Source organism: Cervus canadensis, chromosome X (genome assembly GCF_019320065.1).
Source record: "Cervus canadensis isolate Bull #8, Minnesota chromosome X, ASM1932006v1, whole genome shotgun sequence".
NCBI classification, from domain to species: domain Eukaryota; kingdom Metazoa; phylum Chordata; class Mammalia; order Artiodactyla; family Cervidae; genus Cervus; species Cervus canadensis.
Window position 1 is genome coordinate 139,912,621 of NC_057419.1, and position 142,241 is coordinate 140,054,861.

General features: G+C 49.9%; 4 protein-coding genes and 4 pseudogenes across 10 annotated transcripts; 3 read left to right on the top strand and 5 right to left on the bottom strand.

Moving 5' to 3' along the window:
- Nucleotides 1–1,692: 1,692 nt before the first annotated feature.
- On the bottom strand, nt 1,693–8,007 carry LOC122435763 (annotated as a pseudogene).
- Nucleotides 8,008–10,216: 2,209 nt separating this feature from the next.
- Nucleotides 10,217–11,632, bottom strand: LOC122435764 (annotated as a pseudogene).
- A 7,681-nt stretch (nt 11,633–19,313) lies between these two features.
- On the top strand, nt 19,314–22,004 carry LOC122436010 (melanoma-associated antigen 10-like). 5 transcript variants are annotated; one of them, XM_043460132.1, is made up of 4 exons: nt 19,616–19,635; nt 20,053–20,189; nt 20,318–20,410; nt 20,760–22,004. In XM_043460132.1, exon 4 carries the CDS (start codon nt 20,780–20,782, stop codon nt 21,542–21,544), a length of 765 nt encoding a protein of 254 aa, XP_043316067.1. In that variant the 5' UTR covers nt 19,616–19,635; nt 20,053–20,189; nt 20,318–20,410; nt 20,760–20,779; the 3' UTR covers nt 21,545–22,004. The 5 variants fall into 5 exon arrangements, with proteins under 5 accessions (XP_043316066.1, XP_043316064.1, XP_043316068.1 ...); XM_043460131.1 differs by lacking the exon at nt 20,053–20,189 and having other exon boundaries at nt 19,314–19,635; XM_043460129.1 differs by lacking the exons at nt 19,616–19,635; nt 20,053–20,189 and adding an exon at nt 19,314–19,539.
- On the top strand, nt 19,978–117,901 carry LOC122436011 (melanoma-associated antigen 10-like). 3 transcript variants are annotated; one of them, XM_043460134.1, is made up of 3 exons: nt 19,978–20,080; nt 116,357–116,449; nt 116,799–117,901. In XM_043460134.1, the coding sequence occupies exon 3, from the start codon at nt 116,819–116,821 to the stop codon at nt 117,512–117,514; it is 696 nt and encodes a 231-aa protein (XP_043316069.1). In that variant the 5' UTR covers nt 19,978–20,080; nt 116,357–116,449; nt 116,799–116,818; the 3' UTR covers nt 117,515–117,901. The 3 variants fall into 3 exon arrangements, with proteins under 3 accessions (XP_043316069.1, XP_043316070.1, XP_043316071.1); XM_043460135.1 differs by lacking the exon at nt 19,978–20,080 and adding an exon at nt 115,378–115,582; XM_043460136.1 differs by lacking the exon at nt 19,978–20,080 and adding an exon at nt 115,634–115,696.
- Nucleotides 49,553–51,301, top strand: LOC122435765 (heat shock transcription factor, Y-linked-like). Its single transcript, XM_043459857.1, has 3 exons — nt 49,553–49,621; nt 49,750–50,082; nt 51,164–51,301. The coding sequence occupies exons 1-3, from the start codon at nt 49,553–49,555 to the stop codon at nt 51,299–51,301; spliced, it is 540 nt and encodes a 179-aa protein (XP_043315792.1).
- Nucleotides 73,066–82,270, bottom strand: LOC122435766 (annotated as a pseudogene).
- Nucleotides 105,990–112,461, bottom strand: LOC122435767 (annotated as a pseudogene).
- Nucleotides 117,902–138,068: 20,167 nt separating the features above from the next.
- On the bottom strand, nt 138,069–141,255 carry LOC122435396 (protein CDV3 homolog). The gene is given in 2 exon segments (XM_043459541.1): nt 138,069–140,559; nt 140,562–141,255. Coding segments are annotated over 2 exon segments (777 nt in total). The 5' UTR covers nt 141,070–141,255; the 3' UTR covers nt 138,069–140,290.
- Between the last annotated feature and the right edge of the window lie 986 nt (nt 141,256–142,241).

Here is a 142,241-nt window from a genome sequence, read left to right on the forward strand (position 1 = left end):
GGTTGAGATGTTGGCTGACGTTGGCTCTCATGAGGGCTGTGGGAACTGTGGCTCTGCTGTGCTCGGGAAGGAAAGGCCTGGGAGGCTCTGGGCTGGGTTCCTCTGGGACCTTGTCCCCTTCCTCACAGCCATGTGGAAATGGAGGCTCTGTGAGGTGCTGAGACCCTGCTGAGGTTCAGGCCCACAGCTCTGCTCCTCTGCCTCTCCCTGCCTCCTGTAACCAGGGACCTCTCTCCAGGTACAAGGATAGAAGTGAGGATGGAGGTGCCTGTGGTCAGGTCCCCTGCAGTCAGGGGCTATCTCTCTATCCCTTGGCACCTCCGCAGTGCCTCAGCCGTGGAGAGGTGTGACAGTAACCTAGCAGGTTATTTGAGTTTTCAATGCTGTGATCCTTGCCTGGTGCCATCCCAGGCCCTGGTGAGGATAGGGAGAACACCCGACCCAGTAGTCCCTGCTCTTCTTCGTTCTTTCTGTAGGCCCTGGGCAGGGGCCGGGGCATCTGCTGACAGTGGAGTGGAAAGGGCTGGGAGGAAGGTGCCTCCCAAACACATGAGGAAGACACCTGGCAGGGCCGTCAAGTGCAGCCCCAGGTCCAAGGCCAGATTGGTTAGCACAGATCTGCCCTCATCAGGCCTGGGGTAACATGGGGGATCTGCAGAGTCAGCAGTGATGAGGCCTGAGATGAAGGGAGGAGTGGGAGCCACGGGGGAAGCCAAGCACAGGAATGTGCCTGTCTGTGCTGAGAAAGGAGCAGAGCCCTGCCAGTGGCCTGCAAAGCCAGGGGGACCCACCCTCCCTCCTCAGTGCTCCCACGGTTTCATGGCCCTTTGTCTTGGAACTCACCATGTGCCTCCCTCCACCTGTCCAGCCCTCCTTCCTGACTTCCCTGCAGACTGCACGTGATGGACGGGTCCTCTGTGTTGCCACCCTCCTGTCAGTGGACAGCGTGGAGGCAGATGGAAAGAGCCAGCCGTCTGTGACCACCCCCTTTTGTGTCACCAGGAGCATGCTCTAAGGGGCTGATGTCTGGACCAGGGACTGTGTGTTGGGTGTGGTGCCTGGATTCTAAATAAAGCTGTGAGGGCAGCACAACACTGGCTGGTGTTCACCTTGTGGAAATCTTGCATTTGTTTTCAGGTTTGGGGCAATGTGTTTGCAAGGCCCTTGGCGTTTGGCGTGACCCTGCTTTCCAGTGAGGCTCTTGGGGAAGCCCCTGGATTGGGAGCTGGCGACTCTTAGCTGCTGATCAGCAACTTGTGGCATCATCAGGGGATCCAGGAGGAGCCCCTTCTGTTTCAGGGTGCAGGACTCATGGAAGGTGACACCCCCATGGTCAGGAGCCGGACTGGGTCTTCTGCTATGCGGCAGGCAAGACCCAGAGGCCCGCCCATTCTGACATGGCCTCAGCGAATGGCTCAGGAGCCACATTCTTGGCAGCATGTGTGAAATGTTGCTGCTTCACATGAAAAGGGACCATGGGGCCCAGACTGAGGCCTGCGTGATGCGTGGCCTTCCAGCCTCATCTGGCTCAGCCAGGGCCCTGTGAATAGCATGGACAGAAAGAACACATACTAGCAGTTCTCATTTGCTTCTTTATTTACTCCTGTGAAGTTCTGGTGCACTTTCTTAGAGCCAAAAGTAGATTTTTGATTACAAAAGAGTGCTTTTGAGTGTCCCTGGGGATCTGGCAGCTCAGGCACTTGGCTTGTCTTTAAACTCCTCACAGAGGGCACACTTGTAATCTGAGTTCTCCTCCTGCTCCTCCTTTGCCTCAGGGGCCTCGTTTGGGCCACAACGAAAACGGCTCCCCTGATGATGGAATCATAGGTGTTATACAAAGTCATCACTGAATCATAATCTTTGTACCTTGGGGAGCTCTTGGGCAGTTCCCCTGTGCCGTCCCTTCTAGCAGTAACTGGGGCTACAGACATGGCATTGCTGGATGGACCTTCTCCACTGGGGCAGGCCCACTCACTGAGGAGATGGCTTGACCTGGGCCCCCGGGCTCCACTGCCCATAAACCAAAGGCCACAGAACACAAATGAGTGCTGGCCGAGGGTTCCGTGAACAGTTGAGGTTCCCTTCTGGACCTGCTTGTCAGCCTCTTCGGTGCACTAGTGATGGAATTGAGGAGAGCATCTGGTCACCACTGCTTGCTTCTTTTTCTTTGGGGTCGCTGTTGTGCCAGTGGCAGGCTGAGCAGTTCTTCTGGGGTTGCATTTCCTCTAGATGTTCTGCAGGAGGAGAGGCTTGTCTCTCTGGAACTTGGAGTAGTGATAGATCTGAAAGGAAATGAATCACTTTAGCCATCAGACATACAGATGGCTAACAAACACAGAGAAAGATGCTCAACATCACTCACTATCAGAGAAATGCAAATCAAATCCACGATGAGGGACCATCTCACGTTGGTCAGAATGGCTCCAATCAAAAAGTTTCCAAAGAATAAAGGCTGCAGAGGAGCAGTGTAGAGATTCCACAAAAATTCAAAATCAACATCCCTACGACCCAGGAATCCCACTCTTATGCATACACACTGAGGAAACCAGAATTGAAAGAGACACATGTACCACAGTATTCATCACAGCAGAGTTTATAATAGCCAGGACATGGAAGCAACCTAGATATCCATGGGCAGATGAATGGATAAGCAAGCCATGGTACACAGGCACAGTGTAATATTACTCATTATTGAAAAGAATGCATTTGCATCAGTTCTAATAAGGTGGATGAAGCTGGAGTGATGTAAGTGACATAAGTCAGAAAGAAAACCAATAGAGTATACTAACACATATAACTGGACTTTAGAAAGATGGTATCAATGCCCTATATGTGAGACAGCAAAAAGAGACACAGATGTAAAAATAGAATGTTGGAGTCTGTGAGAGAAGGGTAGAGTGGGGCGATTTGAGCAAATAGCATTGAAACTTCTATATTATCATATGTGAAACAGATAGCCAGTCTAGGTTTGATTATTGAGGAAAGGTGCTAAGGGCTGGTGCGGAGGGATGACCCTGAGGGATGGGATGGGGAGGGAGGAGGGAGGGGTTTCAGGATGGGGAACACATGTACACCCATGGTTGACTCATGTCAATGTATAGCACAAACATTACAATATTGTAAAGTAATTAGCATCGTACGAAAATAATTCAATTGAAATAAAAGAACTTTAAAAAAAAATAAAGGGCAGCACACCCAGGGGGTCTTTCATTCTAATAGATTTTAAATTATATTCAGTGACTGACTTTGAATCATCAGTGGGGTCTCCCAGGCATTACAGTGCCAGAAAGATTGAATTAGGCAGCTGCAGTCCAGATCAAAGATAACATATTTTTGAGTTAAAATTTGAACTCAACTCTTTGGATGCTGTTGGTGAAAGTCTTTTTTGGTTGCTTCTAAAAAGTTTTCTGAAGACACACAGGATTCTCATCATTAGAATTTAAGAGAAAATTCTCTGTACAGACATCCATGTCTATCCAATGGATAGAAATCCATGGTACACTAGAATGGCGCAGATTCAACCCCTGTTCAGGGAACTACGCCTGCAAAACCTACATAGAGCCGCCCCCCATACCAAAAAAAAAAAAAGTTCTGTGTGCAGGGTGATCCCGTTTGTAACGTGCACCGGCATTGGGCCACCACCACTGCCCTTCTTTGGGAATACAATGTTCCCAAAAATTTCTTAGCAAATATGTGGCCTAAACAATATTTGGTTAGTTCCCTCCAAACATTATTTGAGTCCCTGGGAGTGCTAGTTGTGGGTTTTAGTTGTATCAGCACTTTGTGCCTTCTGAGCCCCTTTAGCTGACAGCATAGGTGAGTGATGCAACAAACCCCATTATGAGGTAGGTGGCCAGGAGGTGATTTCTGCCTGCCTTTCTCAGGGGCAGTTTCACATTCTCCACCCCCATGTGAAAACCCCTTCCCATCTGGGTCTGGCATCTAGACCCTAATGTCTTTCCACACCCCAGACAAAGGGAGGCTCCCAGGTCAGATGCAATAAAAAGGCCTGTGATGTGAATGTGAGCAGGGCAGCGCCAGAGGTTCACAGAAGCTCCTAACGTCCCCCTGGGCAGTGACCCTTCCCCTGGGCAGGCAGCACCCCGAGAAGTGGCAGCAAAGTGGACACCTGTGTCCTCTCAAGGAACTGCAGTGAAACTGAGATGAAATCAGAAACACGTCTGGTTCTCAGGCTGGCCCCTCGATCTGGGCCATATGGAGAGGAGCAGAGCCAACAGGAGCTGCCTTGGGGACAGAGGGCAAGGCTGGCTGATGTCACAGAGCTACACGGCTGCTCCTGGGCTTGTCCTGTGGGAATCCAAGGCCTGGAACTGAAGCTACATTGGGGCCAAGGACTGACACAGACATGAAGGAGCCCTCTCTCACAGGCAGAGTGCTAGATGCCAGGGCAGCATCCCCTCAGGGACTGCTCACCCCTGTTGCCAAGCCTGGGGATGGACTGCATCCCCGAGCGGGAGGGCCTGAGGGACATGCACTGACCTCTGGGGCACTTATGGCTCTGAGACACCAGGCGAATACTGAGCCTGTCGCTAGGCTGCAAACAGAAGAGGGCAAATCTGAAACACAAAAAGTCCAGGGCAGGATGAGCACCCAGACCCTGAAAGAAGTGCCCACAACTCGGAACCGAAAGGGCACACAGCTCAGCATAAAGATGGGCAACACGCATTTCAGAGAGGAAAGCACATCGGCCAAGGAGGACACGACGGAACCCGAGAATCTGGGTCGAGCCCGCCCCAGGTCAGTGCTGCCTGCAAACGAACAGCAGGAGCAAAGTGGAACCCTCACCAAGCCTCAGAGACCCAGGTGGAGTAGGAGGCAGCAGTCCTTGTGGCTCGGTCCTCACACCTGGGCACGTGAGGAGAGCTGCGGCCAGCAGCAGGGAAGGGACAAGTGCGGGGAAATGTCACGGAGCAGGTCCTCACAGCTGCCCCATCAGTGGCCACATGTCAAAGGTCTCCAGTTCACTGGGCAAGGTCTACTTCAAAACCAAGATTTGGGACAAACAGCGGTAGCCCACCGACCATTCACAGGACCCTCCCTCATGATCTGAAACCACTACCAGGAGATTCTGGGGTGTCTGGAGGCTGCTGGGAACCACTCTTGGGGGTGAGGAGCAGGATGCCAGCATGAGGGAGTTGTATCTGGCGACCGCTCAGGTCCTGGCAATGCTGAGGCCTCAAATCCAGGAGGCAGCCTCTGCCCCTCAACTTGTGGCTGGAAGGCTTCTGCAAGGAGAGAGCAGGCTGCACGCGGGAAGCTAAAGCACTGCTCCACCGACTCAACATTCCCACGGCAGCAGTTGTGTTGGTGCCTGTGTAACTGGAATCAGTGAGACACTGACCCTGCCTTCCTGGGACTCGGCTAAGCTTGGGAGTGTCCAGTCTTGTCTACAGCAGCCACAGCCTGGGAGGAAGAGGGGGGCAAAGGCAGGCTGCAGGAAGACACAGGGTGCCCCAGAACTCCCAGATCTCTGAGAGCACATGACACTCAGGCGGATGGAGAAAGGGATGTTACGGTCCTGCCTGGAAGGAGGACAGTAGCTGGTCAGGTCAAGAGGAGCCAGTCGTCCAGGGCAGAACTGCATGAGAAAGTGTTGGGTCCTGGATGAGCTCTGTGCAGAGTTCACGGCCAGCACAGCCACCCAGAGTGCTGGGCGACGAGGAAGGAGACCTAGGACCACAGGAAACCCCGCAGGGCACCATGGACACGTTGGGGCTGAAACAGGAGAGGGCTCGGCTGTGCTTTCCATTCGGGCTTGACGAGGACAGATGTGCTTGCGGTGGGACACAGAACCATGGTATGTGAAACACCGGTGGGAGGAGGAGAGACAGGAGGGGGTTCAGGCCAGTGGGGGGGGTGCTAGGCTGACAGCACTGGCCCCAGGCCATGCAGTCTGAGCTCAGATAGTAGCATTGGAGGCAGGAAGAGGAGCATTTCCTCTGATCAGGCACTTGGGAGGCAGGGACACAGCAGGGAGGGCAGCAGTCAGGAGCAGAGTCAGGTGGCTGCCCTGGGTGGGCAGAGCCCCCAGACCAGAGGAAGAGGACAGGAAACAGTTTTGAAGGTGAAGCTGCCTTTCTCTGGGACATCTCAGGTCCCAGCGGCAGCAGGAAACACAGTGAGGATTTTCCTTCTCATCTGCAAAAAAAAAATCCAGATAAAGTCTGTTGGTCAGCAGTAGGCAGCAGCCCCAGTGTGGCTTAGAAGGGAGTTGGCCTGGGCTTTCAGCCGAGAGATGCGGAATTCTGCCCAGAGGCCCCGCCTCTCCCCGCTTCCCTGGCCCCTGGGTTCCACGCTGAAGCTCAGATGCAGTCGCTGTCACTTTGACTCTCGCCGACTTTCTCGGATTGGACCCCTATGGCAAACTCAAAAGGGCACAGTCTGGCCTACACCATTGAGTGGGGCAGGCCTAGCCTCCGTGCATTCCTAGTACCCACAGATCCATCCCTGTCAGCCCAACCCTGCCCGGCCCCACCCCATCCCTGCCCCCAGCCCTGCCCCCAGCCCTGCCTCCTTCTCCAGAAGCTCTTACACACCCAGGTGTTTCCCACACTTCAGCCACAGATTTCTGGCCCTGCTTCTTCCACCTCCTCCCCTCTCTTCCGCCTGACTGCTCACTTTCTGGTCCTCTTGCAGGTCCCGCTCTAAGCCAGCCGGTCTGGAGGCTCCTCCCAGCCCTACATCCAGGCGCCTCAGAGCGTGGCCGATCCTATTTTGTCTCCTGAGGGACAGGGCTGGCAGGAGAATGTGTGCTTGTGCCAACATGAGTGCCTACATAACTGCGTGCCTTTGTGCCTATGTGAGTATAGGAAGCCATACACACCGGAAATCAGGGGCTTCAGTGTTTGTGGACGCGACGGGACTAAGGCCAGTCGGCGCTGTCACCTGTCAGCAGTCTCCAGTCCCGGTGGCAGAACACTGTCCTGCCTAGTGAATACAGCCCGGCCATCCCAAAGCACCTGGGACTAGCTCCGCTTGCAGGAAGGCGGGACATGCCTCGTGTGCTGACCTTACCTCTGGCGGGGGTTTCCAGGCTCTGGGACAAGGAGCGCCTGCCAGAAGGCCAAGCCACACTTCCGGTCCCTTGCATGGTCAGAGTCCCCGCTCACTTCTTCCAGGTGTTTGTCCCAGCGATGCCCTGGGACACATGCCAAGGAGTCCTCGACCTTCTAGCCTCTCGCTCCGCCCCCAGACTGTGACTTCACGCAAGCCCCACCTGATCCCTGCAAGCCGCCCCCACCAGGCAGGCCCTGACCCTGCAGGACTCAGTGGCTTATCCGCGGTTCCCCTCCTGGTGGGGCCCAATCACGAGGCCATGGAGGGCAGCCCACTGATTGTGACGGCCCCCAGATGCTTCCAGGGTGGCAGTGTGAGGGGAGGAGTCGTTTTCTCTTGTTCCTTGTGGGTTTTCCTGGGCTATAAATCACCATCATTCCTGGAGGATGCATGCTGAGGCATCGTGCGGTCCCTGTCCCAGCCCTGAGGACAGGCCAGCTGCTGTGATGAGCAGAACCCACCCTGAAGAAACCTGCACATGTGTTTCACATCCGTTTGGTCCTCCTGGGTCCCTGGGGTCTGAGGACCCTGCCGAGAAGAAAAGTGTTGGCTTGTTGTCCAACATTGCTCTCTGGTCACAGGGGATTTTCTCCCTGTTTCCCTGGTCCTCCTGCAAGTGAGGTTGCCCAGACAAGCAGGCAGAAGAGTGTTTTCTTCCCTGGCCACCAAGCAGGCACCCTCTGCTTCCAGAGGTAAGAGTGCTTGAAGCCCCTTCTTACTCAGGCATCAGACCCACACTGTTGAGCTTCGGTGGAGCCCAGAAGGAAGGGGTTGGGTTGGCTGAGACACTGAGTGGCGGATACTGGGCAAGCCTGGGATCCAGTCACATACCCCAGTAGAAGACATAGCAATGGCCACACCCCAGGGGCCAGCCGGGCTCCCTGGCAACTCACCCAGACCCAGGGAGGAGGGTGACCCTTTGTCACCCATCAGGTAGACAGAGATTCAGTGGGATGATGATGCTGACGCCCGGGGCCAGCCAGTGCGTGAGGATATGGCGCCCTTGCCCGTGGTTGGGGGAATGGACATGGGGGAGCCTTTGTGGAAGGATGTTTGCTGGTGTCTGTTAGCACCTTGGGTGTGTGCCCTGTGCTCCGGGCCTCCTCCTGCATGGCTCTTCAGGCAGTGAGTGTGTGGTCAATTTGAGTGGCTGTATTGGCAGAATGAGTTTTCCCTTCCCTTCCATCAGGAGGGACGAGTCAGTAACTTGTGGGACCCCTGACACTGGGCGGTGTAAACAGAAGCATGAAGTTGTGCAGAGGTAGAGGAGTGTGCCCGAGGTGCTCGGAGTGTAGAAGTCACAGCCCCCAACTCCACACTTGCCCCTGGTTAGGGTTGTCTGGACAGGGCTGACTCTCTGGCTTCATTTGCTGGCAGTCGCATCAGGGTCACATGGGCTGGGTGACTCAGACTACGCACTGTGTTGTTTCAGTTGGCCAGAAGCCGGGGTTGAGATGTTGGCTGACGTTGGCTCTCATGAGGGCTGTGGGAACTGTGGCTCTGCTGTGCTCGGGAAGGAAAGGCCTGGGAGGCTCTGGGCTGGGTTCCTCTGGGACCTTGTCCCCTTCCTCACAGCCATGTGGAAATGGAGGCTCTGTGAGGTGCTGAGACCCTGCTGAGGTTCAGGCCCACAGCTCTGCTCCTCTGCCTCTCCCTGCCTCCTGTAACCAGGGACCTCTCTCCAGGTACAAGGATAGAAGTGAGGATGGAGGTGCCTGTGGTCAGGTCCCCTGCAGTCAGGGGCTATCTCTCTATCCCTTGGCACCTCCGCAGTGCCTCAGCCGTGGAGAGGTGTGACAGTAACCTAGCAGGTTATTTGAGTTTTCAATGCTGTGATCCTTGCCTGGTGCCATCCCAGGCCCTGGTGAGGATAGGGAGAACACCCGACCCAGTAGTCCCTGCTCTTCTTCGTTCTTTCTGTAGGCCCTGGGCAGGGGCCGGGGCATCTGCTGACAGTGGAGTGGAAAGGGCTGGGAGGAAGGTGCCTCCCAAACACATGAGGAAGACACCTGGCAGGGCCGTCAAGTGCAGCCCCAGGTCCAAGGCCAGATTGGTTAGCACAGATCTGCCCTCATCAGGCCTGGGGTAACATGGGGGATCTGCAGAGTCAGCAGTGATGAGGCCTGAGATGAAGGGAGGAGTGGGAGCCACGGGGGAAGCCAAGCACAGGAATGTGCCTGTCTGTGCTGAGAAAGGAGCAGAGCCCTGCCAGTGGCCTGCAAAGCCAGGGGGACCCACCCTCCCTCCTCAGTGCTCCCACGGTTTCATGGCCCTTTGTCTTGGAACTCACCATGTGCCTCCCTCCACCTGTCCAGCCCTCCTTCCTGACTTCCCTGCAGACTGCACGTGATGGACGGGTCCTCTGTGTTGCCACCCTCCTGTCAGTGGACAGCGTGGAGGCAGATGGAAAGAGCCAGCCGTCTGTGACCACCCCCTTTTGTGTCACCAGGAGCATGCTCTAAGGGGCTGATGTCTGGACCAGGGACTGTGTGTTGGGTGTGGTGCCTGGATTCTAAATAAAGCTGTGAGGGCAGCACAACACTGGCTGGTGTTCACCTTGTGGAAATCTTGCATTTGTTTTCAGGTTTGGGGCAATGTGTTTGCAAGGCCCTTGGCGTTTGGCGTGACCCTGCTTTCCAGTGAGGCTCTTGGGGAAGCCCCTGGATTGGGAGCTGGCGACTCTTAGCTGCTGATCAGCAACTTGTGGCATCATCAGGGGATCCAGGAGGAGCCCCTTCTGTTTCAGGGTGCAGGACTCATGGAAGGTGACACCCCCATGGTCAGGAGCCGGACTGGGTCTTCTGCTATGCGGCAGGCAAGACCCAGAGGCCCGCCCATTCTGACATGGCCTCAGCGAATGGCTCAGGAGCCACATTCTTGGCAGCATGTGTGAAATGTTGCTGCTTCACATGAAAAGGGACCATGGGGCCCAGACTGAGGCCTGCGTGATGCGTGGCCTTCCAGCCTCATCTGGCTCAGCCAGGGCCCTGTGAATAGCATGGACAGAAAGAACACATACTAGCAGTTCTCATTTGCTTCTTTATTTACTCCTGTGAAGTTCTGGTGCACTTTCTTAGAGCCAAAAGTAGATTTTTGATTACAAAAGAGTGCTTTTGAGTGTCCCTGGGGATCTGGCAGCTCAGGCACTTGGCTTGTCTTTAAACTCCTCACAGAGGGCACACTTGTAATCTGAGTTCTCCTCCTGCTCCTCCTTTGCCTCAGGGGCCTCGTTTGGGCCACAACGAAAACGGCTCCCCTGATGATGGAATCATAGGTGTTATACAAAGTCATCACTGAATCATAATCTTTGTACCTTGGGGAGCTCTTGGGCAGTTCCCCTGTGCCGTCCCTTCTAGCAGTAACTGGGGCTACAGACATGGCATTGCTGGATGGACCTTCTCCACTGGGGCAGGCCCACTCACTGAGGAGATGGCTTGACCTGGGCCCCCGGGCTCCACTGCCCATAAACCAAAGGCCACAGAACACAAATGAGTGCTGGCTGAGGGTTCCGTGTACATTGAGGTTCCCTTCTGGACCTGCTTGTCAGCCTCTTTGGTGCACTAGAGATGAAATCGAGGAGAGCATCTGGTCACCACTGCTTGCTTCTCCCTCTTTGGGGTCGCTGTTGTGCCAGTGGTAGGCTGAGCAGTTCTTCTGGGGTTGCATTTCCTCTAGATGTTCTGCAGGAGGAGAGGCTTGTCTCTCTGGAACTTGGAGTAGTGATAGATCTGAAAGGAAATGAATCACTTTAGCCATCATAGGGGAGAATAGCTTTTCCTCACCACCCTCCTTCCCACCACTGTCCCGACTTTACTGAACTATTGAAACAAGGTATTCTCATTCCTGGCAGGTGTTATGGGGAATTCCTGAAATCAAGTGGCCTCTAGAGTCTGGAGTCACCCTGTGGATCCTGTCTAAGGGGATTCATGGAAAACGACAAGGCTTGCTTTAAAACCACCCTCTCACGAGAAAGAAGTTCTCCTGGAAATTGAAATCCATCCAGCACTCGGCTTGTCTAGTCCAGTTTTCCCAGAAGGGCTTTCTACATTACCATCATCCTCTTCTTCCCTAAAGCTCTACCCAAATAGTGGATTTTACTGAACCCATGCAGGTTCAGTTCGTGGATGAAACTTTTGATGCTGTCTTGAAGATCGTGTCCATGCCTCTGTGCTGGAGGACCTCCGTCTGGAAGAGATCTGCCTCAATTACCACCATGTCTGCCTCATCATTCCGGTGCACAGAGATGAAGGCTGCATTCTCCAAGATCATCCAGAGGTTCCTAGGGAAGGACAGCCCAAGGACGGCATTGTTCCCTTTCTCATTGGCTCCTGCTGGTATTGGGCCCTGTGGGGTGGGTTGTCTTGGGAACCGGGATCTGGGCTCTTGGGTTGGTCCCACCACTTCTCCAAAGCCTCCTCTGAATCCACATTTGTATCTGGGTGACATCGTGGGGGTGCCCTGCTGTAGGCTCTCAAGCAGTGGATGGGGCAAATGTGGCTGCAGGTGCCTCATTGGAACTCTGAATATCAGTGGAGCCAGTGTGGTTCAGGAGCATTTTCGACCCAACCAGTGAATGGTCAGGGTAGAAGGGCCTCAGAGCAGGGTGGTGGTGCCCAATAAATATGCTCTGGAGAGTCTAGAATCTGGGTAATGGGCCAGGTAGCCAATGAAGTGGTCTGCTTCCTTACTTGTTTCATGATGTCACAAATGTAATATGGAAAGGCAGCCATGGCCCCGTGTGGGAGAGGGGGTCTGGGGACAGAGATGTGATCCCCAGCTTGTCTCCTGTCTGAAAGTATAGAAAAGTGTGTTTCAGGTTGCCTGCAAAGGCTCCCATCTGCTCCCATGCGCCTTGTTTCAGGCGGCCAAGCCCTGGACAGGTTGAGAACCATGCCCCTGGCTCCACCCCTCCCCTACCAACGGGCAGGCCTGTGGCTGCCTTCTGCTAAAGGGGCAGGCCCTGGTGAGTCCTGGCTCATCTACCACCGATAGAGACCCCAGGGGTCAGATGGGGCCCTGGCGACTGTCCCTCCCAGAAGATGGGTTCCATAGTGGGCTGGTTGGCCTAGCCTGAGTTGGTGGTTCCCCCCGTCCCCAGGCATTGTCCCTCTTCTGACTTTCGTCTCTTCTGACTAGTATTGCCAGTTGGCAGGTCCCACTCAGACGGCCCCAAAGTCAGAGTCCTGTTTCCTGCCCCAATTGCCCCCCAGGTCGAGCTTTCCTTAGTGTAGGGCTCTGCTGGAGCACAGTGGTATTGACCTCACTTTCCACTTGACTGTTCCCCAAGCACTTGAGACACAGACTCCCCCGGAGACCGTGTGGTAGGGCACAGCCAAGGGATCTGCTGAGCTTACAGCCTCCTGAGCTCTGCCCACCCCCAGATGGCATCCCGCTGCAGATCACAGGCTGTTGTATTCCGTTTCCATTCATTCCCATAAAGACCACTCTCTTGGCCCTAGAGTCCTCACTTTGGGAACATCTGTGTGTATGCTTTTCCCATCCTCTTCCCAGAGTCTCAGACTCGGATTCAGCCTCCCTGGAGGCTGCCTCGAAAGCTCTCGTTCCTTTCAACAGTGGGGTGGTTGGGCTTCTGCTACCCCTGGTCCTAGCCTCCCATGTCCAACTTGGGTATCTGTGGTTACCTGCCATTTCAAGGACTTGGTTGGGGGCTCAAGATTCAGCCTGTTCTGTTGAAAACAGCCACTTCACTGGTCTTCTCCGAGGCCAGCTGTGAACTTCTCCACTGCTGCCCCTGTCCCCACCACCACTGTTGACCAGTTCTCCCTTACCCAGACGGCAGGAACATCAAATGCTTTTGTTGGCTCACAGGTTAGGCGTTTTCCAAGGGGCCTTCTTTACACACACTCACTCTCAGGGACATGTCTGACTTACTGAGCTAGATGTGACCAAAGGGAGCCCCCTACTACCTGCATGAGAGTACGGGTGTGGGACTGGACAAAACCTGAGTGAGAGTCACCTGTGTTCACTGCATATGGATGATGGGGCAGTGGGTTTGAAGGTGCAAGTTTTCTGAACTTTGTGGTCCACTGTTCTTCAAAATCACCATGTAGGGGACAGACCGACACCTTGGAAAGGTACGTGTGTCAAGTACCCTATGGGCACTGTCCACTTGGTCTGCCACTCAGCAGGGTCATTTGCCCCATGTGAGGGCCACAGCCTGGTGTCTGAAAGGGAAGAGCTAAGAGTGTTTGGAAGAGGCTCTACCAGAGGCCCTTGGCCTGAAGACTGGCAGCTGGAATGGAGCTCACAGGCCTTAACTTGGGCTTGCTCCCTGGGCTTTGAGCTCCTAAACAGGCTGATAAAGGATTCATCATGTTGGTTCATCTGACTGTGACATGACCCTGGAGGCTGTGATCCTCACTGGGGGCCCCTGACGGCTCCTCCAAATGGGACCAAAAACCGTGCTATCTGTGGGCAGCCTGGCTATTGTGGGGTTCCTGCCCCCACCCCCACCCTACTCAGGGCCCCTCCTCATCCCTGGGTCCTGAGGGAGCTGCCTTTTCTGGTCCCCCTCCTCCAGGCACCACATGGGCTCTGGCAGTGGGTTTGCATGGCACTGAGGGGTTTTTTCATCTCTGGCTCAGGACACCCGTTTTGTGTACATACAAGCCCTCATGACGTCCAAGGCCTGCCTTTCTCAGCCTCACTCTCCTGCCCCTGTGCTTGGCGTCCCTGTCCTGGTGTCCCCAGCCCAGAGGCTCTCCAGCTGCTCCCCTCTGTCGCTGGGGCTGGGGAGACCTGGAGCTTTGGGGGTCGTCTTACCTTCCCTCCCGTATCAGAGGAGGCTCCTGTAGGGGCCTTATCCCAGTGGGCATCAGGGCCATAAGGTCTGACCCTCCCTCCCTCCTGCTCTGTGAGGAGCTGGTCAGCCTGGCAGGTGTAGCTGGGCAGGAAGCCCCATGGCAACAGCAGGGACAGGGCTCTGCCCTCAGGCAGGAGTCACTGGGAATTGACAGAGATGCCAGCCCCCGGCAGAATCAGTTCTCAACAAATGCCAGAGCAGGCCCACAGTGCTTCTGATTCTCCTCATCCCCTTCCTTCGATGGGCCTGCTTTTTGTCACCTCAGAGGCATCATGTAGCACTGAGAAGAGGAAAATGTGAGAAGTCGGAAGATCAGGCTGTGGCTTGCGGTGGGCAGGAAGGGCGGGGGCTCCAGAGGAATTGAGTCCAGGGCTCTGAGCCCACCCCATCCCTCACTAGCACGTGGGCCTGGGAAGATCCCAAGCCCCGTGGCCTCATTTCTTCTCCTGTGAAGCCAGCCGGTTTGAGGAGCCCACGTGTTGGGCTGCAGGATGCTCCTGAGGGACGGGATGCAGCTGCCAGGGCCTGGCGGCCATTGCCTCTGTGATGTCGGGGCAGGAATCTGTCACAATCTTGCCCCCAGACTGTCCTCCAGTCTCCACTGTAGGAAGGAGTTGGCTGCTTTGTGGTCCAGGGCTTGTCCGAGAATGTGCACCTGAATAGAATGTGGGATACCTAATCAGCCAAATAAGACGCTTCACAAATAAAACTAAGAAACTGTGCTACTTAGACCACAGTGGACCATAATGTTATTAGCTCAGACGTGTCTGACTGTTTGCTACTCCATGGACTGTAGCCTGCCAATCTCCTCGGTTCATGGAATTCTCCAGGCAAGAATACTGGAGTGGGTTGCCATGCCCTTCTTCAGGCAGTATTCCTGATCCAAGAATCCATCCCAGGACTCCCACACTGCAAGCCGAATCTTCATCATTTGAGCTACTGGGAAAGCCCCATTTCCATAGAAGACCTGTTAAATTTGGGTGTGAAGGACTGTTCCAACAGGACCCAAGCTGCTGCAGGAAATAGAAGCAGGAGCCACTTTTGCCTCTGCCCTAGCTGGTCTTCCATCCAAAACATTACTTTCCTTTATTGCAGCCCCAACTAAGGTCAAGTCCTTGATTACAATGGCCAATTACAATCAAGATAATTGAAAGCTAATTAAGGCCTTGGATACTGGATCCGCGGGGCCAGGAAAGAAAGGGTCGTTCCATGCATTTCTTGGGCACCACTTCAAGGGAGTGCGACCAAAGTTCTGCAGGATTCCTAGCAGATGTGGGGTAGAAAACACCTCCTTTGCCCCTGTGATCAACAGCAATGCGACAAGAGTCAGGACCCCTTCCTTCCTGCCCCAGAAAGAGATCTCTCTGGGCTTTATCCAAGATGCAAAAGGACACCTTACAGCATTGATCTGTTTCAGATTCTGGCATCACCCCGAAGACACACTGTCTGCAGGTCCGAGGGCTGCCACCTGCCTGCCACATGTCCATCACCTCCCACAGAAGGAACCCAGTGTCCCAAAGCCGCAAACCACCTTGGCTCAGGCACTGAAACTCGAGTGCTCCTCCTGGAGCCCCAACACCCTACCTCGTGTTGCCTTCTTCAGTGCGACTAGGGGAGGTCTCTCCACCTTTGTTGTGTGACTGTGGCTCCTAGAACTTTGCTCTAGGTGTGGGGGGGTCTTGCTTCTCCTAGTGTCCCCACTAATTACACAGCCTTTCCTGGAGCAGATACTCTGTAAAGGTCTTCGGAAAGTATGAGCCAGTGAACAAGGGCCTCAGATTAATTGTCTGCTAATTCCATAAATAACCCAGGCAAATTCAAATAAAGATAATTTAGTTTTTGAGAATGACACACAAGAAGGACAGATGGATGAATTCATTGCAATTACTTTTATCATCTAATTCTTGCCCCATCAATATTAATGCTTCCCTGGTGGCTCAGACGGTAAAGTGTCTGTCTACAATCGGGAGACCCGTGTTCCATCCCTGGGTCGAGAAGATCCCCTGGAGAAGGAAATGGCAGCCCACTCCAGTACTCTTGCCTGGAAAATCCCATGGACTGAGGAGCCTTGTTGGCTACAGTCCATGGGGTCGCAAAGAGTCTGACACGACTGAGTGACTCCACCACTCTACCACAAGCTCACATTTCCGAAACAGTTCTAATTCCAATTCCATTGTGTCTCATTCAGGGCCACAAAACAAAATGTAAGAGTTTCCAATCTCTTAGAAAACAGCAAAACTCTTGTTCTTGAACTGTGTTAGCACAAACACATTGTGATCAATCTCATTCTCCAAGCTTAGACACTGACATTTATTTAGCATTGTGTGAAAACAATCAAAGTTTGAAGATTTTCTAAGGAAAACAGATGAATCTCCATGTCATTGTAGAGAACAGGAGCCCACAGATGCTGTGCACTGGTTCCCCCAACTGGCCCGGGCCCTCACTTCTGAGAAGGTGACTACTCCCTCTTCAATCACAGAGGGAAGGATTACCCTGGCTGCTGCTCTGGCTCAGACCCCCTATTCCTCCTCCCTCGCAGCCTCTGCAGACAGGAGAGCCCTCAAAGCCCTCTGTTAGACCCTGAGCACAGACACCGTGACTTGCCACTTGCTGGTCTCCACATAGGCCAGGGACCCCACAGGAACTCAGCAAACATGGTGGCTGTCAGGCACCTGCTGGTATTCCAGGTATCCCTCCCGCACCCACACTTGGGTCAGCAGCTCTCTGGGCTCCCCAGAGAGACAGGGCTCACTCCCAACACACACCCCCATCCTGCTGAGTGCTCCCAAACCTGCTTCCTCAGGGGGCAGGTCTTCATTCTGCATGGTCAGATTGAGGACCAGCACTAGGAGGCCAACCTTGGGAAGGCTCTGCCCATTGCTCAGCATCACATCACAGGTGAGGCCCAGGGTAGGGACCATGATGTAGATGTGCTCCCCGGGGTCCAACTCCTTTACCTCCAGGCCAACGACAACCTGTAGGCACTCTGCAGCTTGACTGAAGACCTCCATGAGTGCTCCTGGTTATCCCTGAGAACCTTCTTCAGCATTTCCTCCTGGGATGTCAGATGTTTGGCCAGATACAACAGAAGCAAGACTTTCATCAAGTTATCCACTATCTCATTCACAGCTTCGGGGGGCAAGGCCTCCACAAGGGCAGAGCAGGAGACTGTGGGTGAGGAGGCTGAGGGGGATGCAGCCTCCCCCGCCTCAGTCCCAGAGTGCTGCACCTCCACAGGGCCCTGGCCTCACCTGGGTCCTAAAGATCTTCCTCGAGCTTTCTCAGCTCAGTCATGTTGACCACGAGCGTGATGCCTGGGATCAAACTACAGAGTGAGGCAGGAGTGAGGCATGCGGGCAAATGGGACAGATGGGGACCACGGGCCTGGATGGATAGATGGGCTGTGAATGGCCTCACCTGAGAACCGCAGCCTGGTCAGCCACAGGCCACTTGCAGGTCTCCTCTTGAAAAGTGCTCTCAGACCTCACAGGGACATGCCTCTGGAGTGGCCAGTCCCCTGGCTACCTGAAGAAGGAAGTGAGGTGGCTCCCCAGGCTGTGGTCAGCACAGCCCGAGATTTCTGGGACTGACAAGGTAAGGGGATTAGGCCCTTGTGGGGTCCCCTCTGTTCTGGGATGGGCAAGCCCTTGGTGTCTACTCAGGGCACCCTCATCACCTTGACTCCTGGCATTGCCTGGACCTCTTCTGCTCTCTGACCTCAGGATACGTGCCTCAGATGTCTGCCTTAGCCTCCTGGTTTCTGCAGCTCCTGTGAGAAATGGAGGGGGCACCTAGGTGGTATCCTGTGGCACAGCCCTGAGCATTCTCTGACGGTACGAGAGGTGCACACTGTGAGGTCCCCTCAGTTGTGTGGTGAGAGGTCCCCTCAGAGCTCGCTGGTAGTACTTACCTTACCCTGGCAAAACCTGGTGCCTCCCCTCTGGGGGCCTTGAGGGAAACGCAGAACAATACCCGAGAGTGAACTGAAAGCGTTGAGGGGCCCCACATGCGGCCGCACCTGCCCAGGGTCTCCTGTGGGGCCTAGACTAGGGAGGTGTTCGGTCCTCAGCTCCTCCTCACGTCCTGCCTGCTTTCCCAGCACTGACCACAGGGGCGGGGGTCTGCTCAGTCCTCCATTGAGTTTGAGGTGTCCAGCCTCTGCCGACCTGAAGCCTTCTGCTCTGCCTGAAAACCTTACCTCCCGAGGTCCCTAAGCCAGAGGTCAAGAAACTGCTCACCCCACTATGTGCCCTCCAGTCCCTCTTGCAAGGGCCAAGATCCCTCCATATTGGGGTCTAACTGCCTTAGTCCTGCCTTGCATGGAGCTTAGACTCCAGACAAGACCTGCAAGTGTCCCATCTGCCATGTGGAGTTTCCCCTGCTTTCAAGAGGTCTCTCTGCCAGGGTTGTCAGGCAATGTGGCATGAGGTCATCCTGCCCAGGGACTACCAGGGTTCCCTATCTTCTGAGATCTGGCTACCCTCAGTCCTCCCTCAGGGTCCTCACCTTGATTTCCAGGAGGACCTAGTCTCTGTCCTCTCCCCACCGTAGTCCCTGCTCCTCACACCAAGTCCTCAGTCTCACAGAGCTGGATGTCAGGAACTCAGGAGAGACCTAGTGTGCTCTTCTCACCCCAAGGGCTCCCAGGTCTGGTGGCAGGGGCAGGGATGAGTGGGGTTCCGTCAGTCTTACATTGGATCGCTAGAGTTTTCACTTGGGGTCCCTTCAGCCTTCCCTCAGAGATCTCAACTTATCTCCAGGTCCGACTTCAGATTCTCTCCTCTCCCCTACTAACGCCCCAAACCTCATACCAGGACCCAAGTCTTTCTGATATGTGGATATCAGTAAGTCATCTCTCTATACTAGGACACCAGTCTGAAATCTGGATATCAGGAAGTCAGCCCCCTATACCAGGTCCCCAGTCTCTCTGAGACCCAGTCAGGAAATCCAGCATATGTTCATCCACCCAATGTCCTCCCAGAGCCCACTCTGCTCTGGGGTCCAGGGTCCCCTCAGTCCTTCCTCAGTGTCCTCACCTTGACTCTCAAAAGAAAGATCTTTCCCACTGCCCATCTGACGCCCTGCCCCTTCTAACCTTTGCCTAACATTTCTGAGACACAGACTGGGGACGTAGGAAAGGGGGCGCAGTCTCAGTTGAGCAGAGTGAAGAAGCCCAGCTCCTCTAGCGTTTCAATTTGAGGACCCTGAGGGCCGATTGAGGGGACCCTGGACCCTAATCAGAGGAGACCTCAGAAAAGCCTGGAGCTGCTGTTGGTCCTTGCCCGATCTGGGATACGATGAGCCCAAAGTGCATGGTTTCACTTCCTGACATCCGGGTCTCTGACTGGGGACGTCACGTATGGGGCGGGGCCTCGGGGGGGTCCGATTTCCAGGTCCTGCAGGGTTGAAGACCTTGAGGACCCTGAAGAGGGACTAGAGGACCCTGGACCCGTAATCAGAGGGGACCTCAGAGAAGCGCATCTCTGTTGTCAGCCCAGGGCAACCGTGGGGGCAGGATGAGTGCCACAGGCATAAGCTGACTTCCTGACATCCGGGTCTTCAAGAGACTGGGATCCTGCTATAAGGGGCGGGGCTTCAGTTGCGGAGAGGCGAGAATCCAGGTCCTGCACGGAGGCAAGGTGAGGTTCCTGAAGGAGGACTGCGGGCACCCTGAGTGAGGACCGATGGAACCCCACAGATCCCCATCCCTGTAGTCGTCCCTGGGAGCCCTTGGGGTGAGAAAAGCACACTAGGTCTGTCTGACTTCCTCACATGCGGTGTCAGAGGGACTGGAGGCCTTGTGCAGGCGACGGGGTCTCAAAATGGCGGACAGGACAATTGCGTGTCCTGCCTGGAGTCCAGGCTCCATGCGAGGAAGGATTGAGGCGGTTCGACCCCAACATGGAGGGATCTTGGCCCTTGCAAGAGGGTCTTGGAGGGCCCAGAGTGGGGTGAGCAGGGTGAGCAGTTTCTTGACCGCTGGCTTAGGGAACTCGGGAGGTGAGGTTTTACGGGCAGAGGTGGAGGCTTCAGGTTGGCAGAGGCTGGACCCCCAACCCCGAGGTTGGACTGAGCAAACCCCCGCCCCTGTGGCGAGTGCTTGGAGGCCAGGCAGGAAGTGAGGAGGAGCTGAGGACCGAGCATCTCCCCAGCCTAGGACCCGCGCCAGGCCCTGGACAGGTGCGGCCGCATGTGGGGCCCCTCAGTGCTTTCTGTTCAGGCTTGTGTCTTGTTTCGAGTTTCCTTCTACTCCTCCAAAGGGGACCGTCCAGGTCATGCCAGGGGAAAGGTGAGCATTACAAGGTACCCACCACACAACTGGGTGTTGTCCGAGTGTCCATCCCCACCTAGCAGCACAGAAGGCCCAGGGCTGTGGCACAGTATAGCCCTTAGTTGTCACCTCCATTTCTCTCACAGGAGCTCCAGGAACCAGGAGGCGAGGGCAGAGGTCTGAAGCCTGTGTCCTCAGTTCAGAGAGCAGAGGAGGTCCAGGCAGTATCAGGAGTCAAGGTGAGAGGGTGACCTGAAGTGAATCAGAGGCTCCCTATCCCAGAACATAGGGGGGACCCAGAAGACCCCAATTCCTACCACTTTGTTGAACCCAGAAATCTCGGGCTCTGCTGACCGCACCCTGGGGAGCCAACTCACTTCCTCCTTTGGGTAGACATGGGAATGGTCTCCCAGAAGTATCGCTCCTGTGAGGTCTGAGAGCACCCCTCAAGGGGAGAGCTGTAAGTGGCCTGTGTGGTACCATCCAGGATGGGTTTCGTAGCCCAGGTTGCTCACACCTCCTCTCTCCCAGAGGCCCTTGGTCCCCATCTGTACCTCTGCCTCACTTCCGTGTCTTGTTTCACCTCAGGCATTGTGCTCGTGGTTGAGATGAGTGAGCTCAGCAAACCCGAGGAAGACCTTCAGGACCCAGGCGAGGCCCAGGGCCCTATCGAGGTGCCGCTCTTGGAGGCTGAGGTGGGGGAGTCCGCATCCCACTTGGCCTCCTACCCCCCAGCATCCTCCTCCGCTCCTGTGGAGGCCTTGCCCCAAGATATTCTGCATAGGATGATGGCTAAACTGATGAAGTTCCTGCTCCTCAAGTATCGAACCAAGGAGCTGACCTCCCAGGCGGAAATGCTGAATAAGGTCCTCAGGGATAACCAGGAGCACTTCCCGGTGGTCTTCAGGGAAGTCTCAGTGTGCCTGCAGCTGGTCTTTGGTGTGGATGTGAAGGAGGTGGACCCAGCGGAGCACATCTACATCTTGGTCCCCATCCTGGGCCTCACTTGCGATGAGATGCTGAGCGATGGGGTGGGCCTGCCCAAGGCCGGCTTCCTGGTGCTGGTCCTCAGCATGATCATGCGGTTTGGAGACCCGGCCCCCGAGGAGGCGGTCTGGGGAGAACTCAACAGGATGGGGGTGTATGTTGGGAGTGAGCAATGTGTCTTTGGGGAGCCCAGGGAGCTTCTGACCCAAGTGTGGGTGCGGGAGGGATACCTGCAGTACCAGCAGGTGCCTGACAGCCACCCTGTTCGCTATGAGTTCCTGTGGGGTCCCCGGGCCTATGTGGAGACCAGCAAGTGGCAAGTCATGGCATTTATGCGCAGGGTCAACCAAAGGCCTTTGAGGGCTTTCCCATTCCTGTCTGCATAAGATGCGAGGGAGGAGGAATAGGGGGCCTGAGACAGAGCAGCAGCCAGGTTGTTCCTTCTCTCTGTGGTTAAAGAGGGGGTAGTCAGCTTTCAATAATGTGAGGGCCCGGGCTAGTTGGGGGAACCAGTTTGTAGCATCTTTTGGTTCCTGTTCTCTATGATGACGTGGGGATTCATCTCTGTTTTCTTTAGAAATTTTTCAAAGTTTGATTACAGGGAAGGCTAAAGAAACTTCAATATCTTAGCTTTGTGAATGATATTGATCTGAGTGTATTTGTGGTTACCCAGTTCAAAAACAAGAGTTTTGCTGTTTTGTAAGAGAGATTGGAAAGTCTTCCATTTTGTTTTGTGGTCCTGAACAGAATACAATGGAATAAAAATTAGAACTGTTTTGATAATTGGAACTTATGTAGCAATATTATTGAATGGAGAAGAGTTAGATAATAAACATAATCAAAGCGAATTCATGCTTATGTCCTTCTTGTCTGTTATTCACAATTACTAAATGATCTCAGTTAATTGAATTTTCCTGGGTTATTAAAGAAAGTAGCAGACAATCTGAGAACCCTGCTCACAGGTTCAGTTATTCCAAAGTCGTGTACAGATTCTCTGCTCCGTGAAAGGCCATGTTAACAGTGGGGACACTAGGAGTAGCAGGACACCCTCACACTTACATCAGTAGTCCAGGAGCTGCAGTCACATGAGGTTTGTCTTGGGGGTGAGGGGAATCTCTGAAACAGATCATTGCTGTGAGGTGTCCTTTTGCTTCTTGGATAAACCCCAGAGAGATCTCTTTCTAGGGCAGGCAGGAAGGGGTCCAGGCTCTTGTCCCATAGCTGTTGACCACAGGGATGAAATAGGTGTGTTCTATCCACCATCTGCTAGGAATCCTAGAGAAATGTGAATCTTTCTCTTTGATATATGGCCCAGTATTCCCTGTGCTAGCCCTCTTGTCTCTGCCTTGGGAAGCTGATTAACAAGTACACTGAAATAACAGTTTCTTTGGTCATCTGGACTTTATGATTTTTTCTTGTGAACATTGTCTAGATTTCATTTGGATGAAATGAGTGAAGAGAAGCTGCAAAAGTGGACGTGACCTGCTGTGTGACGAGAATCCTGGGATCTTTGAGTGAGCTGTGCCCAGCTGGAGACACTGCTCTCCACCCCAAAACACACACAGACACTGAAATTGATATATATTCTCCGGGAGGAAAACACAGAACAGCAATTCTGAGTGGTTTTCTATTCCATTTCTAAATAAAATGCCAATTCTCTGAGGTGTCCTCAAAACAATACACTTTCCAGAGGGGAGAGTGACAGAATCTGAGATTCGAATAGCGTGAGAAATAAGTACCAGCTAGTAAAGATGCAACATCTGCCAGCTTCCCTGGGTTCGGGTGGGTTCAGAAGTGTGGAGACAGCAGAGACCCAGGTTAAGGCTGTACCTGGCCTGAAAAGGCAGGAGCAACTTCCGGGCCTAAGGAGGTGGTGAGGTCACTGCAGTGGGCGTGTGGATGGATGCAGGGAGCTTAAAGGGCAGCTCTCCATGCTGAGTGCCAGAGAAAAAGGGGAACAGGAGATGTGATTCTGGTCACATATATGGCAGCTGCATGATAGTCAGTGAACACTTGGAAAAGGTGGAGAATGTCAAGACCTATGTGACCTGATCAGACTCTCCTCCCCAAAACAAAGGAGAGTTTTAACTGCTGCTCTTTGCGGAGCATCTGCTAGGCAGTGTGGAATTGGAGAGATGTCAGGTGTTCAGGCACCTCTTGTCTTCCTCTCTCCCTGCACACATGGGGACACGACCCTGCCAGGCCTCTTCACTTAGGAAGGGTCATATGATGATCCGGGTCCAGAGAATTTTGAGCAGAAGCGTTTTCGTCAACAACCATTTGTTCTGAAGGTACACGGGCACCTGGGGGTTAATCCTCAAGTCAGGACAACACAGACACAGACCACTCTGAGTGTGGTATCTCTTCCAGATACTAAATCCCCTCACCTCTGACCTTTGAGAGAGGCTGCCCCACAGGGAACTGGCTGCAGGAATTCCACCCTCCCCCACCAAAGACCCACATCCTGCCCCTGCCCCCCAAGAGCTGAACTGTCAGCCCCCTCTGGGCTGTGCTCAGTCTCTATCAGGAGGGCAGCATCCAGCTGCCAAAGGCCCCTGTTGGGGTTGGGGGCATCCTCCTCGTGGGGCCCAGCCCAGATACCCCCCACCCCTAATGCCCATATCACCCCCTCTCCCCCCGAACCTGGCCTTGGGTTTTGTCCTGCCTGTCCCCCCCCACCCCCCACTGAGAGTGGATTAGGCCCTGGTCCTGATGACCTCATGTGTGTAACTTTATTTGGAAATCCCTGAGCAGCATCCCATTCCACGGTGCCTCAGGTGGAGCCAGCAGGACTTGATGCAGCCCCTGGGCACGACTCCTCGTGGGGTGTCAGTAGTAGTCATTGCCATGGAATTGCAGGCACATCTCTAAGATCCTGTGGTGTATCAGACCATTCATTCCCTGTGGAATCCATGTGGAATGTGTGGGAAGAAACTCGGGGCCTTGTGAATGTGACTGAGGTCCTGGCTTTTGAGCCTGAGTGTGAGGCAGAGGGGTGTCTGGTCAGCCATCGGTAGAGCTAGCTAGGACTTTGGTGTCCCCAGTCATGCTGTTTGAGCAGAGGACAATCTGTAGCAGATGCCTGGGAAGGTGCTCCCCCAGGCACCACAGGCCCCAGACTCCAGTGAGGATTCAGAAAGGAGCCAGGTAGGAGAGGAATCTGGGGCCCACGGGTGCAGGCTGCATAGAGGGTCAACAACCTCAGAGACATGGATGCAGCAAGCCCTGGAGATTCCATCAGACCTTCCTGGGTTTGGCTGGGAGAGGGACAGGGGAGCAGGTGCCACTGCAGGTGAGATGCTGTCCCGGCCTCCACGAGGACGTCTGTGCTCTGGGGCCAAGGCTGGGACCACAGCCCCAGGGGGCACTCCAGGATGTATATGTGGCAGCTCTCATGGCAGGGACTCCTCATGCGCCTTATGGGATATGACTGCTAGGTGTGGTTGGGTTCTTGCTCTGGGTACATAAGAACCTCAGGCCTTTGATTGCGAGGAGGCCCAACTGGCCCTCACCCCCACCGACTTATCTGGAGGTCATTTCCAGGATCCAGCATCTTCTGCAGCAGCCTCTGTGTGGACACACACCACCCTGTTCCCAAGCTGATCTTGCCCAGGGCATCACAGATTGGACAGGCACCTCCCTTGGGTTAAGGATTCTCAGTGAGTGTTCTGCTCCTCTGAGAAGTCCCTGTGTTTCCTCATGGCTTCCCTGGAGGCTCAGTGTTAAAGAATCTGCCTGCAATGTGGGAGATGCAAGTTCAATCCCTAGGTGGGAAGGTACTCTAGAGGAGGAAAAGGCATCCCACTCCACAATTTTTGCCTGGGAAATCCCATGGACAGAGGAGACAGGTTGGGGGTGTGTGTGCCACAGTCCATGGTGTCGCAGAGTGAGACACGACTGATGGACTGAGCACTCACACGTATGCACAGCTAAAGCTTTGCTCTGGACCCTTGTATCCTTGGCAAGACATTGACCCCTGCCTCGATCTTGACAGACTTCTGTGGCAAATAACACTGGCAGACATCTTAATGTGGTTTTTGAGCAAGTATGGGGTTCCAGGTCGACACCTGGCCTCGGTTGATGGCTTTTGCCATATCCAGGCAAAACATCTATGAGGTTGGATTAGAGCAGTTTTTGTGGGACTTGAGAAAAAAGTTGACCCAGAGATGTTTCTGGAAGAGGCCCGGTTTTAGTATATTATATGGGATTGGAGGTTAAGGGAGAGGAAAAGTTGCAGCTAATTCAGCAAGTGTTGTTTCACACTTACAGGTTCCCTGTGGCTGTGGCTGTGTTTGGTTTCCTTTCTATTACCTTTTTGAACATATTTAGCATGTTGTGCCCAAAATTTCTTTGCCTTTTTTATTTTGAAAATATACCTTATTTTCACCTTTTCCTTTGTAACCCTTTTAACCCTTGTATCCCTTTATGATTTGAAAAAACAAATTGTGAGAATAGCAGAAATCTCTTATGCCCCTCACCCAGTCTCCCCTATTCCTAATATCTTACAATAATATCGTATATTTATTACAATTAATGAGGAAGTATTGATGCATTATTTATTATCAACTAAAGCCCATATTTACTCAGATTTCTATAGGTTTTACCCATTCCCGGATCCTGGCAAGGAAAATACCCTAACATTTACTTGTAATGTCTCCTTGGGTTCCTTTTATCTTTAACATTTCTTTGTTTTGGTTGGTCTTGACAGTTTTGAGGAGTACTCGGTAGATGTTTCTTTACCATGTCCCTTGACTGGTATTTGTCTGATATTTTACTCGTGACTAGCCTGGGATTAAAGTTCGGGGGAGGAATTTTGGAATTTTACAGATGTAAAATCCTATTCTCATCACATTGTATCAAGTGTATATACTATTAGCACAATTGATCACTGATGATGCTGTCATTGATCATGTGGCTGAGGTAGTGCTTGTCATGTGTCTATGAGTTAAAGTGATTGTTTTACGCCCCCTTTCTATCCTGTCCTCTTTGGAACAAAATCAGGATGAGCCGTCCATGCCTCAGGGGTGGGGAGTTATGCTCCCCTTTCTACAAGTGGGAATGTCTGCATAAACTGGAATTTTTCTTTGTGGAACACTTGCCTATCCTTGTTTGTGTAATTAAGAAATTATTTCTGTTTCTCAGTATGGAATCATGGTATCTTTATTAAACTTTGGGTTAAAATCCGATATAACTTTATACATTTTTATTTTTAAGTTGTTCTCGGATTGGCCATTGGAAACTCTTACTGTCAATCCCTTTGTATATACCTTTGTCAAACCCCTGGAAATGTTGCTTCCTCTTTTGAAAGTTTTTTGAGCACTTCTTTTTCTCTTTTTTATTTTCACACCAGAGAAGTTGCTTCAGGATAATTTTCCATATTTCCTTTCCCAATTCTAGAATCATCATTTTTTTCCGTGGAGCCCTTGTTCCTTCTATTGTTGAATGGTATTGACAAAACTAGATCTGTGCCCTAAATGTGCTCATTGGTACTGAAGGGTCATTGCTTCTGGGCACCCATTGGTTGACAGGGCAAAGAATTATATGTGTACTTCTTAACCTGTGCTTATTTATATATCTAGAAATACTTTAGATGGTAATGATTTCACGGGTATGACACCAATAACACAGGCAAAAAAAGGAAAAACATAGATAAATTGGACCTCATCAAAAAACAAGTCTGTGCATCAAAGAACATAATGAAGGAAGCTACCATATGATCCAGCAATTCCACTTCTGAGTGTTTACGCAAAAGGAAATGAAAATAGGATATCGAAAAGATATCTCCACTCCTACATCTATTGCAGAATTTTTCACAATAGCCAAAATATGGATACAACATAAGCGTCCGTCAATGGATGAATGGATAAAGATGATGCAACATATTCAGGATAGAGCCATATGAGAGAAGGAAATCCTGCCATTTGCAACAACTTGGAAGAAGTTTGAAGGCATTACGCTAAGTAAAATAAGTAAAACAGAAAACGATAACTATGGTTTGTTATCATTTACATGTGGAATCTAAAAAGGACAAATGGGGACTTCCCTTGCAGTCCAGTGGCTTAGACTCTGCAGTTCCAATGCAGGGAGCATGGATTTGATCCCTGGTTAGGGGACTAAGATCCCACACTGTTGTGCTATTATTGTCTTATCTAACTACTTGGTCATCTAGGCAGATCCATTCAAGGGAAGTACACAACAGAGAAAACTAAATACCCCCCAGTCTGTGTGAGAGGACCAGAAGGAGAGTCTCCTGGTAGCCAAAGAGGGAGGGCAGATAGTGGGGAAGAGCAACTATGAGCAAGGGATCCCAGCAAGTTGTATGAACTCCTGAGTTCAACCTGAGCTGTGCATGCAGGAATCTCACCAGAGACAAAATATCAAAAGTGTGGAGAACAGAACCATTGCCCTAGGGGCAGGCTGGGCCCTGTGTGATTCACAAATACTGTGGATCTAAATATCACTGCATCAACCACAGCAAAATGCACATTTATTTCAAGCACATGGGAAACATTCAACAAGATAGAATCCTATATCCTCAAAACAAACTAAAAAAATATAATTGATGCAGAGTATGTTCTCTGACAAGAAAAGAATCAAACTAGAAGTGAAACAATATGGAAGGAGAAGAAAAGTCTCAAATCACTTGGAAATTAAACAACCATCCACAGGTAAAAGAGAGATTCTCAAGGAAATAGAAACTGCACTGGAATGAATCAAAATCAAAGGGCAATATATTGGAATTTATGGGATGCATCTAAATAGTGTTAAGAGGGAAAACTATAGCATTTAATGTTTAGATTAAGAAAGAAGAAAGACATCAATCAATAATCTATCCTTCCAAGTTAACTTAGAAAAAGAAGAGAAAACTATACCCAAAGCAATCTGCATACAAACAAACCAAAAACAGAAGAGAAAAAAAAATGAAATCAAAAATAAAGAAACAAAATCATGGTAAAAAAAAACTGGTTCATTGAAAAGATCAACAAAATTGATAAAACTCTAGCCAGATAAACAAAATCAAAAAAAGAGAAGACAAATAACTAATATCAGAAATGAAATACTATCACTACAATTCTACAAGCCCTACACCAAAGATGTTGGAAGGATAAAAAGGAAACACTAAGAACAAATCTATGTACAGTATATAAATTCAAGAACTTAAGTGGAATTTTAAAATTCCTCAAAATCGAGAAACTACCCAACTCACTCCTGATGAAATGTATAACTATATTACTACATCTATTAGAGAATGGATATCACATTTTAAAATTTTCTAAAAAGAAAATCTTTAGAACCTCAGAAATATCCAAAAACTCAAACAGAAATTGTCAGAACCATCTTTATCAGAACTCTGAAGAATTGTCAAAGGTTAGCAGCAACTAAGCTACCAAGATTGTGAGCTCCTCTGGGTCAGGGTTACTTATCATGCTCTGTGGTCCTGGTGTCCACCATGGGCCTTGGCACTCAGTGGGAGATCATAAAGTGTTTGCTAAATAATGTCTTACTCACGGCTCCTGCAATCTGGTTGGATCAACTCTATTTGGCCCCCAATACATGTAACAGGTCAACACGACCATAAACACAAACGGGAGCAGTGGCACAAGTATATCTCTGCAAACATCTGTGGAGAGGTGCCTGACACTTACACAGCCAACAGAGACAGAACTTTAGCTGGGTAGCTTTAAAAAATCCCATTTTTTTTTTCATGAAAATCTGATCACTGCTGTGAAAGAACAAAATGATGGCAATAAAGAGCTCCTCATAGAATGACAACCTGAGCCCATGTCCTCCAAGTGCTGGGAGAACAGAAGTGGCATTTAGGAGGAAATGACCAACCAGGCACAATAGGAAGGCTATTTAGGTTTGGAGGAGTACAGTATTCTGATGACTTCCAGAAGTATAAAACCCAGTCCTTTCCTAAAATATCCTCTGGCACATTTAAGATACAGAGACCTTTGACTCTTGTAACAGCATAAACATTCTGGGCCTTCCCTGATAGTGTATGTGTTAAATGTCAGTACACAAGAAACTAGTGCCTGCACAGTCTGAATTCCAGGCCTGGCCTTCCTGTCACTATTAAAGAAAAGTGAGTTTATGAAATGAGTATTCAGTAATTCTGCTTCACTTTTGCTTAAGTCCAAAGGACCTGAGCCTGTGTTGGGTCAGCAAAAACACCCTCCTAGCAACAGAGGTCAAGACAGTAGGGTGATAGATACCTAAGCACAAAAATAGGCCTATGACCAAAATTCAGATGCAAATGCAATGGTGCACATGACTGTAGTTTAGGGAGTCCATAAGACACAATGACGATGCTCAGCTGGTGTTTTCAGCTCCTCATCAAGACTTCATGCTTTCCTGGGTTTGGGGCCATGATGTTGAGCAGTCACTGGATGGAGTTTGACCTGAAAGAATAAAGAGAACACAGGTGGACTGAAAGTGTGTCTTATTGAAACAACTTGATGTCAAAATGAACAAAGGACTGTTCTTAGATGGGAGTTTAAATGGTGCCCTTCTTTTGAGGTATTCATAAGTACGTCACAAACTGAGAACATTTAAGCCTTTCTCATACACAGTAAGGCTAATATATAAGAAAATAGATCCAAATCCCACTCCGAAAAGGAACTGAGGAGGATGAGAGAGCCCAGGTGTGATCATGTCACTCTGCTGCTTAATTCTCTACCACCCATAAAATAAAAGGTTCCCAAGTGGCTCCAGTGGAAATGAACCTGCCTGCCAATGCCAGAGACATAAGAGATGCAGGTTCGATCTCTGGGTTGGGAAGATCTCCTGGAGAAGGAAATCGCAACCCACTCCATTATTCTTTTTTTTATTTTTTTTTTTTATTTTTTTTATTAGTTGGAGGCTAATTACTTCACAACATTTCAGTGGGTTTTGTCATACATTGATATGAATCAGCCATAGATTTACACGTATTCCCCCATCCCGATCCCCTCTCCCACCTCCCTCTCCACCCGATTCCTCTGGGTCTTCCCAGTGCACCAGGCCCGAGCACTTGTCTCATGCATCCCACCTGGGCTGGTGATCTGTTTCACCATAGATAGTATACATGCTATTCTTTTGAAACATCCCACCCTCACCTTCTCCCACAGAGTTCAAAAGTCTGTTCTGTATTTCTGTGTCTCTTTTTCTGTTTTGCATATAGGATTATCGTTACCATCTTTCTAAATTCCATATATATGTGTTAGTATGCTGTAATGTTCTTTATCTTTCTGGCTTACTTCACTCTGTATAATGGGCTCCAGTTTCATCCATCTCATTAGGACTGATTCAAATGAATTCTTTTTAATGGCTGAGTAATATTCCATGGTGTATATGTACCACAGCTGAGGCAAGGATATACAATGGAAAAAAGACAACCTCTTTAACAAGTGGTGCTGGGAAAACTGGTCAACCACTTGTAAAAGAATGAAACTAGAACACTTTCTAACACCATACACAAAAATAAACTCAAAATGGATTAAAGATCTAAATGTAAGACCAGAAACTATAAAACTCCTAGAGGAGAACATAGGCAAAACACTCTCCGACATAAATCACAGCAAGATCCTCTATGACCCACCTCCCAGAACATTGGAAATAAAAGCAAAACTAAACAAATGGGACCTAATGAAACTTAAAAGCTTTTGCACTACAAAGGAAACTATAAGTAAGGTGAAAAGACAGCCCTCAGATTGGGAGAAAATAATAGCAAATGAAGAAACAGACAAAGGATTAATCTCATTATTCTTGACTGGAGAATCCCATGGACAGAGAAGCCTGGAGGACTACAGTCCATAGGGTCTCCAAGAGTCTGACATGACTGAAATGACTTAGCATGTAAAATAAGGTCCACATCCCTTTCTCTGCTATTCAGGGTCCCTCTAATTTGGACAGAAACTCCCATATATTCTATATTTACACCATGATCCCATTTATTGTTTCCCATGTTGGAAGACTTCTGTTTCACTGCAAGAAATAGGGCTGAATATTTTTTGTTGGGTTGTGATCTGTGTGACAAGTTAGCCACAGTTAGCAGTGATATCTGGCTGGTTATTTAGGAAATCTTCCAAGTGTTAGCTTCTTCTCTTCCTTATTTCTGCATCTGGGCTCAAGAGAGGAGAAAACGTGACAAACACTACTTCAGCTAGGCGATCAAGGTAAATATCAGTGGTGATAAATCATGTGGATAGTATGTACCCTTGATATGATGTGATAAGAATGGCACTTTGTCTCTCTGGTCTTCCTCCCCAAAACTCATTACCCCAGTTGAATACTTTGGGACTTACACTTCTTTTCATGGTGCCTGGATGTTGATTTTTATTAGATACTTTTCTGTATCGATGTAGGTCTGATTTTTCTCACTCAATCTGTTATTGTAATAAGACAATCCTGGACTTATGCATTCCCAGATCCATCCCTCATTCTTCCCTGCTCTGTTCTAGATTATACAGGGGCCGAGTCTGGCAGGCTGCAATCAAACTAGCCAACAGTTGGCTGCCATTTGGGTTCAGCTAACCAGAAACACCAGCAAGAGATTAGAATCCTGGAAGACAGAGCAGTCAAAGATTTTTTCCTTCCTCTGCATCAGGTGGTTTGTCTGTCAATGGTTCCATATTCTTCATGGCACCAGCCATTCAACCATGAGGTTGACTCATCATGGCTCTAGATCCTGATGAATCCAACACCCAGGTTCCAGTAACACTATCTCCTTTCTTTGTCCTTCCATCCTAGAGATGAGTGATTTCCTCGTGTTGCTAATTATTGGGTTTCCCAATTCTCTCCTGGCTGGCCTCCTAAAACTTTTGTAACCAGCCCCTTGCATTAAGTTCCCTCTGTGGTAAATGTTTACAGTGGTTTCTATTTTCCTGGACAATCCTTGACTTACGTGTAGGCAATTATAATGACTGATCTTCTAGTGTTAAACTCCTTTGCATTCTTGGCATAAACCCAGCTCTGTCACCAGAAGTAAAATATGTTTGTCTCTTCTGTAATTCATAATAATAATAATAATAAAACAAAATACCCTGGGGTCTGAAACTTTCCCCAAATAATGTATCTTTCATCATCATCTTCATAGCCTTCTCAAAAATAATTTTTACATTCACTAGTTTTGGGGCATATATTGAAAAATTCCAACAGCATAAGTAATAAAGTGATTTAGTCAACTTGTGAAAAATAATTCAAGCAATATACTTGAAGTTAAATAGCATAGCTTGTGCAACAGAGGCAAAATGGTACTCAAAGGGAAATATGTAGCCTTAAATAGAAGTATTAGAAAATAAGAGCTATTTAAATCACCCAAGAAATTCAAGAAACTAGATAATGAACATCATATGAAACCTTACATAAGAGAAGGTAGGAAATAATGAAGATAAGTATAGAAATAACACATGTACACCCATTGCTGATTCATGTCAATGTATGGCAAAAACAACTACAATATTGTAAAGTAATTCACCTCCAATTAAAATAAATAAATTAATTAAAAATAAAAATAAAATGCAATACCAAAAAAAAAAGAAGAAATCAGTAAGGCCAAAAAATAAATGCCAATTTCTTGAAAATATTTATGAAAAAAATCTTTAAATATATGACCAGATACTAAAGAAAAAAAAAACATGTAAAGAATATAAGTTAAAACTGGATAAACTATAGATGACAAAGATATTTGAATGATGTAAAAGCACAGCAAATATCATTATATGATTCCCTCAAGATAAGCAAATGGTGGACAAGGAAAAGTTTCTACATATGAAAGTATTTCAGGTAATAAACTAAAATTGAATGAGAGAATTTGCAAATTACCCTTCTGCAACCCCCAATGGGTAGAAGAAGGTGTGGATCATGAATGACTGCCTGCTCAGCACAAAGGATAAGAAACATTATGTTCTTCTTAATGGAAGTACATGGCGTCCACTAGGTAGCAGGCTTGTAAGTAAGCAAGTTAATCAAGCTTCTACCTGTAACTACCAATTGAAAGAACTTTTGAGGGGTCAAACGTGTTAAATGACATCAAACTGTTTCATTCAACATAATTTATATTATGGAAAACTTGAAAAATACAAAACCTTTTTTCACAACAAAAGCTACAAGAAAAAAGATGATGCAGGGGAAACCTATTGACTAAAAAAGACTCAAGGAACATTAAAAAAATCACAATATATAGACAGTATTTGTGATTCAAACAAAACTAAAAAAATAATATATAAGGTAAATGTGAAAAATTACTAGATATTTGCACTTGTTAAAACATTTAAATTTTTAGGAATGATCATTGTCTTGGGTTTATGTTTTATAAAAGACTCCTTGTCTTTTAGAAATGCATGCTGACATACTTAGAGATGAAACATCCTGATGTCTTGGACTACTTTCACATTAGTCCATTGGCAGGAATGTGGGGAAGGTGAGGGTTCATTGGAACCAGACCGGCCATGTACTGCAGGTGATTGATGCTGGCCACCAAGTATATTAGGTCCCTTATACCATTCTCTACTGCTATATGTGTTTTGCAGTATCTGTTATAACAATAAAGTTTTATTATAAATATCATGCAATTAAATTTGAAATTCTGGGTGAAATGACAATTACATAAAAAAGAAGACCAAATCAGTCCATAACGAAACAGGAAACTTTAAACAATACAAACTTTAACTGTAGTCAACACCCAAACTACCTTCAAATGTTCCAAGACAAGCAGTTTGGGTGGCCAATTCTACTGATGGTCAGAGAAAACTAATCTCCATCTTATGTAAACTCTTCTAAAGCACACACAAAAAAACTGGGGAATTATTTAACTTATATTCCCAGACCAGCTCTCCTTGACTATAAAACCAGATGAGTACTCCCACTCCTACCATGCAAAGAACACTTGAGCACAGTTCACCCACAGACTAGCAAATATCCTAAGCAAACGAATAGCATATTCAATAAAGCAGTGAATTACATGAACAGACAGGTTATGGCTAAAGAATGAAAATATGATTCAAACTGGAAAATAGCTCAAGTATAATTCTCCACAATAAAAAATTAGGGGAAAACATTGAAACGTCAGTGGATGTGGGAATAGCCTCTGAAATCAATTCAACATGAGTATGACTTTTAACAAATTGATATTAGAAAGTAACTTCCATTTCCTAATATCTACAGCAAACATGCTTATATGTGAAATGCTTGATGCATTTCCATTCAAGACAGGAACAAATCAAAGATGTATGCTTTCCCTTGGACAATGCAAAAATTCACTGGAACACAGAGTTAGAACTGTGCACATCAAAGGAAATAAGAAGTATGAATATTGAAAAAGATAATATTTTGTGACAATATGGTCATCCACATAGGGAATTCAAAGAAATTGATACATGGAATACTCAATAAGAGATGAGAAAAAACTTGGTATGGAAGATTACTACAGTAAAACCAAGAGCCTTGCCACATACACAAAGCACTAACTATTTAGAAGATGTAATTTAAAAATGCCCCATTTGCAACACAAATCCAAAAATTACCTAAGAAGGCTAACAAAATATATAAAATCTTAATAGAGCCTGCAACACAAATTTGTAGATAGATATGGAAAAAAAGTCTCAAATAAAAGGTCTCTACCAGTATATCACATTCATTTATGGGGGAAACTGTTATAAAGATGTCAAGTCTGCTTAAATTATTTATAGATTTAGTGCTTTCCCTGTAGCTCTCAAGATGGTGGTGAAGTGTAAGCTGCTGTCTTTGTTCCCAAAATCAACACTGGCAAACTAAAGAAGGAAAAATGAAACAAATGAGAAGCACAATATCGACCACAAAAGCTAAACAACAAAATGTGAGAAGCCTCTGGAGGAGACTGAAGTCTGTTTGAACAGGATAATAAAATAAAATGCAGGAGGAGAGAGTGGGGGAGTTTCTGTGGGTAACAGTGTGAGAGATTCCTGCCCCGTCATCACAGGGCCAACAGCCGCCAGACCCTTTGAGCTCTGTTCTGTCCGTCAGGCGCATCCTGCAGCCCAACACACAGGGTTCCTCACACCCGCTCACCTCCCAGATGAAGAACTGAGGCCGTAGGGCTTGGGCATCTTCACAGGATCACTTGCTAGTGAGGGCCGAGGTGGGCTCAGACCCCTGGTCTTAATTCCCCTGGAGGCCAAGCCCTTCCCACCCACACCTGGCCAAGGCCTGACTTCTGAATTCTCATGCCTTCCTCTACTCAGTGCTACATGATGCCTCTGAGGTGACAGAAAGCAGGCCCGTGGGAGGAAGGGGTTGAGGAGAATCGGAAGCACTGTGGGGCTGCTCTGGGGTTTGCTGAGAACTGACTCTGGCGGGGACTGGCGTCTCTGTCCAGTTCCAGCGCCTCCTGCATGAGGGTGGAGCCCTGTCCCTGCTGCTGCCATGGGGCTTCCTGCCCAACTGCACCTGCCAGGCTGACCAGCTCCTCGCTGCTGCCCCTTCTGAGGGCTGCACAGGAGGATCTCATGTCATTCCCTACACAGAGCTTTCCGACTCCCTGCAGAAGTCCTCCCGCTGTCCCAGCTTTCACTCTGGACACCCTCCGACACCTACATTCCCTTTGCTTTGGATAGTAACTTTAGACACCTGGTAACCCTTCTGGGCAACTTCAACACATTCTCCAAATGTTTTCCCGTTGGGTGTGTGACTACTCTGATGTGCCACATAATCAACTGCTTCTTTGGATATAAACCTGAAGTTAAAGAGGGGGATTTTTAAAACCCCCTGACATTTACAGCTGAATTTTAATGGGGCGTCTTCTTTGAAACTGGCCACCAAACACATGCCCATATTAATGAACTTACTAGGTGGTCAAAACCCAAAGCCTCCATCCTACGTGGTAGATGAGGAAGGACCACAGAAGTAGAGCCAACGTTTTCAAGGCTGAACACATGTAAACTGTGGGATCCTCCTCTGAGGTGAAAAAATAGTTCCTTGATAGCTCAGATTTTAAAAGAAAGGAAATAATTATCCATCTTTCCTTGGCCTCTTGTCTGGTACCTGACCCACAGGAAGGTCATGGTTGTCAGCGTGCCTAACGGTACCTGGGCAGGTGCTCAAGCAAGTCCAGTTGTGTGGAGGCAGGTGACACTCCCAGGAGAAGATAGCCTTGCATCAAAAGGAAAGAGACCACTCTCAGTCGACTGATGTTACAGTCAGTATTATGGTCAGGATCACAAAGGGAGTATAGAAATGTGCTATGTGGTGACATGCAAATTCACCTGACTGACATTTACATGCCTCTCTTAAGATTATTGTGACACTGTGTTTGAAAACATCTGACATATAGGAGGAACTTAAGTATCTGGAGGATATCAAGGCAAATCTGGCTTTCTTAGAAACTCTTCCAAGAAATGAAGAACCTAGTCATAACAAATGAAACATGTATATTATCAAGTATGAAACAGATCGCCAGCCCAGGTTGGATGCATGAGACAAGTGCTCAGGGCTGGTTCACTGGGAAGACCCAGAGGGAAGGGATGGAGAGGGAGGTGGGAGTGGGGATCAGGATGGGGAACACATATAAATCCATGGCTGATTCATGTCAATGTGCAGCAAAACCCACTACAATATTGTAAAGTAATTAGCCTCCAACTAATTAAAAAAAAAAAACAAATGATAATGGCCACTCTTAATTGAGCACCTACTGTGGATCACCATGTGAGAGAGACTACAAGTGCTCATCCATATCTTGTCTTCCTTTCCTCCATCCCAGACACAGGGGATGCTATATCGCCTGACCACTTGTAGTTAGGAAGGGTCATGTGACTAGCCATTGCCATCGAGATACGAGCAGCACTGTTGCTCACGTCTGGAGCCAGTATGCCATTTCTGTGCTTTCTCTTTCACTCAGCAGCAAACATGGCAATCCAGTGGTAGAACCCCAGAATGGAAACAGCATGGGAACTCAGATCAGAGTTAGTGGCTCAGTCGTGTCTGACCCTTTGTAGCCCCATTTACTGAAGTTCACCGGGCTCCTCTGATATTCTCCAGGCAAGAATACTGGAGTGCGTTGCCATTCTCTTCTCCAGGGGATCTTCCTGAACTAGGTGTAGAACCTGCATCTCCTGTCTCCTGCGTTGCAGGCGGTTTCTTTACCATCTGAGCCACCAGGGAAGCCCAAGTTGAGCCATGCAAATTTCAGGTTTTGCCTGTTGTGTCAACTAGCAGTTACTTTAGCTGATATATAGCAACTGTTTTGGCTTCCCTGATGGCTTGGATGGTAAAGAACACACCTGCAGTGCAGGAGACCCGGGTTCAATCCCTGGGTTGGAAAGATTCCTTGGAGAAGAGCATGGCAACCTACTCCAGTATTCTTGCTTGGAGACCCCCATGGATAGAGGATTCTGGTGGGCTACACCCCATGGGGTCTCAAGGAGATGGACATGACTGAGTGACTAACAATAACTAATGAACGTGTTCTTAGAGTTACTTATGTATTGTAATTACAATTATAATAGTGCATGCACGCTTCTTGAGAAAACTTTTAAAACTTCAGATACATCATATTTTTCCCCTCTACAAAGTTTCCTCAAAATTCAGTCCCATTTTCAGAAATAACCACATCTAACATTCAATCTGTGTATGGAACTTTAAAGCTGATTCTAGACTTTCACACATAATTGTTTGTGAGTCTGAGGTGTGGGGGCTGATGATGACCATGATATGGCAGTGGCATGTGACAAGCTTTATATGGGCAGTACTTTGACAGGATGGCATGTGAAGGGAAGTCCCTCACAGCAAGAGATCTTGCAGAGATCATGGCAACAGCTCACCACCCAGAAGGGCGAGACGCAAGAGAAGTCCCAGTGGAAAGGGAATCGAAGGGTGTTGTCACCTTCCAGCACAGTGGGGAAACTCTGGGTCAGAGAGCTGGAAAAGGCAGTAGTGGCCTGAAGTCTTATGGTTCCAGGTATAGTTATCTCATCTATGTCCAGTTACTGTTATCTATGCTCAGCAGGTTTGGGGTACAGTTTTTCAGGGTATGCCAAGGAAGCAGGTTCTAAATGGTGAAAATCAGTTTATTTGGAGTACATTTAAAGTAATTAGATGTTAAAAATTTGAGCTTCTTGGGGAATATTTTAGGGAAGGGCTCCATCTCACACTTCTGCAACCGTTCTGTAGCACACTCCACTCCCAGGCCCAAGCTTAACTTGCCTTCCTATTGTGCCTGATGGGTCATTTCCTCCTAAATGCCACCAGAGCTCCTCCAGCACTTGAGGGACACAGGCTTAGCTTGTCATTCTGTGAGGTGCTCTCTCTTGCCACCATCTTGTTCTTTCACAGCATTGATCTGATTTTCCTAGAAAATGGGACTTTTTACAGTTACTCGTGGGATAAAATGGTTTGTCTCTATTGGCTGTGTATGTATCAGGCACCTCTCCTACAGATGTTTGCAGAAATGTACTTGTGTCATTGCGTCTGTTTGTGTTTATGGCCGTGTTGACATGTATCGGGGTCAAAATAAAGTTGATCCAACCAGATCATGTGATCTGTAAGTCATTTTCTGATCTTCTACTGAGTGCCCATGGTGGCCACCAGGACCACAGAGCATGACATGTGAACTCTGACCTGAGCAACTCATGATCTAATAGGCAGTCTGGCCACATACACTTTACAGGGTTCTCGAGGCAAGAATACTGGATTGTGTTGGCATTTCCTCCTTCAGTGGACCATGTATTGTCAGGACTCTTCACTGTGACCCATCCGGCTTGAGTGTCCCTTCACAGCATGGCTCAGAGCTTCATTGAGTTAGGCAAGCCCTTTTGCCTCAACAAGGCTGTGATCCATGAAGGGTACCCTGATGCTGGGAAAGAAGGCAAAAGGAGAAGGAGGCTGCAGAGGAGGAGATGGTTAGATAGCATCACTGAACCAATGGGCATGGATTTGAGCAAACTCTGTGAGATAGTGGAGGACAGAGGAGCCTGGTGTGCTGCAGTCCATGGGGTTGCAAAGAGTCGGACATGACTTAGCAATTGATTAACAATAAATGGCCACATAACAAAGTTCCTTCTTTATGTTCTAGAAGTTCCAAGGCATATAGACAACAAAAATGGGTAATCACGAATATATTTGGTTTTGAGTGAGAACACTTAGTCAGACTTAGGTTTAAAGGAGTTGGCAAAGCACATGGCTATAAACAGGGACTCTGAATCCAGCCAGCCTGGACTTCAATCCTGACTCTTCCACTTCCTGGCTTAGTGATCTTGTGTAAGCTTTCGACTTCTCTGTGCCTTAGTACCCTCATCTGTAAACCATGGATAGCAATAGTGCCTAACTCATCAGGCAGTTAGGAGGACAAAACCAGGTAATATCTGTAAACACATCCAACAGCACCTGGCACATAGTAAGTGCCCAGTGAGTGCTTATTAAATCAGCAAATTCTGACGTCACCAGACACTGCTGTGTAGCCTCAGGATTCTGTCATTCAGCTCAATAAACAGAACTTGGAAAGTCTGTAAAACAGGGCTAAAATTTGTGCTCCCCTGAGATGTGATGAACTTGAAACACTTAGCCTCCTGCAAAGCATGGTGTATGGTTATCCTTATCCTTGACGGAGGACTGGAAGCCCTCAGATCCCCCCATGCTCCAGAGGGTGCTATTGTACCTCTCCAAGGTTCTACATGGATGGCCTCCCTTGCCATGACTTAAGCCTCCAATAGCTAAACTGCAGGGTATACCTTGCATTTCACTCTCCCAGTCATCTCTGCTGCCATTTCAGATCACAGAGGTCATGGTAATGGTTTGAAACCAGATGATTGGTATTCCCTAGCCTCTTCTCATTTAGATAAATAAGTATCAGTAGATCAACATCCTGACATGTGCTGCTCATCCCCAAACACTCTCTTATGCTTTTTCCACCACCCTCTTATGGGCATGTGCTTTTGTTGCCCATCACACACATCCTGCTGTTATAACAGAGGTAACTGGGTGCCTTGGCCTGAGTGGGAAATTCACATCAACAGGAATACTCATTATTTGCGATCAGCTTCTAATTAGTCCCATCATTTCTGTGCTCTTCTGAGCCCAGCTCTGGGTTTTTCATTTGTCTGTTCCCCTGGCACTTGAAGATGCATGTTGCTTTCCAGCACTCGCAGTCAGTAGCCCAGGGTAGACAGAATAGCCCAGCGCCCGCAAAGACAGTTCCTTACAGTGAAGGAGTGCCAGCGAGAAAAGCCAGACAGGCAGCTTCCTGCGATGCTCTCAGAAAACAGCTCTTTGTAGGGGCCACTTCTGTTATAAGGACCCCAAACAAGTTGCATTATAAGGAGCTGTGAATATATTACAACTGCAATTACTTAAAATTGCCCAGTACCTCAAGAAACTTTGCACACCTCACCTTGGGGCTTAATTCCTGAATCATGTCAAAAGAGCTGCCACACTTCAGGCACGTTGGAGGTAGCCAATCAACTGTGACCCTATTTCCTGGGAGATGTCAGGCTGGTGGAGGAGCTGAAGGAATCAAGGGCATGCTAGTGGGTTTGTCCACACTTGTGTTTTCACTTATAACATAATGGAAACTGCTCCTTCCATCGTCCCTGCCACCTTTGCTTTTAGATGCATGTGATGTTGAACCTGGAAAGGCCCTGGGAGATTGTGTATGGCAGGAAAGTCTAGGTTATTCTGCTCCTCCATGACTGACTCTCTATGACTTTTCTCATCTAATCTTCAGACAGTTTGCTGGTCACTCCTGATATACGTATATCAATACCAGTGTACTAGTGTATACCAATATATTGGTATATACCAGGGTACCAATTTATACTGATATACACCCAAATGTACAATAATTGATGAATGGACAGAATGTGTATCTATGCAGGGTTTCCCTGATAGCTCAGTTGGTCAATGACATATTACTTAACCATTAAAAAGGATTGAACTAAAGACTTAAGGGGAAAGAAAGAAGGATGTACTGATACTTTTTCCAACCTGAACCAACCTTTAACTATTTGAATGGGGGTAGGTTCCAGAGAATGACTTTTCTTTCTAAGGAAGGATGTGATGGGTAATTTCTAGCTAGTGATTTTCTAGAGGGGGATTCAGATGTTGGGGAGGGCTTGGGAGTAGATGTATATTACACTCATACACACGTGAAAGGTTCTCTTTGGTTGAACTTAGTGATACAACACCCAGAGGAGGATATAACATTTTAAAAGGATAACTTTTGTACTACAGCTTCCTTATCCATTCGTCTGCTGATGGGCATCTAGGTTGCTTCCATATCCTGGCTATTATAAACAGTGCTGCGATGAACATTGGGGTGCACGTGTCTCTTTCAGATCTGGTTTCCTCAGTGTGTATGCCCAGAAGTGGTATTGCTGGGTCATATGGCAGTTCTATTTCCAGTTTTTTAAGAAATCTCCACACTGTTTTCCATAGTGGCTGTACTAGTTTGCAGATCACCAGCCCCGGTGGGATGCATGAGACAAGTGCTTGGGCCTGGTGCACTGGGAAGACCCAGAGGAATCGGGTGGAGAGGGAGGTGGGAGGGGGGATCGGGATGGGGAATACATGTAACTCCATGGCTGATTCATGTCAATGTATGACAAAACCCACTGAAATGTTGTGAAGTAATTAGCCTCCAACTAATAAAAAAAAAAAAGGATAACTTTTGGAAGGATATGAAGAAAGTGCAATCCATAGCTTTAGTCATTTGCTTGTCTCTGATAACAGCTGCAACTCACCTACAGCCTGCAATCCTTGACAGGGCAGCAGAATTCCCAGGGATCTTGCTGTTAATGCTGAAGGGACATAGCAAAAATGCATGAATTCCAACGGCCTTTGTGAGGCATCTGCTGATTGGTTGTCAGCTGCAGAGTCAAGAGTAATATCGGCACCCCAAACGTGTGGTTCCCTCACGCCCATTGTGTTTGTTAACTTCCCTGAACAAGCACCAGCAGACGGTAGGGGAGGCCAGCCTTGGATCAATACTGTTGGGTGATAGCATCTGTGCGGGGTTTTGGAGTTGGGGGAGTTGAAGGTCTAAGCTCACTGACCTGCTTCAGGGATTCAAATTCCCTGTTCGATGCTGCATGACACAAGTTGATTCTCGAGGAGGAACTGGAAGAAAAGAAAACTCCATGATCCATGTCACACCCCAAGGTTTGAACACACAGTTGTAATTGGTTCAGAGGCTGTTCTTTAAGCTGAGATAGGAGCTGGGGAGGCTCTGGTTTGCACAGTCAGACAGGGACCTGTTTGTGTGTGCAAGCTGACTTTCACACATATTCTGGTCAATATGCCACAGGCTTTCCACAGACCCCATCTATGGGCACAAATAACTTCACCAAGTGAGACCAAAGCCAGTGGCCTCTGCAGAAACCGAAGCTACAAGTGAAGCCTCGAGAGATATATCTAGGCTACTCCTCTCTGAGCTCTTTCTCTGAGCCAGGTCCTTGGTTAGACACATTGGGCAGTAGGATGAGAGGAAGGAAAATCCATGAGGCAATGTTATCAGGAGCCAGGAGCACAGGCCTAGGGAACCTCCTTTCCCCAGAGCCACTGACATGTTAATGACGTCACTGGCTTCTTACGCGGCCAGAAATGGATCAGCTTTTTGTCTCCTGTCTTTTTCCCACCCATGCCAGTACCTGAGGCTCCACACTTATCCAGCCACCAAGGTCCACCAGTTCTAAGTCAGAGATGTCTCGACCCCGCTTTCTCCCATGGCCACGGGCTGAATTCAGGCCCTAATTCTTTCTGATCTTCTTTCTGCTCTCTACTCCCAGGACCTCAAATCTGTCCTCCACACTGCTGATGAGGAACTATCTAGAAGCACTGACAGGACCACTGAGAAAGGCTCTGGGCTTTCTGTAGGTAAGGGGAGGATGTCTCCAGTTCAAAACAGCCCACATCAACATCATTGGACAGCCACTCTGGGGCTCCACCCCGCTGCCTAAGGGGCAAAACAAGGCATGGAGTTGGCTGCCACTTCCAGGGGAAGTGGGCAGTCAAGAAGTGGGCCACCCCAGGCTACCAGGTGGGGGGGATTGGGGACAGGAGGCCCCTGGCCACCAGAAGTCCCCCCACTGGCCTTCAGTCACCTGCTGCTCAGACACAAAACCCAACAGAGTGGGAGGGGGCAGTGAAGTGAGCCCATGCACCTGGCAGGAGCTGGAAAGGGGAGCAGGTCCTGGGGGTGGGGACAGGGGTGGGTGGGGGCAGATTCCAGAGAAAGGCAAAGGACCCCAGGAAGGGCACAAGCTTGGGAGAAGGCCCAGGTGTCCTGGGAAGGTCATGAGAGAGGGGGGCTCTGGGCCTGGGGAAGGATGAGGGGTGCTGGCTGATGGGCTATGGGTTTCTGAAGAAGACACTTGGTTTCTCCAGGGTCTGGAGAAAGCTGCAGAGTGTGGGGTCAGAAAAGGATGTGGGGCTGTGGTGGGGAGTAGGGGCAATAAGCAGATTTCAGAGATGGGGAGAGGGCCTCAGAGCTTGGGATAGGAGATAGTGTTCCAAGGAACAGATGGGGGTCCAGGGAGAGGGCTCAGGATCACAGATCAGGATGGAACGACAGGGTCTTGGGAAGAACATGGAGTCCCTGGGATTTCCCAGAGGACTCCAGGGGTCTGGGGAGGGCAACGGAGTGCAGGGAAGGGATGCCAAGCTTAAGAGAGGGCGCTAGGTTCCTGGGAAGGGGTTCTGGGTACTGGGGAGGAGTGCGCGTTGTGAGAGGTGGGGCTTGGAATTGGGTCAGGGGCAAGGAATCTGGGGAGGGGTACTGGGTCCAGGGAAGAAATTCCGAGTCCAAGGGAAGGAGAAGTGGTCTGGGGAAGAGACACGGGGTCAGAGATAGGAGAACCCAGAATCCGAGGAATGATGCGGGACTGGGAGAGGACTTGGGGTCCCAGGGAGCAAAACAGAATCCATAGGAAGAGGACCCATAGGGGGGTCCTGGGAAGAGACGCAGATTCTGGGGTGAACTCGGGGTCATGGGTCTGGGGCCTCAGAGGGCTGAGGCAGCGCTTTACCTGTTTCAGATGGAGTCATTGTCCAGGTCCCGGCAAATGTACCACAGGATCATGCAGAGAATGAGCAGCATGGCGAAGAGGAACAGAGCCACGAAGATGGCCTTGGTCACCAGAGAGACCAGGGCCTGCATGGTCCTGCCGAGGGGCTGCCGCGAGGTCCTGAAGGAGGGACAGCGACGAGAGTGGTGCAGGCTGCTACCTGCACCCATGGAGAGACACCCTGAAGGGAGGACACTTCTGTGGGCCAGCATCCCTGGGGCACCTGCTTGCTTCGGGCCAAGGGTGTGCCCGGTCTGGTAGAGACACCAGGTCCCCTGGACCCCCAGCCCGCGACTCCTTCACCGTGGTGCAGCCATGAGGCTCTACCCTTTGCCAGTGGGAATCAAAGAAGCTTAAGGCTGAGGGAGAACTGTCAGGTGCTGCGGAGCACCTCCAGAGTGGATCCAGGGTCTCCTTGAGGAGAGAGACTGGGGAGAGGTGTGGGCGTCTCCCCTCTGTTCCCCAAGGCTTCCCTAAAAGATGATCCCACTCATCTCTCTGGCACGTTGGGAAAGGAAAAATTGGGAAGTCATATGCTAGTCCCATCCCATCCCATCCCATGCCCAGCATTACGCACTGACATTTTCCTGCACACAGTGACTGATTCCAGGACCGTCACCATCCTTTTCTGGATCTTTAAGGAAAAGTGAAAGTCACTCAGTTGTGTCCAATTCTCTGCTGGTCTCCTCCATCCATGGAAATCTTGAGGCAACACTGGAATAGATTGCCATTCCCTTCTGTAGGGGATTTTCCTGACTCCCAAAATTGAACCCAGGTCTGCTGCACTGCAGGCAGGTCCTTTACCGTGATTCCAAGACACCAGGGGATCTCCTATCTCTAAGAAGGGAGAAGCCAAAAGTAGCCACGATGGGCCAGGGCTGCTTGAACAAATCCCGAGCCTTCTCGAAGACCACTAGGGTGTGTCCACCTGTGCCTGGGATGAGCCAAGCCCCACTCTGGCTGCTTTGTCTCCATTGCAACCCACCCTCCCCACCTCCACCCCGACTTCTGCCGTCCTCTGCTGCCCACCAGTGATTCTGGACCAGCAGCAACCCCCATCACCTGGGTGCAGAGAAGAGACAGGGGATCTCAGGCTCCACCCAACTACACAGCAAAGATCTGCATATTAACGAGATCCCCAGGAGGGGGAGGGGCTTCCCTGGTGGCTCAGATGGTAAAGAATCTGCTGCAGTGCGAGAGACCCGGGTTCAATCCCTGGGTCTGGAAGATGCCCTGGGGAAGGGAATGGCAACCCCAGAATTTCATGGACAGAGGAGACTGGTGGCTTCCAAGAGGTCGCAAAGAATCTGACGCTACTGAGAGACTCACACTTTCACTTTCAGGAGGGGGAGGGGGCAAGTCACCACGTGTTCACTGCACCTGGTGCTGTGGTCCTCTGCCTTGTATATCTGTGAATGCGGGGTCATCGCGTCTTCAATAGTCAGGAATGGCTTCCCCAGTTGCTCCTGTCTGCCTGCTAAGTCTCTTCAGTCTTGACCTGCACTGGCAGCGGGTTCTTTAATCCCTACCGCCACCCAGTGGTGAATAATTCTCCGGCAGTGCAGGAGCTGCAGGAGATCCGGTTCAACCCCTGGGAAGGGAAAATTCCTTGGGGGAGGAAATGGCAACCCACTCCAGCATACCTGCCTGGGAAATTCCATGGACAGAGGAGCCTGGTGGGCTACAGTCCATGAATGACTTAGCACACACGCATAGTCAGAAGTAATCGAGCCTGATTTCTTCAGTGGAGACTTTCTAGAAGCTCCAGTTAGTTACTCACCTAGCAAGAGTTGATCTCAATTCCTTAGGAGCGTGATTTCATTCATTCTGGAGAAGGAATTTTTTCATGACTGAAGAGCAAGGACCGCGGAGAAAAAAAAATTATCTTAGTGGTTTAAAGGAAAACAGAAGTTAGGTCTTTTCTTCCCAGCCTCCACCCCAGCTCCAAATCTCTGTTCTTGGCTTTCTCCTACTCTCCAGGTGGTTTCACAGGTGGAGACAGGCAATCAACACTGATTTCTGTGCTCTGCACATGAACTCTGCAGTCTAGCCTGTTCTGCTCAGAGGGGGAAGTAGCGCTTTGCCCATGGGGTTATCAGAAAACGTGACTGTCAGACTTGCAAGCACTGGCTGCACAGGCCAGATCACCTTTCACTCCCCCAGCTGCCAACGTGCCACTTACCAGCCACTGTCAGGAGAGCATTGCTGTTGCAAGGAATGAGGCCACTTCCAATTTGAGTGAGATCCTACGTGCTCAGTCGCTCAGTTGTGTCTGACTCTTTGTGACTCCATGGACCGCAGTTCGCCAGGCTCTTCTGTCCATGGGATTTCCCATGCAAGAGTACTAGAGTGGGTTGTCATGCCCTTCTCCAGGGTATCTTCCCACCTCAGGGATTGAGCCCTCATCTCTTATGTCTTCTGCCTTGTCAGGCAAGTTCTTTACCAGTATTGTCACCTGGGAAGCCCATTTGGTTATTTTTGCTTTCATTTCCTTTACTTTAGGAGATGGATCCCAAAACAAGGCTGTTGTGATTTCTGTCAAAACGTGTTCTGCCCAAGTTTTCATGCAGAAATTTTCCATATTCAATCTTACACATAGGTCTCAAATCCATTTTGAGTATGTTTTTGTATATAGTATTAGATAATGTTCTAATTTCATTCCTTTACGTGCAACTGTCCAGTTTTCCCAGTACCACTTACTGGAGAGACTGTCTTTTTTCCACTGTATACTGTACTCTGGCCTCCTTTGATGTAGATTAGTTGACCATAGGTGCATAGGCTTGTTCCTATGATTTCTATCCTATTTCATTGATCTGTATGTCTATTTTTGTGCCAGTACCATACTGTTTTGATTCCTATAGCTTCGTAGTATAGTCTAAGGTCAGGAAGCTTGGTTCCTCCAACTCCGTTCTTTTTTCTTTTCACTTTATTTGACAGTGTCTGGTCTTTGTTGCAGCACATGGGATCTTTGATATTCATTGAGGCATGTGGGGTCCTCAGGCGCAGCATTCGGAATCCTCAGTTTCAGCACCTGGGATCTTTTTAGATGTGGCATGCAGGGTCTTTAGCAGCAGCCGCAGCATGTGAACTCTATGTTGTGGCATGTGAAGCTCTGTTGCAGCAATGTAACTCTTCGTTGCTGCATGTGGGATCTAGTTCTCTGATCAGGGATCAAACCTAGGCCCCCTACATTGAGATAATGGTTTCTTAGCCACTGGACCACCATTGAAGTCCCTCCAACTCTGTTCTTTTTTCCCAAGATGGTCTTGGCTATTTGTGGTCTTATGTGTCATCAAAATTTCTAGTTCTATGCAAAATATCATTTTGAATGAAAATGAATGAAAATACCAATTTGAATCTATAGATTGCCTTGTGTAGTATAGTCATCTTACAAAATTCATTGTTCCAATCCAAGAACATGGTAAAGTTTTCCATCTTGTTGTGCTGTCTTCAATTTCACTCGTCAATATCCTACAGTGTTCCAAGTACAGGTCTTTTGCCTCCTTAGCTAGGTTTAGTTCTAGGTAGTTCATTCCTTTTGATGCAGTTAAATGGGATTATTTAATGGTAAATGGGTAATACCCTGAAGTTCTCTTTCTGCTACATGCTATTAGTGTACAGAAATGTAAATAGAATTATATATATTAATTTTGTATACTGCAACTTCACTGAATTCATCGACGAGCTCTAGTAGTTTTCTGCACCAGGACCCTGGGAGGTCTCTCGGCCAGAACAAAATGGAACCTCAAGTTGCCATGGGTAGCCAAGGGGAGCAGGGGTGGGTGAGCCTCTCTCAGGAATATGTAGGGCAACCAGAACATACAGAGAGGAAAAGGGGGGCCCGGGGGTTCAGCCATTGTCTAGGAGTGCCCTGCCACAATCCTGATAGCTGAGGAGGCAGCCGAGAGTGCGGAATCCTAGACAGTCTAAAATGGAACTCGCCTTTTCACGGGTATGAGGCATCCCCGGGTCACATGGGAGGGAACTGAGTAGAGGCTTCTGTCTACGGCAAACACTGGGCAATTCTATGTAGCTCACCCGAGCTGTGTCTAGAAACATTTAATTCAGACGGTGTTTCAGCCCCCAGTTTGCAAGAATCGACAAGGAAGCCCATCCCTCAATGGTGATGGGAGGTTTCCAGCATGGAACCTAGGTCCACCTAGAGATCAGTGCTTATGCGCCTTAGATAACCACGTGGCAGTCTTAAGTGTCAGGACCCTCGCCACCTCTGGTACCTCCTTCGAGTCTTCAGGACCCCGTGAGGCAGGTGCCCCTCAGATTACCCATGTGGGGAAGCAGAGTCTCAGATTGTTTGAGCCAGGCAGCTGGGGATCAGCAGGGCTGTGGTGCCCACTGTGGCATCTCCTCACCTGAGCCCTCTCTCTCACCCACTGGGCTGAGTACCTGGGTCCCAGATGTCTGACACCTCAAGGTCAGAGGCATTTCTGATTCTGGAAGTCTCGGGAAGATCCTCAACCCCAGGAACAGTGTTGGGGTGGGGGGCATTGGTAGCGTGGATTGCCCATGAGTGCCGCCCTGTATGGCCACCTCTTTGATGCTAGAGCACCAGGCCCAAGAGCAGGACGGCAGCTCTCTGGTCTGGATGCAGAGCTGGACGGAGGTCCCGTGGACAGCAGTCACAGGAAAGGGAGCCACACTGTGCATGAAGGCCCAGGGTGACCACCCCTTCCCGCGTGCCTGGGACCGTGGTGTGCAGAACAAGGCCAGCCTGGGGTGGACATAGGCAGGCTGCTGAGCCCACAGGATAGCAGCCTGTCCTTCTGTATCCCCAGGACCTTACCCGTCGCCTGCACAGCCCACACCCTGGGGCTCCTGCAGACTGATGGCAGGGCCTGGAGAGGGTCTGTGTTGGGGACTGGCTGCCCAGCCAGGGACAGCGCACAGAGGGCCAGGTGGCTTTACCCTTGACTGTGGACCCCCACCATGGACATGGCTGTGCTTGAGTGCAAGGGTGCCATGTCAAACCCTCAAGGCACCTGTGAACACAGAGGAGGCCGACTTTGAGGGTCACACGTCTGTCAGTGCGTGTCTCCCTGGCCCCAAGGCTCCAGGACCAGAAGGCCATGCCTGGTTTGCACAAGTGCTCAGCCTGAGACTTCACACCCATGCACAAGTGTCATGGTGCCCACTTCAATGACGAGCATGAACCAGGTGGCTGACATGCTGACCAGCCTGGGTGAAACCGGCCTTTTATTAGGTCACATAATGACTGCCTTGTGATGTCAGCCCTGAGGAAGTAGAGGCCTTTGGTGAGGGGCCAAGCACACTGTGAGCCTGGACTGCTTCTGGCCATTGCACTTTCCCCATTCCAAGAAGAAGGGACGCACCACCCTCCGTGGGGCTGTGGACAAGGAGAGTGCCATGATGGATGGGGTGCCCAGCCTCGGGGCACTCCCTTTCTTCCAAACACAGGGCCTCTTGTCCTCGCCTCAGGTAGCTGTGCCCCTCCTGTGGACCTTTCGGTTGCCCTGGCCCAGCTCATGCCCACGGGCCACCGCAGCTTCAGGCTGATGCTGGAAGAGAGCACTTTCCAGGCTTTGAGTTAAGAGCCTTTGTTAAAGAGGACACACACCGAGTGTGCTGCCCTGCCTGGGGGAGAGGGCAGCCTCCTCTCTGTCCCCTTTCCCAGGAAGTGGTGGACCATCGTCAACAGTCACTGCTTTGTGTCCATCTGGTGGGAGGAAGTTGGCACTTGCATAGGCACCAATGAGGAGCTCTTTGAGAACATTTTGGAGAGGGTGGGCTCAGACAAGGTATTTGAGACAGACTGCCTAAAGAGCTTTCTCCGTCAGCTTAGCTTGTATGGATTCTGGAAAGCGTGCCAGGATGTGCTCACCTCCCTCTACCTTACCACCTTGCACATGGAGGAGCCACCTGTCTGTGTCCTGAGCAAGGTAAAGGCGTGGGAGTAAGTGCTGGGCCCTGGGGGCAGGGTACCAGCCAACTTCAGGACCGCCAGGAAAGCTGTGTGTAAAGACAGGACTGGGGCCCGGCGTGACTACCGGAGCTGCCAGTGCTGCGTTGGGGAGTTGTGAGGGGGAGATCCTAAACGTTTTCAGCACAAAGAAGTCACTGCCCCTCCTCTCTTTCTCCAGTGGAGATGTCTGTGTGATATGACGGAGGTGAGCTGAATGCCCAGTAGGGATCAAGTCAGGATACCTGGGGGCCAGGAGTCACTCTGTACTGCTGACCCATGGGCCCTTAGAGCGCAGTTACACCAGGTAAAGAGATGACACTGCTCAAATGCTGGACCTTTGTGTCCTCCAGCCAGGGCACAAATGGGCCCAGGGTGGAGGCAGGTGGGGGGAGGTGTTTGTGTGCCCCCATGACTCCCTCAGGGCTCAGACCTGAAAGAACCGACCTGCAAGGCAGGAGACCTGAAGTCGATCCCTGGGTTGGAAGATATCCTGGAGGTGGGCATGACAACCCACTTCAGTTTTCTTGCCGGGAGAATCCCCACAGACAGAGGAGCCTGGTGGGCTACGGTCCATGGGGTCCTAAAGAGTCGCACATGACTGAGTGACTAAGCACATGACTCCCGTAGCTGTGGAGAAGAAGTTTAGTGCAGGGAAGCATAGGTCCTTTGCTGGGAAGTGTCTTGGTCAGCCTAGGAAGTGCAGGCCATGGGTCGACACCTGCATAGAAAGCAGAGAAGCTTGTGCAGTCTGCCTGCTGCAAATGCCAAGTCCCCTCTCTAGGCCTGTACAAGTACTCTTGGGCCACTCTGTCATTTTCCAAGGTTGAGAGGTGATAAGTTACTGAGCCTTGAGGATGGGCAAGCTGGGACACCGACTCCTGTGGGACAGGGTCCCGCTTTCTCCATGAGGCCTGGGGATGGCTGGGTGAGGGCACCCAGGGGCCTAGCTGGGAGGGTGCTGGTTTCAGTAAGCCTTTTGAGACTCAGATTTTGCTATTCTGTCTCTCTCTGTCTCTTGGTGAACCCCATTATAGTTCTGCTCCAGTCCCCTTTTTAAGAGAGACAGCACACACCTCCTTGGGAAGATGAAGAGTAGAGGGGGCGTTAAGTCAGCATCTCAGCAGGTAGAGGGCAGGCTGGTTGCCCTGGGCGTCCGTCCTGTGCTCAGCACCATGAAGCCACAGGACAGCCTGTAACCCTGCCTTGAGAGTGCCCAGGAAACCATGGGCCACCTGGAACTCACCCCCGCCACCCCCTGGCAGGGACCTATGCCACCCCTGCTGCTGGTCCAGAACAGAATTCCCGAACCCCTTGATGCATCCTGATGCCTGCCCAAGGGCACACAAGTTCGAGTTTCTCTAATCCCAGTCCTGATGGAGGTGGCCCTGCCCATCGAGGGCCCATGGCTCTACTTCACCTGGCCTCCTGACCAGATGGCTCCTCCCGTGGTGGTGGTGGGCCTGACCACTGTGTCCACCCAGATTTTCAGCCTGCTCCCTGGGCAGCTCCCAGTGGCCATGCTGGTGCCTCTGTGCGCCATCTGGATGCCCATCATGGCTCAGGCCCAGAACCCCTTCTATTGCTGTACAGGCAGCCCCTCTTTCCCATAATCTCCAGCCATTCTTTCCCATAATCCCCACAGCCTTCAGGTACACCCCTAGAGGACCCCAAATATGCACCCTATTCAGACAGATAGAGGAGGTCCTGGGGTCAGAACACTGCACGGCAATAAGGAGCCTGAAAACACGAGGGATTTCCCACCCAGCACACTTCTTCAGCGCCTCCATCCTGGGCCTGGCTGAGCATTTGAGTCCCCTCAGGCAGCTGCTTGCTCGGAAGGCAAGACATATGGCTGCCCACCTCCAGCACAATGTGGGTACCTTGTACACTCCCAGGGAAGCCCCTCAGATGCTCTGCACCCACTCATTGAAATGACCCATCAAGGGCTTGGCAAGAGCCTGGTGGAGTGGTTCCATGGAAATAGGGACACTGTCCAGCAGGCTCCTCACTTGACATATGAGGAGAAATTAAGTCTCCTCTTGTCGGGGGCCCCCAAAGAGCCCTTCCTGTCCTGAAATGCACAGGGCTGGAGCTTGTGGTCCCTGTCCAAGGCCTGCGGGTGTTCAGTTTGGGGACTCGCTGGTGTCTGGACAGCAGGCCTGAGCTTTGGCTTCATTGCAGGGCCTCCATCTGGTAATATTTTCTCGTTTCTCTTTTCTTTTCCCTTTTCAGCTGAGCACTCCAAGGGTGTCATACCTCAGCACCCTCTGCTTGCTGGGGTGTCCATTTGATAACACGCTTTCTCTTAAAAGAGTGTTTGTCCTGAGGAGCATAGCAAAGAGCCCTCCAGGGTCATGCTACAGAGACAAGGGCTCCGAGGTCAGAAGAGGGGAGAGCATGCACACCAGTCCACCAGAACCGAAAGGCTGGGTCTCCCTTGTTGGCAGTCTGGTGCAGGCAGAGGAGCCCCTGAGAAAGGACACGGGGCTGTGCAGGCCAGGCCTCTGTCAGCCCCAGCACTGAGCTGACATGACGCCCGACCAAAGTGCTCACTTCCAAGTCAAAACACAGCCCCTTACGAAGGTTCACTGCCTTGTGAACACCTTACCTTTTCAGAAGGTGTCATTTGATTTTTTTGTCTTGACTTCCTTATGCCTCCTGACTTGGAATCACACACAGATGGTGCTATTTAAAAACTACATTCCCAGAAACCTCAGCATGTGTGGCACCTGCCTACCTGTCAATCTATAGAGAAAGCGAAGATGTGCAGATTGCAATCTCAAGTCATCTGCTCATCACAAAAGGCACCATTTATTTACAAAGTCAATTACAAAAGACCCATGTGTTATCATTCCCCCCACTCAGTCTTTGGTAGCTCTTGACTGATGTCTGTGGAGTGAAGTGGCTAAGCATGGGTCTTCCTGGGCTGGGCAGATGCGGCAGCCTAAGGTCACACAGGAGTGGAGGGAGGGAGCATGGCCCTTACGGACTGGCCCCGGACAGTCAAGCTATCTTGAGCCCCAGGCATGCCCGGGTCACCCGAGGAGAGGCCAGGTGGCTCTAGAGGCATGGGTTTGGTTCTGTCCCCGAAGCCGCACAGGCAACACTGTCGAGGAGAGTGGAAATGCAATTCAACCAGACAGGGTGTCTCAGAGAGGGGTCCTGCCTCACAGGTGCTCCAACTAGGTAAGGGTGACCCTGGGGGCCCAACAGGGCAGAGCCTGGGGAGCCAGTGATCCATGGCCAACTCACTTCCCACCAGCTCTGCCTGAGCCTCCCTCGGCCCAGTGCTCATCTTGGGTCCTCAGTGGCTCTTTCGTCCCCTGGGCTCCCTTGCTCTGTCCTTCCACAAAGGGAGGTGCCATGGCCAAACAGGGATGAGGTGGGGAGGCTGGAAGAGTCTGATTACTGGATGACAGAAACAAGGCTTAACCTGTGATGAGCAAACTTGGCGGTGGTCTGGAGTGCCAGCTCTGTGCAGGAGGAATTGCCTGGGACTCCGTGGGAACTGTCATGGGGAAGGGCCCTAGGATGAATCGAGCTACAAACTGGCAGGGGAGGCTGATGAGACACTATGGCCTGAGTTTTGTCCATGCCCAGCCCCACAAACAAGGCCTTTGAATGGGCAGCAAGGTGCTTAGACATCTGCTGAGTCTCTGGAAACGGAGGGAAGGTCCCCATCTCCGGGGTCTGAGGTCCCAGCCAGTGGCCTCCTGAGGCCCCATGCAAACCGTCCAGACGAAGAGCTCTGCACGCCCCCACCCTCAGCAAACCTGGGGATACCCAAGTTCCAGTCAGGTAGCACCTCTGACCTCCGTGCAGTGTTATGGGGGTTTTAGGGGGGCTGGGGGGCAGCCAGGCTATCATGGGGGCTGTGCTGGACTGCAGTGATGCTGAGTCTTTGGCACTCAAGGGACCCCAGGTGCAGGGCAGTTCAGCCACCCACCCTCCTCCCGAATGTCTCTACTTCCTGGTAGAAGAGTCTAATGTCACCCAAGCAGTGGAGACTTAGAACCCAAAACAAAGGAGTTCGTGGCCTCCAAGAGCCCCTCTGGCCACTCTGCACAAGAAGGGCCCGTGGTGGGGGGGCATCCATGCAGACCAGTGGAAGAGAGACACCAGGAGACGCCCTGGGGATACCCCAGAGAGGAGGAGTGTGAAGTCACTATGCGTGGCCAAGGCCATCTCCAGGCTGCTGAATTCTTGCTAACTCATGTGCCACTCCTCACCGTCTTTGGCTAAAACAACATCTTTAATACAAAACTTCACAAGTCTGGTGACTCCTGAGGGGCCCCCATGAGAAGGTGATTAGTTACCTGTGCTCCTTGACTGTCATGGGTGCAGCAGCTCCCCATCCAGCATCTGTGCTGGGACTGCAGCCTTCTCTCAAGTGTTAAGGAGGCACCCCCTGAGAGAGGATGAGGGGGTCCAGGCATCCCAGAACAGAGGGCCCCATAGAACACAACTCCATCCCTACTGGGCCTTCTGGGGGCCCCCGTCTGGGCTGTCAGGCTGAGACCCCAAGCCCCCTTACTTCCTCAGTGAACTCAGGGATTCAGAGCCTTGGTCTTTGGGGCACAGTCACAGGTGGGCAGAGGGAGGTGCACACGTCCTGTCCAGATTCGAGGTGAGGACCAGAGGAGACTGAGGGTCCCCAAGTGATGCATGTGCCACCCTCCCTACAGGCCTGGGGGACCATGCGTCGTGATGTCCAGATGTGACGTCACTGATCCCGATGGGAGGGGAGAAGTGAGGGCCTGGGTCAGGTGCCCGTGTTTAGGTCAGCAGAGTGAAGGAGCCCAGCTGTGCTAGGAGTCAAGGTAGAACCCTGAGGGGGGCTCTGGGACCCCAGGACATCCAGGTCATTAATGCTCTCAGCCCTGGGAGACTCCGGCAGGGTTATGGTGATGAGCCCCCTACTCCTGCTTACCTCTCAGGGGTCATGGCTGGGGAGGGCCTGGTTCTAAGGGGAGCAAGGTCAGGGTGAGAGTGTGGTACCCAGACCTGCTGAGAGTCAAAGTGAAGAGCAGGAGGAGGGTTGAGGAATGTCAGGACAACATCTCAGCTCTGGATAGCCCTGGGCTTGGAGCCCTGATGTCATGTCCGCAGACTTCCCCTGGGAGTCTCAGGTCAGTGATGGCCTGGTGTGAGGGCCCTATCTCTGGTCCACACAAGGGGCATCCCCAGACTTGCCAGGGCTCGAGATGAGGACCTTGAGGGAGGACACAGTCAACCCCACAGATCCTGGAACCTGCTTTCCTCCCGAGGCGACTCTGCTGGCTGCATGGGCACAGGGTCTAGGGACACTGGAGATGTGATATAAGGGGCAGGGCCTCAGAGAATGGACAGGAGATTCTTAGGTTCTGAAGGAGTTTAAGTGAGGACCCTGAGGGAGGACTGAGGACCCTGGGGGAGGACTGAGGTGACCCCTCAAGAGGAGACTTTTAAGTGGCCTGTGTCAGACCATCCCGGGTGCTATTTTCAGTCGAGGCCCGTGGTCCCCATCTGTCCCCTGCCTCACCCCTGTCTGTGGTTTCATCCCAGGCAATTCACTCGTGGTCGAGATGAGTGAGCTGAGCAAGCCAAGCAGGCAGGAGGAAGACCTTCAGGGCCCAGGCAAAGCCCAGGGCATGGTGGAGGTTCAGCTCTTGGGGGCTGAGGTCGGGGAGGCTGCATCAGCCTTGGCTTCCTCCGCCCCCGGGGAGGGTAGCCACTCTGCTCGCTATGAGTTCCTGTTGGGTCCCCGGGCCTATCTGGAGACCAGCAAGTGGCAAGTCATGGCATTTGTGCTCAGGGTCAAACAAAGGGCTTTGAGGGCCTTTCCACCCCTGTCTGCAGAGGCTGCAAGGGAGGAGGAAGAGGGGGCCTCAGCCAGAGCAGGAGCCAGGTGATCCTTCCCTCTGTCATTGAAGAGGGAGTGGTCAGCCTTCTCAGAAGTGAGGGCCTGGGCAAGCTTGGGGAACTGGTGTGTAGCAACTTTGGGTTCCTCTTATCTATGATGACATGGAGATTCATCTCTGCTTTCTTTAGAAACATTTCAAACTTTGATAGTTTAAGAGAAGGCTAAATAACATGTAATGTCTTAGTTTGTGAATGATGAGGATCAAAATGTGTTTGTAGTTACCCAGTTCAAGTACAAGAGTTTTGCTCTTTTGTAAAAGAGATGGGGAAGTCTTCCATTTTGTTTTGTGACCCAGAAGGGGCTACATTGGAATTGGAATTAGAACTGTTTTGGAAACATGAACTTACCTAGCAGCAATATTGATGGGGGAAGTTTTGGATAATAATAAAGGTGATCATAGTGACTTCATGTTTCTGTCCTTTTGGGGTATCACTCTCAAAACCTAAGTTATCTGTTTATTTGGATTTGTCTGCGTTATTTATGGAAATAGCAGACAATTAATCTGAGCCCTTGCCCACTGGCTCATTTATTCTGAAGACCTTTACAGAGCCCCTGCTCCTTGAAAGGCAGTGTGAGCAGTGAAGACACAAGGAGAAGCAGGACACCCCCACACCGAGAGCGATGGTCTAGGAGCAAGAGTCACACAAGGAAGGTGGAGTACGTCCCCTAGTCCCACAGAACAAGCAACACAGGGCACGGCTTCAGGACGAGCACCCTGGGGTTGGTGTATGAACTAGGTCTCTTTGGGGCTTTGGGAAGCTGGGTTCCTTCTGTGAGAGGTGATTGTGATGAGGCTGCATGGGGGCACCCCTCAGTATTGCATTGTGACTTAGAGGTGATGGGGATGTCTGAAAGGTACCACTGCTGTGAGGTGTCCTTTTGCATCTTGGATAAACCCCAAAGAGATCTCTTTCTGGGGCAGGAAGGAAAGGGGTTCTGGCTCTTGTCACATTGCTGTTGACCACAGGGGCAAAGGAGGTGTTTTCCACACATATCTTCTAGGAATCCTGCAGAACTTTGGACACACTCCTTTGAAGTGATGCCCAAGAAATCCATGGAACTACCCTCTCTTTCCTGGTACTGGGGATACAGAACCCAAGGTGTTAATGAGCTTTATAATATCTTCTTTGTAATTGGCCATTAATCAAGGACTTGTGGACCTAACAGAAGCAGAAAATACTAAGAAGACGTGGCAAGAATACACAGAAGAACTATATTAAAAAGATCTTTATGACCCAGATAATCACGAAGGTGTGTTCACTCACCTAGAGCCAGACATCCTGGAATGTGAAGTCAAGTGGGCCTTAGGAAGCATCACTATGAACAATGCTAGTGGAGGTGATGGAATCCAGTTGAGCTCTTTCAAATCCTAAAAGATGATGCTGTGAAAGTGCTGCACTCAACATGCCAGCAAGTTTTGGTAACTCAGCAGTGGCCACAGGACTGGAAAAAGTCAGTTTTCTTTCCAATCCCAAAGAAAGGCAATGCCAAAGAATGCTCACACTACTGCACGATTGTCCTCATCTCAAACACTAGTAAAGTAATGCTGAAAATTCTCTGGCTGACTTGCCAACACTGCTCTTAGTTTCGGATTGGGTTATTTGGGTGGTTGTTTGGTGTCATAATAAGCACAATACAGCTTGTTTTTCTGTGTTCCTGTTGACTTTTCAAAGACGAGGTTTTGCATTTTAAGCAAGTGATTTCATTTCTATGCATGATCATAGTTTTTATCATGGGATTTAATGAGAAAGCAAAAGCCCAAAGTAATCTTTCCCAAACCAAACAAGTTAAGTTCTCACAAGGTAATACATTCTACTGCATAATAATATTATTTTCAAAACAGTGGTTGAATATATTCTAACTTTCATGTCAGTTGGGCACGTAGCATGTGGAGAGATTCATTCTGTATTGACCAAATGTGACTACATACAGGATTGGGGATTATCTCCTACTGTGTAGACTGAAGCCACTTAGCAGCAGCAGCAGCAGCAGTGTGGAGTTTTGGACAAAATTATGAGAAAGTTTCCTACTCTTCCTGACCCATTTCTCCCCATGAGGATTGCCTACTGGCACCCTCAACCAAGGAGGAAACATGCTTGCTCCTTTGGTAATAGGAAGTATGACATATTTCCAAAATGGAGGACTGTGTTTATAGTAGGAATTTTAAGAAACTCCTAACAGACAAAAAGCAAAGAGCAGTTAGTTGAATAGAATGCTGTCCTGGGAATGATCAGTTTTGTCCCTGGAAAGATGCTTCTTATGCTATCATTAGTCATGTACCTTCTTAAGACAACATTGAACGAAAACACACAGGTCATAATAACTCATCTGTGCAATGACATAGGAAGGGGTTGACATGGTCATGGTCAAAGCATGCAAGGGTGAGCACCTGGAGGCTAAGCACCTCATCAGCTAGGAAACATCCACGTTGAGCATTTTATGGAGACCGGGCCGAGTGTGCTCACTCATTTTAGGCACAGTTTCTGGTCCATCTAAATCATCAAGGATGGACTGCCTTGAGAACAGCATGGTTGCTTCCGTGTAGCAGCTAGCAGCACAGTTACAGAGGCACAGTGTTAAAACAGAACCGGAACATGAGTCACACACCTCAGACCCAGATGCCGCCATGTATCAGACCACACACCACTCCAGCACCACGGACAGTGGCCACGGCACCGGGGCTCCAGGACAGAGGGGATGAAGACAGGATAGCACTGGGCTGAGAACAGAACTGCTGATAAAGGAGGAAGTGTCGCTCTCTGGGTGGGGCAGGGAACTAGAATAATGACAAGTCCTGACCTCTCACAGAGCAGAATTCATCTTTGCAATTGTATAGCTGAGGGTTTTTTTTTTTCAATACAGGAAATATATTTTATTGAGAGCCCCCCTTCCTCAGTCCTGAGTTCAGTTCTTATGCAGAAATACCTGCTCAAGTAAAATTTATATAAAACTGCCATTTAAGAAAACAGTTTCCAAAAGAAAAGAAGGAAGCTCAGGATTGACTGCAACAAACTGAATTTTCCACCCCATCTTCTGAGTGATATTCAGTTGAACCAAACTGGATGGCTTGAAGAAGAGATGCTGGTTTCATATGCCACTGGATATAACCAACATCAAAAAGAAAAGAAAAGAAATGGTACGAAGGCAGCAACATAGGAAGGCCAGAAGTGGCAGGGTCATTTTGTCTGTAAACTGTTCATTGGGCCTAATGAGAGGTTTACTCTGTGATCATATTCTAGATCTCATTGGGTGTCAGCAGAGTGAGATCCTACTGACTGAATCCTCAGCGCCTGTCACTCAACAGTCAGGGAGAAAATCAAGGTAGATTCAGGACTGAGCTGCTACAGCTCAGATGGAGGCATGATTGTAGTTCACATTCAGAGTTTAACCCCAGAGAGGAACACCCCCTTAAGCTCTTGTCATGGAGGCTCAAATAATAACCACTTTGAATGTATCTAGGAATGTTCCTTGGGATGTCACCAATGTTTCCTGAAGGAACTTTAATTTATTTTCTGGGAAGGTAGAGGATGTCTGATTTCATAAAACAGCCATTTTTTAACATCTGGATTTGAAAGAAATCATGACTGTTCCAAGAAGTCAAAGGGAACATAAGCACGTTTGTTAGGTTCCTACACTAATCCCCTCTACTGTCTGCTGAAGGGAAAAGTGGATGAGACGGGGCAGGTGGGGCAACTCCTTGCAGGCTGTGTCCTTGAGGGGCCAGGCCACATAGAGCATGGGGGTCCCTGCATCCCTTTTGGGGTGATGCTACCTGCCCCAGGGCACATGTATGTTGACAGCAAATGTCCACACTGGGCTCCCTCACAGAGAAGACCACTGTCTCCTCAGAAATCAGTGTGGCTTCCTATGGATTCTATTGCAGACACACAATTGTTTGGAAAGTTTGAAAGTTTCCTAAACAAACAAACAAACAAAATAGAAGTTCTCCTTGTCCTTTAAGAAGATGGCAAATAAGTTCACTGACTTACTAAGGGCATAAATGACCTAGAGTGTGTCTCCCTTTACTTTACGTTACAAATAATTAGTAAAAGGTCCTTAAAAATAATTTTAAAGGTATTCGTTTTCTAGTAGTAAATTTATGGATGGATTGACCATTTAAAAATGTTGGAATATTTTGACAGGCAGTCTTTGTTAAAAGGCAAACAATGAATTTTAATATCTCCCACCTCACAGGTTTGGACTATGGGTTCAGATTTGTCATCTTGGATCAGATTTAAAGGCAGTTACTTGATTTTATTTTAGCCAGTCTTTGTTTTCTTTTTCTTAATTTCTTTCCCAAATTTGTGGTTTACAATATGTAGTTACTTTCTTAACTGACCATATTATTAGTTGTTACACAGCTGAAAGTTACGAATACAGGAACTGTGTATATTTATTTTATGAACAACTGATTTTCATTTCACTTTCTAATTTTCTGTTTGATTCATTTGGTTCAGAGTTTGGTTCTAGAGCCACTATTCTTAAGCCAGGCTCAAGCATATTACTCAGGAAGCCTGTGAAATGCCTGAAGTTCTACGGGAAAAAATGTGTATAAATTATGTGGGGTTTCCCCCTGTGGGAACCAGTCTACAGCCTCATGAACTTTCATGAGAAGTTCATGTCCCCATCAAATGGGAATGATAACAGTACATTTCAAGGGGTCAGTTAAGGAAGAAATGAGGAAACCCACACACACTGTCAGCGAAGCCCTGGGGAAGGGTCAGTGCAGGGGCCTGTGTGAAGCAGGGTTGTGACCACACAACTCGGAAGGTGGGGCCCACAGAACCACTTCTCAAAATTTTATGATTCTGTATCATAAAGTAAAATTTCTGAAAGGAGAAGATGAAGGACAGCAACAGGTGGCAGAAGATTCTAGAACAGAAGATACTTTGTGGGGCAGCATTTTAAAGGCATTGAAGATGCAGTTCTTGATACAATTACTCATTTTATGTCAGGAGGCTTGTGTGACTTGACTCCAGCTTGGAAATTCAAGTCCTGGTCCCATGGGCCATCTGGGTCTTTCTAATAATTTATTACTGATTGCTGCTACTCTCTGCCTGGAGCAGGGGCAGCAATGCCCTGCTGGGCCATGCCCATGTAGACAGCTCAGAGCAGCTGGCACCCCCAGGGTTCTGATTAGCGTGCACCTCTCCCATCATCTCACATCTCTGTCATTCCTGTGGAAAGCAGCACCACCATGGAGTACGTGACATACCTGGAGATGCTGTCATGGGAATCCAAGCTGTCTGTCCTGGGGGCAGTCTGTGTGCCTGCAGCGGTGCCAGCATGTCCGTCGATGGTGTCCAGTCCTGAGTCCCTGGAAAGGTTCATGATGTGGCTCTGGTAGTACATGTGGATGCACTCCCGGGTCGGGACGATCCCCTGTGGAGAGGGAGACACTGTCACAGCCCTGTGTAGACACTGGCACTTCTCAGTATGGACAACACTCCACCATCACGCACACGTTGAGCAGGATGAAACATCAATCTAGTCAAGCTGAGGATTAATGTCAACTCACTGAATTAATGGTGCCAGATGCTACTGGGTATGATGAACAGGAAATCCCCCTTAGTTTAAGGGTGGTCAATTGTGTGGTCAAATGTATGGTCAAAAGTATGAACCTGCAGTTGTGAAATTAATAAATCATGGGGATGCAATGGTGACTAGAGTTAACGATACTGTATTATGTATTGAAAAGTTATTAAGAGAATAGATCTTCAAAGCCTTCACAAGAAATAATTTATAACAGGTGTGATGATGGAGGTTAACTAGACTTACTGTGGTTATCATTTTACAATATACACAAATACCAAAGTAATTATGTTGTAAATTTGAAATGAATACAACAGTGTATGTCACCCACATCTCAAAAAATAAAATTAAGAAGAAATTCTTTCTCATATGTAGATAATTTTGTTAAGTGAAGGTAACCTCTCCAGCAGTGACTATTTTTTTCAAATGTAATCTATAAACTTTCTATGGCTATGTTTTGTCATAGCTGCTCAGTCATGTCCAACTCTTTGCCACCCCATGGACTGTAGCCCGTCAAGGTCTTCCGTCCATGGAATTTCTGAGGGAAGGACATTGGAGTGGGTTGCCATTCACTTCTCCATGGGGTCTTCGGGACCCAAAGATGTAACCCGGGTCTCCTGCATTGCAATTGCGTTCATTACCATCTGAGCCTCCAGGCGTGTATTTTCCTAATTTTCCCTATAAGAAGTTTCAGGTCAAACTTCCCAGACTAAAGCACATGAACCGATATGAGACACAGAAGAGTCAGTGCAGCTGGGGACCACAGTGACGAGAGGAGACAGAGTGAAACTTCTGGCCGAGATCCCAGGACTGTGTGTGTGCGTGTGTGTAGTATGTATATTTTCATTCTGAGCATGGAACAGACTGAAATATATATTTACAATAAAGCAGAGGTGTTATGCGAATACTGGAGAGGGAGGATTTTGTCTGAGCCTCCGTGGAGATCTGGACCCTGGCTGTCAGAACCTTTGTGACTCAGGCAGAAGCGAAGCAGGGTCCTGAGCAGGGCTACCTTCTTGATCTCTCTGGTTAGCATGCAGCACTCTATCCTCAGGTTGGTGGAGATGTCAGTGTACTGCGTGGAGATGGAGTTGAGCCACATTGTGAAACTGTTCACAGTTACCAGAAACAGGACCCAGGCGAACATCAGAATATTAAAGATCCTCTTGATGATGTTGTCTAGGACGAAGAAGAGAACCTGATTTAAAGGGATATTGCGCACTCATTCATGGCGCTGTATGTGGACCAGTGGTGTTTTACCAAAGGCAGCCCTGCCTGGTTTTCTCCTTGACCCCAACATAGAGAGACAGAGCTGTGGGGGGTGGGTGGGCACAGGCATGGAAGTGGTGGGCAGGGTTTTCCACGCCTGCAGTGGCAGCTCCCAAACCAAACTTGGATAGAAGTGTTAAGTTTTGGTCAAAGGATCAGTCGGAACATATCCATATAGAGACTCGAGGTCTGATTAGAAGCACATCCTGCACTCAAGGATATTTGCTACTGGCCAGAAACAGTCTACATCTATCCAGGTAACTGGGTCCCTTAACGCTTAGCTTTTTGTTGGTTCTGTTGGTTCAGCAAGACACTCATGTTTCCCACTGCAGCTGAATTGCAGTTGAAGACCTATCAAAGGTATTTTGTACAGAATTCAGTCCACACACTAAGACTCTATCCAAACCCCTGAATCATCTTCCTCATATGTATTTAATGACCCCAAGCTGTGCTAATTATACAATTCTACCTGTGTGCTCAGTCCTTTCCAAACCATAAGAGCCCTGAGATGCCCCCTGACCTGGGCCACCTCCTTCCTCTCAGCTGTGACTGGGATCCATCTTGGGAGCTGCATGTGTAAGGTTCCCCACCTTAGCCATGATGTCAATGAATTAAAACAAAGACTGACAAGCAAAGCTGTTCAGTCTGTCAAAGCAGCTGGTCTTCTGGACCCACACCAGAGGAGTCCCAACAGCGTGCCGAAGACAGAACATTCTTCAACACTGAAGCTGGAGCACTCAACTCAGCAATGGGCAGAAAGGATGGAGGCCACTTACACGAAGGTTATCTTTCTAGATGCCATGCCATTAAGATTATCAAAAAAGCACTTGAATGCCAGACAGACCAACAGCTGTCCACAATTCTGAACCTTCACTTAGACCTAGAGTGTGGAGACAGGCCTCAGCCAGGGTCTGAAAGCAGGTTACTTGTTTCCATCAGAAGTTCCCTTAGAAACGTGCGCATTAGCTTGCCTTGTGGCTCAGATGGTAAAGAATCTGCCAGCAATGCAGACGACCCAGGTTCGATCCCTGGGTTGGAAAGATCCCTTGGAGAAAGGAATGGCTATCCACTCCAATATTCTGGCCTGGTAAACTCCATGGACAGAGAAGCCTGGTGCATTACAGTCCATGGGGTTGCAAAGAGTCGGACACAACTCACTGACTAACACTTTTGCTGTGATCCAGGCTACAACCAAACCAAAGTGGAACTCTTCTTGACAAAGTGAAACAGCATCTTAACCCAAATTGTGTTCTTCAGAAAATATTTGACAGATGTTTCAGACACGCTCAGTTGAGAAACAAATACTTTCTGTCTCCTTCATATCCCAGGTCAGTTTCCAGATCTGTATAGTTGAGGATTTTGCCCTTAATAGAAACATTCATTCAACACAGATTTTTATTTTATGACACAATCAGAGTAACAGTAAGAACTCCAAATCAAAGGATGTGAAATGTCAAAGGCAGTCTATGATCAGACCTTGCTTTTCAAAATGCTATCCATGGACCAGACACTTAGGCATCAACTGGGATCTGGTTAGAAGCACAGAATCTCAGGTCCACATCAGAACATCTGAATCAGAAGACACATTTGACAAGATCACCGAGAGATCTGAATGCACACTGAAATCTGAGATCTAGTTTTCAAACTGTGTTCTGTGGCAACTTTGGGGGCCTGTATGAGGAGTGGGTCAGGAAGAGATTAGAAAGAAGGGTGATGAGGAGCAGGCCTCGCTTCAGCTGAGCAGCCTGCCTGTGATCTGTTTGGGAGGCTGAAACCCATTCCACCACCCAGTTAGATAGCCCATGGACACAAAGGTTGGAGAATCACTGTTAAGGACCAATCATCTAATTTTCTACATGCACAACTGACAACTTCCAAATAGCATAAGGGAATTTCACCAAGATCATATTATAGTCCCTTGACCATTGTTAGAGGATTCTGAAATTTACAAGGTCTGGGAATCAAGAAAAATCTTCATAGGCAGTGTTGCTGAAATAACCTCCCAACTGCAGAAGTGGAAGCAAAGACAGACCCTGAGCCCCAGTGGGAGACACATGACATCCAAGGCTGTGCCCTGGAAAAGCCCTGTGACATGAGCAGCATTTTGGGTACCTGGTTTTCAACAGAGGAGAGAGACACCCAGAGATAGTAAGTGCCAAGGCTACACAGCAAGAGAAGAGCTGATGTCCAAACCCAGGTCCCTGGATCCAAAATCCCAGACTCTGGATCATGTCATTCACATCATGAGCACAAATAGTAGCCCCTCTGTGTGCCCTATGCATTGGCCCAGCCTATGAGCTACATGGGCACACATCCACCCAGAAAAGGAGTCATCCACCCTCATGGACCTGTGGGATACAAATAATGGGCTTCTGTGCCAATGCCTGGGCTCCTGCTCTAAGCTCAATGCACGGAACATGCAAATTCAGTTGCTATATCTTTGTGGGAATGAGTTAAGAATCCATTTTAATATCCATTGCTATGTATCTGACATCTCCATGCCTTGGGAAAGATAGAAGGATTAAGAAGGCAGATATGACCAGAGGAGGAAAAGAAAATGAAATACTTTATAATGTATTACATATTAGGTTCAGCACCTCATTTTTATATTCACACCCTCCAAGCACTGCATGGAGCTTTCTGCCGTGGAAGCTCTTATTGCTAACCACATTTAATTAAAACTGAAGCTGAAAAAAACAAACAAAAAAAGACAATCCCATCCAAAAGTAGTCAGAGCACCGAATATACATTTCTCCAACGAAGACACAGATGTCCAAAAGGCACATGAAAAGAGTCTCAATATTCTTAATTATCAGACACATGCAAATCAAAACTCCAAAGAAGTATCACCTTACCCTGGACAGAATGGCCATCATTACAAAAAACCTACAAACAATAAATGCTGGGGAGGGTTTAGAGAAGAGGGAACCCTTGTACACTGTTGGTTGAAGAGTAAATTGGTACATTCAACATGAAGAACAGTATGGAGGTTCCTTAAACAATTGCAAACAGAACTACCATATGATCTAGCCATCCCACTACTGGATATATACCAGGAAAACACAACAACCCCAGTTTGAAAAGATACAGGCATCACAATGTTCATTGCAGCACTATTTATAGTAGCCAAGATATGGAAGCAATGTAAATGTCCATCAACAGATAAATGGATAAAGAAGATGTGGTATACAGACAGGCAAACACACACACACACAGGAATACTACTCAACCATGAAAAATAATGAAGTTATACCATTTGCAGAAACATGGATGGACCTAGAGATTATCATACTAAGTGGAGTATGTCAGAAAGAGAAAGATAAATGTCCTATGATATTAATTATATGTGGAATCTAAAAAGATGATACAAATGAAATTATTTGCAAAGCAGAAACAGACTCAGAGAATAAACTTCTGGTTACCAAAGGGGAAAAACAGGGGAAGGGATAAGTTAGGAGTTTGGGATTAACAGATACACACGACTATGTATAAAATAGTAGTACTGTGGTGCTGGGGAAGAGTCTTGAGAGTCCCTTGGACAGCAAGGAGACCAAGTCAGTCAATTCTAAATAAATCAACCTTGAATATCCATTGGAAGGACTGATGCTAAAGCTGAAGCTCCAATATTTTGGCCACCTGATGTGAAGAGCTAACTTACTGGAAAAGACCCTGATGCTGGGAAAGACTGAAGACAGAAGGAGAAGAGAGTGCTAGAGGGTGAGAAGTTTGGACAGCATCACTGAGTCAATGGACATGGGTTTGAGAAAACTCTGGGAGAGAGTGAAAGACAAGGAAGCCTGGTGTGCTGAAGTCTATGCAGTCACAAAGTCGGACACAACTGAAAGACAGAACAACAATGTATATAATACATAATTAAGGTCCTACTGTATAGAACAGGGAACTATACTCACTATCTACAATAACCTATAATGGAAAAGAATCTGGAAGCATTTATATAGTGAATCACCTTGATTCACTAGAAACAACAGACACAGCATTGTTAATCAACTATGTGAAAGTGAGGGAGAGTCACTCATTGGTGTCCGATTCTGTGAGGTCATGAACACTACAGTATAGAGTTCATGGAATTCTTCAGATCAGAATACTCGAGTGGGTAGACTTTCCCTTCTCCAGGGGATCTTTCCGACCCAGGAATCGACTGGGGTCCCTTGCATTGCAGGCGGATTCTTTACCAACAGAGTTATGAAGGAACTCCTAAATATACTTCAATTTAAAAAAAAAAAAATGAAGTTTGAAGAGCCGGCCAGCAGATGGCATGAGCAAGCAGCACACTACTGTCAAACTCAAGTTTCATTTCAGACACAAAGCTGGCCCCTTTCCTAAAGCCTCCTCCAGGTGTCATTTGGGAACATTAGGTGGGCAATACAACAGGGCAAGGCCACCATCCCCACATCATCTTGTCTTCACTGCCTGCACTACTCCTTCAAAGACAGTAAGCGAGGGGCCCACACTGCTAAACTCCTCCTGGCACTTGAAGCTGCCACAGCTCAGGCCACTGGGGAGTTGGTCTGGGCAATCCTGCACCATTTCTTCCTTCTCTGCACAATGCACCAGCAGCAGCCACTCTGCTCAGCCTGGGGGACACTGGGTGCCACAGGGGACAAATCAACTTCCTGCTGGGGTCCAGGAGAATCTGGGACCAACACCCTCACTTCTGTGTGTGTTCAGTCGCTAAGTCATATCCTACTCTTTGTGACCCCATGGAATGCAGCATGCCAGGCTTCCCTGTCCTTCACCATCTCCCAGGTTGCTAAAATTCACGTCCACCGAGTTGGTGATGGTATCTAACCATTTCCCGACAAATAACTCTCAGAACTTAAAGACCTAATGTCATATCTCTAAACTTCTTTCTGGATTCAAGAACAAGAATTGGAAACCTCATCTCAAGCCAGGAGAAGTCAGCCTGTGGAAGAAGGTGCCCATGCCCAGTTCAGCGAGGACAGGCACCAGCTGCCAGAGCCGCTCATCCTGGAAAGAGCCATGCAGGTCGCCTGACTCACCTGTGCACCCCTCTTGTGTATCTGCTGTCTGACCCTGTGTATGTGAGGCACACAAAGCTTTGTCAAATCACTGTCTAACCAAATGACTGAATCAGTGAATTCTTCTCGGGTAGAGAGGCAGTGGCTTTCCTTCCAAACTGCAAGTGAGGTCATTAATCAACTGTATGCAGGGACATGGCCAGATGCCTCAGAGTCACCCCTGAGTTGGACCCAGGCTAGTATCCCAGGCCCTTTCCCGTGACCTTGCTCCAGCTACACAACTAGGCTCAGTTCCCTTCATGGGTCTGACCCTTCTGAGGGGCACTCCCCCATTTACATCCAAGGAGACCCTCTTCACTATGAGACGCAGCCCAGATGACACTCCCATCTCAAAGCCCTCCACGGTCCCTTGATGTGAGTCAGTGTTTTGTTCCCCACTCTTCATGCTCCCCAACCTCTGCTTCGTTTCAGGCTCTGCACTTTATAGATCTGCCTGGAAGATGCAGTCCATCCTCCCCACCCCCAGCCCTGAGTGAGACAGGGGTGAGTGGACACCTGTCGCCCTGCACAGTGGGGGACACTCTTGCAGGATGGGTGCCCATGGAATTGAATGTGCTTTGCCTCCTGAGGTCTGGCACCCAGACCTGCCCTCTCACATCAGGCTGTGCTTCCACTGGGTCTAGCTTTATGGCCAGGTGGCCAGCACACTGGAAGCAGTTCTCCTGCCCAACCTAGCAGTTGTCTGATGTGAAAGATGCCAAGAGCCCCTCCCACCGGGCTGCGAGCAGGGCAGAGCGTGGTGCCACCCAGCCAAATGCACTTGGCGTCCCGTGTGTACACACAGCCACTGCTCAGGCACCAATTCCAGGTGTCAGTTCTCCTGCTTGGTCAATAGCGATCACAAGGCCTCAGGCACTGTGAGGGCCCGACCACCGGGGCCCACTGTGGACACCTCCAATGCCTGTCTGTGCTCTGCACCTCCTGACGGGCTGGCAGGAACTGTTAGGTCAACATCACAGGTGAAGGGCTGCCCTGCTCACCCCTGCCTGCTCCCTGTCCCCTTGGTGGTGAGTCCCCAGCCAGCCTTCTGCACCAACTCTCCCCCTCCCATCCCCGGGAATATCCTCATGAAAGACCCATCCCGAGAAGGCTTGCCCTGGAGTGGTCCGAGGAGAGGTGGCGAGATGGGGCCTTGGTACGGGGTTGACATCCCCTGCCCCACTGGTTATGAGATCCCTTCCTGGGGGTACTCTGTGGTGCACTCAGCCCTGGGCTCAAGGCCACAGCCCAGCTGCTGGAACTTTCACTGGGCTGGCAGGGGGAGAGGAATTCCCTGGCAAGTGAGAAGATCCAGGCATGTGGGACAAGGGGGGAATAGAGGCAAGTGACTTCTTTGCTCTGCTGTCCACAGGGGCCTGAGCAGCTTAGGGTGAAGTACAGTGAGAATCGGGGGCAGGGGGGCCAGTGTCTCCCCGGTATCTGAGAAAGCTTCAGCCAGTAGACCAACATCAGTCCAGGATTCGACAGGACCAGCTGAACCTCAAAGACACTGAACTTTCCACCAAGGCAGGCCAGACCGGCTGGCATCGGAGGTCCTCTTGTGGAAACGTGCATCCCTGATAAGAGAGCCAGGGAGACCAGGAGGCAGGCCCCTGAAGACCAGGCCTACCTAGACGTCTCTGAACTTTTGACCCTGTGGCAGTAGCCCACCCCTGACCCAACCGCATAAAGAGCTGGTGACCCCATAAAGCGCTTTCACCTGTCTGCGGTCTCAGTCCCCGGTGGCGGACCACTGCCCTGCCTGGTGGCCGCAGCCGGCCATCCCAAAGCGCCTGGGACTAGCTCTGCTTGCAGGAAGGTGGGACGTGCCTCGTGATCTGACCATACCTCTGTGCGGGGTTTTCCAGGCTCTGGGACAAGGAGCGCCTGCCAGATGGCCAAGTCGCACTTCCGGTTCCCTCCTTGGTCACAGTCCCCACCCACTTTCATTCCACGTGTTCGTCCAGCGATGCCCTGGGACACATGCGAAGGAATCCTCAAACCTCCTTTTAGCCTCCCGCTCTGCCACCAGACTGTGACTTCATGCGAGCCCCATCTGATCCCTGCAAGCCGCCCCCCCCCACCACCGGGCAGGCCCTGACCCTGCAGGACTCAGTGGCTTCTCCGCGGTTCCCCTCCTGGTGGGGCCCAACCACGAGTCCATGGAGGGCAGCCCACTGACTGTGACGGCCCCCAGATGCTTCCAGCGTGGCAGTGTGAGGGCAGGAGTCATTTTCTCTTGTTCCTTGTGGGGTGTCCTGGGCTATAAATCACCATCATTCCTGGGGAATGCATGCTGAGTCATCGTGGAGTCCCTCTCCCAGCCCTGAGGACAGGCCAGCTGCTGTGATGAGCAGAACCCACCCTGAAGACTCCTGCATGTGTGTTTCACATCTGTTTGGCCCTCCTGGGTCCCTGGGTTCTGAGGACCCTGCCGAGAAGAAAAGTGGTGGCCTGTTGTCCAACATTGCTGTCTTGTCACAGGTGATATTCTCCCTGTTCCTCTGGTCCTCATGCAGGTGAGGACACCCAAACAACCAGGCAGAAGTGTGTTTTCTTCTCTAGCCACCAAGCAGGTACCCTCTGTTTCCAGAGGTAGGAGTGCTTGCAGCCCCTTCTTGCTCAGGCATCCCACCCATACATTTGAGCTTCAGTGGTGCCCAGAAGGAAGGGGTTGGGTTGGCTGAGACACTGAGTGGCGGAAACTGGGCAAGCCTGGGATCCAGTCACATACCCCAGTAGAAGACATAGCAATGGCCACACCCCAGAGGCCAGCCAGGCTCCCAGGTAACTCACCCAGACACAGTGAGGAAGGTGACCGTTTGTCACCCAACAAGTGGACAGAGATTCAGCGGGATGATGATGCTGATGCTCAGGACCTGCCAGTGTGTGAGGACATGGCGCCCTTGCCCATGGTTTGGGGAATGGACATGGGGGAGCCTTTGTGGAAGGATGTTTGCTGGTGTCTGTTAGCACCTTGGGTGTGTGCCCTGTGCTCCAGGCCTCCTCCTGCATGGCTCTTCAGGCAGTGAGTGTGTGGTCAATTTGAGTGGCTCTATTGGCAGAATGAGTTTTCCCTTCCCTTCCATCAGGAGGGACGAGACAGTAACTTGTGGGACCCCTGACACTGGGAGGTGTAAACAGACGCATGAAATTGTGCAGAGGTGGAGGAGTGTGCCCGAGGTGCTGGGAGTGTAGAAGTCACAACGCCCCAAACCCACTTGCCCCTGGGTAGGGTTGCCTCGACAGGGCTGACTCTCTGGCTTCATCTGCTGGCAGTCGCATCAGGGTCACATGGGCTGGGTGACTCAGACTACGCACTGTGTTGGTTCATGAGGCCAGAAGCCGGGATTGAGATGTTGGCTGACGTTGTCTCTCATGAGGGCTGTGGGAACTCTGGCTCTGCTATGCTCGGGAAGGAAAGGCCTGGGAGGCTCTGGGCTGGGTTCCTCTGGGACCTTGTCCCCTTCCTCACAGTCATGTGGAAATGGAGGCTCTGCAAGGTGCTGAGACCCTGCTGAGGTTCAGGCCCACAGCTTTGCTCCTCTGGCTCTCCCCGCCTCCAGTAAACAGGGATCAATCTCCAGGTACAAGGATAGAAGTGAGGAAGGAGGTGCCTGTGGTCAGGTCCCCTGCAGTCATGGGCTACCTCTCTACCCTCGGCACCTCCTCAGTGCCTTCTCAGTTGTGGAAAGTTGTGACAGTATCCAAGCGGGTTATTTGAGGTTTGAATTCTGTGATCCCTGCCTGGTGCCGTCCCAGGCCCTGGTGAGGATAGGGAGAACACCCGACCCAGTAGTCCCTGCTCTTCTTCGTTCTTTCTGTAAGCCCTGGGCCGGAGCCGGGGCATCTGTTGACATTGGAGGCAGTGGTGTGGGAAGGGCTGAGAGGAAGATGGCTCCCAAATGCAGGGGGAGGACACCTGGCAGGGCCGTCAAGGGCAGCCCCAGGGTCAAGGCCAGATTGGTGAGCACAGATCTGCCCTCAGCAGGCCTGGGGTAACATGGGGGATCTGCAGCGTCAGCAGTGATGAGGCCTGAGATGAAAGGAGGGGTGGGGCTGGGGGTGAAGCCAAGCCCAGGACTGTGCCTGTCTGTGCTGAGGAAGGACCAGAGCCCGGCCAGTGGCCTTCAAAGCTATGGGGACCCACCCTCCCTCCTCAGTGCTCCCAGGGTTTCAGGGCTCTTTGTCTTGGAACTCACCACGTGCCTCTCTCCACCTGTCTAGCCCTCCTTCCTGACTTCCCTGCAGACTGCCCGTGATGGACGGGTCCTCTGTGTTGCCACCCTCCTGTCAGTGGACAGCGTGGAGGCAGATGGAAAGACCCAGCCGTCTGTGACCACCCCCTTTTATGCCACCAGGAGCATCCTCTAAGGGGCTGATGTCTGGACCAGGGATTGTGTGTTGGGTGTGGTGCCTGGATTCTAAATAAAGCTGTGAGGGCAGAGCATCACCGGCTGGTGTTCACCTTGTGGAAATCTTGCATTTGTTTTCAGGTTTGGGGCAATGTGTTTGCAAGGCCCTTGGCGGTTGGGATGACCCTGCTTTCCAGTGAGGCTCTTGGGCAAGCCCCTGGATTGGGAGTTGGTGATGCTCAGCTGCTGCTCAACAACTTGTGGCATCATCAGGGACACAGGAGGAGCCCCTTCAATTTGAGGGTGCAGGATTTATGTAACTTGACACCTCCATGGTCAGGAGCCGGACTGGGTCTTCTGCTATGCAGCAGGCAAGGCTTAGAGGCCCGCCCATTCTGGGATGGCCTCAGCAAATGTCTCAGGAGCCACATTCATGGCAGCACCTGTGAAATGCTGCTGCTTCAGATGAAATGGGATCATTGGGACCAGACTGAGGCCTGTGTGGGGTGTGGCCTTCCAGCCTCATCTGGCTCAGCCAGGGCCCTGTGAATAGCATGGACAAACAGAAAGAACACAGACTAGAGGTTCTCATTTGCCTCTTCATTTACTCCTGTGAAGTTCTGGTGTACTTTATTAGAGCCAAAACTAGATTTTTGATTACAAAAGAGTGCTTTTGAGTGTCCCTGGGGATCTGGCAGCTCAGGGACTGGGCTTGTTGTTAAACTCCTCACAGAGGGCACACTTGTAATCCGAGTACTCCTCCTGCTCCTCCTCTGCCTCAGCGGCCTCGTTTGGGGCCACAACTGAAATAGCTCCCCTCACGATGGAATCATAAGTGTTGTACAAAGTCATCGCCGAACCATAATCTGGGTACCTTTGGGAGCTCTGGGGCAGTTCCCCTGCGCAGTCCCTCCCAGCAGTAACCGGGGGTACAGACATGGCATTGCTGGATGGACCTTCTCCACTGGGGCACCCTGCTCGCTGAGGAAATGGCTTGACCTGGGCACCCGGTCTCCTCTGCCCATAAACCAAAGTCCACAGAACACAAATGAGCGCTGGCCGAGGATTCCGAGAACAGTTGAGGTTCCCTTCTGGACCTGCTTGTCAGCCTCTTCGGTGCACTAGAGATGGAATTGAGGAGAGCATCTGGTCACCACTGTTTGCTTCTTTCTCTTTGAGGTCGCTGATGTGCCAGTGGCAGGTTGAGCAGTTCTTCTGGAGTCGCATTTCCTCTAGATGTTCTGCAGGAGGAGAGGCTTGTCTCTCTGGAACTTGGAGTAGTGATAAATCTGAAAGGAAATGAATCACTTTAGCCATTGTGGGGGAGAATAGCTTTTCCTCACCACCCTCCTTCCCACCACTGTCCCAACTTTGCTGAACTATGGAAACAAGGTCTTCTCATTCCTGGCAGGTCTTATGGGGACTCCCTGAAATCAAGTGGCCTCTCAGACTGTGGAGTCACCCTGTGGATCCTGTCTAAGGGGATTCCTGGAACACGACAAGGCCTGCTTTAAAACCACACTCTCACGAGAAAAAAGTTCTCTGAGAAATTGAAATCCGTCCAGCACTCAGCTTGTCTAGTCCAGTCTCCCCAGAAGGGCTTTCTACATTACCATCATCCTCTTCTTCCCTGCAGTGCTACCCGAATGGTGGATTTCACTGAACCCATGCAGGTTCAGTTCGTGGATGAAACTTTTGATGCTGTCTTGAAGATCCTGTCCATGCCTCTGTGCTGGAGGACCTCCATCTGGAAGAGATCTGCCTCAATTACCACCATGTCTGCCTCATCGTTCTGGTGCAGAGAGGTGAAGGCTGCATCCTCCAAGATCATCAAGAGCTTCCTGGGGAAGTACAGCCCAAGGACGGCAGTGTTCCCTTTCTCATTGGCTGCTGCTGGGTTTGGGCCCTGTGGGGTGGGATGTCTTGGGAGTTGGGATCTGGGCTCTTGGGTTGGTCCCACCACTTCTCCAAAGCCTCCTCTGAATCCACATTTGTATCTGGGTGACATCGTGGGGGTGCCCTGCTGCGGGCTCTCCATCAATGGATGGGGCGAATGGGGCTGCAGGTGCCTCATGGAACTCTGAATATCCATGGAGCCAGTGTAGTTCAGGAGCATTTTCGACCCAAGCAGTGAATGGTCAAGGTATAAGGGCCTCAGAGCAGGGTGGTAGTGCCCAGTAAATATGATCTGAAGATTCTAGAATCTGGGTCATGGACCAGGTAGCCAATGAAGTGGTCTGCTTCCTTACTTGTTTCATGATGTCACAGAGGTGATGTGGAGAGGCAGCCCTGGCCCCATGTGGGAGAGGGGGTCTGGGGACAGAGATGTGATCCCCAGCTTGTCTCCTGTCTGAAAGTATAGAAAAGTATGTTTCAGGTTGCCTGCAAAGGCTCCCATCTGCTCCCATGCGCCTTGTTTCAGGGGGCCAAGCCCTGAATCGGTTGACAACCATTTCCCTGGCTCCACCCCTCCCCTACCAACGGGCCGGCTTGTGGCTGCCTTCTGCTAAAGGGGCAGGTCCTGGTGAGTCCTGGCTCATCTACCACTGAGAGAGACCCCAGGGGTCAGATGGGGCCCTGGCGACTATCCCTCCCAGAAGATGGGTTCCATAGTGGGCTGGTTGGCCTAGCCTGAGTTGGTGGTTCCCCCCCATCCCCAAGCATTGTCCTTCTTCTGGCTTTGTTCTCTTCTGACTAGTATTGCCAGTTGGCAGGTCCCACTCAGCCCCAAAGTCAGAGTCCTGTTTTCTGCCCCAATCGCCCCCCCCAGGTCGAGCTTTCCTCAGTGTAGGGCTGTGCTGGAGCACAGTGGGAGTGACCTCACTTTCCACTTGACTGTTACCCAAGCACCTCAGACACAGACTCCCCCGGAGGCCATGTGGTAGGGTACAGCCAAGCGATCTGCTGAGCTTGCAGCCTCCTGAGCTCTGCCCACCCCCAGATGGCATCCCGCTGCAGATCACAGTCTGTGGTCTTCAGTTTCTATTCATTCCCATAAAGACCATTCTTGTGGCCCTAGAGTCCTCACTTTGGGAACATCTGTGTGTATGCTTTTCCCATCTTCTTCCCAGAGTCTCAGACTCGGATTCAGCCTCCCTGGAGGCTGCCTCGAAAGCTCTCTTTCCTTTGGACAGTGGGGTGGTTGGGCTTCTCCTACCCTGGGTCCTAGCCTCCCATGTCTAACTTGGGTATCTGTGGTTACCTGCCATTTCAAGGACTTGGTTGGGGGCTCAAGATACAGCCTGTTCTGTTGAAAACAGGCACTGCACTGGTCTTCTCCCAGGCCAGCTGTGATCTTCCTCGCTGCTGCCCCTGTCCCCAACACTACTGTGGACCAGTTCTCCCTTACCCAGATGGTAGGAACATCAAATGATTTTGTTGGCTCACAGGTTAGGCATTTTCCAAGGGGCCTTCTTTATACACACTCACTCTTGGGGACATGTCTGACTTACTGAGCTAGATGTGACCAAAAGGAGCCCCCATCTACCTGTATTTGAAAATGCATGAGAGTACGGGTGTGGGACTGGACAAAACCTGAGTGAGAGTCACCAGTCTTCACTGCATATGTATGATGGGGCTGTGGGTTTGGAGGTGCATGTTCTCTGACCTTTGTGGGCCACTGTTCTTCAAAATCAACATGTAGGGGACAGACAGGCACCTTGGAAAGGTACGTGTGTCGAGTACCCTAGGGCACTGTCCACCTAGTTCTGCCACTCATCAGGGTCATTTGCCCTGTGTGAGGGCCACGGCCTGTTGTTTGATAGGGGAGAGCTAAGAGGGTGTGGAAGAGACTCTCCCAGAGGCCATCGGCCTGAAGACTGGCAGCCGGAATGGAGCTCTCAGGCCATGACTTGGGCTTGCTCCCTGGCCTTTGCACTCCTAAACAGGTTGATAAAGCATTCCTTCAGGTTGGTTCATCTGACTGGGACATGACCCTGGAGGCTGTGATCTTCATTGGGGGCCCCTGGTGGCTCCTCCAAAGGGGACCGAAAACCATGCTATCTGTGGGCAGCCTGGTTTTGTGGCCTGTCCTGCCCCCACCCCCACCCTACTCAGGGCTCCTCCATAGGGGACCGAAAACTGTGCTATCTGTGGGCAGCCTGGCTATTGTGGCCTGTCCTGCCCCCACCCGCACCCTACTCAGGGCCCCTCCTCATCCCTGGGCCCTGAGGGAGCTGCCTTTTCTTGTCCCCCTCCTCCAGGCACCACATGGGCCCTGGCAGTGGGTTTGCATGGCACTGAGGAGTTTTTTCAGCTCTGGCTCAGGACACCTGTGTTGTGCACACACAAGTCTTCATGACACCCAAGGTCTGCCTTTCTCACGCTCATCTCCTGCCCCTGGGCTTGGTGTCCCTGCCCTGGTGTCCCCAGCCCAGAGGCCCTCCAGCTTCTACTGTCCCTCAATGGGGTTGGGGAGACCTGGATCTTAAGGGGTTGTGTTACCTTCCATCCTGTATCAGAGGAGGCGGCTGTAGGGGCCTTATCCCAGTGGGCATCGGGGCCATAAGGTCAGAGCCTCCCTCCCTCCTGCTTGGTGAGGGCTGGTCAGCCTGGCAGGTGCAGTTTGGCAGAGGCCCCTTGGCAACAGCAGGGACAGGGCTCTGCCCTCACGCGGGAGGCGCTGGGATGGACAGAGACGCCGGCCCCTGACAGAGTCAGTTCTCAGCAAACCCGGGAGCAGCTCCACAGTGCTTCTGATTCTCCTCATCGCCTTCCTTCCGTGGGCCTGCTTTTTGTCACCTCAGAGGCATCGTATAGCACTGAGAAGAGGAAGGTGTGAGAAGTCAGAAGATCAGGCTGTGGCCTGGGGTGGGCGGGAAGGGCGGGGGCTCCAGAAAAATTGAGACCAGGGCTCTGAGCTCACCCCATCCCTCAGTAGCACGTGGGCCTGGGAAGATTCCAAGCCCTGTGGCCTCATTTCTTCTCCTGTGAAACCAGCCGGATTGAGGAGCCCACGTTTTGTGCTGCACGATGCGCCTGAGGGACGGGATGCAGCTGCAAGGGCCTGGCAGCCATTGCCTCTGTGATGTTGGGACAGGAATCCTTCACAGTGTTGCCCCCAGAGTGTCCTCCTCTTCACTGTGGGAAGGGGTTGGCTACTTTGTGGTCCAGGGCTTGTCCGAGAATGTGCACCTCAATAGGATGTGGGATACCTAATCAGCCAAATAGGATGTTTCACAAATAAAACTAAGAAACTTTGCTACTTAGACCATAGTGGACCATAATGTTAGTAGCTCAGTCGTGTCGGACTGTTTGCCACTCCATGGACTGTAGTCTTCCGATCTCCTCTGTCCATGGAATTCTCCAGGCAAGAATACTGGAGTGGGTTGCCATGCCCTTCTTCAGGTGATCTCCCTGACCCATGAATCGATCCCATGTCTCCCACAATGTAAGCAGAATCTTCATCATTTGAGCTACTGGGCAAGCCCCATTTCCATAGAAGACCTATTAAATTTTGGTATAAGGAGTGTTCCAACAGGACCCAAGCTGCTCCAGGAAATAGAAGCAAGAGCCACTCTTTGCCTCTGCCCTAGCTGGTCTTCCATCCAAAACAGTACTTTCCTTTCTTGCAGCCCCAACTAAGGTCAAGTCCTTAGAGGCAAAGAGTGGCTCTTGCTTCTATTTCCTGGAGCAGCTTGGGTCCTGTTGGAACACTCCTTCATACCCAAATTTAACAGGTTTTCTATGGAAATGGGGCTTGCCCAGGAGCTCAAATGATGAAGATTCCGCTTACACTGTGGGAGACATGGGATCGATTCATGGGTCAGGGAGATCACCTGAAGAAGGGCATGGCAACCCACTCCTGTATTCTTGCCTGGAGATTTCCATGGACAGAGGAGATTGGAAGACTACAGTCCATGGATTTGCAAACAGTCCGACACGACTGAGCTACTAACATTATGGTCCACTATGGTCTAAGTAGCAAAGTTTCTTAGTTTTATTTGTGAAACATCCTATTTGGCTGATTAGGTATCCCACATCCTATTGAGGTGCACATTCTTGGACAAGCCCTGGACCACAAAGTAGCCGACCCCTTCCTACAGTGGAAAGTGGAGGACACTCTTGGGGCAACACTGTGACAGATTCCTGTCACAACATCACAGAGGCAATGACCGCCAGGCCCTAGCAGCTGCTTCCCATCCCTCAGGCGAATAGTGCAGCCCAACACGTGGGCTCCTGAAACTGGCTGGCTTCACAGGAGAAGAACTGAGGCCACGGGGCTTGGGATCTACCCAGGCCCACTTGCTAGTGAGGGATGGTGTGAGCTCAGAGCCCTGGTCTCAATTCCTCTTGAGCCCCCGCCTTTCCCGCCCACCCCAGGCCACAGCCTGATCTTCCAACTTCTCACATCTTTTTTCTTCTCAGTGCTACACGATTCCTCTGAGGTGACAAAAAGCCGGCCCACAGAAGGAAGGTTATGAGGAGAATCAGAAGCACTATGGGCTGCTCTAGGGTTTGCTGAGAACTGACTCTGCCGGGGGCTGGCGTCTCTGTCCATCCCAGCGCCTCTCACGTGAGGGCGGAGCCCTGTCCCTGCTGGTGCCAAGGGGCCTATGCCAAACTGCACCTGCCAGGCTGACCAGCTACTCTCTGAGCAGGAGGGAGGGAGTGTCTGACCTTATGACCCCGATGCCCACTGGGATAAGGCCCCTACAGGCGCCTCCTCCGATACAGGAGGGAAGGTAACACAACCCCCGAAGCTCCAGGTCTCCCCAGCCCCATTGAGGGCCTCTGGGCTAGGGACACCAGGGTAGGGACACCAAGCACAGGGGCAGGAGATGAGGGTGAGAAAGGCAGGCCTTGGGCGTCATGAAGACATTTGTGTGCACAACACGGGTGTCCTGCGCCAGAGCTGAAAAAACTCCTCAGTGCCATGCAAACCCACTGCCAAGGCCCATGTGGTGCCTGGAGGAGGGGGACCAGAAAAGGCAGCTCCCTCATGATCCAGGGATGAGGAGGGGCCCTGAGTAGGGTGGGGGTGGGGGCAGGACAGGCCACAATAGCCAGGCTGCCCACAGATAGCACGGTTTTCGGTCCCCTTTGGATGAGCCACCAGCGGCCCCCAATGAAGGTCACAGCCTCCAGGGTCATGTCCCAGTCAGATGAACCAACCTGAAGGAATGCTTTATCAACCTGTTTAGGACTGCAAAGGCCAGGGAGCAAGCTCAAGTCATGGCCTGTGAGCTCCATTCCGGCTGCCAGTCTTCAGCCGGAGGGCCTCTGAGAGAGCCACTTCCACACTCTCTTAGCTCTTCCCTTTCAGACACCAGGCTGCAGCCCTCACATAGGGCAAATGTCCCTGCTGAGTGGCAGACCAGGTGGACAGTGCCCTAGGGTACTCGACACACATAACTTTCCAAGGTGCCTGTCTGTCCCCTACTTGTTGATTTTGAAGAACAGTGGCCCACAAAGGTCAGAGAACATGCACCTCCAAACGCCAGCCCCATCATCCATATGCAGTGAAGGCCGGAGACTCTCACTCAGGTTTTGTCCAGTCCCACACCCGTACTCTCATGCATTTTCAAATGCAGGTAGATGGGGGCTCCCTTTGGTCACTCAAATCCATTTTGAGTTTGTTTTTCTATATAGTATTAGATCGTGTTCTAATTTCATTGTTTTACATGCAGCTGTCCAGTTTTCCCAGTACCACTTACTGGAGAGACTGTGTTTTTTCCACTGTGTACTGTACTCTGACCTCCTTTGATGTAGATTAGTTAACCATAGGTGCATAGGCTTGTTCCTATGATTTCTATCCTATTTCATTGATCTGTACGTCTGTTCTTCTTCCAGTACCATACTGTTTTGATTACTGTAGCTTCATAGTATAGTCTAAGGTCAAGAAGCTTGGTTCCTCCAACTCCGTTCTTTTTTCTTTTCACTTTATTTGACAGTGTCTGGTCTTTGTTGCAGCACATGGGATCTTTGATATTCATTGAGGTATGTGGGGTCCTCAGGCGCAGCATTCAGAATCCTCAGTTTCCACACCTGGGATCTTTTTAGATGTGGCATGCAGGGTCTTTAGCTGCAGCCGCAGCATGTGAACTCTATGTTGTGGCATGTGAATCTCTGTTGCAGCATGTTAACTCTTAGTTGCTGCATGTGGGATCTAGTTCTTTGATCAGGGATCAAACCTGGGCCCCCTACATTGAGAGAATGGAGTCTTAGCCACTGGACCACCACTGAAGTCCCTCCAACTCTGTTCTTTTTTCCCAAGATGGTCTTGGCTATTTGGGGTCTTATGTGTCATCAAAATTTCTAGTTCTATGCAAAATATCATTGGTAATTTGAATCTATAGATTGCCTTGTGTAGTATAGTCATCTTATAAAATTGGTTCTTCCAATCCAAGAACATGGTAAAGTTTTCCATCTTGTTGTGCTGTCTTCAATTTCACTCATCAATATCTTACAGTTTTCCAAGTACAGGTCTTTTGCCTCCTTAGCTAGGTTTAGTTCTAGGTAGTCCATTCCTTTTGATGTAGTTAAATGGGACTATTTAATGGTAAATGGGTAATACCCTGAAGTTCTCTTTCTGCTACATGCTATTAGTGTACAGAAATGCAAATAATTTTTTATATATTAATTTTGTATACTGCAACTTCACTGAATTCATCGACGAGCTCTAGTAGTTTTCTGGACCATGACGCTGGGAGGTCTCTCGGCCAGAACAAAAGGGAACTTCAAGTTGCCATGGGTAGCCAAGGGGAGCAGGGGTGGGTGAGCATCTCTCAGAAATATGTAGGGGCAACCAGAACATACAGAGAGGAAAAGGAGGGGGCTGGGTTTCAGCCATTGGCAGGGAGCACCCTGCCACCATCCTGATCGCTGAGGAGGCAGCTGAGAGTTTCTGCGGGGTCCCAGACAGTCTAAAATGGAACTCGCCTTTTCAGGGGTATGAGGCATCCCCGGGTCACATGGGAGTGAACTGAGTAGGGCTTCTGGCTATGGGAAACACTGGGCAATTTTATCTAGCTCACCCGAGCTGTGTCTAGAAACATTTAATTCAGACGGTGTTTCAGCCCCCAGTTTGCAAGAATCGACAAGGAAGCCCACTCCTCAGTCGTGATGGGAGGCTTCCAGCATGGAACCTAGGTCTACCAGGAGATCAGTGCTTACGGGCCTTAGATAACCACTTGGCAGTCTTAAGTGTGAGGACCCTTTCCACCTCCTGTACCTCCTCCTAGTCCTCAGGACCCCGTGCAGCAGGTGCCCCTAGGATTATCCATGTGGGCAAGTAGAGTCTCAGATTGGGTGAGCCAGGCAGCTGGGGATCAGCAGGGCTGTGGTGCCCGCTGTGGCATCTCCTCACCCGAGCCCTCTCTCTCACCCAATGGGCCACGTACCTGGGTCCCAGATGGCTGATGCCATAAGGTCAGAGGCATTTCTGATTCTGGAAGTCTCAGGAAGATCCTCAACACCAGGAACAGTGTTGGGGTGGGGGGCGTTAGTAGGGTGGGTTGCCCATGAGTGCCACCTTGTATGGCCACCTCTTTGATGCTAGAGCACCAGGCCCAAGAGCAGGATGGCAGCTCTCATGGCCTGGATGCAGAGCTGGACAGAGGTCCCGTGGACGTCAGTCACAAAAAAGGGAGGCACACTGTGCATGAAGGCCCAGGGTGACCACCACTTACCGTGTGCCTGGGACCGTGGTGTGCAGAACAAGGCCAGCCTGGGGTGGACATAGGTAGGCTGCTGAGCCCACAGGACAGAAACCTGTCCTTCTGTGTCCCCAGGACCTTACCCGCTGCCTGCACAGCCCACACCCTGGGGCTCCTGCAGACTGATGGCAGAGCCTGGAGAGGGTCTGTGTCGGGGACTGGCTACCCTGCCGGGGACAGTGCACAGAGGGCCAGGTGGCTGTACCCTTGAGTGTGGACCCTCACCCTGGACATGGCTGTGCTTGAGCACAAGGGAGCCATGCCGAACCCTCAAGGCACCTGTGAACACAGAGGAGGGGCTGACTTTGAGGGTCACACGTCTGTCAGGGCACATCTGCCCAGCCCTGGGGCTCCAGGACAAAAAGGCCATGCCCGGTTTGCACGAGTGCTCAGCCTGAGACTTCACGCCCATGCGCAAGTGTCCTGGTGCCCACTTCCATGACAAGTGTGGACCAGGAGGCTGACATGCTGACCAGCCTGGGTGAAACCAGCCCTTTATTAGATCACATAATGACTGCCTTGTGATGTCAGCCCTGAGGAAGCAGAGGCCTTTGGTGAGGGGCGGAGCACCCTTGTGAGCCTAGACTGCTCCTGGCCATTGCACTGTCCCATTTCCAGGAAGGAGAGATGCACCACCCTCTGTGTGGCTGTGGACAAGGAGAGTGCCATGATTGATGGGGTGCCCGGCTTCCTGGGCATTCCCTTTCTTCCAAACATAGGGCCTCTGGTCCTTGGCTCAGGGAGCTGTGCCCCACCCTGTGGACCTTTCAGTTGCCCTGGCCCAGCTCATGCCCACAGGCCACCGCAGCTTCAGGCTGATGCTGGAAGAGAGCACTTTCCAGGCTTTGAGCTAAGAGCCTTTGTTGAAGAGGTTGCACATCGAGTGTGCTGCCCTGCCTGGGGGAGAGGGCAGCCTCCTCTCCCTCCCCTTTCCCAGCAAGCGGTGGACCATCATCAACAGTCACTGCTTTGTGTCCATCTGGTGGGAGGAAGTTGGCACTTGCATAGGCATCAGTGAGGAGCTCTTTGAGAACATATTGGAGAGGGTGGGCTCAGACAAGGTATTTGAGACAAACTGCCTGAGGAGATTTTTTCTGTCAGCTTAGCTTGTATGGATTCAGCAAAGCGTGCCAGGATGTGCTCACCTCCCTCTGCCTGACCACCCTGCTGATGGAGGAGCCACCTGTCTGTGTCCTGAGCAAGGTAAAGGCATGGGAGTACTTGCTGGGCCCTGGGGGCAGGGTGCATGCCAACCTCAGGGCCACCAGGGACGGTGGCCGGCCGCCAGGAAAGCTGTGTGTAAAGACAGGACTGGGGACCTGCATGACTGCTGGAACTGCCAGTGCTGCGTGCTGCGTTGGGGAGTTGTGAGGGGGAGAGCCTAAGCGTTCTTAGCACAAAGAAGTCACTGCTCCTCCTCTCTTTCTCCCATGGGGATGTCAGGGTGAGATGACAGAGGTGAGCTGAATGCCCAGGAGGGATCAAGTCAGGATACCCGGGAGCCAGGTATCACTCTGTACCACTAACCCGTGGGCCCTTAGATTGCAGTCACACCGGGGAAAGAGATGACACTGCTCACATGCTGGACCTTCCTGTCCTCCAGCCAGGGCACAAATGGGCCCAGGGTGGAGGCAGGTGGGGGGAGGGGTTTGTGTGCCCCCATGACTCCCTCAGGGCTCAGACCTGAAAGAGCCTGCCTGCAAGGTGGGAGACCTGGAGTGGATCCCTGGGTTGGGAAGATCTCCTGGAGGAGGGCATAGCAACCCACTCCAGTATTCCTTCCGAGACAATCCCCATGGACAGAGGAGCCTGGTCAGCTACTGTCCATGGGGTCCTAAAGAGTCGCACATGACTGAGTGACTAAGCACATGACTCCCATAGCTGTGGAGAAGAAGTTTAGTGCAGGGGAGCACAGGTCCTTTGCTGGGAAGTGTCTTGGTCAGCCGAGGAAGTGCAGGCCATGGGTCGACACCTGTATAGAAAGCAGAGAAGCTTGTGCAGTCTGCCCACTGCAAATGCCATGTCCCCTCTCTGGGCCTTGTGCGAATACTCTTGGGCCACTCTGTCATTTTCCAAGGTCGAGAGGTGATGAGTTACTGGGCCTTGAGGATGGGCAAGCTGGGACACCGACTCCTGTGGAACAGGGTCCCGCTTTCTCCATGAGGTCTGGGGATGGCTGGGTGAGGGCACCCAGGGGCCTAGCCGGGAGGGTGCTGGTATCAGTAAGCCTTTTGAGACTCAGATTTTGCTATTCTGTCTCTCTCTTGGTGAACCCCATTACAGTTCTGCTCCAGTCCCCTTTTTAAGAGAGACAGCCCACACCTCCTTGGGAAGATCAAGAGTAGAAGGGACATTAAGTCTGCGTCTCAGCAGGTTGAGGGCAGGCCGGTAGCCCTGGGTGTCCCTCCTGTGCCCAGCACCATGAAGCCACAGAACGGCCTGTAACCCTGCCCTGAGGGTGCCCAGGCAACCATGGGCCACCTGGAACTCACCCCTGCCACCCCTGGCCGGGACCTATGCCACCCCTGCTGCTGGTCCAGAACAGAAGCCCCGAACCCCTTGATGTGTCCTGATGCCAGCCCAAGGGCACACAAGCTGCAGTTTCTCTAATCCCAGTCCTGATGGAGGTGGCCCTGCCCATCGAGGGCCCGTGGCTCTGCTTTACCTGGCCTCCTGACCAGATGACTCCTCCTGTGGTGGTGGTGGGCCTGACCACTGTGCCCACCCAGATTTTCAGCCTGCTCCCTGGGCAGCTCCCAGTGGCCATGCTGGTACCTCTGTGCGCCATCTGGATGCCCATCATGGTTCAGGCCCAGAACCCCTTCTATTGCTGTTCAGGCAGCCCCTCTTTCCCATAATCTCCAGCCATTCTTTCCCATAATCCCCACAGCCTTCAGGTACACCCCTAGAGGACCCCAAATATGCACCCTATTCAGACAGATAGAGGCAGTCCTGGGGTCAGAACACTGCATGGAATAAGGAGCCTGAAAACACGAGGGATTTCCCGCCCAGCACACTTCTTCAGCGCCTCCATCCTGGGCCTGGCTGAGCATTTGAGTCCCCTCAGGCAGCTGCTTGCTCGGAAGGCAAGACATATGCCTGCCCACCTGCAGCACAATGTGAGTACCTTGTACACACTCAGGGAAGCCCCTCAGATGCTCTGCACCCACTCATTGAAAAGACCCATCAAGGGCTTGTCAAGAGCCTGGTGGAGTGGCTCCATGGAAAAAGGAACACTGTCCAGCAGGCCCCTCACCTGATATATGAGGGGAAATTAAGCCTCCCCTTGTCAGGGGCCCCCAAAGATCCCTTCCTGTCCTGCAATGCACAGGACTGGAGCTTGTGGTCCCTGTCCGAGGCCTACGGGTGTTCAGTTTGGGGACTCGCTGGTGTCTGGACAGCAGGCCCGAGCTTTGGCTTCATTGCAGGGCCTCCATCTGGTAATATTTTCTTGTTTCTCTTTTCTTTTCCCTTTTCAGCTGAGCACTCCAAGGGTGTCACACTTCAGCACCCTTTGGTTGCTGGGGTGTCCATTTTTTAACACGCTTTCTCTTAAAAGAGTGTTTGTCCTGAGGAGCATAGCAAAGAGCCCTCCAGGGTCGTGCTGCAGAGACAAGGGCTCCGAGGTCAGGAGAGGGGAGAGCGCACACACTAGTCCACCAGAACTGAAAGGCTGGGTCTCCTTGTTGGCAGTCTGGTACAGGCAGAGGAGGCCCCTGAGAAAGGACACGGGGCGGTGCAGGCCAGGCCTGTGTCAGCCCCAGCACTGAGCTGCTGTGACGCCTGATAAGGCTGCTCACTTCCAAGTCAAAACACAGCCCCTTACAAAGGTCGCTGCCTGGGGAACGCCTTAAATTTCAGAAGGTTTCATTCGGTTTTTTGTCTTGACTTCCATATGCCTCATGACCTGAATCACACACAGATGCTGCTATTTACAAAACACATTCCCAGGAACCTCAGCATGTGTGGCACCTGCTTACCTGTAAACCTATAAAGTGGAGATGTGCTGATTGCAATATCAAATCATCTGCTTGTCACAAAAGGCAACTTTTATTCACAAAGTCAAGGCTGCCTGACATCAAAAGGCTCATGTGGTACATCACTCCCCCCACTCAGTCCTTGGTAGCTCTTGACTGATGTCTGTGGAGTGAAGTGGCTAAGCATGGGTCTTCCTGGGCCGGGCAGAGGCGGCAGCGTAAGTTCACACAGGAGTGGAGGCAGGGAGCATGGCCCTTATGGGCTGGCCCTGGACAGTCAAGCTATCTCGAGCCCCAGGCATGCCCAGGTCACCAGAGGAGAGGCCAGGTAGCTCTAGAGGCATGGGTTTAGTTCTGTTCCCGAAGCCGCCCAGGCAACAGTGTCTAGGAGAGTGGAAATGCAATTCAACCAGACAGGGTGTCTCAGAGAGGGGTCCTGCCTCACAAGTGCCCCAACTAGGTAAGGGTGACCCTGGGGGCCCAATAAGGCAGACCCCGGGGAGCCAGTGATCCGTGGCCAACTCACTTCCCACAAGCTCTGCCTGAGCCTCCCTCGGCGCAGTGCTCATCTTGGGTCCTAAGTGGCTGTTTCGTCCCCTGGGCTCCCTTGTTCTGTCGTTTCACAAAGGGAGGTGCCATGGCCAAAAAGGAATGAGGTGGGGGGGTTTGCTGGAAGAGTCTGATTTCTGGATGACAGAAACAAGGCTTAGCCTGTGATGAGCAAACTGGGCGGTGGTCTGGAGTGCCAGCTCTCTGCAGGAGGAATCACCTGGGACTCCGTGGGAACTGTCATGAGGAAGGACCCTGGGATGAATCAAGCTACAAACTGGCAGGGGAGGCTGATGAGACACCATGGCCTGGGTTTTGTCCATGCCCAGCCCCACAAACAAGGCCTTTGAATTGGCAGCAAGGTGCTCAGCCATCTGCTGAGCCTCTGGAAAGGGAGGGAAGGTCCCCATCTCCAGCGTCTTAGGTCCCAGCCAGGGGCCTCCTGAGGCCCCATGCAAACCATCCAGACGATGAGCTCTGCACGCCCCCGCCCTCAGCAAACCTGGAGATACACAAGTCTCACTCAGGCAGCACCTCTGACCTCTGTGCAGTGCTCTGGGGGGTTTTAGGGGGGCTGGGGGCAGCCAGGCCTTCATGGGAGCTGGGCTGGACTGCAGTGAGGCTGAGTCCTTGGCCCTCAGGGGCCCCAGGGGCAGGGCAGTTCAGCCACCGACCCTCCTCCTCAATGTCTCTCCTTCCTGGTAGAAGAGACTAAGGTCACTCAGCCAGTGGTAACTTGGAACCCAAAACAAAGGAGTTCTTGGCCTCCAAGAGCCCCTCTGGCCACTCTGCACAAGAAGGGCCCATGGTGGGGGGGCATCCATGCAGACCAGTGGAAGAGAGCCACCAGGAGACGCCCTGGGGTATCCCAGAGAGGAGGAGTGTGAAGTCACTATGTGCGGCCAAGGCCATCTCCAGGCTGCTGAATTCTTGCTAACTCATCTGCGACTCCTCACCCTCTTTGGCTAAAACAAGATCTTTAATACAAAACTTTACAGGTCTGGTGACTCCTGAGGGGCCCCCATGGGAAGGTGAGTGGTTACCTGTGCTCCCTGACTGTCATGGGTGCAACAGCTCCCCATCCAGCATCTTTGCTGGGACTGCAGCATTCTCTCAAGTGTTAAGGAGGCACCCTCCTGAGAGAGGACGAGGGGGTCCAGGCACCCCGGAAGAGAGGGCCCCATAGAACACAACTCCATCCCTACCGGGCCTCCTGGGGGCCCCCGTCTGGCCTGTCAGGCTGAGACCCCAAGCCCCCTTACTTCCTCAGAGAACTCAGGGATTCAGAGGCTTGGTCTTTGGGGCACAGTCACAGGGGGGCAGAGGGAGGTGCACACGTCCTCCCCAGATTCAAGGTGAGGATCAGAGGAGACTGAGGGTCCCCAGGGGATGCATGTGCCACCCTCACGTCAGCCCTGGGGGACCATGCGTCGTGATGTCCAGATGTGACGTCACTGATCACAATGGGAGGGGAGAAGTGAGGGCCTGGGTCAGGTGCCCGTGTTTAGGTCAGCAGAGTGAAGGAGCCCAGCTGTGTCAAGAGTCAAGGTAGAACCCTGAGGGGGGCTCTGGGACCCCAGGACATCCAGGTTGACAATGGTCTCAGCCCTGGGAGACCCCGGCAGGGTTGTGGTGATGAGCCCCCTACTCCTGCATGCCTCTCAGGGATTCTGGCTGGGGAGGGCCTGGTTCTAAGGGGAGCAATGTCGGAGTGAGTGGGTGGTACCCAGATCTGCTGAGATTCAAAGTGAAGAGCAGGAGGAGGGTTGAGGAATGTCAGGGCAACATCTCAGCTCTGGGAAGCCCTGGGCTTGGAGCCCTGATGTCATGTCCGCAGACACCCCCTGAGAGGCTCAGGTCAGTGATGGCCTGGTGTGAGGGCCCTGTCTCTGGTCAACACAAGGGGCATCCCCAGATCTGCCACAGCTCGAGATGAGGACCTTGAGGGAGGACAAAGGCAACCCCACAGGTCCTGAACCTGCTTTCAGCCCAAGGCGACTCTGCTGGCTGCATGGGCACACGGTCTAGGGACACTGGAGACGTGATATAAGGGGCAGGGCCTCAGAGATTGGAGAGGAGATTCTTAGGTTCTGAAGGAGTTTTGGTGAGGACCCTGAGGGAGGACTGAGGACCCTGGGGGAGGACTGAGGGGACCCCTCAAGAGGAGACTTTTAAGTGGCCTGTGTCAGACCATCCCGGGTGCGAGTTTCAGTCGAGGCCCATGGTCCCCATCTGTCCCCTGCCTCACCCCTGTCTGTGGTTTCATCCCAGGCAATGCACTCTTGGTCGAGATGAGTGAGCTGAGCAAGCCAAGCAGGCACGAGGAAGACCTTCAGGACCCAGGCGAAGCCCAGAACATGGTGGAGGTTCAGCTTTTGGGGGCTGAGGTCGGGGAGGCTGCATCAGCCTTGGCCTCCTCTGCCCCCGGGGAGGGTAGCCACTCTGCCCGCTATGAGTTCCTGTGGGGTCCCTGGTCCTATCTGGAGACCAGCAAGTGGCAAGTCATGGCATTTGTGCTCAGGGTCAAACAAAGGGCTTTGAGGGCCTTCCCACCCCTGTCTGCAGAGGCTGCAAGGGAGGAGGAAGAGGGGGCCTGAGCCAGAACAGGAGTCAGGTGATCCTTCCCTCTGTCATTGAAGAGGGAGTGGTCAGCCTTCTCAGAAGTGAGGGCCTGGGCAAGTTTGGGGAACTGGTGTGTAGCATCTTTGGGTTCCTCTTTTCTATGATGACATGGAGATTCATCTCTGCTTTCTTTAGAAAAATTTCAAACTTTGATAGTTTAATAGAAGGCTAAATAACATGTAATGTCTTAGTTTGTGAATGATGAGGATCAAAATGTGTTTGTAGTTACCGAGTTCAAGTACAAGAGTTTTGCTCTTTTGTAAAAGAGATGGGGAAGTCTTCCATTTTGTTTTGTGACCCAGAAAGGGATACATTGGAATTGGATTTAGAACTGTTCTGGAAACGTGAGCTTACCTAGCAGCAATACTGATGGGGGAAGATTTAGATTATAATAAAGGTGATCATAGTGAATTCATGTTTCTGTCCGTTTGGGGTATCACTCTCAAAGGCTAAGTTATCTGTTTATTTGGATTTGTCTGGGTTATTTATGGAAATAGCCAACAATTAATCTGAGCCCTTGCCCACTGGCTCATTTATTCTGAAGACCTTTACAGAGCCTCTGCTCCCTGAAAGACGGTGTGAGCACTGAAGACTCAAGGAGAAGCAGGACACCCCCACACCGAGAGCGATGGTCTAGGAGCAAGAGTCGCACAAGGAAGCTGGAGTAGGTTCCCTAGTCCCACAGAACAAGGCAACACAGGGCGCAGCTCCAGGACGAGCACCCTGGGGTTGGTGTATGAACCAGGGCTCTTTGGGGCTTTGGGAAGCTGGATTCCTTCTGTGAGAGGTGATTGTGATGAGGCTGCATGGGGGCACCCCTCAGTATTGCATTGTGACTTAGCGGTGATGGGGATGTCTGAAAGGTACCACTGCTGTGAGGTGTCCTTTTGCATCTTGGATAAACCCCAAAGAGATGTGTTTATGGGGCAGGAAGGAAAGGGGTTCTGGCTCTTGTCACATTGCTGTTGACCACAGGGGCAAAGGAGGTGTTTTCCAAACCATATCTTCTAGGAATCCTGCAGATCTTTGGACACACTCCTTTGAAGTGATGCCCAAGAAATCCATGGAACTACCCTCTCTTTCCTGGTACTGGGGATACAGAACCCAAGGTGTTAATGAGCTTTAAAATATCTTCTTTTGTAATTGGCCATTAATCAAGGACTTGTGGACCTAACAGAAGGAGAAGGTACTAAGAAGACGTGGCAAGAATACACAGAAGAACTATATTAAAAAGATCTTTATGACTCAGATAATCACGATTGTGTGTTCACTCACCTAGAGCCAGACATCCTGGAATGTGAAGTCAAGTGGGCCTTAGGAAGCATCACTATGAACAATGCTAGTGGAGGTGATGGAATCCAGTTGAGCTATTTCAAATCCTAAAAGATGATGGTGTGAAAGTGCTGCACTCAACATGCCAGCAAATTTGGGTAACTCAGCAGTGGCCACAGGACTGGAAAAAGTCAGTTTTCTTTCCAATCCCAAAGAAAGGCAATGCCAAAGAATGCTCACACTACTCCATGATTGCACTCATCTGAAACACTAGTAAAGTAATGCTGAAAATTCTCTGGCTGACTTGCCAACACTGCCCTTAGTTTCAGATTGGGTTATTTGGGTGGTTGTTTGGTGTCATAATAAGCACAATACAGCTTGTTTTTCTGTGTTCCTGTTGACTTTTCAAAGAAGAGGTTTTGGATTTTAAGCAAGTGATTTCATTTCTATGCATGATCATAGATTTTATCATGAGATTAAGTGAGAAAGCAAAAGCCCAAAATAATCTTTCCCAAACCAAACAAGTTAAGTTCTCACAAGGTAATATATTCTACTGCATAATAATATTATTTTAAAAACAGTAGTTGAATATATTATAACTTTCATGTCAGTTGGGCACATAGCATGTGGAGAGATTCATTCTGTATTGACCAAATGTGACTACATACAGGATTGGGGGTTATCTCCTACTGTGTAGACTGAAGCGACTTAGCAGCAGCAGCAGTGTCGATCTTTGGCCAAAATTATGAGAAGGTTTCCTACTCTTCCGGACCCATTTCTCCCCATGAGGACTGCCTACTGGCACCCTCAACCAAGGAGGAAACATGCTTGCTCCTTTGGTAATAGGAAGTGTGACATATTTCCAAAATGGAGGACTATGTTTATAGTAGGAATTTTAAGAAACTCCTAACAGACAAAAAGCCAAGGGCAGTTAGTTGAATAGAATGCTGTCCTGGGAATGATCTGTTGTGTCCCTGGAAGGATGCTTCTTATGCTATCATTAGTTATGCACCTTCTTAAGACAAAAGTGAACGAAAACACACAGGTCATAATAACTCATCTGTGCAATGTCATAGGAAGGGTTTCACACGGTCATGGGCAAAGCATGCACCGGTGAGCACCTGGAGGCTAAGCACCTCATCAGCTAGGAAACATCCATGCTGAGCATTTTATGGAGCCCAGGCCGAGTGTGCTCACTCAGTTTAGGCACAGTTTCTGGTTCATCTAAATCATCAAGGGTGGACTGTCTTGAGAACAGCATGGTTGCTTCCGTGCAGCAGCTAGCAGCACAAACAGTTACAGAGGCACAGTGTTAAAACAGAACCGGAACACGAGTCACACACGTCAGACCCAGATGCCGCCATGTATCAGACCACACACCACTCCAGCACCACGGACAGTGGCCACGGCACCGGGGCTCCAGGACAGAGAGGAGGAGACAGGATAGCACTGGGCTGAGAACAGAACTGCTGATAAACGATGAACTGTCGCTCTTTGGGTGCGGCAGGGAACTAGAATAATGACAAGTCTTGACCTCTCACAGAGCAGAATTCATCTTTACAATTGTATAGCTGAGGGTTATTTTTTTTCAATACAGGAAATATATTTTATTCAGAGCCCCCCTTCTTCAATCCTGAGTTCAGTTCTTATGCAGAAATACCTACTCAAGTAAAATTTATATAAAACTGGCATTTAAGAAAACAGCTTCCAAAAGAGAAGAAGGAAGCTCAGGATTGACTGCAACAAACTGAATTTTCCACCCCATCTTCTGAGTGATATTCAGTTGAACCAAACTGGATGGCTTGAAGAAGAGATGCTGGTTTCATATGCCACTGGATATAACCAACATCAAAAAGAAAAGAAAAGTAATGGTACGAAGGCAGCAACATAGGAAGTCCAGAAGTGACAGGGTCATTTTGTCTTTAAACTGTTCATTGGGCCTAATGAGAGGTTTTCTCAGTGATCATATTCTAGGTCTCATTGGGTGTCAGCAGACTGAGATCCTACTGACTGAATCCTCAGTGCCTGTCACTCAACAGTCTGGGAGAAAATCAAGGTAGATTCAGGACTGAGCTGCTACAGCTCAGATGGAGGCATGATTGCAGTTCACATGCAGAGTTTAACCCCAGAGAGGAACACCCCCTTAAGCTCTTGTCATGGAGGCTCAAATAATAACCACTTTGAATGTATCTAGGAATGTTCCTTGGGATGTCACCAATGTTTCCTGAAGGAACTTTAATTTATTTTCTGGGAAGGTAGAGGATGTCTGATTTCATAAAACAGCCATTTTTTACATCTGGATTTGAAAGAAATCATGACTGTTCCAATAAGTCAAAGGGAACATAAGCACATTTGTTAGGTTCCTACCCTAATCCCCTCTACTGTCTGCTGAAGGGAAAAGTGGGTGAGACGGGGCAGGTGGGGCAACTCCTTGCAGGCTGGGTCCTTGAGGGTCCAGGCCACATAGAGCATGTGGGTCCCTGCATCCCTTTTGGGGGTGGTGCTACCTGCCCCCGGGGCACAGGTGTGGCGACAGCAAATGTCCACAGTGGGGTCCCTCCCAGAGAAGACCACTGTCTCCTCAGAAATCAGTGTGGCTTCCTATGGACTCTATTGCAGACACACAATTGTTTGGAAAGTTTGAAAGTTTCCTAAACAAACAAACAAACAAAATAGTGTTCTCCTTGGCCTTTAAGAAGAGGGCAAATAAGTTCACTGACCTACTAAGGGCATAAATGACCTATAGTGTGTCTCGTTTTTCTTTATGTTACAAATAATGAGTAAAAGGACCTTAAAAATAATTTTAAAGGTATTGGTTTTCTAGTAGTAAATTTATAGATGGATTGACCATTTAAAAATGTTGGAATATTTTGACAGTCAGTCTTTGTTAAAAGGCAAACAATGAATTTTAATATCTCCCACCTCACAGGTTTTGACTATGGGTACAGATTTGTCATCTTGGATCAGACTAAAGGCAGTTACTTGATTTTGTTTTAGCCAGTCTTTGTTTTCTTTTTCTTAATCTCTCTCCCAAATTTGTGGTTTACAATGTGTAGTTACTTTCTTAACTGACCATATTATTAGTTGTTACACAGCTGAAAGTTATGAATACAGGAAGTGTGTATATTTATTTTATGAACAACTGATTTTCCGTTCACTTTCTAATTTTCTGTTTGATTCATTTGGTTCAGAGTTTGGTTCTGGAGCCACTAATCTTAAGCCAGGCTCAAGCATATTACTCAGGAAGCCTGTGAAATGCCTGAAGTTCTATGGGGAAAAAATGTGTAATTATGTGGGGTTTCCCCCTTTGGGAACCAGTCTACAGCTTCATGAACTTTCATGAGAAGTTCATGTCCCCATCAAATGGGAATGATAACAGTACATTTCAAGGGGTCAGTTAAGGAAGAAATGAGGAAACCCACACACACTGTCAGTGAAGCCCTGGGGAAGGGTCAGTGCAGGTACCTGTGTGAAGCAGGGGTGTGACCCCACAACTCGGAAGGTGGGGACCACAGAACCACTTCTCAAATTTTTATGATTCTGTATCATAAAGTAAAATTTCTGAAAGGAGCAGATGGAGGACAGCAACAGGTGGCAGAAGATTCCAGAACAGAAGATACTTTGTGGAACAGCATTTTAAAGGCATTGAAGATGCAGTTCTTGATACAATTACTCATTTTATGTCAGGAGGCTCATGTGACTTGACTCCAGCTTGGAAATACACGTCCTGGTCCCGTGGGCCATCTGGGTCTTTCTAATAATTTATTACTGATTGCTGCTACTCTCTGCCCTGAGCAGGGTCAACAATGCTCTGCTGGGCCATGCCCATGTAGACAGCCCAGAGCGGCTGGCACCCCCAAGGTTCTGATTAGCTTGCACCTCTCCATCATCTTGCACCTCTGTCATTCCTGTGGAAAGCAGCACCACCATGGAGTACGTGACATACCTGGAGATGCTGTCATGGGAATCCAAGCTGTCTGTCCTGGGGGCAGTCTGTGCGCCTGCAGTGGTGCCAGCATGGCCGTCGATGGTGTCCAGTCCTGAGTCCCTGGAAAGGTTCATGATGTGGTTCTGGTATTACATGTGGATGTACTCCTGGGTCAGGACGATGTCGGGACAGAGAGGGAGTCACTGTCACAGCCCTGTGTAGACACTGGTGCTTCTCAGTATGGACAACCCTCCACCATCACGCACACATTGAGCAGGATGAAAAACCAATCTAGTCAAGCTGAGGATTGATGTCAACTCACTGAATTAATGGTTCTGGATGCTACTGATCATGGTGAACAGGAAATCCCCCTTAGTTTAAGGGTGGTCAAATGTATGGTCAAATGTATGAACCTGCAGTTGTGAAATTAATAAATCATGGGGATGCAATGGTGACTAGAGTTAACGATACTGTATTATGTATTGAAAAGTTATTAGGAGAATAGATCTTCAAAGCCTTCACAAGAAAGAATTTATAACAGGTGTGATGATGGAGCTTAACTAGACTTACTGTGGTTATCATTTTACAATATACACAAATACCGAAGTTATTATGTTGTAAACTTGAAATGAATACAATGGTGTATGTCACCCACATCTCAAAAAATAAAATTAAGAAGAAATTCCTTCTCATATGTAGATAATTTTGCTAAGTGAGAGTAACCTTTCCAGCTGTGACTATTTTTTTCAAATGTAATCTATAAACTTTCTATGGCTATGTTTTGTCATAGCTGCTCAGTCATGTCCAACTCTTTGCCACCCCATGGACTGTAGCCCGTCCAGGTCTTCCGTCCATGGGATTTCTGAGGGAAGGACATTGGAGTGGGTTGCCATTCGCTTCTCCATGGGATCTTTGGGACCCAAAGATTGAACCCGGGTCTCCTGCATTGCAGTTGCGTTCTTTACCCTCTGAGCCTCCAGGCGTGTATTTTCCTAAATTTCCCTATAAGACGTTCCTGGTCAAACATCCCAGACTAAAGCACATGATCCTGTATGAGAAACAGCAGAGTCAGTGCATCTGGGGACCACGGTGACGAGAGGGGACAGAGTGAAACTCCTGGCCGAGATCCCAGGACTGTGTGTGTGCGTGTGTGTGTGTGTGTGTGTGTAGTGTGTATATTTTCATTCTGAGTATGGAACAGACTGAAATATATATTTACAATAAAGCAGAGGTGTTATGCGAATACTGGAGAGGGAGGATTTTGTCTGAGCCTCCGTGGAGATCTGGACCCTGGCTGTCAGAACCTCTGTGACTCAGGCAGAAGTGAAGCAGGGTTGCAATCAGGGCTACCTTCTTGATCTCTCTGGTTAGGATGCAGCACTCTATCCTCAGGTTGGTGGAGATGTCAATGTACTGCGTGGAGATGGAGTTAAGGCACATTGTGAAACTGTCCACGGTTGCCAGAAACAGGACCCAGGTGAACATCAGAATATTAAAGATCCTCTTGATGATGTTGTCTAGGACGAAGAACAGAACCTGATTTAAAGGGACATTGCGTGCTCATTCATGGCGCTGTGTGTGGACCAGTGGTGTTTTACCAAAGGCAGCCCTGCCTGGTTTTCTCCTTGACCCCAACATAGAGAGACAGAGCTGTGCGGGGTGGGTGGGCACAGGCATGGAAGTGGTGGGCAGGGTTTTCCACGCCTGCAGTGGCAGCTCCCAAACCAAACTTGGATAGAATTGTTAAGTTTTGGTCAAAGGACCAGTGGGAACATATCCATATAGAGACTCGAGGTCTGATTAGAAGCACATCCTGCACTCAGGGATATTTGCTACTGGCCAGAAACAGTCTACATCTATCCAGGTAACTGGGTCCCTTAACGCTTAGCTTTTTGTTAGTTCTGTTGGTTCAGCAAGACACTCATGTTTCCCACTGCAGCTGAATTGCAGTTGAAGACCTATCAAAGGTATTTTGTACAGAATTCAGTCCACACACTAAGACTCTATCCAAACCCCTGAATCATCTTCCTCATATGTATTTAATGACGCCAAGCTCTGCTAATTATAACATTCTACCTGTGTGCTCAGTCCTTTCCAAAACATAAGAGCCCTGAGATGCCCACTGACCCCGGGCCACCTCCTTCCTCTCAACTGTGACTGGGATCCATCTGGGGAGCTGCGTGTGTAAGGTTCCCCGCCTTAGCCATGATGTTAATGAATTGAAACAAAGACTGACAAGCAAAGACCTACGGCCTGGCAAAGCAGCTGGTCTTCTGGACACACACCAGAGGAGTCCCAACAGCGTGCCGAAGACAGAACGTTCTACAACACTGAAGCTGGAGCACTCAACTCAGCAATGGGCAGAAAGGATGGAGGCCACTTACACGAAGGTTATCTTTCTAGATGCCATGTCATTAAGATTATCAAAAAAGCACATGGATGCCAGAAGGACCAACAGCTGTCCATAATTCTGAACCTTCACTTAGACCTAGAGTGTGGAGACAGGCCTCAGCCAGGGTCTGAAAGCAGGTTACTTGTTTCCATCAGAAGTTCCCTTAGAAAAGTGTGCATTAGCTTACCTTGTGGCTCAGATGGTAAAGAATCTGCCGGCAATGCAGACGACCCAGGTTCGATCCCCGGGTTGGAAAAATCCCTTGGAGAAAGGAATGGCTATCCACTCCAATATTCTGGCCTGGTAAACTCCATGGACAGAGAAGCCTGGTGCATTACAGTCCATGGGGTTGCAAAGAGTCAGACACAACTCATCGACTAACACTTTTGCTATGATCCAGACTACAACCAAACCAAAGTGGAACTCTTCTTGACAAAGTGAAACAGCGTCTTAACCCAAATTGTGTTCTTCAGAAAATATTTGACAGATGTTTCAGACACGCGCAGTTGAGAAACAAATACTTTCTGTTTCCTTCATATCCCAGGTCAGTTTCCAAATGTGTATAGTTGAGTATTTTGCCCTTAATAGAAACATTCATTCAACACAGATTTTTATTTTATGACACAATCAGAGTAACAGTAAGAACTCCAAATCAAAGGATGTGAAACATCAAAGGCAGTCTATGATCAGACCCTTGTTTTTCAAAATGCTATCCATGGACCAGACACTTATGCATCAACTGGGATCTGGTTAGAAGCACAGAATCTCAGGTCCACCTCAGAACATCTGAATCAGAAGCCACATTTGACAATGTCACTGAGGGATCTGAATGCAAACTGAAATCTGAGATCTAGTTTTCAAACTGTGTTCTGTGGCACACTTTGGGGGCCTCTATGAAGAGTGGGTCAGGAAGAGATTAGAAAGAAGGTGGATGGGGAGCAGGCCTCGCTTCAGCTGAGCAGCCTGCCTCTGATCCGTTTGGGAGGCTGAACCCCACTCTACCCCCCAGTTAGATAGCCCATGGACACAAAGGTTGGAGAATCACTGTTCAGGACCAATCATCTAATATTCTACATGCACAACTGACAACTTCCAAATAGCATAAGAGAAATTAACCAAGATCGCATTATATTCTCTTGAACATTGCTAGAGGATTCTGAAATTTACAAAGTCTGGGAATCAAGAAAAATCTTCATAGGCAGTGTTGCTGGAATAACCTCCCAACTGCAGAAGTAGAAGCAAAGACAGACCCTGTGCCCCAGTGGGAGACAACATGACGTCCAAAGCTGTGCCCTGGAAACGCCCTGTGACATGAGCAGAATTTTGGGTACCTGGTTTTCAACAGAGGAGAGAGACACCCAGAGATAATAAGTGCCAAGGCTACACAGCAAGAGAAGAGCTGATGTCCAAACCCAGGTCCCTGGATCCAAAAGCCCAGACTCTGGATCATGTCATTCACATCATGAGCACAAATATGCAGCCCCTCTGTGTGCCCTATGCATTGGCCCAGCCTATGAGCTACATGGGCACACATCCACTCAGAAAAGGAGCCATCCACCCTCGCAGACCTGTGGGATACAAATAATGGGCTTCTGTGCCAATGCCTGGGCTCCTGCTCTAAGCTCAATGCACGGAACATGCAAATTCAGTTGCTATATCTTTGTGGGAATGAGAGTTAAGAATCCATTTTAATATCCATTGCTATGTATCTCACATCTCCATGCCTTGGGAAAGATAGAAGGATTAAGAAGGCAGAAATGGTCAAGGAGGAAAAGGAAATTAAATACTTTACAATGTATTACATATTAGCTTTAGCACCTCACTTTTATATTCACACCCTCCAAGCACTGCATGGAGCTTTCTGCCGTGGAAGCTCTTATTGCTAACCACATTTAATTAAAACTGAAGCTGCAAAAATAAATAAATAAATAAATAAGGCAATTCATTTAAGAAATGGTCAGAGCACCGAATATACATTTCTCCAAAGAAGACACAGATGTCCAAAAGGCACATGAAAAGAGTCTCAATATTCTTAATTATCAGACAAAGGCAAATCAAAACTCCAAAGAAGTATCACCTTACACTGGACAGAATGGCCATCATTAAAAAAAAAACCTACAAAGAATAAATGCTGGGGAGGGTGTAGAGAAGAGGGAACCCTTGTACACTGGTGGTTGAAAAGTAAATTGGTACATTCAACATGAAGAACAGTATGGAGGTTCCTTAAACAGTTGCAAACAGAACTACCATATGATCTAGCCATCCCACTCCTGGATATATACCAGGAAAACACAACAACCCCAGTTTGAAAAGATACAGGCATCCCAATGTTCATTGCAGCACTATTTATAGTAGCCAAGATATGGAAGCAATGTTAATGTCCATCAACAGATAAATGGATAAAGAAGATGTGGTATACAGACACGCAAACACACACACACAGGAATACTACTCAGCCATGAAAAATAATGAAGTTATACCATTTGCAGAAACAGGGATGGACATAGAGATTATCATACTAAGTGGAGTATGTCAGAAAGAGAAAGACAAATGTCCTATAATATTAATTATATGTGAAATCTAAAAAGATGATACAAATGAAATTATTTGCAAAGCAGAAACAGACTCAGAGAATAAACTTCTGGTTACCAAAGGGGAAAAGCAGGGGAAGGGATAAGTTAGGAGTTTGGGATTAACAGATACACACGACTATGTATAAAATAGTAGTACTGTGGTGCTGGGGAAGAGTCTTGAGAGTCCCTTGGACAGCAAGGAGACCAACTCAGTCAATTCTAAAGAAATCAACCTTGAATATCCATTGGAAGGACTGATGCTAAAGCTGAAGCTCCAATATTTTGTCCACCTGATGTGAAGAGCCAACTTACAGGAAAAGACCCTGATGCTGGGAAAGACTGAAGACAGAAGGAGAAGAGAGTGCTAGAGGGTGAGAAGATTGGACAGCATCACTGAGTCAACGGACATGGGTTTGAGAAAACTCTGGGAGAGAGTGAAAGACAAGGAAGCCTGGTGTGCTGAAGTCCATGCAGTCACAAAGTTGGACACAACTGAGAGACAGAACAACAATGTATAAAATACATAATTAAGGTCTTACTGTATAGAACAGGGAACTATACTCACTATCTACAATAACCTATAATGGAAAAGAATCTGGAAGCATTTATATAGTGAATCACCTTGATTCACTAGAAACAACAGACACAGCATTGTTAATCAACTATGTGAAAGTGAGGGAGAGTCACTCATTGGTGTCCGATTCTGTGAGGTCATGAACACTACAGTATAGAGTTCATGGAATTCTTCAGATCAGAATACTCGAGTGGGTAGACTTTCCCTTCTCCAGGGGATCTTTCCGACCCAGGAATCGACTGGGGTCCCTTGCATTGCAGGCGGATTCTTTACCAACAGAGTTATGAAGGAACTCCTAAATATACTTCAATTTAAAAAAAAAAAAATGAAGTTTGAAGAGCCGGCCAGCAGATGGCATGAGCAAGCAGCACACTACTGTCAAACTCAAGTTTCATTTCAGACACAAAGCTGGCCCCTTTCCTAAAGCCTCCTCCAGGTGTCATTTGGGAACATTAGGTGGGCAATACAACAGGGCAAGGCCACCCTCCCCACATCATCTTGTCTTCACTGCCTGCACTACTCCTTCAAAGACAGTAAGCGAGGGGCCCACACTGCTAAACTCCTCCTGGCACTTGAAGCTGCCACAGCTCAGGCCACTGGGGAGTTACTCTGGGCAAACCTGCACCATTTCTTCCTTCTCTGCACAATGCACCAGCAGCAGCCACTCTGCTCAGCCTGGGGGACACTGGGTGCCACAGGGGACAAATCAACTTCCTGCTGGGGGCCAGGAGAATCTGGGACAAACACCCTCACCTCTGTGTGTGTTCAGTCGCTAAGTCATATCCTACTCTTTGTGACCCCATGGAATGCAGCATGCCAGGATTCCCTGTCCTTCACCATCTCCCAGTTTGCTCAAATTCACGTCCACTGAGTTGGTGATGGTATCTAACCATCTCCCGACAAATAACTCTCAGCACATAAAGACCTAATGTCATATCTCTAAACTTCTTTCTGGATTCAAGAAGAATAATTAGAAACCTCATCACAAGACAGGAGAAGTCACAGCCTCATCACAAGCCAGGAGCCTGTGGCAGCAGCCCACCACCAACCCAACCCCATAAAGAGCTGGTGGAAGAAGGTGCCCATGCCCAGTTCAGAGATGACAAGCACCAGCTGCCAGAGCCGCTCATCCTGGAAAGAGCCATGCTGGTCGCCTGGCTCACTTGTGCACACCTCTTGTCTATCTGCTGCCTGACCCTGTGTACACGAGGCACACAAAGCTTTGTCAAATCACTGTCTAACCAAATGACTGAATCAGTGAATTCTTCTCAGGCAGAGATGCAATGTCTTGCCTTCAAAACTGCAAGTGAGGGCATTAATCAACTGTACACAGGGAAAAGGCCAGATGCCTTAGAGTCGCCCCTGAGTTGGACCCAGGCTAGTATCCCAGGCCCTTTCCGGTGACCTTGCTCCAGCTACACAACTAGGCTCAGTTCCTCCATGGGTCTGACCCTTCTGGGAGCCTTTCCCCCATTTCCCAGCCAAGAAGACGCCCTTCACTATGAGACGCAGCCCAGACAACACTCCCATCTCAAAGCCCTCCACAGTCCCTTGATGTGAGTCAGGGTTTGTTTCCCCACTCTTCATGCTCCCTAACCTCTGCTTCATTTCAGGCTCTGCACTTTATAGATCTGCCTGGAAGATGCAGTCCATCCTCCCCACCCCCAGCCCTGAGTGAGACAGGGGTGAGTGGACACCTGATGCCCTGCACAGTGGGGGACACTCTTGCAGGATGGGTGCCCATGGAATTGAATGTGCTTTGCCTCCTGAGGTCTGGCAGCAGACCTGCCCTCTCACATCAGGCTGTGCTTACACTGGGTCTAGCTTTATGGCCAGGTGGCCAGCACACTGGAAGCAGTTCTCCTGCCCAACCCAGCAGTTGTCTGATGTGAAAGATACCAAGAGCCTCTCCCACCATGCTGCGAGCAGGGTAGAGCGTGGTGCCACCCAGCCAAATGCACTTGGCGTCCTGTGTGTACACACAGCCACTGCTCAGGCACCAATTCCAGGTGTCAGTTCTCCTGCTTGGTCAATAGCGATCACAAGGCCTCAGGCACGGTGAGGGCCCGACCACCGGGGCCCACTGTGGACACCTCCAATGCCTGTCTGTGCCCTGCACCTCCTGACGGGCTGGCAGGAACTGTCAGGTCAACATCGCAGGTGAAGAGATGTCCTGCAAACCCTGCCTGCTCCCTGTCCCCTTGGTGAGTCCCCAGCCAGCCTCTGGCACCACTCCCCGCCCCCAACCCACCCCCAGGAATAGCCTGATGAAGACCAGTCTGGAGAAGGCTGGCCCTGGAGTGGTCCGAGGAGAGGTGGCGAGATGGGGCCTTGGTACGGGGTTGACATCCCCTGCCCCACTGGTTATGAGATTCCTTCCTGGGGGTAATCTGTGATGCACTCAGCCCTGGGCTCAAGGCCACAGCCCAGCTGCTGGAACTTTCACTGGGCTAGCAGGGGGAGAGGAATTCCCTGGCAAGTGAGAAGATCCAGGCATGTGGGACAAGGGGGGAATAGAGGCAAGTGAATTCTTTGCTCTGCTGTCCACAGGGGCCTGAGCAGCTTAGGGTGAAGTACAGTGAGAATCGGGGGCAGGGGGGCCAGTGTCTCCCCGGTATCTGACAAAGCTTCAGGCAGTAGACCAACATCAGTCCAGGATTCGACAGGACTAGCTGAACCTCAAAGACACTGAACGTTCCACCAAGGCAGGCCAGACCGGCTGGCATCGGAGGTCCTCTTGTGAAAACGTGCATCCCTGATAAGAGAGCCAGGGAGACCAGGAGGCAGGCCCCTGAAGACCAGGACTACCTAGATGTCTCTGAACTTTTGAGCCTGTGGCAGCAGCCCACCACCGACCCAACCCCATAAAGAGCTGGTGACTCCATAAAGAGCTGGTGACCCCATAAAGCGCTGTCACCTGTCTGCGGTCTAAGGCCCCGGTGGCAGACCACTGCCCTGCCTGGTGGCCACAGCCGGCCATCCCAAAGTGCCTGGGACTCACTCTGATTGTAGGAAGGCGGGACCTGCCTCGTGATCTGACCATACCTCTGGGCAGGGTTTTCCAGGCTCTAGGATAAGGAGCGCCTGCCAGATGGCCAAACCGTACTTCCAGTCCCCTTCTTGGTCACAGTCCCCACCCACTTTCCTTCCACATGTTTGTCCAGCGATGCCCTGGGACACATGCAAAGGAATCCTCAAACCTCCTTTTAGCTCCCGCTCTGCCCCCAGACTGTGACTTCACGTGAGCCCCACCTGATCCCTGCAAGCCACACCCACAAGGCAGGCCCTGACCCTGCAGGACTCAGTGGCTTGTCCGTGGTTCCCCTCCTGGTGGGACCCAACCACAAGTCCATGGAGGGCAGCCCTCTGACTGTGACGGCCCCCAGATGCTTCCAGCATGGCAGTGTGAGGGCAGGAGTCGTTTCTCTTGTTCCTTGTGGGGTGTCCTGGGCTATAAATCACCATCATTCCTGGGGAATGCATGCCGAGTCATCGTGGGGTCCCTCTCCCAGCCCTGAGGACAGGCCAGCCGCTGTGATGAGCAGAACCCACCCTGAAGACTCCTGCATGTGTGTTTTACATCTGTTTGGCCCTCCTGGGTCCCTGGGGTCTGAGGGCCCTGCCGAGAGGAAAAGTGGTGGCTTGTTGTCCAACATTGCTGTCTTGTCACAGGTGATATTCTCCCTGTTCCTCTGGTGCTCATGCAGGTGAGGATATCCAAACAACCAGGCAGAAGAGTGTTTTCTTCTCTGGCCACCAAGCAGGTACCCTCTGTTTCCAGAGGTAGGAGTGCTTGCAGTCCCTTCTTGCTCAGGCATCCCACCCACACAGTTGAGCTTCAGTGGTGCCCAGAAGGAAGGGGTTGGGTTGGCTGAGACACTGAGTGGAGGAAACTGGGCAAGCCTGGGATCCAGTCACATACCCCAGTAGAAGACATAGCAATGGCCACATCCCAGAGGCCAGCCGGGCTCCTTGGTAACTCACCCAGACATAGTGAGGAAGGTGACCCTTTGTCACCCATCAGGTGGACAGAGATTCAGCGAGATGATGATGCTGATGCTCAGGGCCAGCCAGTGGGTGAGGACATGGCGCTCTTGCCTGTGGTTGGGGGAATGGACATGGGGAAGCCTTTGTGGAAGGATGTGTGCTGGTGTCTGTTAGCACCTTGGGTGTGTGCCCTGTGCTCCAGGCTTCCTCCTGCATGGCTCTTCAGGCAGTGAGTGTGTGGTCAATTTGAGTGGCTGTATTGGCAGAATGAATTTTCCCTTCCCTTCCATCAGGAGGAACGAGTCAGTAACTTGTGGGACCCCCGACACTGGGAGGTGTAAACAGAAGCATGAAGTTGTGCAGAGGTGGAGGAATGTTCCTGAGGTGCTGGGAGTGCAGAAGTCACAGCCCCCTACTCCCCACTTGCCCCTGGGTAGGGTTGCCTCGACATGGTTGACTCTGTGGCTTCATTTGCTGGCAGTCGCATCAGGGTCACATGGGCTGGGTGACTCAGACTACACACTGTGTTGGTTCAGTTGGCCAGAAGCCGGGGTTGAGATGTTGGCTGATGTTGGCTCTCATGAGGGCTGTGGGAAATGTGGCTCTGCTGTGCTCAGGAAGGAAAGGCCTGGGAGGCTCTGGGCTGGGTTCCTCTGGGACCTTGTCCCCTTCCTCACAGCCATGTGGAAATGGAGGCTCTGCAAGGTGCTGAGACCCTACTGAGGTTCAGGCCTGTGGCTCTGCTCCTCTGGCTCTCCCCGCCTCCAGTAAACAGGGATCCATCTCCAGGTACAAGGATAGAAGTGAGGATGGAGGTGCCTGTGGTCAGGTCCCCTGCAGTCATGGGCTACCTCTCTATCCCTCGGCGCCTCCTCAGTGCCTTCTCAGCTGTGGAAAGTTGTGACAGTATCCAAGCGGGTTATTTGAGGTTTGAATTCTGTAATCCTTGCCTGGTGCCATCCCAGGCCCTGGTGATCATAGGGAGAACACCTGACCCAGGTGTCCCTGCTCTTGTTTGTTCTTTCTGTAGGCCCTGGGCAGGGGCCGGGGCATCTGTTGACATTGGAGGCAGTGGTGTGGGAAGGGCTGAGAGGAAGATGGCTCCCAAATGCAGGGGGAAGACACCTGGCAGGGCCGTCAAGGGCAGCCCCAGGGTCAAGGCCAGATTGGTTAGCACAGATCTGCCCTCAACAGGCCTGGGGTAACATGGGGGATCTGCAGAGTCAGCAGTGATGAGGCCTGAGATGAAAGGAGGGGTGGGGCTGGGGGTGAAGCCAAGCCCAGGACTGTGCCTGTCTGTGCTAAGGAAGGACCAGAGCCCTGCCAGTGGCCTTCAAAGCTAGGGGGACCCGCCCTCCCTCCTCAGTGCTCCCAGGGTTTCAGGGCTCTTTGTCTTGGAACTCAGCACATGCCTCTCTCCACCTGTCCAGCCCCCCTTCCTGACTTCGCTGCAAACCTCGTGTGATGGACGGGTCCTCTGTGTTGCCATCGTCCTGTCAGTGGACAGCGTGGAGGCAGATGGAAAGACCCAGCCATCTGTGACCACCCCATTTTGTGTCACCAGGAGCATCCTCTAAGGGGCTGATGTCTGGACCAGGGACTGTGTGTTGGGTGTGGTGCCTAGATTCTAAATAAAGCTGTGAGGGCAGAGCATCACCAGCTGGTGTTCACCTTGTGGAAATCTTGCATTTGTTTTCAGGTTTGGGGCAACGTGTTTGCAAGGCCCTTGGCCGTTGGGGTGACCCCGCTTTCCAGTGAGGCTCTTGGGGAAGCCCCTGGATTGGGAGTTGGTGATGCTCAGCTGCTGCTCAACAACTTGTGGCATCATCGGGGACCCAGGAGGAGCCCCTTCAGTTTCAGGGTGCAGGACTCATGGAAGATGACACCCCGAAGGTCAGGAGCCGGACTGGGTCTCCTGCTATGCGGCAGGCAAGGCCCAGAGGCCCGCCCATTCTGGGATGGCCTCAGCAAATGTCTCAGGAGCCACATTCTTGGCAGCACCTGTGAAATGCTGCTGCTTCAATTGAAAAGGAATCATTGGGACCAGACTGAGGCCTGTGTGGCGTGTGACCTTCCAGCCTCATCTGACTCAGCCAGGGCCCTGTGAATATCAAGGACAAACAGAAAGAACACAGACTAGAGGTTCTCATTTGCCTCTTCATTTACTCCTGTGAAGTTCTGGTGTACTTTATTAGAGCCAAAACTAGATTTTTGATTACAAAAGAGTGCTTTTGAGTGTCCCTGGGGATCTGGCAGCTCAGGGACTGGGCTTGTCGTTAAACTCCTCACAGAGGGCACACTTGTAATCCGAGTACTCCTCCTGCTCCTCCTCTGCCTCAGCGGCCTCGTTTGGGGCCACAACTGAAACAGCTCCCCTCACGATGGAATCATAGGTGTTGTACAAAGTCACCGCCGAACCATAATCTGGGTACCTTGGGGAGCTCTGGGGCAGTTCCCCTGCGCAGTCCCTCCCAGCAGTAACCAGGGGTACAGACATGGCATTGCTGGATGGACCTTCTCCACTGGGGCAGCCCTGCTCGCTGAGGAAATGGCTTGATGTGGGCACCTGGTCTCCCCTGCCCATAAACCAAAGTCCACAGAACACAAATGAGCGCTGGCCGAGGATTCCGAGAACAGTTGAGGTTCCCTTCTGGACCTGCTTGTCAGCCTCTTCGGTGCACTAGAGATGGAATTGAGGAGAGCATCTGGTCACCACTGTTTGCTTCTTTCTCTTTGAGGTCGCTGATGTGCCAGTGGCAGGTTGAGCAGTTCTTCTGGGGTCGCATTTCCTCTAGATGTTCTGCAGGAGGAGAGGCTTGTCTCTCTGGAACTTGGAGTAGTGATAGATCTGAAAGGAAATGAATCACTTTAGCCATTGTGGGGGAGAATAGCTTTTCCTCACCATCCTCCTTCCCACCACTGTCCCGACTTTGCTGAACTATTGAAACAAGGTCTTCTCATTCCTGGCAGGTGTTATGGGGACTCCCTGAAATCAAGTGGCCTCTCAGACTGTGGAGTCACCCTGTGGATCCTGTCTAAGGGGATTCCTGGAACACGACAAGGCCTGCTTTAAAACCACACTCTCACGAGAAAAAAGTTCTCCGAGAAATTGAAATCCATCCAGCACTCAGCTTGTCTAGTCCAGTCTACCCAGAAGGGCTTTCTACAGTACCATCATCCTCTTCTTCCCTGCAGTGCTACCCGAATGGTGGATTTCACTGAACCCATGCAGGTTCAGTTCGTGGATGAAACTTTTGATGCTGTCTTGAAGATCCTGTCCATGCCTCTGTGCTGGAGGACCTCCATCTGGAAGAGATCTGCCTCAGTTACCACCATGTCTGCCTTGTCATTCTGGTGCAGAGAGGTGAAGGCTGCATCCTCCAAGATCATCAAGAGCTTCCTGGGGAAGGACAGCCCAAGGACAGCATTGTTCCCTTTCTCATTGGCTGCTGCTGGGTTCGGGCCCTGTGGGGTGGGTTGTCTTGGGAGCCGGCATCTGGGCTCTTGGGTTGGTCCCACCATTTCTCCAAAGCCTCCTCTGAATCCACATTTGTATCTGGGTGACATCGTGGGGGTGCCCTGCTGCGGGCTCTCCATCAATGGATGGGGCGAATGGGGCTGCAGGTGCCTCATGGAACTCTGAATATCCATGGAGCCAGTGTAGTTCAGGAGCATTTTCGACCCAAGCAGTGAATGGTCAAGGTATAAGGTCCTCAGAGCAGGGTGGTAGTGCCCAGTAAATACGGTCTGGAGATTCTAGAATCTGGGTCATGGGCCAGGTAGCCAACGAAGTGGTCTGCTTCCTTACTTGTTTCATGATGTCACAAATGTAATGTGGAAAGGCAGCCCTGGCCCTGTGTGGGAGAGGGGGTCTGGGGACAGAGATGTGATCCCCAGCTTGTCTTCTGTCTGAAAATATAGAAAAGTGTGTTTCAGGTTGCCTGCAAAGGCTCCCATCTGCTCCCATGCGCCTTGTTTCAGGGGGCCAAGCCCTGGACCTGTTGACTACCATGCCCCTGGCTCCACCCTTCCCCTACCAAAGGGCAGGCCTGTGGCTGCCTTCTGCTAAAGGGGCAGGCCCTGGTGAGTCCTGGCTCATCTACCACCGAGAGAGACCCCAGGGGTCAGATGGGGCCCAGGCAACTGTCCCTCCCAGAAGATGGGGTCCTAGTGGGCTGGTTTGCCTAGCCTGAGTTGGTGGTTCCCCTCCGTCCCCAGGCATTGTCGTTCTTCTGGCTTTGGTCTCTTCTGACTAGTATTGCCAGTTGGCAGGTCCCACTCAGCCCCAAAGTCAGAGTCCTGTTTTCTGCCCCAATCGCACCCCCCAGGTCGAGCTTTCCTCAGTGTAGGGCTCTGCTGGAGCAGTGGGAGTGACCTCACTTTCCACTTGACTGTTACCCAAGCACCTGAGACACAGACTCCCCCAGAGGCCATGTGGTAGGGCACAGCCAAGCGATCTGCTGAGCTTGCAGCCTCCTGAGCTCTGCCCACCCCCAGATGGCATCCCGCTGCAGATCACAGTCTGTGGTCTACAGTTTCTATTCATTCCCATAAAGACCACTCTTGTGGCCCTAGAATCCTCACTTTGGGAACATCTGTGTGTATGCTTTTCCCATCCTCTTCCCAGAGTCTCAGACTCGGATTCAGCCTCCCTGGAGGCTGCCTCGAAAGCTCTCTTTCCTTTCGACAGTGGGGTGGTTGGGCTTCTGCTACCCCTGGTCCTAGCCTCCCATGTCCAACTTGGGTATCTGTGGTTACCTGCCATTTCAAGTACTTGGTTGGGGGCTCAATATACAGCCTGTTCTGTTGAAAACAGGCACTCCACTGGTCTTCTCCAAGGCCAGCTATGATCTTCTTTGCCGCTGCCCCTGTCCCCACCACTACTGTGGACCAGTTCTCCCTTACCCAGATGGCAGGAACATCGAATGATTTTGTTGGCTCACAGGTTAGGTGTTTTGCAAGGGGCCTTCTTTATACACACTCACTCTCGGGGATATGTCTGACTTACTGAGCTAGATGTGACCAAAGGGAGCTCCCATCTACCTGTATTTGAAAATGCATGAGAGTACGGGTGTGGGACTGGACAAAACCTGAGTGAGAGTCACCGGTCTTCACTGCATATGGATGATGGGACAGTGGGTTTAGAGGTGCATGTTCTCTGACCTTTGTGGGCCATTGTTCTTCAAAATCAACATGTAGGGGACAGACAGGCACCTTGGAAAGGTACATGTGTCGAGTACCCTAGGGCACTGTCCACCTAGTTCTGCCACTCATCAGGGTCATTTGCCCTGTGTGAGGGCCACGGCCTGTTGTCTGATAGGGGAGAGCTAAGAGGGTGTGGAAGAGGCTCTCCCATAGGCCCTTGGCCTGAAGACTGGAAGCCGGAATGGAGCTCACAGGCCATGACTTGGGCTTGCTCCCTGGCCTTTGAGCTCCTAAACAGGTTGATAAAGCATTCCTCCAGGTTGGTTCCTCTGACTGGGACATGACGCTGGAGGCTGTGATCTTCATTGGGGGCCCCTGGTGGCTCCTCGAAAGGGGACCGAAAACCGTGCTATCTGTGGGCAGCCTGGATATTGTGGCCTGTCCTGCCCCCACTCCCACCCTACTCGGGGCCCCTCCTCATCCCTGGGTCCTGAGGGAGCTGCCTTTTCTGGTCCCTCTCCTCCAGGCACCACATGGGCCCTGACAGTGGGTTTGCATGGCACTGAGGAGTTTTTTCAGCTCTGGCTCAGGACACCCGTGTTGTGCACACACAAGTCTTCATGACACCCAAGGCCTGCCTTTCTCAGCCTCATCTCCTGCCCCTGTGCTTGGCGTCCGTGCCCTGGTGTCCACAGCCCAGAGACCCTCCAGCTTCTACTGTCCCTCAATGTGGCTGGGGAGACCTGGATCTTCAAGGGTTGTGATACCTTCCATCCAGCATCAGAGGAGGCGGCTGTAGGGGCATTATCCCAGTGGGCATCGGGGTCATAAGGTCAGACCCTCCCTCCCTCCTGCTTGGTGAGGGGCTGGTCAGCCTGGCAGGTGCAGTTTGGCAGAGGCCCCTTGGCAGCAGCAGGGACAGGGCTCCACCCTCACGTGGGAGGCTCTGGGATGGACAGAGACGCCAGCCCCCGGCAGAGTCAGTTCTCAGCAAACCCCAGAGCAGCCCCACAGTGATTCTGATTCTCATCATACCCTTCATTCCGCGGGCCTGCTTTTTGTCACCTCACAGGCATTGTGTAGCACTGAGAAGAGGAAGGTGTGAGAAGTCAGAAGATCAGGCTGTGGCCTGGGGTGTGCGGGAAGGGCAGGGGCTCCAGAGGAATTGAGGCCAGGGCTCTGAGCCCACCCCATCCCTCACTAGCACGTGGGACTGAGAAGATCCCAAGCCCCCTGGGCTCAGTTCTTCTCCTGTGAAGTCAGCCGGTTTGAGGAGCCCACGTGTTGGGCTGCACGATGCGCCTGAGGGACGGGATGCAGCTGCCAGGACCTGGCGGCCCTTGCCTCTGTGATGTTGGGACAGGAATCTGTCACAATGTTGCGCCAAGATTGTCCTCCTCTCCACTGTAGGAAGGGGTCGGCTACTTTGTGGTCCAGGGCTTGTCCTAGAATGTGCACCTCAATAGGATTTGGGATACCTAATCAGCCAAATAGGATGTTTCACAAATAAAACTAAGAAACTTTGCTACTTAGACCATAGTGGACCATAATGTTAGTAGCTCAGTCATGTCTGACTGTTTGCAACTCCATGGACTATAGTCTTCCAATCTCCTCTGTCCATGGAATTCTCCAGGCAAGAATACTGGAGTGGGTTACCATGCCCTTCTTCAGGTGATCTTCCTGACCCATGAATCGATCCCATGTCTCCCACAGTGTAAGCGGAATCTTCATCATTTGAGCTCCTGGGCAAGCCCCATTTCCATAGAAAACCTGTTAAATTTGGGTATGAAGGAGTGTTCCAACAGGACGCAAGCTGCTCCAGGAAATAGAAGCAAGAGCCACTCTTTGCCTCTTCCCTAGCTGGTCTTCCATCCAAAACAGTACTTTCCTTTCTTGCAGCCCCAACTAAGGTCAAGTCCTTGATTACAATGGCCAATTACAATCAAGATAATTGAAAGCTATTTAAGACCGTGGGTTCTGGATCTCCGGGACCAGGAAAGAAAAGGTAGTTCCATGCATTTCTTGGGCACCACTTCAAGGGAGTGCGACCAAAGTTCTGCAGGATTCCTAGCAGATGTGGGGTAGAAAACACCTCCTTTGCCCCTGTGATCAACAGCAATGCGACAAGAGTCAGGACCCCTTCCTTCCTGCCCCAGAAAGAGATCTGTCTGGGCTTTGTCCGAGATGCAAAAGGCCACCTTACAGCCATGATCCATTTCAGAATTTGCCATCTCCCCGAAGAAACACTGTCTGCAAGTCTGAGGGCTGCTACCAGCCTGCCTCACCTCGACCACCTCCCACAGAAGGAACCCAGGGTCCTAAAGCCCCAAACCACCTTGGCTCAGGCACTGAAACTCGAGTGCTCCTCCTGGAGCTCCACCGCCCTACCTCGTGTTGCCTTGTCCAGTGCGACTAGGGGAGGTCTCTCCACCTTCCTTGTGTGACTGCGGCTCCTAGAACTTTGCTCTAGGTGCGGGGGTGTCCTGCTTCTCCTAGTGTCCCCACTCCTAACACCGCCTTTCCTGGAGAAGATACTCTGTAAAGGTCTTCAGAATATATGAGCTAGTGAACAGGGGCCTCAGATTTATTGCCAGCTGCTTCCTTAAATAACCCAGACAAACCCAAATAAAGATGATTTAGTTTTTGAGAATGACACACAAGAAGGACAGATGGATGACTTCATTGCACTTACTTTTATCATCTAATTCTTGCCCCATCAATATTAGTGCTTCCCTGGTGGCTCAGACGGTAAAGCGTCTGTCTACATTGGGAGACCCGTGTTCCATCCCTGGGTCAGGATGATCCCCTGGAGAAAGAGATGACAGCCCACTCCAGTACTCTTGCCTGGAAAATCCCATGGACTGAGGAGCCTTGTTGGCTACAGTCCATGGGGTCGCAAAGAGTCGGACAGGACTGAGCGACTCCACCACTCCACCACAAGCTCATATTTCTGAAACGGTTCTAATTCCAATTCCATTGTGTCCCATTCAGGGTCACAGAACAAAATGTAAGAGTTTCCAATCTCTCACAAAACAGCAAAACTCTTGTTCTTGAACTGTGTAAGCACATACACATATTGATCAACCTCATTCTCCAAGCTAAGACACTGAACGTTATTTAGCCTTTTGCATAAACAATCAAAGCTTGAAGATTTTCTAAGGAAAACAGATGAATCTCCATGTCATTGTAGAGAACAGGAGCCCAAAGATGCTGTGCACTGGTTCCCCCAACTGGCCCGGGCCCTCACTTCTGAGAAGGTGACTACTCCCTCTTCAATCACAGAGGGAAGGATTACCCTGGCTGCTGCTCTGGCTCAGGCCCCCTATTCCTCCTCCCTCGCAGCCTCTGCAGACAGGAGTGGGGAGGCCCTCAAAGCCCTCTGTTAGACCCTGAGCACACACACCATGACTTGCCACTTGCTGGTCTCCACATAGGCCCAGGGGACCCCATAGGAACTCATAGCGAGCAGGGTGGCTGTCAGGCACCTGCTGGTATTCCAGGTATCCCTCCCACACCCACACTTGGGTCAGCAGCTCCCTGAGCTCCCCAAAGAGAAAGGGCTCACTCCAAACACACACCGCCATGTTGAGTGCTCCCAACATGCTTCCTCAGGGGGCAGGACTTCATTCTGCATTATCAGGTTGAGGACCAGCACCAAGAAGCCAGCCTTGGGCAGGGTGTGCCCACTGCTCAGCATCACATTGCAGGTGAGGCCCAGGGTAGGGACCATGATGTAGATGTGCTTCCCAGGGTCCAACTCCTTTGCCTCCAGGCCATAATCATCTGTAGGCACTGTGAGACTTGACTGAAGACCACCGGGAGGTGCTCCTGGTTATCCCTGAGGAGCTTCTTCAGCATTTTCGCCTAGGAGGTCAGCTGTTTGACCAGATACTACAGGAGCAAGAGCTTCATCAAGTTAGGCACCATCTCATTCAGAGATATCTGGGCCAAGGCCTCCACAAGGGTGGAGCAGGAGAATATGTGGAAGTAGGCTGTGGGGGATGCAGCCTCCCCTGCCTCAGTCCCAGAGAGCTGCACCTTGACAAGGCCCTGGCCTCAGGTGGGTCCTGAAGGTCTTCCATGAGCTTGCTCAGCTCAGTAATCTAGACCACTAGTGTGATGCCTGGGATCAAACTACAGAGTGAGGCAGGAGTGAGGCATTGGGGCAAGTGAGACAGATGAGGACCATGGGCCTGGATGGTGGATAGACAGGCTGTGAACGGCCTCACCTGAGAACCTCATGCTGGGCGGCCACAGGCCAGTTCCAGGTCTCTGCTTGAAATGTGCTCTCAGACCTCACAGGGGCATGCCTCTGGAGTGGCCAGTCCCATGGCTACCTGAAGAAGGAATGGAAGTGGCTCCCCAGGGTGTGGTGAGCACAGCCTGAGATTTCTGGCACTGACAAGGTAAGTGGATTAGGCCCTTGTGGCGTCCTCTCTGGTCTGGGATGGGCATCCCTTGGTGTCCACTCAGGGCACCCTCGTCACCTTGACTCCTGGCATTGCCTGGACCTCCTCTGTTCACTGACCTCAGGACACGGGCCTCAGATGTCTGCCTTCACCTCCTGGTTCCTGCAGCTCCTGTGTGAAACTGAGGGGGCACCTCGGTAGTATCCTGTGGCACAACCCTGAGCATTCTCTGATGGTACTAGGGGTGCACACTGTGAGGTCCCCTCAGTTGTGTGGTGAGTGGTCCGCTCAGAGCTTCCTTGTAGTGCTTATATTTCCCCTGGCACAACCTGGTCCCTCCCCTCTGGGGGTCTGGAGGGAAACGCAGAACAAGACCCGAGACTGAACAGAAAGCGCTGAGGGGCCACACATGCGGCCGCACCTGCCAAGGGTATCCTTTGGGGCCTAGTCTGGGGAGATGTTCAGTCCTCAGCTTCTCTTCACTTCCTGCCTGGCCTCCCAGGACTGACCACAGGGGCGGGGGTCTGCTCAGTCCTCCATTGTGGTTGAGGAGTCCAGCCTCTGCCAACCGGAAGCCTTCGGCTCTGTCTGAAAAACCTCACCTACCGAGGTCCCTAAGGCAGAGGTCAAGAAACTGCTCACCCCATTCTGCGCCCTCCAAGACCCTCTTGCAAGGGCCAGGATCCCTCCCTGTTGGGGTCTAACTGCCTTATTCCCTCCTTGCATGCAGCCTAGACTCCAGACAAGTCCTGCAGTTGTCCCGTCTGCCATTTGGAGTTTCCCCTGCTTTCAGGAGGTCCCCAGTCTATCTGCCAGGGTTGTCAGGCAATGCGGCATGAGGTCATCCTGCCCAGGGACTACCAGGGTTCCCTCTGTTCTGAGATCTGGCTACCCTCAGTCCTCCCTCAGGGTCCTCACCTTGATTTCCAGGAGGACCTAGTCTCTGTCCTCTCCCCACCATAGTCCCTTTTCCTCACACCGTGTCCCGAGTCTCACAGAGCTGGATGTCAGGAACTCAGGACAGACCTAGTGTGCTCTTCTCACCCCGAGGGCTCCCAGGGCCGATGGCAGGGGCAGGGATCTGTGGGGTTCCATCCCTCTTATCTTGGGATCCCTAGAGTTTTCACTTGGGGTCCCTTCAGCCTTCCCTCAGAGACCTCATCTTATCTCCAGGTACGACTTCAGATTCTCTCCTCTGCCCTACTAACGCCCCAAACCTCATACCAGGACCCCAGTCTTTCTGAGATGCGGATGTCAGTAAGTCATCTCTCTATACTAGGACACCAGTCTGAAATCTGGATATTAAGAAGTCAGCCCCCTATACCAGGTCCTCAGTCTCTCTGAGACCCAGTCAGGAAATCCAGCATACGTTCATCCACCCAATGTCCTCCCAGAGCCCACTCTTCTCTGGGATCCAGGGTCCCCTCTGTCCTTCCTCAGTGTCCTCACCTTGACTCTCAAAAGAAAGAAGATCTTTCCCACTGCCCATCTGAGGCCCTGCCCCTTCTAACAGTTGCCTAATGTCTCTGAGACACAGATGTGGAAGTCAGAAGAGGCTGCCAAGTGCTCATCCCAATACCAGGGTGGCCCAGGGCTGACAGCAGGGTCAGGAATCTGTGGGGTTCCTTAATCCTCCCTCAGGAACCTCATCTTGAGCCCTGACATATCTGGGGATGCCCCCTGTGTTGACCAGAGGCGGGACCCTCACATCAAGTCTCAGGGATCACAGAGGGTGGGTGAGCACATGCTGCCTTTCCTGACATCTGGATCTCAGAGAAACTGGGGACCTGGGAAAGAGGGTGTAGCCTCAGGTGAGCAGAGGGAAGATCCCCAGCTCCTCCAGGGTTTCAATTTGAGGACACTGATGGACGATTGAATGGACCCTGGACCCAAATCAGAGGAGACTTCAGAAAAGCCTGGAGCTGATGTTGGTCCTTGGCCGTTCTGGGATACGATGAGCCCAAAGTGCATGGCCTCACTTCCTGACATCTGGGTCTCTGACTGGGGACCTCGCATATGGGGCGGGGCCACAGGGGGGGTCGAGTCCCAGGTCCTGCAGGGTTGAAGACCTTGAGGACCCTGAAAAGGGACTAGAGGACCCTGAACCCCTAATCCGAGGAGACCTCAGAGAAGCCTGACTCTGTTGTCAGTGCACGGCAACCGTGGGGTCAGGATGAGTGCCACAGTCATGAGCTGACTTCCTGACATCCGGGTCTTCAAGAGACTGGGGTCCTGCTATAAGGGGCGGGGCTTCAGTTGCAGAGAGGTGAGAATCCAGGTCCTGCGTGGAGGCAAGGTGAGGTTCCTGAAGGAGGACTGTGGGCACCCTGAGTGAGGACTGATGGAACCCCACAGATCCCCATCCCTGTAGTCGTCCCTGGGAGCCCTTGGGGTGAGAAAAGCACAGTAGGTCTGTCTGACTTCCTCACATGCGGGTCTCAGAGAGACTGGAGGCCTTGTGAAAGCGGCGTGGTCTCAAAATGGTGGACGGGACAATCGCGTGTCCTGCCTGGAGTCCAGGCTCCATGCGAGGAAGGATTGAGGTGGTTCGACACCAACCTGGAGTGATCTTGGCCCATGCAAGAGGGTCTTGGAGGGCCCAGAGAGGGGTGAGCAGGGTGAGCAGTTTCTTGACCGATGGCTTCGGGACCTCGGGAGGTGAGATTTACAGGAGGAGGTGGAGGCTTCAGGTTGGCAGAGGCTGGACTCCCCAACCCTGAGGTTGGACTGAGCAGACCCCTGCCGCTGTGGTCAGTGCTTGGAGGCCAGGCCGGACGTGAGGCGGAGCTGAGGTCCAAGCATCTCCCCAGCCTAGGACCGGCACGAGGCCCTGGGCAGGTGTGGCAGCATGTGGGGACTGTCAGCGCTTTCTGTTCAGTCTTGTGTCTTGAGTTTCTTTCTACTCCTCCAGAGGGGATGGTCCAGGCCATGCCAAGGGAAAGGTGAGCACTAAAAGGGACCCACCACACAACTGGGTGTAGTTAGAGTATCCGTCCCCACCTAGCAGCACAGAAGTCGCAGGACTGTGGCACAGTACAGCCTTTAGATTTCACCTCCATTTCTTTCACAGGAGCTCCAGGAACAAGGAGGCAAAGGCAGAGGTCTGAAGCCTGTGTCCTGAGTTCAGACAGCAGAGGAGGTCCAGGCAGTATCAGGAGTCAAGGTGAGAGGGTGACCTGAAGTGAACCAGAGGCTCCCTATCCCAGAACAGAGAGGGGCACCAGGAGGTCCCAATTCCTCCCACTTTGTTGGATCCGGAAATCTCGGGCTGTGTTGACCGCACCCTGGGGAGCCAACTCACTTCCTCCTTTGTGTAGCCAGGGGAATGGCCTCCCAGAAGGAGCACTCCTGTGAGGTCTGAGAGCACCCCTCAAGGGGAGAGCTGTAAGTGGCCTGTGTCTTACCATCCAGGATGCCTTTCTTAGCCCCGGTTGCTCACACCTCTTCTCTCCCAGAGGCCCTTGGTCCCCACCTGTACCTCTGCCTCACTTCTGTGTCTTGTTTGACCTCAGGCACTGTGCTCGTGGTTGAGATGAGTGAGCTCAGCAAACCCAAGGAAGACCTTCAGGACCCAAGCAAGGCCCAGGGCCCTGTCGAAGTGCCGCTCTTGGCTGAGGTGGGGGTGGCTGCATCTCACCTGGCCTCCTATATCCTAGCATCCTCCTCCACTAATGTGGAGGCCCTGCCACAAGAAATCCTTGATGGGATGATGGCTAACCTGCTGAAGTTCCTGCTCTTCAAGTATCGAGCCAAGAAGATGTCCTCCCAGGCGGAAATGCTGAATGAGGTCCTCAGGGATAACCAGGAGCACTTCCCGGTGGTCTTCAGTGAAGTTTCAGAGTGCCTGAGGCTGGTCTTTGGTGTGGAGATAAACGAGGTGGACCCCAAGGAGCACATTTACACCTTGGTCCCCACCCTGGGCCTCACCTGCGATGAGATACTGAGCGACGGGGAGGGCCTGCCAAAGGCCGGCTTCCTGGCACTGGTCCTCAACGTGATCATGCTGTGTGGAGACCCGGCCCCTGAGGAGGCGGTCTGGGGAGCACTCAGCAGGATGAGGGTGTATGTTGGGAGGGAGCACTGTGTCTTTGGGGAGCTCAGGGAGCTGCTGACCCGAGTGTGGGTGCAGGAGGGATACCTGGAGTACCAGCAGATGCCTGACAGCCACCCTGCTCGGTATGTTTTCCTGTGGGGTCCCCGGGCCTATGTGGAGACCAGCAAGTGGTAAGTCATGGCATTTATACTCAGGGTTAATGAAAGGGATTTTAGGGCCTTCCCATTTCTGTGTGCAGAGAATGCGAGGGAGGAGGAATAGGGGGCCTGAGCCAAAGGAGCAGCCAGGTTGTTCCTTTCCTCTGTGACTGAAGAGGAATTAGTCAGCCTTCTCAGAAGTGAGGGCACGGGCCAGTTGGGGGAACCAGTGTGTAGCATCTTTTGGTTCCTGTTCTCTATGATGACATGGGGATTCATCTCTGTTTTCTTTTAAATTTTTGCCAAAGTTTGGTTTCAGAGAAGGCTAAAGAAACTTCAATAGCATTGGGAATGATATTGATCCGAGTGTATTTGTGGTTACCCTGTTGAAAAACAAGAGTTTTGCTGTTTTGTAAAAGAGATTGGGAAGTCTTCCATTTTGTTCTGTGGTCCTGAACAGAATACAATGGAAGAAAAATTAGAACTGTTTTGAAAACATGAACTTACATAGCAATAGTATTGAATGGAGAAGAATTAGATAATAAAAGGAATTGTAGTGAATTCATGCTTATGTCCTTCTTTTCTGTCATTCACAATAACTAAATTATCTCAGTTAGTTTAATTCTCCTGGGTTATTAAAGAAAGTACCAGACAATCTGAGAGCCCTGCTCATTGGATCAGTTAATCCAAAGAAGTGTACTGATTCTCTGCTCCGTGAAAGGCCATGTTAACAGTGGGGACACTAGGAGTAGCAGGACACCCCCACACTTACAGCAATGGTCGAGGAGCCACAGTCACATGAGGTCTGTCTTGGGGGTGAGGGGAATCTCTGAAACGGATCATTGCTGTGAGGTGTCCTTTTGCTTCTTGGATAAACCCCAGAAAGATCTCTTTCTAGGGCAGGCAGGAAGGGGTCCAGGCTCTTGCCCCATAGCTGTTGACCACAGGGATGAAATAGGTGTTTTCTATCCACCATCTGCTAGGAATCCTAGAGAAATGTGAATCTTGCTCTTTGATATATGCCCAGTATTCCCTGTACTAGCCCTCTTGTCTCTCTGCCTTGGGAAGCTGATTAACAAGTACATTGAAATAACAGTTTCTTTGGTCATCTGGACTTTATGATTTTCACTTGTGCGCATGATCTAGATTTCATTTGGATGAAATGAGTGAAGAGAAGCTGCAAAAGTGGACAGGACCTGCTGTGTGACTAGAATCCTGGGTCTTTGAGTGAGCTGTGCCCAGCTGGAAACACTGCTCTCCACCCCGAAACACACACAGACACTGAAATTGATATACATTCTCCAGGAAGAAAACACAGGACAGCAATTCTGAGTGGTTTTCTATTCCATTTCTAATTAAGCTGCCAATTCTCTGAGGTGTCCTGAAAACCAAACAGTTTCCAGAGGGGAGAGGGACAGAGTCTGAGATCCGAATAGCATGAGAAATAAGTACTAGCCAGTAAAGATGCAACATCTGTCAGCATCCCTGGGTTCGGGCGGGTTCAGAAGTGTGGAGGCAGCAGAGACCCAGGTTAAGGCTGTGCCTGGCAGCAAAAGGCAGGAGCGACTTCCGGGCCTAAGGAGGTGGTGAGGTCACTGCAGTGGGGGTGTGGATGGGTGCAGGGGGCTGAAGGGGCAGCTCCCCATGCTGAGTGCCAGAGAACAAGGGGAACAGGAGATGTGATTCTGGTCACATATATGGCAGCTGCCAGATAGTCAGTGAACACTTGGAAAAGGTGGAGAATTTCAAGACCAATGGGAACTGTTCAGACTCTCCTTCCCACAAAAAAGGAGAGTTTTAACTGCTGCTCTTTGCGGAGCATCTGCTAGGCAGTGTGGAATTGGAGAGATGTCAGGTGTTCAGGCACCTCTTGTCTTCCTCTCTCCGTGCACACATGGGGACACGACCCTGCCAGGCCTCTTCACTTAGGAAGGGTCATATGATGACCCGGGTCCAGTGAATTTTGAGCAGAAGCGTTTTGTCAATGACCATTTGTTCTGAAGGGACACGGGCACCTGGGGGTTAATCCTCAAGTCAGGACAACACGGACACAGACCACTCCGAGTGTGCTTCCTCTTACAGAGACTAAAATCCCTCAACTCTGACCAGGAGAGGGAGGGGGGAGCAGGTGCTGCTGCAGGTAAGATTCCTCCCCGGCCTCCACGAGGACGTCTATGCTCTGGGGCCAAGGCTGGGAACACAGCCCCAGGGGCACTCCAGGATGTATATGTGGCAGCTCTCATGGCAGGGACTCCTCATGCGACTTATGGGATATGACTGTTAGGTGTGGTTGGGTTCTTGTTCTGGGTACATAAGAACCTCAGGCCTTTGATTGCAAGGAGGCCCAAACTATCCCCCACCCCCACTGATTTATCTGGAGGTCATTTCCAGGATCCAGCATCTTCTGCAGCAGCCTCTGTGTGGACACACACCACCCTGTTCCCAAGCTGATCTTGCCCAGGGCATCACAGATTGCACAGGCACCTCCCTTGGGTTAAGGATTCTCAGTGAGTGTTCTGCTCCTCTGAGAAGTCCCTGTGTTTCCTCATGGCTTCCCTAGAGGCTCAGTGTTAAAGAATCTGCCTGCAATGTGGGAGATGCAAGTTCATCCCTGGGTCGGAAGGTACCCTAGAGGAGGAAAAGGTATCCAACTCCACTATTCTTGCCTGGGAAATCCCATGGACAGAGGAGTTGGGGTGGGGGGGTTGTCCCACAGTCCATGGTGTCGCAAAGAGTGAGACACGACTGATGGACTGAGCACTCACATGTACGCACAGCTAAAGGTTTGCTCTGGACTCTTGTATCCTTGGGAAGACATTGACCCCTGCCTGGATCTTGACGGTCTTCTGTGGCAAATAACACTGGCAGACATCTTAAAGTGGTTTTCGAGCAAGTACGGGGTTCCAGGTCTACACCTGGCCTCGGTTGGTGGCTTTTGCCATATCCAGGCAAAACATCTATGAGGTTGGATTAGGGCAGTGTTTGTGGGATTTGAGAAAAAAGTGGATCCAGAGATGTTTCTGTGGTGGAAGAGGCCCGGTGAGTCTATTATATGGGATTGGAGGTTAAGGGAGAGGAAAAGTTGAAGCTAATTTAGCAAGGGGTGTTTCACACTTATAGGTTCCGTGTGCTTGTGTTTGGTTTCCTTTCAATTTCCTTTTTTAAAATACTTAGCATGTTTTGCCCAAAATTTCCTTGTCTTTCTTATTTTGAAAATAGACTTTATTATTTTTTTTTTGAAAATAGACTTTATTTTCACCTTTTCTTTGGAACCCTTTTAACCCTTGTAACTCTTTATGATTTGAAAAAAAAAATTGTGAAAATAGTAGAAATCTCTCATGCCCCTCACCCAGTCTCCCCTATTCCTAATATCTTACAGTAATATGATATATTTATTCCAATTAATGAGGAAGTATTGATGCATTATTTCTTATCAACTAAAGTTCATACTTTACTACTCAGATTTCTATAGGTTTTACCCATTCTTGGATTCTGGCAAGGAAAATACCCTAACATTTACTTGTAATGACTCCTTGGGCTCCTCTTAGCTTTAACATTTCTTGGTTTTGGATAGTCTTGACAGTTTTGAGGAGTATTCAGTAGATGTTTTGTACCATGCCCCTTGACTGGTATTTGTCTGATATTTTTCTCATGACTAGCCTGGGATTATAAATTCGGGGGAGGAATTTTACAGATGTAAAATCCTATTCTCATCACATTGTATCAAGTGTATATACTATTAGCACAATTGATCACTGATGATGCTCTCATTGATCATGTGGCTGAGGTAGGGCTTTTCATGTGTCTATGCGATAAAGTGATTGCTTTACGCCCCCTTTCTATCCTGTCCTCTTTGGAAGAAAGTCACGATGTGCAGTCCATGCCTCAGGGGTGGGGAGTTATGCTCCCCTTTCTACAAGTGGGAGTGTCTGCATAAACTGGAATTTTTCTGTGTGGAACACTTGCCTATCCTTGTTTGTGTAATTAAGAAATTATTTCTGTTTCTCAGTATGGAATCATGGTATCTTTATTACACGTTGGGTTAAAATCCAATACAACTTTATATATTTTTATTTTCAAATTGTTCTCGGATTGGCCATTGGGAACTCTTCCTGTCATCTCCCTTTGTATATACCTTTGTCGACCCCCTGGAAATGTTGCTTCCTCTTTTGAAAGTTTTTTGAGCACTTCTTTTTCTTTTCTTTTTTTAATTTTCACACCATACAAGATGCTCCAGGCTCATTTTCCATATTTCCTGTCCCAATTCTAGAATCGTCATTTTTTCCATTTAGCCATTGTTCCTTTTATTGTCGAATGGAATTGACAAAACTAGATCTGTGCCCTGAGTGTGCTCATTGGTACTGAAGGGTCATTGCTTCTGGGCACCTGTTGACTGACAGGGGAAAGAATTATATGTGTACTTCTTAACCTGTGTTTATTTATATATCTAGAAATATTTTAGATGGTAATGATTTCATGGGTATGACACCAAAAACAGACAAAAAAAGGAAAAACATCGATAAATTAGACCTCATCAAAAAAAAAAAAAAAAAAAGGCTGTGCATCAAAGAACACAATGAAGGAAGCTACCATATGATCCAGCAATTCCACTTCTGAGTGTATATGCAAAAGGAAATGAAAATAGGATATCGAAAAGATATCTCCACTCCTACATTTATTGCAGAATTGTTCACAATAGCCAAAATATGGATACAAAAGTGTCCGTCAGTGGATGAATGGATAAAGAAGATGCAACATATTCAGGATAGAGCCATATGAGAGAAGGAAATCCTGCCATTTGCAACAACTTGGAAGAAGCTTGAAGGCATTATGCTAAGTAAAATAAGTGAGACAGAAAACGATAAGTATGGTTTGTTATCATTTACATGTGGAATTTAAAAAGGACAAACGGGGACTTCCCTGGCAGTCCAGTGGCTAAGACTCTGCAGTTCCAATGCAGGGAGCATGGATTTGATCCCTGGTTAGGGAACTAAGATCCCACACTGTTCTGCTATTATTGTATTACCTAACTACTTGGTCATCTAGGCGGATCCATTCAAGGGAAGTACACAACAGAGAAAACTAAATACCCCAGTCTGTGTGAGAGGACCAGAAGGAGAGTTTCCTGGTAGCCAAAGAGTGAGGGCCGATAGTGGGGAAGAGCAAATATGAGCAAGGGATCCCAGCTAGGTGTAGGAACTCCTGAGTTCAACCTGAGCTGTGCATACAGGAATCTCACCAGAGACAGAATATCAAAAGCATGGAGAACTGAACCATTGCCCTAGGGGCAGGCTGGGCCCTGCGTGATTCACAAATACTGTGGATCTAAATATCACTGCATCAACCACAGCAAAATGCACATTTATTTCAAGCACATGGGAAACTTTCAACAAGATAGAACCCTATCTCCTCAAAACAAACTAAAAAAAAATTGATGCAGAGTATGTTCTCTGACAAGAAAAGAATCAAACTAGAAGTCAAACAATATGGAAGGAGAAGAAAAGTCTCAAAACATTTGGAAATTAAAGAACCATCCACAGGTAAAAGAGAGATTCTCAAGGAAATAGAAACTGCACTGGAATGAATCAAAATCAAAGGGCAATATATTGGAATTTATGGGATGCATCCAAATCAGTGTTAAGAGGGAAAATTATAGTATTTAATGTTTAGATTAAGAAAGAAGAAAGACCTCAATCAGTAATCTATGCTTCCAAGTTAACTTAGAAAAAGAAGAGAAAACTACACCCAAAGCAATCTGCAAACAAACAAACCAAAAACAGAAGAGAAAAAAAATTGAAATAAAAAATAAAGAAAAAAAATCTTGGGGAAAAAACCAGTTCATTCAAAAGATCAACAAAATTGATAAAACTCTAGCTAGATAAACAAAATCAAAAAAGAGAAGACATGACTAATATCAGAAATGAAATACTATCACTACAATTCTACAAGCCCTACACCAAAGATGTTGGAAGGATAAAAAGGAAACACTAAGAACAAATCTATGTACAGTACATACATTCAAGAACTTAAGTGGAATTTAAAATTTCTCAAAATCCAGAAACTACCCAACTGACCCCTGATGAAATGTATAACCTTTATAGTAAGTACTACAACTATTAGAGAATGGATATCTCATTTTAAAATTTTCTAAGAAGAAAATCTTTAGAACCTCAGAAATATCAAAGAACTGAAACAGAAATTTTCAGAACCAACTTTATCAGTACTCTGAAGAATTGTCAAAAGTTAGCAGCAACAAGCTACCAAGATTGTGAGCTCCACTGGGTCAGGGTTACTGGTTATGCTCTGTGGTCCTGGTGTCCACCATGGGCCTTGGCACTCAGTGGGAGATCAGAAAGTGTTCGCGAAATCATGTCTTAGTCACGGCTCCTGCAATCTGGTTGGATCAACTCTATTTGGCCCCCAATACATGTAACGAGTCAACACGACCATAAACACAAACAGGAGCGGTGACACGAGTACACCTCTGCAAACATCTGTGGAGAGGTGCCTGACACTTACACAGCCAACAGAGACAGAACTGTTTGAAGCACATGGGTAGCTTTAAAAAATCCCATTTTTCGTGAAAGTCTGATCACTGCTGTGAAAGAACCAAATGATGGCAAGAAAGAGCTTCTCATAGAATGACAAGCTGAGCCCATGTCCTCCAAGTGCTGGGAGAACAGAAGTGGCATTTAGGAGGAAATGACCAACCAGGCACAATAGGAAGGCTATTTAGGTTTGGAGGAGTACAATATTCTGATGACTTCCAGAAGTATAAAACCCAGTCCTTTCCTAAAATATCCTCTGGCACATTCGAGACACAGAGAACTTTGACTCTTCTAAGAGCATAAACATTCTGGCCCTTCCCTGATAGTGTATGTGGTAAATGTCAGTACACAAGAAACAAATGGCCGCACAGTCTAAATTCCAGGCCTGGCCTTCTTGTCACTGTTACACAAAAGTGAGTGTATGAAATGAGTATTTAGTAATTCTGTTTCACTTTTTGGCTGTGCTGGGGCTTTGTTGCTGCCCACAGGCTTTCTCTAGTTGCAGCTAGTGGAGTCCACTCTCTTGTTGTGGAGCACGGGCTCTAGGGTGCACGGGCTTCAGTACTTGTGGCACATGGGCCCAGTTGCTCCATGGCATGCGGAATGTTCCCAGACCAGAAATCAAACCCACCTTTCCCACTGTGGAAGGCAGATTCCTAAATAGTAGACCACGAGGGAAGTCCCCCAAATCCTGACTTTTAATAGTTTTATTTAGATATTCTATTTCTTCTTTTTAAACATTGTTTGAAATATGTCTATTGATACAAATTCATATAGCTCAAAACTCGTCCATTTAAAGTGTAAAACTCAGTCATTGTTAGTGTGTTTAGAGAGCCAGACGAGCACAACCACAGTCAATTTTTGAAAATATCCAGCACACCAGTAAGAACCCAAGTGGATGAACATTCACAGACACTGTATCCACCACCACCTCCCCCCGGCCCACCCCAGCCTTGCATGTGTGTGTGTTCAGTTGCTCAGTCATGTCTGAATCTCTGCAACCCCCTGGGCTGCAGCCTGCCACGCCCTTCTGTCCATAGGGTTTCCCAGGCAAGAATACTGGAGTGGGTAGCCATTTCCTTCTCCAGGGGATCATCCCAAGCCAGGTATCGAACCTGTTTCTCTTGCATTGGCTGGCGGATTCTATACCACTGTACCACCTGGGAAGCCCCTAGTCTTAGGTAGCCATTAATCTTCTTTCTTTATCTCTAGATTTCCCTATTGTGGATATTTCATATTATTGGAATCATAACACGTGGTCTTTGGTGGCTGGCTTCCTTCACCTAGCATGATGTTTTCGAGGTTCTCCCACAGTGTGTTTTTTCATTTCGCTCTTCATGCATTTGGTGTCACATCTGAGAATCCCTTTCTGAAATCCAATGCCATAAAACTGTACCTCTGCATTTTCTTCTGAGAGTTTTAATGGCTCAAGTCTGGGAGTTGATCAAAGGTCTGCAACTCTCTGTTTTTGTGATTCAGAGCAGAGTTTTGCTCATTTGACCTGTGACATCTCTGCTTATACAGATCAAATAAGAACTTACTGGGATTCCTAACTTTTTTACTTCTAGGAGGATCATGAGCAACTGGATAAAACCATAGAGCTGCCCAAGTCAGACTGTTCTGATTGGTGGTTTGACTCTTCTCTCCATTCCTGTAGCCAGGCCCATCTTGCCCTTGGTGGTTGTGTGCTGCCACTTGGCTCTGGCCATCTGGGGATCTAAATACTCCCACTGCATTTAGGAGTCTCAGTTCAGTGACTTCAGTTCCTACTCTGAGTTCTGGCCTGCAGAGAAGAACAATCAGAGAGTTCTTCAAGGGTGCTGGGGCTTCCCTCACAGTCTTTGTGAATGATATGTCTTCAGGACTCTCCCAGGATGGATAATTATGTCTTCAATGACAAATATACACTAACAGTTAAATCTCTGTAAATCTCTGTATTAAACCAAGTCAGCACTGACATTTCCAACTCACTGTGGGCCAACTTTTGGTCCATAGTTCAACCAACCAGACAAACTAATAAGAGCCCTTTCTAACTCCCAGAGTGGCAATATTAAATGCAGAATCTATGCTTAATGAATCATTTTGGCCTGATCTAGATTTCTGTGGGGAGGCTGATCCCACTGGGGGTCAGGAGGCTGCTTCCAACTGAGGGTGGGGAGGATTCTTCTACTGGCAAGGATGACTCACCAGACTTGATGGGATCAGTGTCCCCAGCTTCATCAGGGTCTCCCCACACAGCTCTATCACAATGTACAGAATCCCATTCTTTCCAAGTCAGTGCCCTCATTTTAACAGGAAACACTCTAGTGGCAGAATTCAACTTCCACTGTAATTCAACCAGTTGCAGGATGAGTGTTTGCATGTGATCATTAGCAATCGCAACCCTGTATCTACGGGAGATGAGTGTCTCCTTATGGGTACACATAGAATCTTTTAGGTCTCTTGCTGTAAACTGAGCTACTCCTTTTCTTTCACCACTCTTTCCAACTACATTGGGAGCAACCAGGAAGCTCATCATATCTATCGCTGTTCCAGAAATCTTGAAAAGTTTCATATATACTGTCAGAGAACACCTTGCACCCAGCATTTCTTTCAAGTGGTTCATCAGGCATATCCAAAGTAGATATTTTCCATAAACCAATTGTCATAGACTATTGATGCTGTCTTTACTACAGAGTCATTAGCAGCTTTAAACCTAAGCAGATTCCAGAGCTAATTCTAGAGACACCAGAACCATTTGAGAAAACTCATTTTTTTTTTTAATTGCAGTATAGTGGCTATACAGAACTATATGTTATAGATGTACAATATAGTGATTTACAATTTTAAAAGTTATGCTCCATTTATAACTATTACAAAATACTGGCTATATTCCCCATGTTTTGCAATATATCCTTGTAGCTTATTTTATACATAATTGTTTGTACCTTTTACTCCCCTATTTCTATCTTGCCCCTTCCTCCCTCCCTCTCCTGACTCGTAACCACTAGTTTGTTCTCTGTGTCTGTGAGTCAGCATCTGCTAAGTTCATATTCAGTTGTTGTTCAGTTGCTCAGTCATGTCCTACTCTTTGTGACCCCATGGACTGCAGCACGCCAGGCTTCCCAGTCCTTCACCATCTCCTGGAACTTGCTCAATCTCATGTCCATTGAGATGGTGATGCCATCCAACAATCTCACACTCTGTCCTCCCCTTCTTCTCCTGCATTCAATATTTCCCAACATCAGGGTCTTTTCTAATGAGTCAGTTCTTTGCACCAGTTGGCCAAATTATTGGAGTTTCAACTTAGCATCAGTCCTTCCAATGAATATTCAGGACTGATTTCCTTTAGGATGGACTGGTTGGCTCTCCTTGCAGTCCACAGGACTCTCAGGAGTATTCTCCCACACCACAGTTCAAAAGCATCAATTTTTTGGTGCTCAGCCTTCTATATGGTCCAACACTCACATCCATACATGGCTACTGGAAAAATCATAGCTTTGACTAGATTGACCTTTGTCAGCAAAGTAATGTCTCTGCTTTTTAATGCACTGTCTAGGCTCTTCATAGCTTTTCTTCCAAGGAGCAAGCATCTTTTAATTTCATGGCTGCAGTAACTATCTGCAGGGATTTTGGAGCCCAAGAAAATGAAGTCTGTCACTGTTTCCATTGTTTTCACATATATTTGCCCTGAAGTGATGGGACCAGATTAGTTTTTGGAATGTTGAGTTTTAATCCAGCTTTTTCACTCTCTTCATTCACCTTCATTAAGAGACTCTTTAGTTCCTCTTCACTTTGTGCCATAAGGTTGGTATCATTTGAGTATCTGAGGTTATTAGTCTGTTTTATTTTTTATTTTTATTTTTTGTTTTATTTCTTAAATTCAACATCTAAGTGAGATCATAAAGTATTTTTCTTTCTCTGTCTGACTCATTTCACTTAGCATATTGCCCTCCATGACCATCCATGTTGCAGTAAATGGCAAAATGCCATTCATTTTTATGCCTATGTAGTATTCCATTATGTGTATATGTGTGTGTGTGTGTGCGCGTACCACACTTTATTTATGCATTCATCCATTGGTGGACACTTAGATTGCTTCCGTATCTGACAATTTTAAACAATTCTACCATGAACATTGGGGTGCTTGTATCTTTTCAAAATAGTGTTTTTGTTTTTTTTCAGATATATAACCAGGAATAGAATTGCTGGGTCACATAGCTCAATTTAGTTTTCTGAGAAACGTCCCTACTGTTTTCCAAAGTGACTGTGCCAATTTACATTCCCACCAACATTGCACAAATATTCCCTATTTGCCACATTCTTGCTATCATTTGTTATTTGTGTTCTTTTTGATGATAGACATTCTCACAGGTCTGAGACGACATGTCATTGTGATTTTGATTTCCATTTCCCTGATGTGTTAGTGATGTTGAGCATCTTTTCATGTGCCTGTTGGCCATCTGAATATCTACCTTAGAAAAGGTCCTTTTGCCATGCTCTTCTCCAGCATATCTTCCCAACTCAGGGATTGAGCCCTCATCTCTTACGTCTTCTGCCTTGGCAAGCAAGTTCTTTACCAGTAGTGCCACCTGGGAAGCCCATTTGTTTATTTTTGCTTTCATTTCCTTTACTTTAGGAGATGGATCCAAAAACAAGGCTGTTGTGATTTCTGTCAAAAAGTGTTCTGCCCAAGTTTTCATGCAGAAGTTTTCCATATTCAATCTTACACATAGGTCTCAAATCCATTTTGAGTTTGTTTTTGCATAGAGTATTAGATCATGTTCTAATTTCATTCTTTTACATGCAGCTGTCCAGTTTTCCCAGTACCACTTACTGGAGAGAATCTCTTTTCTCTACTGTACAGTGTATTCTGGCCTCCTTTGATGTAGATTAGTTGACCATAGGTGCATAGGCTTGTTCCTATGATTTCTATCCTAATTCATTGATCTGTATGTCTGTTTTTGTGCCAGTACAATACTGTTTTGATTACTATAGCTTCATAGTATAGTCTAAGGTCAAGAAGCTTGGTTCCTCCAGCTCTGTTCTTTTTTCTTTTTACTTTATTTGACAGTGTCTAGTCCTTGTTGCAGCACATGGGATCTTTGATATTCATTGAGGAATGTGGGATCCTCAGGTGCAGCATTCGAAATCTTCAGTTTCAGCACCTGGGATCTTTTTAGATGTGGCATACAGGGTCTTTAGCTGCAGCCACAGCATGTGAACTCTATGTTGTGGCATGTGAATCTCTGTTGTAGCATGCTAACTCTTAGTTGCTGCATTTGGGATCTAGTTCTCTGATCAGGGATCAAACCTGGGCCCCCTACATTGAGAGAATGGAGTCTTAGCCACTGGACCACCACTGAAGTCCCTCCAACTCTATTCTTTTTTCCCAAGATGGTCTTGGCTATTTGGGGTCTTATGTGTCCATACAAATTTCTAGTTCTATGCAAAATACCATTGGTAATTTGAATCTATAGATTGCCTTGTGTAGTATAGTCATCTTACAAAATTGATTCTTCCAATGCAAGAACATGGTAAAGTTTTCCATCTTGTCATTCTATCTTCAATTTCACTTGTCAGTATCTTGCAGTTTTCCAAGTACAGGTCTTTTGCCTCCTTAGCTAGGTTTATTTCTAGGTAGTTTATTCTCTTAGATACAGTTAAATGGGATTATTTAATGGTAAATGGGTAATACCCTGAAGTTCTCTTTCTGCTACATGCTGTTAGTGTACAGAAATACAAATAGATTTTTATATATTAATTTTGTATACTGCAACTTCACTGAATTCATCGACGAGCTCTAGTAGTTTTCTGGACCAGGACCCTGGGAGGTCTCTCGGCCAGAACAAAATGGAACCTGAAGTTGCCATGGGTAGCCAAGGGGAGCAGGGGTGGGTGAGCATCTCTCAGAAATATGTAGGGGCAACCAGAACATACAGAGAGGAAAAGGAGGGGGCTGGGTTTCAGCCATTGGCAGGGAGCACCCTGCCACCATCCTGATCGCTGAGGAGGCAGCTGAGAGTTTCTGCGGGGTCCCAGACAGTCTAAAATGGAACTTGCCTTTTCAGAGGTATGAGGCATCCCCGGGTCACATGGGATGGCACTGAGTAGGGCTTCTGGCTATGGGAAACACTGGGCAATTCTATCTAGTTCACCCAAGCTGTGTCTAGAAACATTTAATTCAGACGGTGTTTCAGCACCCAGTTTCCATAATCGACATGGAAGCCCACCCCCAGTGGTGATGGGAGGCTTCCATCATTGAACCAAGGTCCACTGGGATATCAGTGCTTATGAGCCTCAGATCACCACATGGCAGTCTTAAGTGTGAGGACCCTGGCCACCTCCGGTACCTCCTCTGAGTCTTCAGGAACCCGTGAGGCAGGTGCCCCTCAGATTACCCATGTGGGGAAGCAGAGTCTCAGATTGGTTGAGCCAGGCAGCTGGGGATCAGCAGGGCTGTGGTGCCCGACATGGCATCTCCTCATCCGAGCCCTCTCTCTCACCCACTGGGCCGAGTGCTTGGGTCCCAGATGGCTGATGCCACAAGGTCAGAGGCATTTCTCATTCTGTAAGGCTCGGGAAGATTCTCAACCCCAGGATCAGTGTTGGGGTGGGGGGCATTAGTGGGGTGGGGGGTATTAGTAGGGTGGGTTGCCCATGGGGGCCGCCCTGTATGGCCACCTCTGTGATGCTAGAGCGCCAGGCCCAAGAGCAGGATGGCAGCTCTCACGGCCTGGACCCAGAGCCAGACGGAGGTCCCGTGGACAGCGGTCACAGGAAAGGGAGCCACACTGTGCATGAAAGCCCAGGGTGATCACCCCCTCCCACATGCCTGGGACCGAAGTGTCAGACCCAGGCCAGCCTGGGATGGTCATAGCCAGGCTGCTGAGCCCATAGGATGGCAGCCTGTACTCCTGTGTCCCCAGGACATTACCCATCGCCTGCACAGCCCCCACCCTGGGGCTCCTGCAGACTAACGGCAGGGCCCAGAGAGGGTCTGTGTGGGGGCCTGGCTGCCCAGCCAGTGACAGTGCACAGAGGGCCAGGTGACTGTACCCTTGACCATGGACGACCACCCTGGACATGGCTGTGCTTGAGCGCAAGGGTGCCATGCCGAACCCTCAAGGCATGTATGACCACAGAGGAGAGGCTGACTTTGAGGGTCACACGTCTGTCAGTGAGTGTCTCCCTGGCCTCAGGGCTCCAGGACCAGAAGGCCATGCCCAGTTTGCATGAGTGCTCAGCCTGAGACTTCACACTCATGCACAAGTGTCATGGTGCCCACTTCCAGGACAAGCTTGAACCAGGAGGCTGACATGCTGACCTGCCTGGGTGAAACCGGCCCTTTATTAGGTCACATAATGACTGCCTTGTGATGTCAGCCCTGAGGAAGCAAAGGCCTTTGGTGAGGGGCAGAACACCCTTGTGACCCTGGACTGCTCCTGGCCATTGCACTGTCCCATTTCCAGGAAGGAGGGACATTCCACCCACCGTGGGGCTGTGGACAAGGAGAGTGCCGTGATGGATGGGGTGCCCGGCTTCCAGGGCGCTCCCTTTTTTCTAAACACAGGGCCTCTTGTCTTCTGCTCAGGGAGCTGTGCCCCTCCCTGTGGACCTTTCAGTTGCCCTGGCCCAGCTCATGCCCACTGGTTCACAGCTTCAGGCTGCAGCTAGAAGAGAGCACTTTCCAGGCTTGGAGTTAAGAGCCTTTGTTGAAGAGGCTGCACACCGAGTGTGCTGCCCTGCCTGGGGGAGAGGGCAGCCTCCTCTCTGTCCTCTTTCCCAGGAAGTGGTGGACCATCGTCAGCAGTCACCACTTTGTGTCCATCTGATGGGAGGAAGTTGGCACTTGGATAGGCATCAGTGAGGAGCTCTTTGAGAACATTTTGGAGAGGGTGGGCTCAGACAAGGTATTTGAGACAGACTGCATGAAGAGCTTTTTCCATCAGCTTAGCTTGTATGGATTCAGCAAAGCGTGCTAGGATGTGCTCACCTCCCTCTGCCTGACCACCCTGCTCATGCAGGATCCACCTGTCTGTGTCCTCAGCAAGGTAAAGGCACGGGTGTACCTGCTGGGCCCTGGGGGTTGGGTGGGTGCCAACCTCAGGGCTGCCGGGGTTGTGGCCAGCCTGCCGGGAGAGCTGTGTGTAAAGACACGCCTGGGGACCAGCATGACTCCTGGAGCTGCCAGTGCTGCGTGCTGCGTTGGGGAGTTGTGAGGGGGAGAGCCTAAGCGTTCTTAGCACAAAGAAGTCACTGCTCCTCCTCTCTTTCTCTGGTTGGGATGTCTGTGTGAGATGATGGAGGTGAGCTGAATGCACAGTAGGGATCAGGTCAGGATACCCGGGGACCAGGAGTCACTCTGTAGCACTGACCCATGGGCCCTTAGATCACATTCACACCAGGGAAAGAGATGACACTGCTCAATGCTGGACCTTCCTGTCCTCCTGCCAGGGCACAAATGGGCCCAGGGTGGTGGCAGGTGGGGGAAGGGGTTTGTGTGCCCCCATGACTCCCTCAGGGCTCAGACCTGAAAGAAGTCGCCAGCAAGCTGGGAGACCTGGAGTCGATCCCTGGGTTGAGAAGACCTCTTGGAGGAAGGCATGGCAACCCACTCCAGTATTTTTGCCAGGAGAATCCAGACAGGCAGAGGAGGCCCCTGAGAAAGGACGTGGGGCAGTGTAAGCCAGGCTTCTGTCAGCCCTAGCACTGAGCTGCCATGACACCTGACCAAGCTGCTCAGTTCCAAGTCAAAATGCTGCCCCTTGTGAAGGTTTGCTGCCTGGTGAACACGTTAACTTTTCAGAAGGTTTCATTTGATTTTTTTGTCTTGACTTCCGTATGCCTCCTCACCTGGAATCACATACAGATTCTGCTATTTAAAAACCACGTTCCCAGAAACCTCAGCATGTGTGGCGCCTGCTTACCTGTAAAGCTATAGAGAAAGCAAAGATGTGCATATTGCAATCTCAAGTCACCTGCTTGTCACAAAAGGCACCTTTTATTCACAAAGTCAAGGCTGCCTGAAATCAAAAGACCCATGTCATACTTCACTCCACCCACTCAGTCCTTGGTAATTCTTGACTGATGTCTGCGGAGTGAAGTGGCTAAGCATGGGTCTTCCTGGGCAGGGCAGATGCAGCAGCCTAAGGTCACACAGGAGTAGAGGGAGGGAGCATTACCCTTATGGGCTGGCCCTGGACAGTCAACTGTCTTGAGCCCCAGGCATGCCGGGTCACCCGAGGAGAGGCCAGGTGGCTCTAGAGGTGGGGAGGCTGGAAGAGTCTGATTACTGGATGACAGAAACAAGGCTTAGCCTGTGAGGAGCAAACTTGGTGGTGGTCTGGAGTGGCAGCTCTCTGCAGGAGGAATCGCCTGGGACTCCGTGGAAACTGTCATGAGGAAGGGCCCTAGGATGAATCAATCTACAAACTGGCAGGGGAGGCTGATGAGACAACATGGCCTGGGTTTTGTCCATGCCCAGACTCACATACAAGGCCTGTGAATGGGCAGCAAGGTGCTCAGCCTTCTGCTGAGCCTCTGGAATGGGAGGGAAGGTCCCCATCTCTAGGGAAGGTGAGTGGTTACCTGTGCTCCTTGACTGTCATGGGTGCAGCAGCCCCCCATCCAGCATCTGTGCTGGGACTGCAGCCTTCTCTCAAGTGTTAAGGAGGCACCCTCTTGAGAGAGGACGAGGGATCCAGGCATCCTGGAACAGAGGGCCCCATAGAACACAACTCCACCCCTACTGGGCCTCCTGGGGGCCCCCGTCTGGGCTGTCAGGCTGAGACCCCAAGCCCCCTTACTTCCTCAGTGAACTCAGGGATTCCGAGCCTTGGTCTTTGGGGCACAGTCACAGGTGGGCAGAGGGAGGTGCACACGTCCTGCCCAGGTTCGAGGTGAGGACCAGAGGAGACTGAGGGTCCCCAGGGGATGCATGTGCCACTCTCCCAACAGGCCTGGGGGACCAGGGGAAGGCGTCCAGATGTGACGTCACTGATCCCGATGGGAAGGGAGAAGTGAGGGCCTGGGTCAGGTGCCCGTGTTCAGGTCAGCAGAGTGAAGGAGTACAGCGGTGTCAAGAGTCAAGGTAGAACCCTGAGGGGCACTCTGGGACTCCAGGACATCCAGGTCATCAGTGCTCTCAGCCCTGGGAAACCCCAGCAGGGTTGGGGTAATGAGCCCCCTTCTCCTGCTTGCCTCTCAGGGGTCCCGGTTGGGGAGGGTCTGGTTCCAAGGGGAGCAATGTCGGGGTAAGAGTGTGGTACCCAGATCTGCTGAGAGTCAGAGTGAAGTGCAGGAGGAGGGTTGAGGAATGTGAGGGCAACCTCTCAGCTCTGGAGAACCCTGGGCTTGGAGCCCTGATGTTATGTCCGCAGACTCCCCCTGGGAGTCTCAGGTCAGTGATGGCCTGGTGTGAGGGCCCTGTCTCTGGTCAACACAAGGGGCATCCCCAGACCTGCCAGAGCTCGAGATGAGGACCTTGAGGGAGGACACAGGCAACCCCACAGGTCCTGAACCTGCTTTCAGCCCGAGGCGACTCTGCTGGCTACATGGGCACACGGTCTAGGGACACTGGAGACGTGATATAAGGGGCAGGGCCTCAGAGATTGGAGAGGAGATTCTTAGGTTCTGAAGGAGTTTTGGTGAGGACCCTGAGGGAGGACTGAGGACCCTGGGGGAGGACTGAGGGGACCCCTCAAGAGGAGACTTTTAAGTGGCCTGTGTCAGACAATCCCGGGTGTGATTTTCGGTCAAGGCCCATGGACCCCATCTGTCCCCTGCCTCATCCCTGTCTGTGGTTTCATCCCAGGCAATGCACTCTTGGTCGAGATGAGTGAGCTGAGCAAGTCAAGCAGGCACGAGGAAGACCTTCAGGACCCAGGGAAGCCCAGGGTGTGGTGGAGGTTCAGCTCTTGGGGGCTGAGGTCTGGGATTCTGCATCCCCCTTGGCCTCCTCTGCCCCTGGGTAGGACAGCCACTCTGCCCACTATGAGTTCCTGTGGGGTCCCCAGGCCTATCTGGAGACCAGCAAGTGGCAAGTCATGGCATTTGTGCTCAGGGTCAAACAAAGGGCTTTGAGGGCCTTCCCACCCCTGTCGGCAGAGGCTGCAAGGGAGGAGGAAGAGGGGGCCTGAGCCAGAACAGGAGCCAGGTGATCCTTCCCTCTGTCATTGAAGAGGGAGTGGTCAGCCTTCTCAGAAGTGAGGGCCTGGGCAAGTTTGGGGAACTGGTGTGTAGCATCTTTGGGTTCCTCTTTTCTATGATGACATGGAGATTTATCTCTGCTTTCTTTAGAAAAATTTCAAACTTTGATAGTTTAATAGAAGGCTAAATAACATGTAATGTCTTAGTTTGTGAATGATGAGGATCAAAATGTGTTTGTAGTTACCGAGTTCAAGTACAAGAGTTTTGCTCTTTTGTAAAAGAGATGGGGAAGTCTTCCATTTTGTTTTGTGACCCAGAAAGGGATACATTGGAATTGGATTTAGAACTGTTCTGGAAACGTGAGCTTACCTAGCAGCAATACTGATGGGGGAAGATTCAGATATTAATAAAGGTAATCATAGTGAATTCATGTTTCTGTCCTTTTGGGGTATCACTCTCAAAAGCTAAGTTATCTGTTTATTTGGGTTTGTCTGCATTATTTACGGAAGTAGCCGACAATTAATCTGAGTCCTTGCCCACTGGCTCATTTATTCTGAAGACCTTTACAGAGCCTCTGCTCCCTGAAACGCTGTGTTAGCAGTGAAGACACAATGAGAATCAGGGCACCCCCACACCGAGAGTGATGGTCTAGGAGCAAGAGTCGCACAAGGAAGCTCGAGAGACATCCCCTCGTCCCACAGAACAAGCAACACAGGGCGCGGCTCCAGGAGGAGCACCCTGGGGTTGGTGCATGAACCAGGGCTCTTTGGGGCTTTGGGAAGCTGGCTTCTTTCTGTGACAGGTAATTGTGATGAGGCTGCAAGGGGGCACCCCTCTGTATTTCATTGTGCCTTAGGGGTAATGGGGTAGTCTGAAAGGGACCAATGATGTGAGGTGTCCTTTTGCATCTTGGATAAACCCCAAAGAGATGTGTTTATGGGGCAGGACGGAAAGGGGTTCTGGCTCTTGTCACATTGCTGTTGACCACAGGGGCAAAGGAGGTGTTTTCCACACATATCTTCTAGGAATCCTGCAGAACTTTGATCACACTCTTTTGAAGTGACGACCAAGAAATCCATGTAACTACCCTCTCTTTCCTGGTAACAGGGACACAGAACCCAAGATGTTAATGAGCTTTAAAATATCTTCTTTTGTAATTGGCCATTAATCAAGGACTTGTGGACCTAACAGAAGCAGAAGATACTAAGAAGATATGGCAAGAATACACAGAAGAACTATATAAAAAAGATCTTTATGACTCAGATAATCACGATTGAGTGTTCACTCACCTAGAGCCAGACATCCTGGAATGTGAAGTCAAGTGGGCCTTAGGAAGCATCACTATGAACAATGCTAGTGGAGTTGATGGAAGCCAGTTGAGCTATTTCAAATCCTAAATGATGATGCTGTGAAAGTGCTGCACTCAACATGCCAACAAATTTGGGTAACTTAGAAGTGGCCACAGGACTGGAAAAAGTCAGTTTTCTTTCCAATCCCAAAGAAAGGCAATGCCAAAGATTGCTCAAACTACTGCACGATTGCACTCATCTCAAACACTAGTAAAGTAATGCTAAAAATTCTCTGGCTCACTTGTCAACACTGCCCTTAGTTTCGGATTGGGTTATTTGGGTGGTTGTTCGGTGTCATAATAAGCACAATATAGCTTGTGTTTCTGTGTTCCTGTTGACTTTTCAAAGAAGAGGTTTTGGATTTTAAGCAAGTGATTTCATTTCTATGCATGATCATAGTTTTTATCCTGGGATTTAATAAGGAAGAACAGGCACAAAGCAATCTTTCCTAAACCAAACAAGTTAAGTTCTCCCAAATTAATATATTCTACTGCATAATAATATTATTTTAAAAACAGTAGTTGAATATATTATAACTTTCATGTCAGTTGGGTACATAGCATGTGGAGAGTTTCATTCTGTATTGACCAAATGTGACTACATACAGGATTTGGGATTATCTCCTACTGTGTAGACTGAAGCGACTTAGCAGCAGCAGCAGTGTGGATCTTTGGACAAAATTATGCGAAAGTTTCCTACTCTTCCTGACTATTTCTCCCCATGAGGGCTGCCTACTGGCACCCTCAACCAAGGAGGAAACATGCTTGCTCCTTTGGAAATAGGAAGTGTGACATATTTCCAAAATGCAGGACTATGTTTATAGTAGGATATAGTATAGGATATAGTAAGAAACTCCTAACAGACAAAAAGCCAAGGGCAGTTAGTTGAATAGAATGCTGTCCTGGGAATGACCAGTTGTGTCCCAGGAAGTATGCCTGTTATGCTATCATTAGTCATGCACCTTCTTAAGACAAAAGTGAACGAAAACACACAGGTCACAATAACTCATCTGTGCAATGACATAGGAAGGGGTTGACACGGTCATGGGCAAAGCATGCACGGGTGAGCACCTGGAGGCTAAGCACCTCATCAGCTAGGAAACATCCATGCTGAGCATTTTATGGAGCCCATGCTGAGTGTGCTCACTCAGTTTAGACACAGTTTCTGGTCCATCTAAATCATCAAGGGTGGACTGCCTTGAGAACAGCATGGTTGCTTCCGTGTAGCAGCTAGCAGCACAAACAGTTACAGAGGCACAGTGTTAAAACAGCACCAGAACACGAGTCACAGACCTCAGACCCAGATGCGCCTACATGTCGCAGACCACACGCCACTCCAGCACCACGGACAGTGGAAATGGCACCGGGGCTCCAGGACAGAGAGGAGAAGACAAGATAGCACTGGGCTGAGAACAGATCTGCTGATAAAGGATGAAGTGTCACTCTCTGGGTGGGACAGGGAACTAGAATAATGACAAGTCCTGACCTCTCACAGAGCAGAATTCATCTTTACAATTGTATAGCTGAGGGTTTTTTTTTTTTTTTTCTTCAGTACAGGAAATATATTTTTTTCCATATATTTACTTTTATTGAATTTGTTAATGACACATAGTTTTTGCACTGCCAAACCATGCCTGAGAATTCAAACAAAGAAATGGTACAATGGACAGCCTCATCCACCCATCATACAGCATATTAAAACTTGATTCATGTGCACTTTGATAATTCCACAATCTTTTAAAAAGTTGTAACAAGGGTTGGGATTTTTAAGTCTCCTTGCAGGTCTTTAGATTTCTATGCCATTAAATAACTTTTCCATATATTCATCTCTGTTCCCCAATAACATAATCCCCAACAAAATTTTGCTGGAAAAAATGCACTTTTCAGGGGAAATATGTGGCTCAAGGTTCAAGAGATTATTTGTTAAAAGATTTTTGGTTCCCAAATGAAGTCTTCAAATTAACCAAGAATCCTTTGTTTCTCAATCATCCAACCTCTCCTTGGCTGGCTCAGCTACTCACCCAAGCACATCAGAACATAGGCATCCTGCCTGCCACCTCAAGTAACTCCAACATTATTGCCCAGATACAGTTTGCAGGTCCCATCAGGTGATTCTGTTAGCTTCCCAGGAGTGGGATTCCTGCATTGACACTTTTATCAAGACTCAACTCCTAGAGGAAAATGCTCCCGCAACAGGATAGTTTTACTCACCCATTTGCTTCACTCTTGCCAGTAGCAAGTCTGCAACTCCTACATTTGGCAAAGGGATTTTATTATAGAGAAACCCAGACTCTGCATCAAGTGGTCACATGCCACTTTGAAATATTTCTACTGAAGATACAAAACTAGGAAATTACGAGACTATCTCATTAGATGAAAAGACTTCTCAGTAATCCTGGGTAGCGTCCTGGTGTCCCTCTTCAGGACTAAAAATTACTGGATAGTTTAAGCTGTAATGATTAAAAACAGAAGTGCTACATCACCTGTCTTTCGCCCCTGACGCTCCAAATGATCAACTTAAAGACACACCAGAAGTTTGATACCAAAGCTAGGCTAGGACAATCACTGCATCTACAGAATACCTAACACCTTAAATGTTTGGGCACAAGTGCATCTGGAATTCTTGTCAAAGATCATGCAAGATCTGTGAAACTTAAGTGTGTTTCAGGTTGAGGTTCTGCTCTTACTGCTTTAAACTTGTAAGGACAGGACAGTGATTCCCTTGGCCTGAGCAGAAACTAAACAAAGTCTTTCCACCAGTTTACTATACAATTTAGACCTGATTAGAGGAGGCTTTAGCAGCACCTGAAGTAGAGCCCCCTGCATTTACTGCCCTTTACATTAAAGGCCATTTGGTTCCACTCTAGGGATTGGCAAATTCATGAGACATTTCACAATTCCAATGTATACTTCAGGTTACTGAGCTAAGCAATATGCTCTGTCAAAGAACTATTCCAAGTGATAGCAAAAAAAAAAAAAAAAAGCCTTAATATGGAACACAGAAAAAGCATTACCCAAATAAAAAATTACTAAAAGAAATAAGATTCTTCCCTCCTACCCCTTTCCCCACTTGGTGACCCAAGTTTGGTTGAATTTAATTTGTGGTTACCTCAGAATACAACTCAAAGTTTTAAATTATAAGTCAGAGCCCTACAGATTATCCAAGCACATCAGTTCTTTTGAGAGCGGCATGTTCCAGGAAGTCTAATCCAGCCACAGTCCACCTCAGAGTATTCCTTATAGATGGGGCACAGGACAGGTTAATTAAGGTCACTTAAATCTTCATCTTTTACAGCAGATCAGAACCCAGATGGCTGACTTTCTGCAGGATTTCTGATAGGAATCCAGTAGAGCTGGTTTCAAGTTTCACATCAACACTTAATAGCTGTAACCTTCTTATCCAGAAGTTGTGATCCACATGAAGTCCACAATGACTGCAGCAAATCTGAGGTAGTCAACCCTTACGAAGGCTTAGTATCTGAACATAAAAAGATTTTGATATGACCACTGGCTGCAGTTTTTGATTTTTTTTTTTCGTACTCGCAGAGTAATTATGAAAGAACACTGCTGAATCTAGTTTGAACATTAATATAACTATGAAAACCCCCCTAAAGCCAATACACATAAAGAGCAGTTGTAACACTTAAACTTCCATAGTGCAACATGGTCAGTCACGTACACCAAGTGGTCTGCATCGGCTGTAGATCCAGCAGAGATCAGATGGATGGCTGTCCGTGGTGGTTAGCTGTGGTTTAGTTACCTTAGAAGGGTTAGCAAACACCATTCCTTAATTGTACTGTGTGTGGCTGCTTTTCTGATTCTCAAGCACAGCATACTGGTTGTCTAGCTGAAGTTTAAGGGCCTGGTTTTTTGAAAACTCATCCCTACCTCTAGTTTTGTGTCTTACTACTTCAAAGCTCTTCTCCATTTCTTTATCCTTCCGGCTTTCTACATGCTTGGCAGTGGACTGCAGGGATGGGAACTGCGTGTCACTATAGATTCCCGGTGGTCCTTGTGGTGCTTTCCTTGTTGTGGTCAACCTGGCTCCAGGAGGCTGTACACGCCACTAGTCATTGTCGGTTCTGGGGTTTCTGTAACAACTACTGGAGCAGGAGGTGCTTGTACCGGAGCAGTTTTATTCCAAGGGCCTGAAGATTTTTCTACACCACCACCACCACCTCCACCTCCACCTTCTTCCCAATTATCACTTGGATCTTCTCTTTTTTCAACTTCATCTTCTTCCTTTTCACTTATTTGCATTGCTTGAACTCTTACACCGCTGTAATCAACCTCTTTTTGCTCAAATTTTTTCCACTCATCTTCCTCCTTTGTCACAACCTTGGTGGCGGCCCCAGGGCCAGTGGCCCCCACGCCCGCGGTCCCGCTATCTCCCGGCCGGGTCCCAGCGCCCGCCCCACCGCCCACCGCGCCCGTGGCTCCGCTGCTCCCGCCAGCGCCTCCCGCCGCGCTCGTTGCGCTCGCCGCCCGGTTGCTCCGCTCCTTCTTCTTCTTTTTATCTCTCTTGGCGAAGAAGTTGTCTAGGCTCCGCTCCTCCGTCTCAGCCATGGCCGAGGCCTCCTTGGCCCGGATGGGTGGGGCCGGCGGCTGGCGCGGCCCGCCGGGGCTCCGAGCTCGGGGTCGAGGCCGGCTCGGCGCTCAAGCTCCCAGGCGCGGCGACGCCTCAGTCCCTCGGGGTCGCTGAGGCGTGTGCAGCGGGGCGACCGCCCCCCCCCCCGCCCCCCGCCTGCTGGCGGACGGTGGTACGGTCCTCCTAGGGGCTCGCGTGCCGCTGCCGCCGCCCGAGCCCGCCCAGGCTGGAGCTGCTGCCGCGATCGCAATCCAGGATCCCGCCCGCTCCACATCTGGAGGGAAAAAGGAACGCGCGGGCCAGAGGCTCCGGCGAGAGTGCTGGGTTACCGGCGGCGAGTGCAGGAGGAAGACGCGAGCACGCAGGCCTGGAGAGGAGGGGACAGGGATATTTTATTCAGAGCCTCTCTTCCCCAATCCTGAGTTCAGATCTTATGCAGAAATACCTACTCAAGTAAAATTTATATAAAACTGGCATTTAAGAAAACAGTTTCCAAAAGAGAAGAAGGAAGCTCAGGATTGACTGCAACAAACTGAATTTTCCACCCCATCTTCTGAGTGATATTCAGTTGAACCAAACTGGATGGCTTGAAGAAGAGATGCTGGTTTCATATGCCACTGGATATAACCAACATCAAAAAGAAAAGAAAAGTAATGGTACAAAGGCAGCAACATAGGAAGTCCAAAAGTGGCAGGGTCACTTTGTCTGTTAACTGTTCATTGGGCCTAATGAGAGGTATTCTCAGTGATCATATTCTAGGTCTCATTGGGTGTCAGCAGACTGAGATCCTACTGACTGAATCCTCAGCGCCTGTCACTCAACAGTCTGGGAGAAAATCAAGGTAGATTCAGGACTGAGCTGCTACAGCTCAGATGGAGATATGATTGCAGTTCACATGCAGAGTTTAACTCCAGAGAGGAACACCCCCTTAAGCTCTTGTCATGGAGGCTCAAATAATAACCACTCTGAATGTATCTAGGAATGTTCCTTGGGATGTCACAAATGTTTCCTGAAGGAACTTTAATTTATTTTCTGGGAAGGTAGAGGATGTCTGATTTCATAAAACAGCCATTTTTTACATCTGGATTTGAAAGAAATCATGACTGTTCCAATAAGTCAAAGGGAACATAAGCACATTTGTTAGGTTCCT

Excerpts from the sequence above, each read along its gene's own strand:
- LOC122435765 (XM_043459857.1), top strand. The coding sequence starts at position 49,553 with ATGGATGGGGTGCCCAGCCTCGGGGCACTCCCTTTCTTCCAAACACAG. Across the intron at positions 49,622-49,749 it reads GCCTCTTGTCCTCGCCTCAG|AGGACACACACCGAGTGTGC; the intron begins GTAGCTGTGCCC and ends CCTTTGTTAAAG. Across the intron at positions 50,083-51,163 it reads CTGTCTGTGTCCTGAGCAAG|AGAGACAGCACACACCTCCT; the intron begins GTAAAGGCGTGG and ends CCCCTTTTTAAG.
- LOC122436011 (XM_043460134.1), top strand. The coding sequence starts at position 116,819 with ATGAGTGAGCTCAGCAAACCCAAGGAAGACCTTCAGGACCCAAGCAAG.
- LOC122436010 (XM_043460131.1), top strand. The coding sequence starts at position 20,780 with ATGAGTGAGCTCAGCAAACCCGAGGAAGACCTTCAGGACCCAGGCGAG.